Genomic DNA, 144179 nt, shown 5'->3' on the forward strand with positions numbered 1-144179 from the left:
TCAGTGAGCAGCACTCTTAGAGGCAGAGCACTGGACTGAGAGTCTGTTGGCCCGAGGTTGTCACCCAGTGAAGGCACCTGCAGAGCATTCTAGAAGCTCTGGGTTTGATCTCCAGCTCTGAAATAAAAGAAACCCAAGAACACATTTGACTTAGCTGTCAGCTCTGAGGGTTTCTAGCTGCTATTGAGGCTGGGAGAGGTAAAACATTTAGTAAAGATCAGGAGCAGTAGAACCCAGTTGCCAGCACACCTGCATGACACTGGAGTAGGTGCTTTTACCCACCAGACCATACCATGGACCAGTACTTAGATCCACCAAGAAGTACCGTGGACAGGGATGAAGAGAAGATTGTGTCCGGTGCCTCTGTGACACCTTTCCTTCTTTTCTTTTTTCGCGCACGTGTGTGTGTGTGTGTGTGTGTGTGTGTGTGTGTGTGTGTGTGTGTGTGTGTGTGTGTGTGTGTGTGTGTGTGTGTGTGTGTGTGTGTGTGATGGTTGAACCCAGGACCTTACAGATGTAGGCAAACATTCTATCTTTGACCTGTACTCTGAGCTCTGTTTGGTTTGCTAGTGTATTATTTTGTTGTTGTGGAGCACAGTCCTCCTGACTCAGACAAATATATTTTAGTTATATCCTTATGAGAGCAGCTGATAGAAATTCAGATCCAACAAGGAGTGGAGAGAGAGAGAGAGAGAGAGAGAGAGAGAGAGAGAGAGAGAGAGAGACTGACTTAGGGTTTCTATTGCTGTGAAGAGACACCATGACCGTGGCAGCTCTTATAAAGGAAAACATTTAATTGGGGCTGGCTTACAGAGGTTTAGTCCCTTATTGTCACGGAGGTGGCATGGCCACATGCAAGCAGACATGGTGCTGGAGAAGGAGCTGAGAGTTCTACATCTTGATCCAAAGGCTGCAGAAGCAATTTGGGCCGTAGTGGGCATAGCTTGAGCACAGGAGACCTCAAAGCCCACCCCCACAGTGACATGCTTCATCTAACAAGGCCACACCTAACTCCAACAAAGCCAGACTTCTTAATAGTGCCACTCTTTTTTCTTTTCTTTTCTTTTTTTAAGATTTGTTTACTTATTATGTCTACAGTGTTCTGCCTGCACACATCCCTGCAGGCCAGAAGAGGGCACCAGATCTCATTACAGATGGTTGTGAGCCACCATGTGGTTGCTGGGAATTGAACTCAGGACCTCTGGAAGAGCAGCCAGTGCTCTTAACCTCTGAGCCATCTCTGCAGCCCGCAAGTACTTTTACTTGCTGAGCCATGTCATTGGCCCAAGATAAGAATTTTTAAATTCAAGGCAGCAAACCCCTTTGATGCTTTCCACACTCTGTACTGCATCGGGGATGTGTTTTGTACCTTTTCCATTCTCACAGGAATCCTCCCTTCCCCTCCTCCCCTCTCCCCGCCCCCGTCTCTTTTTCTCCTTCTTGAGACAGAGGATCTCTTCATAGCCCAGGCTGGCCTTGAACTTGTGGGGCTCATCCTTATTCTGCCTCCTTAGTGCTGGGATGGATAGTTTTTCTTACAGAAGGACTGACTAGTTCATGCTTCAGAATGATGAGGAACATGTCTTCTGGGAGCAGAGTGTCCTCCCTAGTTCTTCCCCTTTTGCTGAGTGGGAGCTAACGCTCTCCCTTACAGAGTCAGTGAGTCAGTCGAGATCTGCTGTCTAGGTCACTCTGTGGCTGAGTGACTGACTTGGTCTAGGGCAGAGGTGTCCTGAGTTTACATGATGTCACTGCAGAGGTCACTAGGCTGCTAATCACACCAACCAGAACCTATGTAGTGTCTCTCACCCATTCTAGCATCTGGCCAGACGATGGATAATCCCTCAGAAAAATGCAAAATGAATAAAACATAGGTTTGAGAAGTGAGATTTCAGGACCCCCACCTGACTGACTTACTCATTCAAAATGGCTTTTCTTACTTGTTTGCTTTCTAAAGTGTGTGTGTGTGTGTGTGTGTGTGTGTGTGTGTGTGTGTGTTGGTGTATATACCAGTACTTTGTGCATGGCTGTGTGTCCACATGTGGGAATATGTGTAGAGGGCAAAGATTGACACTGATTATCATTCTCAACTGCTCATTACTGTGTGTGTGTGTGTGTGTGTGTGTGTGTGTGTGTGTCTGTGTCTGTGTCTGTCTGTCTGTTTTGGTTTGTTGTTTTGAGACAGAGGCTTTCTATGCAGCCCTGTTCTGGAACTTATATAGACCAGGCTGGCTTTGAACTCACTTGCTGTGGGTGGCACCATCTCTGACAGGTGGGTCTGGGTTGTATAAGAAAGGCAGCTTGGGCAGTGGTCCAGGGGGTGCCTGTACCAGTCTACTCTGGTGAACAGCCTAGCAAATAACCTAGCTGTCATCATAGAGCCTTTATCCGGTGACAGATAGAGGCAGATACAGAGAGCCATGGTCAGGCACCAGGCTGAGCTCCAGGAATCCAATTGATGAGAGAGAGGAGAGATACTGTAGGCGAGGGACATTGAGATCATGATGGGAGGACGTGCAGAGATGACCAGCCACACTAGTGGAAGCCCATGAACTGTGGACTGGTGGCTGTGGAGCCCCATGGGATTGGACTAGGCCCTCTAGATACGGGAGATGGTTGTTTGGCTCAAATCGTTTGGGGGGCACCAGGCAGGGGATCAGGATTTGTCCCTGGTCTATGGGCAGGCTTCTGGAATCCAGTGCCTGTGGTGTGACACCTTGGGCAGCCTTGGTGCAGTGGGAAGGGGCTTGGACCTGCCTAGGCTCAGTGTGCTGGGCTCTGCTGACTCCCCATGGGAGACCTCGATTTGGGGGATGTGGGGTGGCTTGAGAGGGAGGGCTGGGGGGTGGGAGAAGGAAGAGGTGGGATCTGTGGATAGCATGTAGAGTGAGTAGAAATTTTCTTAATAAAGAAAAATGAGGCCTTGCTCTTCTTCTCTATTCCCTCTGCCTTGCTGAAAACCCACTAGATTACATTCCTAAAGCTAGCCACCAAGGTCTACTCCCTTATTTGTCCACTTCCTTCTCCTGAGGCTGACCACCAAGTACCGGCAATCAAAAACCCTCTTTGGTTCACCTAACTAACATGCCCAATTAAAATTAAACACCTCACCCTAACACGGGGTTCCCCCTTTACCTTTACAAACTGCCATTTGCCTGTGTGCCACGTCTGTCTCCCCTCTATCCAGAGGTAGTCATTTTTCCCTCTGGGACGAAGACCCTTTCCTCTTCCCATTATCCCCGCCCCTTCTCTCCAGTCTCCTATCTCCTTTACCACTGCGTCCTAGCCCATTCTAACACAGACTTCCTATTTTTCTCCTCTTAAAAATTACACCTGTTTGAGTCAGAAAGCAGCCACTTTAACTGTTCTTCCCCACTTAATAAAGGATCTCTCCGTGAAAACAGGTGTTTGGGTGTGGTTTGTGCCTAGTCCGGAGTCTGGGAGGAAGCCCCCCACCTTTGGGGGGGGTCTCCTCACAGCTGAGCAAGCCAGGGGGAGCCAGCCAGTAGGTTTGCTGCTTCAGTTCCTGCCGCCAGATTCCTGCCCTGAGCTACCTACCGCCTGGCCAGCTACATGAAGGACTCTGTAAGTGTTATTGACATGACAGATGATAAAATAAAACACAAACTAGGACAAGCAAGCACTCGAGCACTGAGCCACAGACCCAGCAGCCACTTTCTCCTAGAACACTGGCTCCATCTTTGGGGATTTGTCTAGATTCAATGTCACAGAACTTCACTCTTCTGACACAATGGCCATGTCACCCTGTCCTTTGTCACAATCCTATGACCCTGGGAATTCTAGTCTTTATCTCTAACCTGCCAGTAGGTCAAGTCTCTGAGCACATGACCCTGAATTCCCTTTCAGTCAGCAGCAATGGGGATGTGGCTAGAGACACAGCTTCATGCTGCCACCTGCAACAGACTGAGGAATTCATTTCTGAGGCCTCCACTTAGGCGAAGCCAGGATTCTTTTGCTGCAGAAACTTCAGCATGGGATAGAGATGAGGAGATAGTTAGCATAAAGTTAAGCATGTGGGATAAGAGAAAGAGGTGCATAGGAAAATTATAAGGCACACCTACATGTAAGTGTGTAACAGGCCCCTAGACCTTAGCAGGACTGATGCCATGTTAGAGGCACCATTCTGACCTTAAAACCCAGCACGTAGGCCCCAACACCTGTCAAAACAGGAATAAGGACCCAATCCATCAAAGACCTAGTCCTTAGTTCCAGGGAAGTCCCTAAATTTACTAACCTCACTTTTAGGCTTCTGTAGTTCTGCTTTTTGCTAATTGAAGTGTGACAACCAGGATGTGGGCTTTGTGCATAAAAGACAAGGGGCTGTAAGGCTCAGAGCTGCATGATTTGGGCAAGTTTCCTGTACAGCCACTGGCCGCAATAAAGACTTTCTCTTCGATTTTCAGAGTGTCTGTGTGATGGTCTGATGGGTCCCGCCCAACTATTGAACAATCTTGAATGGAGGAGTGAGGCTTAAGAAATACAAAAATAGAGATGTAGATGTAAAAGAAAAATGGCAGAGACAGAGAATAGCACCAGGAGGGCTCTGAGTCAATAGCACAGTCATCCTGAGTTTACTTCTCAGGGCCTTTTTACACCCAAAGTAAGGGGGGCAAAAGACCTCCCCCTCTCAATGACATCATGGTTCAAAGTACAAATGAGCGTAAATGCCTCCTTAATTCTCAAGACATCTGGTAACCCATGCCTTTGGCAAAACATCCTGTTATTCATCCTTGAAGGGCAAAATGAGCCCAGGCTCTCTGACCTTGAGTCAAGATGGAATAAGGCCACACTATGGAGCTTCTGTGGGCCCCCACTATGATCTCTGCTGGGCTTACCTCAAATTAGTGTGGGCTTTTCAAAGGAAACTTGAAGTTGGGTGTCTGTGGCACATGCCTATAATCTCAGCACTTGAATCATTGATTACCTACAATTTGACCTCATCCTTAGCTACATAAGATGCTGTCTCAAAACAAAACAACACAAAATTTTAAAAAAACCCTAAAAGTAATACGTTGATCACTTGAGAAAAGCAGTATTAAAATAGTTTAAATTATTTATTCATTTATTTTTATGCAGCCCTGGCTGTTTCCCGGAACTCGCTGTAGATGAGATGACCTTGAATGTGCCTGAATCCTTTGTGTCTGCCTCCTGAGTGCCGAGAGAGCAGCATAGTGGACCGTCCCATTTCATGTTTTTGTAGCCATCATTTTTATCATAAAGATAAAGAAGAATTTATGATATTTTTCCTTGTAGCCTAGGCTGACTTCATAGTTCAGTATGTAGCCAAGGATGGCCTTGAATTTCTGATCTTCCTGTCTCCACTTCCCAAGTGCTGATGCTGCAGGCATTTGCCACCGTGCAGTGGTTGGGATATGACCCAGAGCTTAGTGAATGCTAGTCTGATGAGCTACACTTGAGCTCAATGTATTCTCTGTGTGTATGTATGTGTGTGTTACATATTTGTGTGTGTGCAGAAGCCGATGCTGGGGTGTCTTCTTCAGTTTCTCTCCATCTTTCTTTTGAGACATGGGCTGCCACTGAACCTGAAGCTTGCTTATTTGGCTAAGCTAGCTGCCCAGGGACCCCTGTTCTTCATCTCCCCCGTTCTGGGGTTGCAGACGTGTGCTATAACACCTGGCTTTTATTTAGGTGCTGGGATCTGAACTCAGGTTCTCATACTTATCAACTGAGCCATCTCCCCAGACCTATTTTTTTTTAATTTATATATATAGGATGCTAGATTCTCCAATTGAGGAGCATTTTTTCCATTGACTAACAATTATAGAAGTGGAAAGAATTACAGTAAATGTAGATGAAGTATGTTCCTCATTTTAAAATTAGCTTGGAGCCCAGTGTGGTACATGCCTGTAGGCCAAGCTTCAGGGGATGAAGGCCAGAGGATCAGAAGTTCAAGGTTGTTCTAGGCTATGGAGTAAGTTTTCAGGTAACTTAGGCTAGATTAGATCCTGTATTAAACAACAACAATAACTGTGGTGGTATTGTGTTCCCCAAAATATTGTGCACCCTAATAAACTTATCTGGGATCAAAGAACAGAACAGCCACTAGATACAGAGGCCAGAAAATGGTGGTGCACGTGCCTTTAATCCTAGCATTCCAGAGGCAGAAATCCCTCTGGATCTCTTTGAGTTCAAGGCCACGTTGGAAATAGCCAAGCATGGTGACATATCCTTTAATCCCAAGAAGTGAGCCTTTAATCCTAGGGAGTGATGGCAGAAAGCAGAAAGATATATAAGGTGTGAAGACCAGAAACTAGAAGCATTTGGCTGGTTAAGCTTTTAGGCTCCTAGCAGCACAGTTCAGCTGAGAGGCATCCAGTCTGAGGAAACAGGATCAGCTGAGGAATTGGTGAGGTGAGGTAGCTGTGGCTTGTTCTGGTTTTCTGATCTTCCAGCATTCACCCCAATAACTGGCCTCAGGTTTTATTTTATTAATAAAACCTGTTAAGATTTGTGCTACACACAACAACAACAACAACAACAACAAAACAACAGATTTTAGCTTGAGCTGGGGTGTAGTTATGAGGTAGAGCCCTTGTTTACAAGCATGAGGACTTGGCCTTGATATCTAGCACCTCAATATAGATAAGTAAGAATAAGAATGGATTAATATTCTATGTAATTTCCTAGAATGGAGGCTCCATGAAAGCCAACACACAAACGCTTACAAAGTTAGTGACCAGGCTACCATTTTCACCACTCCTTAAGCTAATGAAAGAGGCTTCTGAACCAGTGTGGTGGTTTGAAAGAAAATGGCCCCCAAAGGGAGTGGCACTATTAGGAGGTGTGGCCTTTTTGGAGGAAGTGTGTCACTGTGGGGGTGTGCTGTGGAACAATCCTTTTCTACACTATGAATATGTATTACTCTCGTTGGTTAATAAAAAGTTGACAGGCCAGTAGCTGGGCAGGAAGTTAGACGGGAAAGCCAAACTGAGAATGATGGGAAGAAGGAGTGCTGAGTAAGGAGACACCAGCCAGTTGCCAAGGAAGCAGGACAGGTAGAAAATGAGGTAACAAGCCATGAGCCACATGGCAAAACATTAGACATACGGGGTTAATTTAAATGTAAGAGTTAGCTAGTAACAAGCCTGAGCTATTGGTCAGGCATTTATAAATAATATTAAGTCTCTGTGTGGTCATTTGGAAGCAGCTACTGGGATGGGGAGCAGGTAGTCAGGATAGGAAAACTTCTGACTACAGGGGAGGACTTTGAGGTCTCTTTTGCTCAAGCTTCCCTCAGTGTGACTGTCAGTTGACTTCCTGTTGCCTGCAAGATGTAGGACTCTCAGCTGTTCCTCCAGCACCATGGCTGCCTGCATGCTGCCATGCTCCCTGCCATGATGATAATGGACTGAACCTCTGAAATTATAAGTGAGACCCCTCAATTAGATGTTTTCTTTGTAAGGGTTACTGTGGTCATGGTGTCTCTTCACAGCAATAAAATCCTAACTAAAACAACCAGCTTCCAACACTGCTTCCATTCTGCCCTCCTGGGGTAGATTTTTAGAGCTGAAGTTCCAATAGCTAGGTAGCTTAAAATCACGGAAAGGTACTTCCTAACAGTTCTGGAGGTGAGAAGCCTCAACCAAAATGTCCCATCTTTTAGGGGTCTGAGAAAGAACATAATTCAACCCATAATGTCTTCCTATAGACAGTTCTCCATAGGTCTGCTCCAGTGAACTTTAAAACAAACACTTTTTAAACTTTTTTATTTATTATTATTATTATTTTAGTATTTATTGATTGGTTTGTGCACAGGAGCCACGGTGTGCATGTGGAGCTCAGAGAACAATGCGCTGCGGTCATTTCTTTTCTTCCACCATGTGGGGTCCTGGGATGCAGCTCAGACTGTCAGGTTAGGCAGCAATGCCCTATCCACTCCCACTAAACTTTAAAAAATATAAATTGAGCCCTGGCAAGATGGCTCGGCTTGTAACGGGCACTGTAGATGGATTTTTCTATGGGCTGCCAGCTCACAAAAAATGACACAGAGACATTATTAATTATGAAAGCTTGGCCTATAGCTTAGGCTTGTCCCAGTAGCTCTTAGAACTTAAACTAACCCATATTTGAAAATCTACCCTCTTTTGTGTGGCTCAGTTACCTTTACTCTGGACTGCCTATCCTGCCTCCTCTTCATGTGGCTGGCAACTCTGCTTTTCTTTTTCCCAGAGCTCTCTCTGTCCAGAAGTCTCTGCTGTACCTCTTGCGTAGCTATTAGCCACTTACCTTTTTTATTAAACCAATCACAGTGACATATCTTTACACAGTGTACAGGAATATTCCACAACAGCCCACTTACTGCCAAGTCTGATGACCTGAATTTCAACTCTGGGATCCACATAGTGGAAGGAGAGAACCAACTCCTGCAAATTGTCCTCCGACCTCTACATGTGTGCTAGAACTTGAGTACACGCCTCACCTACTAAGTACTCTCTTCTTCTTCTTCTTCTTCTTCTTCTTCTTCTTCTTTTCTTTTTTTTTTTTTGGTTTTTTGAGACAGGGTTTCTCTGTGTAGCTTTCTGCCTTCCCTGTATCTCGCTCTGTAGACCAGGCTGGCCTTGAACTCACAAAGATCCGCCTGGCTCTGCCTCCCGAGTGCTGGTATTAAAGGCGTGTGCCACCAACCACCCAGCTGTACTCTCTTCTTTCTACACACACACACACACACACACACACACACACACACACACACATACACACACAGAGACATACACACACATACACACACACAGACATACACACACAGAGACATACACACACAGACACACACACACACAGACACACACAGACATAGACGCACAGACATACACACACACACAGACATACACACACAGACATACATACACACAGACATACACACACAGACACACACACAGACATACACATAGAGACACACACACAGACATACACACACACAGACACAGACACACAGACACAGACATACACAGACATATACACACACAGACATACACACATACAGACATACATGCACACAGACATATACACACACACACACACACACACACACACACACACATGCACACACACACACACACACACAGTCACTCCCCTGGTGCTGCAGAGGTGCCTCAGCAGTTAACAGCACTTGTACCTCTTCTAGGAGACCTACAAGGAGGCCAACAACTGTCTGTAACTCCAGTTCCAGGGGATCCACCATCCTCTTCTGGTTTTCTCAGGTACTACACACACATGGTACAAAGACACACACATGCTGGCAAACCACATGTACACATAAAATAAAAACAATGGAATTGTCAGTTACTCTCCTGGCTTCCTATCTTGTATAATAAAATCTATATGGCCATCCCATCTTGTATAATAAAAAGTACGGCCATCATGCCTCTTGTCTCTGGTCCTTGAATTCTCTATCCACCTCTCCACACTCCAGGCTGTGCCAGTGTTCTGGACTGTCCAGAGAATAACCTACAGTAACAGCAGTTTTGGTTTTTAAATGAATGAGTTTATTAAGTATATAGCAAGTAAAAGTAAAAGAATTAATAGCGGGCTGGAGAGATGGCTCAGAGGTTAAGAGCACTGACTGCTCTCCCAGAGGTTCTGAGTTCAATTCCCAGCACCCCATGGTGGCTCACAACCATCTGAAACAAGATCTGGCATCCTTTTCTGGCCTGCAGGCAGAATGTTGTATACATAACATAAATCTTTAAAAAAAAAAAAAGAATAAATAGCAAGTAGCAGATGGGTAGGCGATGTTATCCAATTTTTGAGCTCAGGACATGCAACAGAGCTGGCTGGAGTGGCTGATTGAGAGAGCTAACAGAGGAAATATCATCAAGACAGAGGCTCACAAACATGAAGCAGAAATCAACTGGGGAAGTTGAGGCAGTCAGCTGGAGTTTCTATTAAAAAATGTTTTTAAATTAAAATATAATTGCATCATTTCTCCTTCCTTTTCTCTCTCTATCTTTCCTATATCCCCTACATAACCTAAAAATTGAAAATAGATTCTTCTTTCACACAACACAGCCTAACCAGTTTCCCCCTTCACTTCCTCCATCAGCTGGAATTTCTAATTGAGCTTTCCCTCCACCAACGAGCTGTACTCTGAGCTTCCGGTTTCCACCTCAGGCATCTTTGTGTCATTCTGGTGGAAATGCTTTACCTCCTTCCTGACTGTTACTGGGGCGCAGTGCTTTTATTCTTGGCTTGTCTTGCTGTTCTCTTCTCTCTTTGCCATCCCTCTCCAGACAAGGGTCTTTTTTTTTTTTTTTTTTTTCCTCCCAGAGCTGAGGACCGAACCCAGGGCCTTGCGCTTGCTAGGCAAGTGCTCTACCACTGAGCTAAATCCCCAACCCCCAGACAAGGGTCTTAAAGAGGACCCTGTGAGAAGAACCTACTTGGGTCTGGAATGGGCCGGAGGACAATGCTTCCAGAGCCAGGTTCTCAGTGAGTTTAAGCAGTACATGCTAACTTAACAATATAGTGTGGATTACAGCCTGCCATACTGTCTTTCAATGTCCAGACCACTTTTCTATCCTTCCCTATTCAGAGTCTTTGTTCTTTTTCTTTTCCTGGAATGTGCTTCCCCCAAAGGTCAGCCTGGTTCTCTTTCTCACTTCCCTCAAGCTGTTCCACTCAGGGTCACCTGACTTTAAAGACAAGTGAGTCGGCCTCAGTTTCTTTGTTCCTCATCGGTTTTCTTTACAATGTGAAGTATCACATGGTGTTTTCTCATTTGTTGACTGTACATTATGTTCTCCCTACAGGACTGTAAGCCCCAGGAGGGCAGTGATTTTGCTGTTACCATTGTTATGTTGTATTAGAAATGAGTCCTAGCTATGTCTTCTTGCACATGCTGGAAGGAATTTTATCACTGATCTAGACTCACAGCTCAGGGCCTCCCCCCTCCCTGCCCTACCAAATTCCTAATTCCTGCATTTTTCTTCTTCATACACACACACACACACACACACACACACACACACACACACACACACATTTTAGACAAGGTCTCATGTATCCTAGGCTGGCCTCAAACTCAATATGCAATCTAGGATAACCGTGTATTTCTGATCCATTTGGCTTTACCTCTCAAGTGCTGGGATGACAGATGTGTGCCACAATACGCACTTTATTTTAAAGATTTATTTATTTATTATGTATATAGTGTTCTGTGTGCATGTACACCTGCAGACCAGAAGAGGGCAGCAGATCTCATTACAGATGGCTGTGAGCCACCATGTGGTTGCTGGGAATTGAACTCAGGACCTCTGGAAGAACAAAGTAGTGCTCTTAACCTCTGAGCCATCTCTCCAGCCCGCATTTTATTTTATTAAAGCAATCATAGTGACATATATTCACACAGTGTAAAGGAACATTCCTCAACAGCCCACTTACTGCCAAGCCTGATGACCTGAGTTTCAACTCTGGAATCCACATGGTAGAAGGAGAGAACCAACTCCTGCAAATTGTCTTCTGACCTCCAAATGTGTGCTATAACTTGAGTACATGCCTCATCTACTAAGTACTCTCTTCTCTCTTTCTACACACACACACACACACACACACACACACACACACACACACACACACACATTTCAGCCCTGGGAGGGGACCCAGGATTTTGTGCGTGCTAGGCAGCTATTCTACCAACTGAGCTACACCTCCAGACCTCATGCATTTATTTTTAAATATACACTGTAATTAAATGTAGAGTTACACACTTTCCTTCTTGTGATCCTATCACAGTTTAGCCAACCAGTTCTCTACGAATAAAAACATTGCTTTTCATCCTGTGCTTTACCAAAGACATGCTGCAGAAATGTTGTTTCTTTAGCAGAGTTGAGGGTGGAGCTCAGGGTTCTGGACGTGTGTGTGGCAAGGGCACACAGTCCCTGAACTTCATGTATAACCGTCTATGTTTTTTTCTGTAACAGTGTTTTTCTAGGTTCACTATGTAGTTCAGGTTGGTCTTGAATTCACCAAGCAAGACTTGACCTACAATCCTCTTGCCTCACACTCAGAGTGCTGGGTTTACAAGTGTGCACCCCACACCTAATTCAGAGCTTCAATATCATCATCATCATCATCATCATCATCATCATCATTACCACCACTATCATCATCATCATCATCATGAAGCTCAGACTGGCCTTGAACTTTGAACATTCTTCCTCTATCTCCCAAATGCTAAAGTTATTGGCATTCACCACCATGCCTAGTTTTATGCAGTGCTGGGCACTTTATTCAGCCCAGGCGTGGAACCCAGTATTTCATACATGCTAGGCAAGCACTCTACCAACTGGCTTACATCGCCAACCCAAATTCTGATTTTTTAAAAAAATCAGTATTTTTTTTTTTTTGTCGGAGCTGAGGACCGAACCTCAGGGCCTTGTGCTTGCTAGGCAAGCGCTCTACCACTGAGCTAAATCCCAGCCCCCAAAATTCAGTATTTAATTCCTCAGAATATTAACATTTTCCTTCAGAGTACATTGTCAATGAACAATTATAGAAAAATCCAACCAACAACCTAATGAGAACCAACTCTTTTTTTTTTTTTTTTTTTTTGAGATTTATTATTATGTGTCTCTTTGTGGGTGTGTGTGGTGCACGCAGGAGCCCACGAGGTCAGAAAACCCTGACTCAGGATCCCCTAAAGTTCAAGTTACAAGCTGTTGAGGGCGTCAGATGTGGGTGCTGGGTCCTGAACTCAGGGCTTCTGAAAGAGCAGCATGGACTCTTACCCTCTGAGTCATCCCTGCAACCCCGCATTTTTGTTTGTTTGTTTGTTTTTGTTTTTTGAACTCCTGATCCTCCCGCCTTCACCTCCCAAATACTGAGATTGACGGCATGCGTCTCGCTGAGGAGACCAATCAGGTGGGAGGGGAAAAAAATGGTGAATGAATCTACAAGGAAAGAAAGAGAAGAGGCACACTCCAAAATGAATTGACACCAAAGCGACTGAAGGCTGTGCCGCGGGGCCCCCCCACCAGGGGGCGCTGTCGGCGGCGGGCGCTCGGGATCCATCGGGCCGCGCCGCTCTTGCCGTGCGCTTCCGAGGCTGCGCTGGGCCAGGCGTGGGGGGTGGGTAGGGCGAGTCATATGACCCGCTGGGCTTCCTGGCTCTGGCCGTCGCAGCCGTCCGCTTGTGTCTGCCCAAGTCGCGCCGGGGGGACCCGCCGAGGAGCCGTTGGCGGGTTCGGGGCCGATAGCCGCTCGTGGGAAGCAGTGTCCGCCGTCGTCCGCACCGGTCCCCGCTCGCTGCCGGCCGCCGCCATGCTGGCGCTCATCTCCCGCCTGCTGGACTGGTTCCGCTCGCTCTTCTGGAAGGAGGAGATGGAACTGACGCTCGTGGGGTTGCAGTACTCGGGCAAGACCACCTTCGTCAATGTCATCGCGGTGAGCAGTCGTCTGCGGGCGTCCCGGCCGCCGTCCGGGGCTTGTCACTTCCCCGAGGCTTGGGCCGGGCCGGGCCGGGCCGGGCCGGGCCGTGCGACCCTGCTGGTGTGGGCCTCGGGGGTCGTAGCTGGCGGGTCAGCGGCCCGAGGGTCAACGCCACGCTGCGTTTCGGTGGGGGCTGTGGCTTTCACGCGCGGCTTGGAAAGGGTTAACCCGAGCCTGTCACAGTTGAGGCCTTTGGGGCTGTGGAGGCTGAAGGGTTAACTCCAGCCTGTCACTTGCTCACCCGGACGGGCTGGTCCGGCCTTCTCCAGAACGTCTGCGAGGGGGGAGCTACTCTGAAGTCTCCACTTGGGACGAAGGAGCCCCGTTGTGAAAGCAGGCGACCCGTGTGGGCGCCTCTGTGGAATGCCAGGGGGAGCCTTGGCGCCTCCAGTCTTTTGTCGCTTGTCCATGGAGAGTCGAAAATCAAGCCGATGGCCTCAGCTCACTGGTGGAAGCTGTTGGAAAGACTATTCAGTTCCTAGTATTTATTAAGGCAAGAAGGGGGTAAGGGCGAGGCGAGTTGGTGTTTTCCCAGAGCTGATTGGCGTTAAGCGAGTTGATAGATGGAACTGCACTCAACATCAAGTTAACTGTCCTGCAGGGTTCGATCTTTAGAGAGATTTCCCCCTCCCTCCTCGAGGAGGAATTTGTTTGGATTGGGACTTAGGCAGACTCAGGGAAATTGCCTTGAGAACTTAAATATCATGCACTGGTTAATTCAGGGGGAGAGTGGTTGTTGAGTTTTCCTCTTTTGATTGGTTGGGAAAGGAATGGGCGTGAATGATTTCATATTTGTGTTTAGAGGCAAGGAGCCACTGGCAGTCTTAGGGCTGTACCTACAGGCCTGAGCTTTACGATTGTTTTAAAGAGAAGTGGCGACAGTTCTCCTACCTTCGAGAGGATTGTTGCAGTCCTCTCAGAGGAGACAGCTGAGTTGTCTGACTGGTTTGGCTACAGGAATAATTCACACATAGTGCCATGGGAGAAACTAGGCAACTTGTGACTCAGTTTGTGTAGCAATAGAGCAACAGGCATGAACAGAATCTGGAGAAAGAGAGAAGCAGAAACCCAAACTTATTTTGAAAAAGGCTGAATATAAGTATAAAGAAAACTTGTCTGCTTCATGTTTGGCTCCTTTTAACCCCGAGACAGGGTTTCTCTGTGTAGTTTTGGTGCCTGTCCTGGAACTCGCTTTGGAGAACAGGCTGGCCTCGAACTCACAGAGATCCACCTGCTTCTGCCTCCCGAGTGCTGGGATTAAAGCCCATGTACCACCGCCCTTGGCTCCTTCTTTATACCCCCCTCCCCACCATAGGTAGGTGTCTAATAGCAAGAGAATAAGGCAGAACAGACTTTAGGGCTGTCTTTCATATTAGAACTTATCTATTGCCTTCGTGGTGATCATTTTCTGTTATTTGCTTGAGATAAGAATTGGAGTTTCCTTGGAAATCCTGTCTTTTAGACAAGACTGAATTGGGTGCATGTGGGTGTGTCAGGATGGTCAGTTGTATTTTCTGTGGAGGAGTAGTTAATGCAAGAACCTGCACCAATGAGTAGAAGTCAAGAGGCATATTGCTTATATCATCACTAGACGGTGTAGCTTAATATAACCAGTCTGAACTTTAATGCCACCAAGCCTTGAGTTTCTTGAAATCTGGTTCTGCCACTGAGCAGCCTTGGGTCCTTTTGAGTTGACTGCAGTTATCTTATCTATTAAATGCAGATAGCAATAACTTTCTTAACCTAACTGTTCTAAAGGCTAACTAGGAGGAGTAGGGAAGTAGTGACTTGTTAATATTTGCATTGGCTGTACTATCTAATGCAGACAGAAGGAAATACCTTGAGAAAGGACTCAGCAAGACTCATTTCCTTTGATTCCCAGACCAGTCACAGGTTTATGGCCTGTGGAATGAAGCACCTGATGCCACCCTCCTTTTCCATTGGATTCTTTTTTTTTTTTTAAAAAAAGATTTATTTATTTATTATGTATACAGTGAGTGTTCTGCCTACAGGCCAGAAGAGGGCATCAGATCTCTCATTGTAGATGGTTGTAAGCACCATGTGGTTGCTGGGAATTGAACTCAGGACCTCTGGAAGAACAGCCAGTGCTCTTAATCTCTGAGCCATCTCTCCAGCCCCCATTGGATTCTTTTAACAGTTGTCAAATGGCTGCTATTGAATTTAGTGACTTTATGTTATTAATCAATATCAGAGTATTATTTTTGAATATGGTATAGATAGCCTCTTAAAAATTCCCACAAAAAAGCGAGGCTGTGTTTAACTTAATCATTCCAAATTCTCTCTGTATATTAAATATTGCATAATGTCTTACATTTTGTAAGTGAAATGTGTGTGTGTGTGTGCAAATACATATACAAATATAATTATGATCTATCAATTAAAATGCTAATGTTCTAGAAGCATGATGATGCTTGTAATTCCAGCACTTAAGAGGCTGAGATAGGATGATTGCTACAGCTTTGAGGGTCAGCTTGGTCTATGTCTACATAACAAGTAACCAGGCCAGCCAGGGCTACACAGTAAGAACTCCCCCTCCTGGCTCCCCTCCCAGAACAAAAATAATTTAGGAAAAGAAGAAAAAAATCTAGACTGTAAGTTGGTGATGGGATTTAAAATGCTGAGAAGGGAGGCAGACTCCTTAGACACTAGCTTAACTTGTGTTTCTCTTCCATCTGTTCTTTGTTCTTTTGAGGCAGGGTTGCACTTTGTGGCCTAGGCTGTCCCTGAACTTACTCTTAAGTAGTCCAGGCTGGGCTTGAACACTTGATGGTCCTCCTGCTCAGCTCTCCCAGGTGGTGGGATTGTAAACATCTAATTTAAATTTCAGTACCTCTAAGAATTTGAGGACGATTTAATTAATGTCACTTAGTTTACAAAGATTGTGAAGCTGAGTTTCTTGCATGCAGGTCTTGCTCCAATCCCCAAAAGTTGGACTGTTCAAGAACAGAGATACTCAGTTTCTCTCCTGCTTTTAAATCTTAATTATTAAGAGACATGAGATGAGGTACAGCATATTCTCATTTGTTTTAGATGTTATTGAAAGAAAGAAACAGCCCTAGACTTTAATTTTCTAATATGTGTTAGAGATGAAATAATGTCCAATTACTGTGTTAACGGTGGTGCAATTATTGCATAATCACTCATAAGTTCTATATGTGTAATGTAAGACATTGTTGAGTAATCATTTGCTGGGGCACTTAGATGGGTCATAGCATAGGTATTAAGAAATATGTAATTGAATTTGCGAAAATATTATAGGGTAGACTCTTGTAAGTATTATGTATTTAAAAAATGGGTAGTGTCATAAAAATTTGTTTATACTTCTGCAAATTGTGATTAATTGAAAAAGTTAATCCATGGATAAATTTATTACTGCTGAGAATTAAGAAAAGACACTTGGCAAGATTGAGAAAGCTTAAATCTAGTTTTGAGATTTGAGTGTTTTGTTTTGAGATAGGCTTTGGCTGAGGCTCAGGCTGGCCTCAAACTGGGGATCCTTCTCCTTCAGTCTCTTGTGTACTAGTACTACAGGCCTGTAACTCTTTGTCTTCCTTAGTTGTCTGAGAGTTTGTAGAAACTTTAAGTTGTCTGATTTTACCCTTGTTTTTCCAGTGTGGCTAGGAAAGCCACATAGGCCAAGGGTTCCAATGAAAAAGTTGACAGGTAACTGACAGAATCAGGGCTCAGGCCAATGTATTTTCTACTTTTCTCATCTTCTCTTTAAATCTTCCTTAGATTAGGACCACGGAGTGGAGAACTGGGAGATCTTGATCCTTTACCAATCTTTTTCTAAGGGTGGTAATAGGGCAGGCCTTTAAGCACTCAGGAGGCTGAGGAAGGTGGATCTCTGTGAGTTCAAGGCCAGCCTGGTCTGCAGAGTGAATTCCAGGACAGCCAGGACTGTTAGTTACATAGAGAAACCCTGCCTAAAAAAAAAAAAACACCAAAAAACCAAAAAGAACAACAACAACAAAAACCTTTTTGGGACTAGAAAGATATCTAAGCCATTGCTGCGAAATCAGCACAGGAAATCAAAATATTCCAGCACCCATGTCAGGGACTTCACAACTGCCTGTAAATCCAGCTCAAGGGTACCCGTTTCCCACTTCTGGCCTCTGAGAACACTGACTCACAAAACATTATATATTTTAAAAATGGATAGTGCCATAAAAATTTGTGTATACTTCTGCAAATTGTGGTTAATTGAGTTAAAAGTGACTGTGACATTGGTACACAGACATACACTTACACACATAATTAAAATTCTTTCCCTATATATAAAGTATAGGAATATTTTGATTTTCTGTGCTGATTTCATTTATTGTTTATGTGGTGTTACTAGGGATTGAACCCAGGTGTTTGTACAGTGCTCATCAATCAACTATATCCCTAAACCCCAATGTAGTCATCTTATAGTCACATAAATTAGGAGAAAATGTTTATTTATGGAAGGTAGGGGAAGTGGAAAATTGTGGATATTTATACCTAACTAGTTAATAATACACATTGCCATTGAGCTACTTTTAACATTTAAAAGCAGAAATAATTACAAGTTTTTATTTATAGACAAGGTGACACTGTGTCCATGCTGACCTTGATTCCCCTCATAGCCCAGCTGGCCTCAAACTTGTAATAACTCTTCTGCTTTCTGAGTCTTGGGGTACAGATATATATAAAATCATACCTGGTTTTAATCTTGAGTTTTTTGTTTTGTTTTGTTTTGGTTTTTTGAGACAGGTGTTCCCTGTGTAGTTTTGCGCCTTTCCTGGAACTCAACTGGTAGCCCAGGCTGGCCTCGAACTCACAGAGATCCACTTGGCTCTGCCTCCCGAGTGCTGGGATTAAAGGCATGCGCCACCACCGCCTGGCCTAATCTTGAGTTTTGTAAACATGGCTTATTTGATTAATTTGGGGTAATAACGATAAAACCAGTTAAATGTGCTGTGGCTTAAGTTTAGATGTTTAACAGATCTAAAACTCCATTGTAAGTGGCTAGTCTTCTGTGAGCATGTCTTAGGTTCATAATTAAGGAGCCTGGGGCATGCTGCCATAGAGGACCTCTTCAGGGTTCTTTGCCCCTGTCCATTCTCTCACTATTGTTCTATGTTATCTAAGAATCTTGAAAACCCCATTTTAGATGACTGTGTTTAGAGACTGTTTCACAAGTTAATGAACTCCCCAAGTTTCTCACAGATTGTCACTGAACACGGAGGCAGAGTGAACTGTGCCTATATATTATATAAATATTTTAGTTTTGGAAGTCCTATGGAGATTCCATGATTATTTTTTCAAGGACAATTTATTTATTCATGTTTATGTCTCTGTGTTTTGTTATATGCACATACGTGTTTGCCAGTGAGTTGGGCACTGGGCTTGTTACTGGGGTGCTGGGATCTGAACTCTGGTCCTCATGATTACATGCTAAATACTCTTAGCCACTGAGCCATCTCTGTAGCCCTATTTCCTGAGGTTAATATAGGCCACTTGGAATTTGAAGGGCAGTGTAGAGGTGATACAAAAGAAATCACTTGTATTTCCATCATCTGAGATAAACTCAAGCCAGTGTTTCAAGCATTTCTGTCTTAATTGTTCAAGTGTGTATCCAAATACCTTGTAAGAAATTTTGTAGTGGGAAAGCAAGATTGCTCAGCCACCAAACTTGAGTTCCATCTCTGAGACCCACGTAGTAGGAGAGACCCAGTCTTAAGTTTCCTTTGAGTTCCACAAGGGACAGTGGCACGTGCTCCCTCATCTCTCAGTAAACCAAGTTTAAAAACTGTTTAAAAACTGTACTGTTATTTTAATAATGATGCTGAAGTTTTTTTTGTACCTAAACTTTTTAGATTTATTTATTTATTTATTTATTTATTTATTTATTTATTGTATGTTCAGTGTTCTGTCTGCATGTATCACTGCAGGCGAGGGGGGGGGCACCAGATCTCATTGCAGATGGCTGTGAGCCATCAACCATGTGGTTGCTGGGAATTGAACTCAGGACCTTTGGAAGAACAAGTAGTGCTCTTAACCTCTGAGCCATCTCTCCAGCCCAACTTTTTTTTTTTTTTTTTTTCAGTAGCAAAGATTAGTATGATATATAAAAATCAAGCTACAGGGAAGGGAGAGATGGCTCAAATGTTTAGAGAGTGTACTGCTCTTGCAGAAGACCCAAGTTCAATTCTCAGCATCAGGCAGTTCACAACTGCTTGTTACTCTAGTTTAATCTGATGCCTCTTGCTTCCTGGGTCACTTTGACTCTCATGGGTACATACCCACATGCAGGTGTATGTACGTGAACAGAATTAGAATTAAAAGATTTTTTAAAGCAGGCTATAGAGCTTCAGATATGGTCCTATCATTGACTGTTGCTGAAATGCTCCAGGGCGAGAGCGTCCATCACCAGCATTCACTAGAACCAGGCAAGAAAAGGCTAGTTTGTTACAGAATAATTTGACATTTTTAGCATGTAAAAACCCACTTTTGCATTTGCTGCAGGAGGACAAGGAGTAGCATCTCTCATATCCTGGAAGCCACTGCCTACCTTGCCACCTCCAGTGACTGCCCACAAGTACCACTCATGGCCCTGTGTACCTGAAGATGCCTTCACAAACACCTGTACTGTTGATATGATTGCAGTGGGCACACTTCAGGGCTTGCAGGAGTCTCACCATCAGAGAAAGGCACAGCAGTGATAGGAAGTGCATCTCTTGTACAGGAGGAGTGTAGGGCCAGAATGTAGCAGAGTGGCCCACTGTAGCTAAACTTTTTAGGGCTTCACAGTTTCTATATTTGATCATCTCCTCATCACTGGACATACATGGTTTCTAGGGTTTTGCTATTTTACCTGGATCTGACCTGCATTTCTAAAGGATGAGTTCCCTACTTGGCGTTGGATCAGAAGATTTGAACACTCTTCCATCGTGCAGCCAAATTACATTCTAGAAAGTGTGTGCTAATGCTGAGCTCTTCTGAGTAGATGCATCTCTGCATAAAGATGGACATCAGCGGAGCACTGCCTCCTTTGCTGTGTGTAAGGCAAACAGCTCTTACACTGGCAGCACTTAGAAATTGCTCTACCATTTATTAGTGTTCTGTGCTGAGCACATTTTAAGGAGTACCTTTTATGTGTCAGTAGCTGCCAGCACTGGGACCCTAGGCAGCTTTTTTCTTCATCTTTTATTTGAATCTTACAGGCAGTCTGTGTAAGTAAGTACAGCCCATCCTCTTAGCTTTCTGATGGTTTGCTGTACAGTCCCTTGTGAATCACATGTTCCAGGGTTCTGGTGTTTTCATGCGTCCTTATTTAACTCTTTGGCCTCTTGTAGTAGTGGGATGCTGCTTGCCTCTGCCTTCTTCCTTACAATCATTTTTTTTTTCTGACTCAGAGTTCAAGGAAATTTTCTAGTTATATTGTCTTTTGACGCTATAGCATATGATTTTTATTTTTTAAGTTGTAACTTGGGGCTGGTGAGATGGCTCAGCAGGTCAAGGTGCTTGCTGCTAAGCCTGAGCCTATATTCAGTCTTTAGGATTCACATGGTGGAGAGAGAACAAACTTGCAAGGTGTCTTCTGACTTCCACAATGCTCTCAATGTGATTAAGAAATTACTTGCACATTGTTTGTAATTGTAAGTTAATTTATATCCTTGAAGGTCATATTTAAGAAAAACTGGAGGAAAATATTAACCTGTTTGCCTACTGTTCCAGATTAAAAAAATTGAGGCATTTAATTTTTCTAAGAGGTGACAGTTAGTGGCTTCAGAGTCCAGACCACAAGCCTTATGTTCTGAGGTAATGTGTGTGTGTGTGTGTGTGTGTGTGTGTGTGTGTGTGTGTGTTTATATATGTATACATATATATGTATGTATATGTTACTCTGTTTCTTAAATTAGATACTGGCTCTTGTAGTTGGATCCAGTTTCATAGTTTGTCTAGTTTAATACACTAGTATGATTTTATTTTTTGTTATTATATTATTTCTTTTCTGTATATATTGTGTGCATGTTTGGAGGTCAAAGGAGAGCCTGTGGGAGCTAATGGTCTTCTTTGACCTTGTGCATCCTGGGGGTCAGACTCTGGTCATTAGGTTTAGTGGCAAATACTTTTACCTGCTGAGCCATTTTGCAGCCCTTGAATGATATTCTTATATTTGGAAAAAACTTTAAGTCTTAAAAATTAATAGAACTTTAGGGATTACTTTGCAATCTCTAAGGGACTGGTGATGTAGCTCATTGATAGAGCTTGACATGCTGGCTATACAGACTGGTTCAGTCCCCAGTACTGTAAAACAATGTGCCTGTAAATATATCTCTAGAATAATACTGGCAAAATAATTGTGGGTTCCAGGTATCTAAGCCGTAACATTTTTGCTCAGAAATTGACTCTTCTAAACTGGGTTAGAAAGGAAATCACATGTTTGCAGAATGATGCTAAAAATACTTTTGTACCAATTTACTTAGTAACAGTAATGTTAATTTAGCATGCACATAAAGAGGGTTACTATGAGAATATCTTTTGAGGCTAAATTTATTAGCATATGAGTTTGATGTGGTTGAGTTCATTTGAACTATGTTTAAGTGACTGTAGGCGTTAGAAGGATAGAGGTTAAGAACTGAGAGCCTGCTACACTCCCTAGAAGTCTTGATTTCTGCTGTGCTACAGTTTCCAAGCAGTTTAACCTCTTGTCCTTATTTGCTTTCTATTGCTGTGATAAACAACATGACCAAAAGCAACACGGGGGAAGGAAGGGTTTATTTAATCTTACACTTTGGGGTAACAGTTCATCACTAAGGGAGTCAGGGTGGGAACTGAAGCAGAAGCTGTGGAAGAATGTGACTTACAGTTTATTTCCCCTGGTTTGCTCAGCTTGCTTTCTTATATAGCCAGGAGCACCTGCCCGGGGTGACATCACTCACAGTGGTATACATGTAGGTACAGAATAAGAGGAAGAAAAGAGAAGAAAAGCCAAATATACGGGGATGAGGAAGGACTGAATGAAACAATGGATACAGGTTAAAAAATACATATCTGTATAGCTAATTGTTTTCTAGAGTTAATTCTGTTGTGGATTTTTTGGGGAGTTGCTGGTGGGTAAAGGAAAAAATATTCTATACTGAAAGTGTAAAATTTAATGTAAAGCTTCATAACTTCTGTTTTGAATGCCAATTCTAATTGTACATAAGTTTATTAGGTTGTATAGACTTGGGGTCTGGTTAATTTTGGTGTGTGATGCTTTTGTTTATTTGCAATTTTTTTTTTTTTTTTTAACCAGAGCTGAGGACCAAACCCAGGGCCTTGTGTTGCTAGGCAAGCACTCTACTACTGAAGCTAAATCCCCAACCCCTATTTGCAATTTTTTAAATAATAAAATTTATAAAAATAAGACAGTGTCTCAGTCATACCCACAGGTCATCCTGGTGGAGATGATTCCTCAGTCAAGATTCTCTGTTCCCAGATGTTTGTGTCAAGTTGGCAAAAACTAACCAGCACACCCCTGAGTACCTGCTTCCTCCAGAGTGTCAGAGTCAGTGTGTAAAAACTCTGAGCAGTGGGCATGTGGGAAGAGTCTATTTTAGTTACTCCTGTGTCACTGTGGCTGCAATACCTCATCTTACAAGAATAGTTCTTTAATCTGGCATATGACTTCAGGGGCTTCAGTCAGTGTTCACTTGTCCCCATGCTCTTAGTCAAAACATTGAAGTGGCAAGACTGTGTGGCTTAGCCTATTACTAACTTAAAAAATTATATTTGTTTATGTACATATTGTGTGTGGGGCATGAGATGCTTGTGTTCTTCTACCAATATATTTTTTCATTTATCTACCACCAACTCCCCAAAAAATCCATAACAGAATTAACATTAAACAATTAGCTTTACACACACACACACACACACACACACACACACACACACATCAAAACTGAACAGTAGTAAGGTTAGCTGACTTGTTTGTAATCTCACCTCTTGTATATATACACATACATACATGCATACATACATACATGGGTCCATCAAATTCAACTTGTCAAGCTTGGTGGTAATGCCTTTTTATCCACTAAGCCATCTCATCAGCCCTATTACTAACTTCTTGGCATTGGAAGCAGAGAGACGAAACAGAAGGGGGTCAGGGATTTATTATTATTATTATATATATATATATATATATATATATATATATATATATATATCCTCCAACCAGGTGCTCCCTCCTACTTTTGACCTGCTTTTCATAATACTGTCATACTATGAATTCATCCAGGGGAGTAGTCTCTCAGTGTGGTGGCTCATGCTTGAAGTCCAGCATTCAGGAGGCTGAGGAAGGAGTTACAGGCTGGCCTCAGCTACATAGTTCTAGGTCAGCCTGGGTTATAGAATGAAACCCCGTCTTAAAAAACCTAAACTATGGCAGGGTAGGATGGAGCCAGGTAGGAAATTCAAGAAAGATAGAGAGATGTAACACGAATCTAAAAAGTTCTTTTTAATAAAAAAATAAAAACCAAAACCTGGAGCCAGATATTGGGGTGAAAGCTGAAAGATCAGAGAAATAGTTCAAGCCAGCCACATTCTTACCTCTATGAAATCCTCAGCTTCAAGAGGGAGACTTCCTGTTTACTCAAGCCTTATATACATTTCTGGATCTTACTTCCTAGTGCTAGGGTTAAAGGCGTGTTTGCTTCCCAAATACTTGGTAGCAAAAGCATGAGATCTCAAGTGCTGGGATTAAAGGTGTGTACCACCACTGCCTGACTTCTGTGTCTAATTTAGTGGCTGGCTCTGTCCTCTGATCCTCTGGCAAGCTTTATTGGGGTACACAATATATCACCACAGAGAGAAGAAAGGTGGAGTCAAAGGAGATGCTCCGAGAGGCTGCCAAGAGAAGCAGGATGTGAGAGAACAGGTAATGGCACGAAGCCACATGGCAATATAAAGATTAACAGGAATGGATTGAGTTAAGTTGTAAGAGCTAGTTAGTAATGAGCCTAAGCCATAGTTGAAATAAAAAAACAAAACAGAACAACAGAAACCCAAACTAAACAAAATGAACCCGAACATAGCCATCATAGCTGTGTGTATCCCAAGAGGTGTGCTTTACTGATCTTCTAGGTACTTCTCAGTCTAGTCAAGCTGACAAGATTAATCATTCATTCTAGCTACTACACTTCTGTAATCTGCTCACCTCAAGAGTGGGAACTTTCTTACTGATACTACTCTAACTGCCCAGAACAGTGTTTTGTACATACTTGATGCTAAGCCATGTTCCCCAGTATAGCAGTAGTATCCAAAATATAAAATTAAGCAAAAACTGTATTTATGAACTTACATTAGTATTCCAGTACTCAATGTATAGAATTGTTAAGAAGTAGGAGTTTTATTCATGTATGGTATACTGGCTTACACCTTTGATCCCAGTGCTCCTAGGTGGAGGCAGGCAGATTTCTGTGAGTTCTGTGTCTGCGTGGTGGGTTCTAGGCCAGCCAGGGCTACTAAATGAAACCATGTGTCCTAGGATTTCTGTTGCTGTGAAGAGACACTGACCACAGCTATTCTCATAAAGGAAAACATTTAATTGGAGTGACTCACAGTTCAGAGGTTCAGTCCATTATCATCATGGTGGGATATGGTGTCGTGCAGGCAGACATGGTACTGGAGAAGTAACTGATAGTCTGACATCTTGCAGGCAAGAGGAACTGGTCTGAGACACTGGACAGTATCTTGAGCATATATGAGGCTTCAAAGCCTGCCTCTACAGTGACACACTTCCTTCAACAAGGCCAAACCTCCTAATAGTGCCACTTCCTTTGGGGACCATTTTCTTTTGAACCACCACACAATGTCTCAGAAAACAAAAAGAATGGGGGAAAGAAAGAAAACGGGTCTGGAGCCAGCAGTTTGGGATCTGAATATTGCTGTGTCCAGATCTCATGTGGGGAAGTATCTCTTGACTTTTCTTTTCCTTCCTCTGTGAAGTGAGATGATCTTTAAGCTGTTTCACAGTTGTGAGGATTAAATGAGCAACTGCTTAGCACTATGCTAGTGCATATTCAATAAATGGTCACTTTTTAAGGATTGGTGGTTAATGTTTAAGTTCAATTCCTGTCCAAATTTCATTTGATTATATTTTAAGGATTGGTAGCTTTTGTTTAGGAAGCCTCTTTTGCTTAGTTCTTGGGAAATTTTTGAGTGTGTTAGAATTTTAATTACTGAGACAGACGGATGAAAAGATCTTTATTTAGCCCTCGATTAACTGGTAATCTTCCACCGTCTTACAAACTTGGAGAACACACTCAGGACCTTGTGCGTGCTAGGCAAGTACTCTTCCATTGAGCTAAATTCTCAGCCTCATGTTCTTTTTTAACTAGATTGAATATGAGTAGAGTACATTTAAACAAGCTTTGCAGTGCATTTAGTAAAACAGCTCCTCAAGAAGCTGAGGCAATAGGATTGCAAGTTTGAAAAATTACTGTGCATACAAATAGAAAGCAACATTATATTCTTACTTGAAGGTCCCATCTAGGCATATCCTATCCAGAGCTCTTGCATTCTGGATGGAGGGACCGTTGTGGGGCCAGGTCTTTCCTTTCTGTGGGCTTCGTCTCCTTTCCATCTTGTGCTATAAAGCTGCAAACCGTCTTACTGTTTCCTCCAAAGACACTGATGTTTCCTAGCCAGCACATAACAGTGGAGCCCTTATGGTTTAATTTTTGTTCTGAGCCTATGAGTTCTAAGGTGAAGATTCATATCATTTCATTCTTGAGTCTCAGTAAACATCAAAACTGAACAGTAGTAAGATTAGTTGACTTTTTGTAATCCCATCTCTTGTAAACAGTGGGACAAGGGGCAGGACACCTGTATTTCCAACCCCGTGTTGAAAATTGTTGTTTTTACAGTGAATACTGTAATGGTATGGTGACAAGAAATATGTGATGGCCATCTTCACCATGTTAGAAGGGAACTGAGAGTAGCTTCATCAATGACTGCTAGCCTAAACTGTCACATGTGCCTCCAATGCTAGCAGCCGGGAAGCTAAGACAAGAGGATTGTGAGTTTGATGCCAGTCTGAAGCAGTTTTTTGTTTGTTTGCTTTGTGAGACAGGGTCCTATGAAATTGCAGTGTTGTATGCTTTCTTTAGCTTTCTTGTTACATACGAGGCCACTGCTGTTGTCTCTTGATTTTAGGAACACTTGTAGATTTGGATATTCCTTTTGGCAAGCTTTGGAAGAGGGGCTGAGATTTGCAGGTGAAAATTAGCAAGATGAATAGATCTTTGTAGGTATGACTGTGGTGCTGACAGAACAAGACACCAATGTACTGAGCCATTTTCTTTCCTGTTGGTTTGTTGTTTATTTTCATTGTGTTCATTTACTTTATGTGTATGGGGCTTTGTGTGCATGTATGTCTGGGCACCATGTGCATACCTGGCATTCTCATGGAGGTCTGAAGAGGGCATTGAGTCACCTGGGACTGGAGTTATAGATGGTTGTGATCTCCCATGTGGATGCTAGGGATTAAGCCTAGGTCCTCTGGAGGAGCAGCTGGTATTCTTAACCACTGTGCCATCTCTCCAGCCCCTTAAGTTATTTTCTTTGCCTTCAGTACTTTGGTCTGTTTTTGCTCCTTTTCTCTTAGATAGCAGTGCTTACACATCCAGGTCCTAGATCTGTGAAGCCTTGCCTCAACTCTTCATATAGGCAAAGGTAATTATGCCTTTCTTTTTTTTTTTTTTTGAGACAGGGTTTCTCTGTGTAGCTTTGCACCTTTGCTGGAACCCTTTTTGTAGACCAGGCTGGCCTTGAACTCACAGAGATCCACCTGGCTCTGCCTCCCAAGTGCTGGGATTAAAGGCGTGTGCCACCAACGCCCGGCATGCCTTGCTTTCTTTTTGTGGTATTTATTCAAAATTGGAGTTATTTGTGGTAATTATCTGCACACCTGTCTCTGCTTGCACATTATACTCTCTTGGTATGTATGCCCTTGAATATAACACTGGGCATGACTCTGTAGGTACATTGTAATTACTGACTTAATACAGCAAAGCAGTATAGGGTAATATTTAAATATTTGTTTTTGTTTTTGAGTACCTTTTTTGAGGCAGTTTCTCACTATATAGCCCAAGCTAGCCTGGAACTTGTTATGTAGCTCCGGCTGGCCTCATTTGTCACAGCATTATCCTTTTTCTTCTGCCTCCCAAGAGCTAGGATTACATGATCTACCATGGCCTGGCACTAGTTTCTGATTCTTGTTGAAAGTTTTTGGTCATTCTCAGAGAGAAAAACTAAAGTGATGTTCCTTTGCCATAACTCATTATATATGTGTTAGGCCCTTCTGCTGAAAAATTTGCTCATCTCTCTGGTTTGTTTTCCTGTTGACAAATTTGGTTATCATTACTAGCTCAGCCTTTGTAGATGAAGTTGCAGTGGCTTTAAGTTGATGCTCTTTGTCAATGTTGAAAGTAGAATACCAGCAGCTTCATCCCCTTTACAACTTCTTGAATGGCTACTGAGTGCATTTTGTTATTGTTCTGTAATTGTGTGTTTTAAATGTGCAGTGGCTTTCTGGGCTCATGTATTTGAATATTTGGTGCCCAGCTGGTGACACTCTGGGTCGAGTTGTGAAACTTTTAGGAGATGGGGCCTCGCTGGAAGAAGAGGATCACTGGTGGGGTAAGCCATTTCTGCTTCCTGATTTGTCCAGATGTGGGCAGGCTTTGGCCCTCACAACTGGCTTCTGCCACTATGCCAGCTGTCACCTACCTCCATCACCCTGTCTTCAAACCATGAGCCAATAAAACTCTGCTGGTCTTCCTGAGTTGCTTCTTGTCAGGCTTTTGTCATTTTGTCATGGTGATGACAAACAGTCACTACTCCAGTAAGCTAACACTGACTCCTGTGTCCCTACAAGTAATGACTCTTCCTTGCCTGGGAACAAATAACCTTGACATGTTTAAGGCATTATACTTAAGTGTAGTGTAACTTTAAGGTTTCTAAAATTGAGATTTGCATTTAAGTACCAGTTTTGACACCATTGGATTGTATTTGTGACCTTGATATCAAATTTCCTTTTCTGTAAAATGAGGTCAATGAAATGAATGATACGCTGGCATTACTGTTACTGTTATTAACGTACTACTGGGGATTGAACTCAGGGCCTCATGCATATTAAGCAAGCATGCTACCCCTGAGCTGCATCCACAGCTCGCCATCATTACTATTTTTATGGAAAGTATCCATCAACAATAGGTATTTGGCTAATTATAATGATGTTCCTTCCCTTCCCCCTCCCTCCCTCCCTTCCTCCCTTCCCTCTCCCTCCCTCCCTCCCTTCTTTCTGCCCATCCATCCTTCTGCCTGCCTGCCTGCCTGCCTACCTACCTACCCCTACCCCCCTATTTACCTATATATTTTTGGATTTTTGAGGCAGGGATTCTCTGTGTAGCCCTGGCTGTCTTGGAACTCCCTCTGTAGACCAAGCTGGCCTTGAACTCACAGAGATCCACCCGTTTCTGCCTCCCAAGTGCTAGGATTAAAGGTATGTGCCACTACCATCCAGGTATTTATTTTTTGGAGATAAGATTTTATCCTGTAGCACACACAGGCTGGCCATAAACTGGCTATCTTCCTGCCTCCTTTTCCTGAGTGCTGAGACTACAGGTGTGTGCCATCACACTTAGCTTGAACAGTGATGCATTATTGATAAAGAAATCATGTGTCCCTAAGAACTTTCTTGCTACTATAACATCTTCCTGAACTTCTGTTTCTTGCCACCCTATACTCTTGATGATAGTAAATGGGTTGTAGACAGCTACTGAATAAATAATGATGCTAGTATCTAGAAATCACTCCCCTTTGGAATCTGTGCCACATGCTATGACTCACTATTTCATTTAAGATCAGAGTTTCACTGTAAAACAATAATGTTTCTTGAGGAACACCCAGATATAGAGTGAAAAGGAGCTATTGAAAGAGAATAGCTGTGTCATCTGTGGTGTTTTCTGTGCCCTGCTTGAGAGAGAGACTGATGTGAGTATGGAAATGTCCTATTGATATCTTAAACAAACATGGCTGTGGAGGTTTGAATGAGAATACCCCCATAGGCTCATCTATTTGAATGCTTAGTTCCAGTTGGAACTATTTGGGAAGGATTGGAGGAGGTGTGTCACTGGAGGTGGCTTTGAGGTTTCAAGTGCCCATGCCATTCCCAGTTAGCTCTCTCTCTGCTTATGGATCAGAGTGATCAGGTGTGAGCTCTGAGCTATGGCAACCTACCTGTTGCCATACTCCTCACCATAATGGTCATAGACTATCCCTCTGTTATCGTGAGCTCCAAATCAAATGCTTTCTTTTACAAGTTGCTTTAGGTCATGGTGTTTTGTCACAGCAATAGAAACATAACTAAGACAGTAACTGAAAGGTTTGTATTGCAGTTTAAAGTACTTTTGGGGGATTAGAATGTGTTCAGTATTTTCAAAATAATATATATCATTAGGACTGGTGAGATAATTCAGCGGATAAACTCGAGTTTAATCCCACAACCAATGTATGATGGAAGGAGAGAACCCACTCCTCAAAGCTGTCCTCTTACCTCCATTTGTGCACTGGGGCATGTATGTCTCCCCCTAATAATAATAATACATTTAAAACCCTCAATTTCACTAAATGATGCATAGTGGTACACACCCATAATCCCAGTACCATGGAAGTTGAGCAGAAGAGCCAGGAGTTCAAGGCCATTTTCAACTACATAGTTCGGGGCCAGCCTAAACTACATGAAACCTGGTCTCAAAAAAACAGAAGGGGGGAAAAATCAATTGGCAAAGTTCAACTTGCATTTCAAGGTAAAACATTTAACATCAAACTGGTCTCATCCTGTTTCCAGGGAAATAAACTCTGCTGCTTGAAATTGTGGCATCCATTAGTGGCTATTTAGGTCTGCAATTAAGCAAATGTGAGAAACATGGGGAAGTCACCCAGAAATGGGTCTCCCAGGTTACTGTTAAACCATTGATTCCTACTGTACTTGGACATTTTACAGTTCAGGATGAAGGCTAAGATGGCTCTTGTACAGTAAAGTACTTTGCCACACAAGCATGAATTCAGGTGTGGAGCATATGGAGAGATGGAGAGGAGGATCTATTGGTTAAATTATTAAGGCCACTCCACGTAGTTAAAAGGGAGGTTTATTTTGTGGGGTAACTTACAAATGAAGGGGTAGGTTACAGGGTCTGGCAAGGGTATAGCGCAGTCCGGCGGTGTTCTCTGGAGAACTCTGCTCGGTCTACCTCCAGCATCCAGAGTCCGGGAACCAAGAGCCAGAGCTCTTCCCAATCCTTCATCTTCCGCTTCCTCCTCTGCCCCGCCTTGTGGGCGTGACCATTACCGAAGCCTCAGTGGGGGTTGGAACTTCCAGGCCAATGCTGGGATGGCTACCCACTACAAGGATCCCTGGGGCTTGCTGGCCAGCCAGCCAGTCTAGCCAGGTATCTAACTCCTTCCTCAAAAGAGAGATCCTGCCTCAAAAATAAATAAATAAATAAATAAAAATAAAAAAGATGGGGAGTGATTGAGGAAGACATCTAATGCCAGCCACTGGCCTACAACTCTTAGGTTCCTTCTGTTTCTTTAGTGCTGGGATAATAGGCGTCAATCACCATGCCTGACTGTCAAGCACCATGATTATGTGGACAACCTTCTATTCTGTTCCTATGCCATATTGCAGTTTTATTTTTATTTCTGGTGCTAGGTATCAGATCCAGAGGCTTCTTGAGGTTAGGTAAGTCTGCCACAGAACCACATCTGCAGCCTACCGCTAGCACTTTGAGTAATAGTCCTTCTGGCCTCGCCTGTGCTCCTTTGGTATTGGGTATTAAGTGCATGTTAAGAAGGTGTTCTGTCTGTAGACTTCACCCCCCAGTGAAGCCTCTAAAATATGATAAAAAATATGCAAATCCAAATCTGGGATGGATTGTTTCCCTTTTGCTGCCTTCAGGAGTCTGTGCCCTTGTCTTTAGATGGTTTGATGGTATATATCTCGGTGTAGGCTTCTCTGTGTTCATACTGCTTAGAGTTATCTGGAATTTCCATAATTGTGTTGATCAGCTTGGTGGTGTCACACATCCATTGGATCTCATTCACTTTTTGAACATCTTTTTGAGGATATAATATTATTACATATTTATAAGATAATTATAAAATATTCTCCCTTCCTCTTCCTCTCTCCAAACCTTCCCATGTTCCCCTCCTTGCTCTCTTTCAAATTCATGGCCTCTTTTGTCATTAATTGTTGCATGCATAAATGTATATCCATATGTCTTCCTAAATATAGCCTGCTTAGTTTGTATAATGTTACTTGTATATGTGTTTTCAGAACTGACCATTTGGTATGAGATAACCAGTTGATGTGCTCTTCCTGGGAAAGATTATTTCTCCCACTCTTAGTTGCCTGTTGTTCTTTGTAGCTGAAGTTTTCCTGTGTTCCACCGGGTCTGCAGCCACTCAGACCTAAGTAAGCACATAAAGGCTTATATTAATTAAAACTGCTTGGCCATTAGCTCAGGCCTACTGACTAGCTCTTACACTTAACTCAGCCCATTTCTGTTTATCTATATGTTGCCGTGTGTTCTGTGGTTTTACCTGTGTGCCATTACATGCAGCTCCCTGGACGGCAGACTGGCATCTCTTGACTCAGCCTTCCTCTTCCCAGAATTCTCATTGTCTGCTTATCCTACCTATACTTCCTGCCTGGCTACTGGCCAATCAGCTTTCTATTTATCAACCAATCAGAGCAACACACATTCACATCATAAAGAACATCATTCTACAGCAGTTCTTTGTATAGTGTTGAGACCTTGTGAGCTTTCCCCATCCACTTTGGTATTTTGGTTGTTCTTCAGCTCATGTTTAGGCAGTCATGTTGGTGAGGCTTTATGGGTATAGATTATTATGAGACTCCAGATTTTGTTTAAACCTTGTGGAGAAAGCCAGGCATGGCCATACATCCTCATAATATAATATTCTGAAGGCTGAGTCAGGAGGGTCACCAGAAGTTTAAGGCCAGTACCAGGCTATCCATGACTACCATATACAGACCCTGTCTCAAAAGACAAAACCTAAAACAGAATTTTAGGAAGAAGAGTGATTTGTTGTTTGACTTTGCTTTAATAGGGACTTGTCTGAGAAATCAGGCCAAGAAGATGTGCCTTCTGTGATCTGTCTTGATAATGTTAGTTCAGATTTCAAAGACTGCATTGTGGATCATTTCTGTCTGTACCCCACTCTGGGAGTCACGTGGGAACCCGAGTGCTGCTTTGTTGGACACTTCACTTAGAGCCATGTTCAGGGTAACATTTGTGCCTCACTGCTTGAGGAAGAACTCTGGAGGTCTGGGGTCTGCCCCACCCTACCCTGTCCCTGTTTGCAGATCCTCTGGTTAGAGTTTTAGCTGTAGTCTCTACTTCACTGGATTATTCTCTCAACTCAGTCTCTTCTAGAGGCCAGATGATGAGAGAAGAGCGAAAGTCAACATGGGTGTTCCTCCATGGAAGTCCTCTCTCACACAGTGCGGAATTTCCCTCACTTCTCTTAGTAAGTTTAAGTTTGGTGTGAGGGGAAATGTCAGTAGTATTTTGTACAGCCCCCTAAGCACTTGTTGGACCATGGTTTCTTTTCTGTTAGGATTTCCTCCTCTCTGGCTGTCAGGGAATCTATGTACAGCTTCCAACCCTGGTTTTGTCTGGGCCACTCTCAGGACTGAGGGCAAACATATTCTGGGGCATTACCTAACTTGGGTGCTATACCCCTGCACCATGGACCCTGTCCTCCATGACTTTTTAAGGAGTCCTTTTCTGCTTAGACCTGCTGTCAGTTTCTGGCATCTGGGCTTACCTGCGTCCACCTTGGACTGGCAAGAAACAAGTAGCACAGCTGGGGAGCAGTGCCAGAGGGTTTGTGCTTTTCTAGCTTGCCAACTGGGACTCAGTTTTGAGAGACCTCAGAAGCTCCTGTGTACCCAGTCTAGGGCAGTGGTTTTCAGCATTTGGGTTGCAACCCCTTCACAGGGGCCCCTAAGACCATTGGAACACACAGATACTTACATTATTTGTACTTTTTGTTTGTTTGTTTTTTTTCCGAGACAAGGTTTCTCTGTTTAGTTTTGGTGCCTGTCTTGCTCTGTAGACCAGGCTGGCCTTGAACTCACAGAGATCCGCCTGCCTCTGCCTCCTGAGTGCTGGGATTAAAGGCATGCGCCACCACCGCCCGACTTACATTAAGATTTATAACAGTAGCAAAGTTAGTTATGAAGTAGCAATGAAAATAATTTTATGGTTGGAGATCACTAAAACATGAGCAATTGTATTACAGGGTCCATAGCATTAGGAAGGTTGAGAACCGCTGCTCCACGGTTTTAGGTCCAAGTGGAGGGAATAGGCAATACCACTCATAGACCCTGTGTGACATGTGTGGAAGCAAATACAGATGCTTACCCTGTACCAGATTGTATTAAAAATTCTGTGTGTTCTTGAATCCATTTCATTTTTAAGCAACCCCTGGGATAGAGACTGTTTTTGATTAAAGGAAAATAAGGCATTATAAAATTAAGGAATGCATAAGGATTCATAGCTAGGCTAGTGGTAAGGTTAGGTATAATCTTATTAACAATGACTATGAAGTTGATTTTAATGTTTAGTAAGATTAAAATTTTAAGATGTAGGGGCTTAAGAAATGGCTCAGTGGTTGGGAGTGCAGGCTGTTCTAGCAGGGACCTGAATTTGATTTCTAGCACCCCTATTGGGTATCTCACAGCTGCCTGTGACTCCAGCTCCTGGGGATCAGACACCTCTGTCCTCAAAGAACATTGGAGGTCACATGAACGCCCCTACACAGACATATAACTAAAAAGAGTCATAGAGAAAAAGAGTTGCAGTGTACTCTGAAACTTTTCTTCCCATAAAGCTTTTGTTGTGTATTTTAGACAAGACTTGTGTTACATACATAGTCTGTTGATCTCTATCACTGGGATACCTCTGATGACTACCCTGTAAAGCTCTGGTAGAAACTTAGAAGATGACTTGCAATTTTGACAGTTTTATTTTTTTCTTTTCATAATAATACCTTGTTTCCCCCCTCCCTGAGACAGGTTCTTACTGCTGGTCTGGGCCTCACTCTGTAGATAAGGCTAGCCTTGAACTCAGAGATCAGTCTGCCTCTGCTCTCCCCAGTGCTGGGATTAAAGTTGTGTGTCACTATATCCGGCTTCCCCCTCCCTTTTTTTTTTTTTTTTTTTTTTTAAATTTAGGCTCTTACTCTATAGCCCAGAATGGTCTGGAACTCACAACTTTCCTTTTGTTTCAGCCTCCCAAGTGCTGAAATTATAGCCTTGAGCCTCTCTGTGTACTCCACCCCCCCTTTCTTGTGTAGCTTTTAAAACAGGTAGCAGTATATGACACTGTGGGGCAGGCAGTGGAAAGTAGGCCTGTCCTTCTCATTTGACTTCTTGAAATACCCAGTTCTTTCCAGAAGGAAGGAAAGCTCAAAGACTCACCTTTTTGTTACTTGTTACTTTATTTATTTGAGACAGAGTCTACATACCGAGTTCTAGTCTATGCTTGGGTACAAAGTAAGATCCTGTTCTCAAGAAACAGACAAATCTATTTTAATTGAGCTTGGTCAATAAATAGTTGTTTATTAATGATTACATCTGGTCTTTAATGCTCTTGGGAGAGGTGTCTATGCTGTGCTTACTATGCCTCTCTAATACAGATTTCTGTAGGGTATATGTTTACATTTTTATGGCTAACCAGTGTTCTGGTAACTAGTTCTTACAATGTAAATTAGCCCATATCTTTTAATCTGTGTTCTTTTATGTAGCTTGATTATCTTTACTTTGTAGTGACCATCCTGCTTCCTCTGCTTCTGGCTGGGCTACTCCTATGTGCCTCAGTTATCTCCTCTTCTCTCTGCCCGAAGTCCCTCCTATCACTCCTGTCTAGCTATTGGCCATACAGGTTTTTTTTTATTACACTATCATAACAATACATTTTTACACAGTGTACAAATATCTCACAACATTTCCCCCTTTTTGTCTAAATAAAAAGGAAAGGTTTTAACTCTAACCTAGAAAAACTATATACAATAAGAATATTTATCAGAAAAAAAGAATATGTATCAGGTAAGAATTAGATTTACAATGTCCCATCTATTTGTATTTGGCATATTCAGAGAAAATTCTCCATTATCTATCCTGTCTTGATGAGTCCAAAGTTTTGGACCTAATTTACTTTTTGTCATGACTAAGGGAAACTGTAACTATAACAAACTATTTAATCTTGAACTCCATTAGAGACCTGAGAAAGGTATAATATTACCTGAATAAACAGAAAATGCAGAGCAAGCAACTTCCAAAACTAAGAAACAACAGACACCCTAGGGTTCCTCTGTAATGTTGGGGCATCTATCCTTGGCCTACAGGCCTAGAATACCTGACAGACGTTTTTTTGTAAAACAGGAATTTTGAAAGACTTTCCTACCTTGTCATGGCAAAGTTCAGCAGTTGCTTTCTTTTGTGTCCTGCTGGTCCAGTTTGGGCAGCATACTGTCAGCAGTTGAATCAAGGGCAGTTTCTTTGCCCAGGGCCTAGCTTTTGCCACAAAGAAAGTGAACTCCATATGGAGGTTTTTCAATGCCCAACATCCTATTTTGGGTGGGGATTCTTTGAGGCTTTCACATTATTCTCCACAATCCTGCTCACCCCCCCGAGTCCCCCATTATCCTTCCCTCACCCCCGCAGCACTCCCCCCTACAAAAGGAAACAAAACAAAGTGAACAAACAAACAAAAGAACAAAGAAAACAATGACAAAAAACCTAGAACAAAACAACAACAAACCTCTTTCCTTTTCCTTCTTTCCTGCCTCTCCAACACCTCTTCATTCGTCCTGGTGACATTGGGGGCCTTGGTGTGTCACACAGTGTACCTTTTTGTCCTGTCAGCTTTACTAGCAAATGTTCATTGCAAGGAGTAGTCACTGGTCTGGTTCAAGGCCTTTGGTTTCTGGTACGCCATCATCACTGCATCCACACTGGAACTTCTCTGGGGTATCCTGTTGCCTCCTGGAGTCTTGGAGATCTTGCAGGTATTGTTCTACAGGACCAATACTTTTATGAGCTCCAGCAGGTCCTAGATGGGGTAGATGCTAGGAGTGGGCCAACTCAACTCCTGGCTGTGGGCCCTGGGGTGGGGGTAGCTGAACTTGTCAGTCTGGGCTACTGGGGCTACCCACCTCAGGTGAGGGGGTGGGGTCAGCTTCCCTACATCCATGCCCTCAGGGTCAGTTCACCCTTGCCTGTGGTGAGGGGTAGGGCCATTTCTCTGAGTAGAGGGGCCAGCTCTCTGCTTCCCAGGGCCAGTGAAAGGTGGGGCTGGCCTAGCATGGCCTTCTGATTTCATCTTTGATGGTTTCTAAGGCTTCCTGAAGTGACATGGGCCACAGACATCAGTACAGACCCCAGCTGCAGCTGGACCACAGACCTGGACATGGCCCTTGGTAGCAGCTTGGGTCTGGATGACGTCCTGACTCTGGGTGGAAACAATAACCACTCTGGTCTTGATGGTTCTGGTGGCTGCATGGCTGCCAGACACCACCAAGGCTTCAGTGCTCAACATCGTTTTTCAGAGTAAATTGGTGCTGCCAGGAGCAGATGTGTTTCACTGTCATGAAAAGCCTTTATGTTATTAAAACATTTTAAATGCCATATTCTATAGGTCTTTTAAGTGTTTGAAAATCACATATCTATCTAAAATATATATTTGTATGACCTTGAAAACATACCTAACATGACTAAATTTGATTATTATAGATGACTAACTACTAACCTGCATTTCTTAATTATCCTAAATAGTTTAAAATAATAGCTTTCAAGGACTAGAAATTTACATTACATTGTTAAATGAACTGCATAGGTATAATACCTTAAACAAGAATAGAAACATATATACAGTATAACAAAAATAACCTTTTATATATTGTATCAATATATAAAAATTCATACCAATGTAAAATATTTGAGACTAGTAGTTGTTTTTTAGTTCAAAAATAGACCCAACAATCCATTCTTTTATCTCATCATTTCTATACCATATTCCCCCCCTTTCCCTTCAGAAAGAGATTGCTGAATCTAATATCCTTTGCTCAGCTTTTTCCCTGGTCATGACCAACAACGACTTGCAACCAATCCCCCTAAACAATGATAAACATCCATAATACATTGAGCTATCAGAAAAACCACCCACTCCACCTCTTGGGAATGAGGGTGTTGTGTTCTCTTCACTACTTCCTGTTGTCTGGGGGTGATGGTGTCTTTCTGGGACCCTGAGAAAATTGAGATAATAATCAAGTCTTGGGCAAATTAGCTATCGGTTATATTTACTGTTCAGTCTTTGTGTAGTGGGAAAATGTGGGGCTTATCAGAAGTCCTGGCTGGAGTAGTGTGTAAGATCAGACCATCTCAGCCAGCAGCTTTGAAGTTGTTCTGGATGCAGAGTTTTGAGGAAACTGCACCAGGCATTCTGAGAGGCTGGATCATTTGGGCTACTTGTCTTCATAGGTGTCTGACTCCCCTCCCCCACTTTTTTCTGTAAACCCAAACTTAAAAGTAACATACATATCTGCATTAATGCAAGTATGAAATGTATGGTGTGTACAAGTCAGCTAAAGATGATTTTTTTGTTTTATGTGTGAGCAGGTAAAAGGTATCTCTTAACTTTAAAAGTTTGTTTGGATGTATAACCAAACCTCTGTCCAAGCTATATGAAAGGATAGTATGTGATAAGTCATGAGGACTCTGTAGCTGACAAGATTTATCATGTATCATCTAGACTCGGAGCTGTTCCCATAGTAGAGGGATCAACATACATGCCACCTGTCCTGTAGTCAGTCTTCCTTCCTTCCTTCCTTCCTTCCTTCCTTCCTCCCTCCCTCCCTCCCTCCCTCCCTCCCCCCCCCTCTCTCTTTCTTTCTTTCTTTCAATGCCTGTAGCCAAGATTTTTTTCGGGAGGTCTCCTTGGTCAAATCTGATCTTTGTTCATTTTGAAGACATTCAGAGCTTTTTGTTTCTTGTAAACAAAGGCACAACCTCTCCCCCAACTGAACATATTTCCTGATTTCCGTTTTGAAGCTAAGACTTCCCTAAAGTATATAAGATGGTTTAATTCAGCAGTTCTTTCCACAATCCAGTGTGTCTCAGCAACTGCCATTCTCTCTCTGTTCATTAGCACTCAAAAAGTTTAGAATTAACAAAGCACCATATAGGTCCAAAATCCCAGTGTTTGTTATAATTTTTTTCATCCTTATGTGGCTTATTTTTTAAAAAAATACTTTACTCTTTAAAGACTTTATTATTTTTTTAAAGATTTATTTATTTATTATGTATACAGTGTTCTGTCTGCAAGTATCCCTGCAGGCCAGAAGAGGGCGCCAGATCTCATTACAGATGGTTGTGAGCCATCAACCATGTGGTTGCTGGGAATTGAACTCAGGACCTTTGGAAGAGTAAGCAGTGCTCTTAATCTCTGAGCCATCTCTCCAGCCCCCAGACTTTATTATTTTTAAACTATTTTTTTTATGACTGTCTATACCCATTTTTTTTTTCTTTCTTTAGCATCTAGGCTTTTTTTTTTTTTTTTTTTTTTTTTTTTTTTTTTTTTTTTTTTTGAGCTGAGGATCAAACCCAGGGCCTTGCGCTTGCTAGGCAAGCACTCTGTCACTGAGCTAAATCCCCAACCCTAGGCATATTTTTAAGCATACTCTATCTGCTCAGAGATTTTTTTTTTTTTTTTTTTTTTGGTCTAGACCTGACCATTTGCACATCAGCAGCCTTTTCTGACTGTGTGAACCAGGCCTTAACCTGCTAGGTAGGCCCTCTACCACACATTGAGCTTTTGGTGCTGGCAGCTGGCTCCATCCCAGCTCAGTTCCTCAGTTGTGCCTAATTCCAGTTCTGGGAAGCTATTGTGTCCCACCTGCAGTGCGCCTTTCTATCTTGTCTCCCCCAAGTATTAGCAGAGCCTCTTAAAGGAGCCACACCTCTGTACTCTCAGCAGTGGGCTCTGTGTATGTGCTGCACATTGGATGCCATTTGTAGTAGTACTTTTTCCGTTGAGACCACCCTGCAAATAATGTACAGAGACTTATTAATTATTAAAGATTGGCCTTAGCTTAGACTTAGTTCTTATAACTTAAATTACACCCCCCCCCTTTTTTTTTTTTTGTTTTTTTTGTTTTTTTTGAGACAAGGTTCCTCTGTGTAGCTTTGCACCTTTCCTGGAACTCGCTTTGTAGACCAGGCTGGCCTCAAACTCACAGAGATCTGCCAGGCTCTGCCTCCCCAGTGCTGGGATTAAAGGCGTGTGCCACCACCGCCCTGCCTAACCCATATTTTTAAATCTACATTCTTCCATGAGGCTTACCTTAGCTCAGTACTGCCCATCCTGCTTCCTCTGCATCTGACTGGTGACTCTGCCCGGAAGTCCCTCCTATCTCTCCTGCCTAACTGTTAGCTGTTCAGCTTTTTATTGCATCAATCACAGCAGTACATCTTCAAACCTGCTTGCCTCTCAAAAGCTTCACATCAGAAGCAATGCTAGTGTGGTTCGTGGGAACACTGCAGCTGTGAGTAGTTAGATACCAGATGACCCAGTTTGAGTGTAGGTGTGCTTCATAGACAAAAGGAATGTAGTACTTTATTAAAGAGCATCTGTTAAGATACAAAAATGCTTATCTCTGATGGCTTTTGAGATGAAGAGGAGAAAAAGCCAGAGGAAAGGAAGCAGTAAACATTTGAAGCAATGAGACAGGAGCTAGTGTAGACACTTAGGAAAAGCAACTATAAAGAGACAGATCATGTGTCCATTCTGTGAGAGAGTTTGTTAGTTTTCTATATCAGTATCAGATCAAAAGTGACATAGCTGAGCTGAGGCTTAGAGTCTGGACTCATTTTCAAGCAGCACAATCAGTATGATATGTGGCAACTGTCTTAGAGTTTTAATTGTCCTTTAAAAGTTATTCATATAAATGATACATGAAAGCAACAATTTTTACATATTTATATAGAGCCATGTGATGTGCAATTCATGTGCAGTCATACACTACATTGATGTTTAAATGAAGGTGAACACATCTGGGGATGTAACCCACAGCCTTATATGTGCTTAGACGTGTGCTCTACCACTAAGCAGCACCGAGCCCCTGTTATTTCTTTATGGTGAAAATACACAAAACCCCTTGTTGTAGCTTTGTGAAATGGGCAATATGTATCATTATCTATAATTGTCCAACAAGTTTAAATTATCTTTAGGGGATGTAAATGTCACCACTTCAGAGAGGCTTTTACTGGATACCCATTTGCTCGCTATTGCTGCTTCTTTTGCGTAGACTATATTAATAGTTCTTGACCAGTATTTTTATATTTGTTTCTTAGGTTCTCTTTCCCTTCTACTCATTAAATAAATGAGTGAATGATTAATTGGGCACATAATGGGAGAGGCAAAATACCCGTGTGGTATAAGACCACAGAGGAAAGAGCACAGTAGGTTCTTATAACTGGATGGCACAGTTCATTATCTATGCATGCTGTCAAAGACATTCAGAAGGGAGGCTGTGAATAGCTGATCACTGACACTGGCAGAGTGTCTTACTTTGGCTGGTGTCTTGAACACCTAGTAAACATCTCTTTCATCTGTACAGACACCAAAGATGAAAAAACACCTCACTCAGTGGTTGAAGCCATTGCCAGTTGATTAGAATTGGTAGAGATGAAACTGGCTACATACCAGTATGTCTGCATGGAGAGCCTATTTGTACAGGGGCCTATCTCTATCTAACATGAACAGAAGGCTGCCTTTGTTTTTGCCACGTATTTTCTGACTAGTTTGAAGATTGTTTTGAGCTGGTATTGACAATTATGCTGCTTTTGAAAGAGTAATCTTGCATTGTTAAGATTTTGCACCACGTTTTATTTGATTTTCTTTGCTTCAGAGAAACACATTTTGGAGTTTGACTTATCTGAAGTGATGGACCATGTAGAGAATTTGGACTACTTAGAGAAAGAATGCCTCAGATGACTATCTGTAGAGATATGGGAAGTTTCTGCTCACAGTTTTGCATACTACTTCATTCACTTTGCTTGTAGTACTGAAGAGAGTTCTTACTCAAAGGTTGTAGGAATATTGAGGGACTTTGTGTTTTGATCATAAGATTTAGTTGCCAAGATGAATCTTGTAACTTGTACTTTTAAGCTAATGTCCTGTAGGGAGGAAGTATATCTGCAGTTGGAAGTGAATTTTAATTGGTTCATGAAGATGAGAACAGATAATTGTTTTGGGGTTGTTTATTAAAAAGATGATTGGCCCAAGTGTTCTGAAAGGAGGAGACAATGATTTGCATGATCTTGCTATTAGAATAAATGACTATGGGATGAGCTTTCTTGCCCCTTCCGGAGAGAATGCTATACCTTAGTATGATATGTGTGCAGTGGCAGCTGCTATAGAGAAGCATGTTGTAGTAGTATATGCATTTCCAGACAAAGAAGAGTTTAGACTTGAAAGAATGCATGCATATAGTTCACTTTCTAGCTTCTCAGTTACAGTGAAAACATTGAAGTAGATTGTAAATCAATCCTTACCACTCCAAACAACAGCAAACAGGCAATTTTAAAGTCAAGATTTTTCCCCCTTCTCCAAAAACTATAAAACATGTTTTCTTTTATTAGAAGACATTTGTAAGCTAGTGTCTGTCTTGGCTAGGGTTTCTATTACTGTGAAAAGGCACCATGACCGTGGCAACTCTTATAAGGAAAACATTTAATTGTGGTGGCTCCCTTACAGTTTCAGAGGTTCAGTCCATTTTCAACATGGCAGGGAGCATGGCAGCATGCAGCCAGATGTGGTGCTAGCTACATCTTCACTTGCAGGCAACAAGAAGTTGACTGAGACACTGGGTGATATCCTGAGCATAGGAAACCTCAAAACCTGTCCCCACAGGGGCGCACTTCTAACAAGGCCATACCCACTCCAACAAAGCCATACCTCCTAATAGTGCCACTCCCTAAGAGATTATGGGGGCCAATTACACTCAAACTACCACAGTGTCCTTTGGAATAGTGAAGGAAATTTGAATCTGATTTGTAGTCATTTATCTACTTCTGAAATAACTTAATGGTTGAATGTAATCATAGAGTTTGCTCTGCTCCTTATAGGCAAAAGGTGTTGTGGCAAAGCTATTTGTGTTCTAAATCTAGTTGCAGTTAATAGAAGACATTGTAAGGTGCTGGGAATTGAACTTAGGTCCTTTGTAAGAGCAGCAAGTGCTTTAAACTGATGAGCCATCTCTCTAGTACCCCCTCTCCCCATTTAAAAAAGATCTTAAAAATTTTTGTACAAGCATGGATATTTTGCCTGAGTGTGTGTCTGTATACTACTTGTATGCACTGTCCACAGAGACCTGAAGAGGGTGTTGGATCCTCTGGAACTGGAGTTAAACATGTTGTGAGCTGCCATGTGGTGATGGAAACTTAAACCTGGGTCCTCTGCAAGAGCAACAAGTGCTCTTAACCATTGAGCTATCAATCCAGCCCCTTCAATAATTTTATTTTGTTTTGTTTATGTGTATGGGTATTTTCCCTGCATGTATATCTGCTCACCATGTGTGTGCCTGGAGGCCAAAAAAGGTGTCAGATTTCCTGGAACTGGAATTACAGATGATTATGAGCTGACAGGTAGGTGCTGGGGAGATCCTTTGGAAGAGCAGCCAGTGCTAAATGCTGAGCCAGTCTCTCCAGCCCTATTTATTTATTTTTGGTGCCATTAGGAATTGAATTCAAGCCATACTGCTGTACCAGGAGCTATTTGATCCTATCAGATCGATCTCCCAGAGTGCTGGCATCTTATATGTGTTACCATTCACAGGTAGGGTCTTCTTCCCTTTCTTTCCCCTTCCTCTTCTCCCCCCTTGCCATACTTGAATGGCCTACACCTAACCCCCTCAGTGAGATTTGTTGTGTTGGGAAGTCCCTTAACACAAGAACATTGACTCAGTCCATAGATTGTGTGTGAGAAGTTAGCAAAGTGTGTGTTTATTTAGAAAGCTTTCTGTGCTGCCTGCCTGCTGACCACCGTCATTGGTGGACTGTCTGAGTACCTCATTCAAGGTGTTCCTGTGCTAGTTGTCTTTTTCATGATTAACATAGTCTACTTAGCTCATCTGGCATGTGTCAGGATCTCTCCCTTTTCAAGGCTGTTACTCTATTGTAAGTGTGTACCACATTTTGTTTGCTAATCTCCTCATGCACTTGTGGTTCTGTCTACCTCTTAGTATTTTAAATGCTGCTGCTGTGATCATGAGTCTACAAAATCTCTTAGACTCCTTGCTTTTTTAAAATTCCTTTGGGTTTGTATTCAGAAGCATAGTTGCTGGGTTGTATGGAGTATTAATTCCCTTTTGGTGACAATATTAAAAGATCTGGGGCTTCAGGAGATTGTTGTCCTGCAGCTGAAGAAAGCCCAGTGACAGGAGGAGAAAATGCTTTATTAGTAAAATGCCAGTATGTTGGAAGATGGGAAGTTAACACCTATCACTGTCTTCACTGCTGCCACCCAAACCAGGTTTCTAAAGCATCTCGTGTGAGTATGTTTCTTCAGGCTCAGGTGAGCACCAGGGCAGTTCGTTAATCTCCATAAATGTTCAGTTCTGGTTGTGGGTGTGAGTTCTTAGCTCAGTCCAGAGCATCTTGTGCTTGTGAATTGAAGAAAACATGATTATTCAGAGGCTTGTGTGAGGGCTGTGCATCTGGTTTCTGTCACTGCTGGTTTCTGCTTTGTATTAACAGTTGCCTCCTATTTGTGACTGGGTGTGTGGCCAGGGAGTGAGGGGGTGGTCCACGGGGAGTGGGTCAGTGCTTTCTGTTTTCTTACTTTCTTGCTGGGGACCACACCTAGTCCTTTACAAAACTGGGCGAATGCTCTTTACTAAGTGATATCTTTAGTGCTAGGTCCTTTTCACTTTGGTAACAATTTACTGAAGTGTCATTTTACATACCATCAAGTTCATCAGTTTTAGATGTACAAATCAGTGATTTCAACAAATTGTCTGAGTTGCACAGCTGTGGCATCCATATCTCTCTAACATTTTCTTTCCTCATTAAGAACTCATATGTCCACTTACCTGTTTCAGATAACCAGTAGTCTACTTTCTTTGCCCTTTCTGGATGTTTTGTAAAGATGAAATTATAATGTATATGGTCTTTTGTGTTTGGCTTTAGTTTTCCTTTCAGCAAGGATTTCACTGTGTAGCCCAGGTAGTCTTAGACTCATGATCTTCCTGCCTGAGTTACCTGAGTAACTGTCATCCTGAGATGACAGGCCTCTTGCACCATCAGTGCACTTCAAGTTACAGTTAGTCATTCAAAGAGGAAGAAGGATACTGGGAGAAACAGTATACCCCTAAATTGAAAAAACAAGGAGGGTGTAGAAAAGTAAAAACGAGCCGTCTTTCCATCCGCCTTTAATTCAGGCTATGGCTTTAGCTTTATAGAGAAAAGATGACAGTTTAACCCAGAGCTTCAGGTGCTCACAGGCATATATACCTCCTTCAGCCTGGCTCTGGGAAGAACCTCCTGGCAGCTGGCATCACAGTGGGATGAGCATTTTTCAGAGGAAATGATCACACTGCAAGGCAGGAAACCAGAGAGGACTTAGGGTCAGGCTTCAGCACTTGTAGTGCTGGTCTCTCAGCTCTGGCATGTGAGAGACTACTGTCTTCTTTCAGGCTCTACTCCCGATGACCAGCACACCCTTTAGACCCCACATTGTAAGGGACCCACTGTGGCCACCGTGGGACCAAACTTCCAGCGTGAATCATGGCAGCAAAGTTAGCTGTATCCAGACGTAGCATGTGGGAGTGCTATTGTCCCTTTTGAGGATCCCCACCCTGTTTCTCATGGCAGCCAAGTAACATGGTCTCCTACCCATTGCACAGCAAAGGTTCTGTTTTTTTGTTTTTTTGTTTTTTTTTTCTTTTTTTAAGATTTATTTATTTATTATGTATACAGAATGTAGATGTATCCTGCTTGTTAAATAAGAAACACAGAGCCAGTTGCAGAGTTAAAAACCACAAGGTCAGAGCCAAAGCGGAAAACCTTACCCTTCACTGCTTCTGCGGTTCCTCCTCTCCGCAAGAGACCTACTTCTGTGCGTCCTGTCTATTTAAAGACTTTCTGTTCTCCTCCCTCATTGGTTGTAACCCAGCCACATGACCTCCTCGTCACTGCCTGTTTGTACAGACCTCCAGGTCTTCTATGGTTAGTATTGAAATTAAAGGCGTGTGTCTGCTATGCTGGCTATGTCCTTGAACACACAGAGATCCGCCTAGCTCTGCCTCCCAAGTGCTGGGATTAAGGGCGTGCCCCACTACTGCTCGGCTTCTGCTCTGGCTTGCTCTGACCTCAAGGCAACTTTATTGACATACAAATAAAATCACATTTCAATACAAATAAAATATCACTATAACAGAAGATGGTGCCAGATCTCATTACAGATGGTTGTGAGCCACCATGTGGTTGCTGGGAATTGAGAAGAGCAGTTGGTGCTCTTGACCTCTGAGCCATCTCTCCAGCCCAGCAAAGGTTTTGGTCTTTGCCATCCTTGTCAATTCTCGTCTCTTCTGAGACAGAATCTCCCTGTGCAACTCAGACTGTGGCCTTGTACTTTTGATCCTCCTGTTTCAGCTTTCTGGGTCAAGATGGGGTTATGCCATCAAGCCTAGTAACAATTATGTTCTGAATTTTTTTTAAAGATTAAACATTTTTTTTCACAGATAGTAACAAAAAACCCACTAACACTGGCGGCTGCCTGGAGCCCTGGCTGGGTGGGCTGCACTTAGCCCACCCTCAGTTTACCCTCTGAAGAGGCAGGAAGGCAGGTTTAACTCCACTCTGAGAGACCGAAAGGCCAGGAAGCACCCCAGCAGCTTCTGGGGACCCTCCAAGGGACCCCTCTGCTCTCCCTCATCCTGCCCCGCCCGCTCCTGCCTGGCCCCCTGCGCGGGGGCGTGGTCTCTGGTGGGCGTGCCCCACAGAGGGCGTGGCTTCCGTGAGGTCCGGCCCATCACTCCGCAGGTGAAGTGCCAGAAAGATACAGGGAAGACAGAGAGAGGAGAGAGAGGGAGAGTTAGGATGAAGTGGGGAGAAAGGGACAGAATGGGGGAGGGAGAGAGGGGACAGAGAGGATTTGAATTTGCATTTCCCTAATGAATAGTGATGTGAACGTGTTTTTTGTGCTTCTGTGTATGTGGTACATCATGACTATGCCATTTTGATAGCACTAGATTTTGTTGTCCGTCTTGAGATAAGGGACCACTATGTAGCTGTGGCTTTTAACTGTAGACCAGGCTGGCCTTGAACTCAAAGATCCATATGCCTCTGCCTCTCAAGTGCTGGGATTCAAGGTTTATGCCACCAGGGCTCAGCTAGCACTCGATTTTTTTTTTTTTTTTTTAATGTGTAACTCATATGGGCTGGATGTAGTGTTTCATAACTGTAATTCCAGCTTTTGGGATGGTAGAGACAGGAGTACTGACATAAGTTCAGCCTGGGCTACTTGATAAGACTGTTTCAAGCAAACAGTTATTGTGTGTGCAAGTTCTGAGAATAATTTTAAGTATAATTGAAAATAGTGATTTCAGTTACTATTAACATTTTCCTAACTGGATCAACCAAAACACTACTGAATAGGAAAAAAAAATATTTGCCTGAGTTTAGCATAGGAAATTGATTTGTAAAATTGAAGTTCTGTATGCTGAGACTTAAAACTATAGAATGCATGTATGGGTGACATAAGATCACAGGACACAGTTAGCCAGTGTTAGGCCTTGGGAGAAAAGAAGAATCTTATTTGACTGGTCTCATGGAAATAGTCCTGTTTGTTTAACAAGCACATTGTTGATCTCACAAGTCAGTCAGTTCAACTGAGAAATGCTGATAGTTGGTAAAAGTGTCTAGAATATAAACTTATTATTAACTATGGTTCAGTAGGATGTATTTCACAATAGCATCAGAGGATATGGTGTGAAATGTGAGACTCTTGAATAATGTGATACTGTACTGAAAGCTGGTGAAGATTCAAATACTTGAGTGGATAAATCAGGTGCCTCTGTGGAGTGACTTGATAGCCAGTAAGTAACTACTGAATGTTGTTGACAAAGGGTAGCTATAATTCTGGCTGATGTGTTAACGAAGTTATTAATTTCTAAGTTTTTATTTGGAATGTGGGAGATGAATCAAGACAATTTGAAAGCATTCTAAATTCTTGATCTTTGATACATTGTAATATTTAGTATAACATAAACCTGTTGTTTATTCAAAAATACATAGAGTAATGGGGAAAATTGAGGACCCAGCTGTATAGTTTTCTGTGTATGGTATTTAGCACACCATTTCTAATTAGGGCAGGGTGGATTTAAAAGCAGTGTGATACAATGGTTATTGGTTGTTCAGTTGGAAATAGAAACTTTCTAAAAGGACATAATCAAATTCTAAAGAGAGGAACATTAATATTTCAAGTGTTACATTTATTTATGTGTTTAGTGTTCGCATGCCTGTGGCATTTGTGTTCAGATAACTTGCAGAAGTCAGCTCTTTCCCCCACCATTTGGGCCCAGTGACTGAACTCAGTCACCAAACTTGGTGGTAAGCACCTTGTACTCACTGAGACATTTTGCTATTTTTACTATTGTAAAACATCTAATTTTAGTCTTAACATAGCCACTAAAGTTAAAAGCTAAAGAGAGAACAAAGTTGATTCATAAAATAAATTTTTATATTACAGTATATTTTATAAACCTTATTAAAAACAAACTCAAACTGCTTATCAGTAGTTTTCTTCCCTCAGAACTATTTGGGGTGTTGTTTGTTTCAGAATTAAATTTTAACATTTATTGCAAAGAAATTTAACCACTGAAGTTAAAACTGCTTTACTTTGGAATTCTCAGTTCTTTGTGAAAAATATGTGTAAAAGTGAGAACTTAAACATTTTCATATGTTATATAAAAAGTTTTCCTTTGCATTTTTAAAGATTTATTTTTATTTTTATGTATAAAATTCAGTGTGGGTGTTTTGCCTGTATGTATATAAGTATGTTTGTCTACCATGTGCATGTAGTGCTCACATAGTCCAAAAGAGGATGTCAGAAACCCTGGAACTGGAGTTATAGATGGTTGTGAGATGCCATGTAGGTTCTGGATATCAAACCTTGGTTCTCTGGAAGAGCAGCTAGTGCTCTTAACTGCTGAGCTATTTCTCCAGTTCCCCACTCCTTTTTATTTGGAGAAAGGGGCTCACTACATATAGACCTGTCTGATTTGGAACTCACTATGTAGACCAGGCTGACCTTGAACTCACAGAGATCTACCTTCCTCTGCCTCCCAAGTGCTGGAATTAAAACTCTGCATTACTATGTATGCCTGGCAAAAGTTCTGTTTTTAAACTTAGGAAAATCTGTAAGAAATGCTAGTACGTATCCAAAATGTCCTTTTTTGTTTGTTTGTTTGTTTGAGCCCAGGTCAGTTGATTGTATGAGCCTTTCTATGGTGTTCTTGACCCCTCTGACTCCCACACTCCTTTCTCCTCTTCCTCCACAGGATTCCCCAACTCCACCTAATGTTTGGCTGTGAGTCTCTGCTTATTTGTTACAGTTGTGTAGCTTGGTCCTCTTGGGGGACTCCTAACCTCGATAACAAGGGTTGTCTCCTGACTCTATTACTGGCTTTTGGGACCCTTGCCTTGCCTAGCCTTGACATGTGGGGAAATGCTTAGTCTTACTGCAACTTGATAGGCCATGTCTTATTGATACACATAGGAGACTTGCCCTTTTCTAGATGGAAATGGAAGAGAATAGGATTGGGGGATGGGTGAGGGGAGGCTGTGGCAGGGATGTAAAAAAAAAAAAGAAAAGTAGGTACAAATGCAATATTGATACTAGAAGCATATAATGTTATGGCTCTTTATTATTGATTAACCTAACTTGAAATGTTTTATTTTGTTTAGTCAGGTCAATTCAGTGAAGATATGATACCTACGGTGGGCTTCAACATGAGGAAAGTAACTAAAGGTAACGTCACAATAAAGGTATGTTGGCTTCTATGCTTGTGTGTGTTTATGTATTCATGCATGTATGTGTTTATGTATGTATGTATGTATGTATGCATGCATACATACGTGCATGTATTGCCTTGTCCCTCCCTTTATACTTGATTTAAATTATGATGGAAGAATTTTCTGTTCCTCAGGTTTTACCTGCTGTTTATAATTCCCAAGTAATGGTTAGATTGTTGAAAAAGACTGCAAATCAGTTATTTATATTTTCTGATAGGTTAAAGTGTTTAAGAGTTGAAATGTAGTTAAGTGTCCATAAAAGTTAACTTACCATATGGGTTAGTAGAAGTAACATTTGGTTTCTTTTTTTTTTTTTAAAAGATTTATTTATTTATTTGTTATGTATTCAGCATGTATGACTGCAGGCCAGAAGAGGGCGCCAGATCTCGTTACAGATGGTTGTGAGCCACCATGTGGTTGCTGGGAATTGAACTCAGGACCTCTGGAAGAGCAGTCAGTGTTCTTAACCTCTGAGTCATCTCTCCAGCCCCAACATTTGATTTCTTAAGAATTCCAAAATATAACAGTCCCATCTTCAGTCTGAGCAGTGTTGTATATTGAAAGATGGTAATTACTTCCATTAATGTCATCCTAGTATATTTGTGGTAGCAAATATCATAATTTAGTTTTTTTCTTTTCTTCATTATTAAGCCTAAAGTTGGAACTAAAGTAGGAAAAGTGTAACTTGTTTTTAGCGTAATTTCTTTTTAGTTCCTGGACTGTAGGAATATTAGGGGATTTAATCTTTTCTTGTAACTCTGGTTTTCCTTCTGTAATTCCTGTGAGTTTAGGTCTCCATCCTGAACCATGTGAACATTTTACCCAGTTCTTGTTGACAAATCTGCTTGCTAAGTTCTTTCTTCGCCTTTTCTGATGACACTCATCATTTGGCTGCCTGTGTGTGTGTCTGTGCATTTTACCAGTGTCAGTGCGTCAGTTGGAAACTACTTTAAAGAAGGCCACAACTCAGGAGTTGTGTGTAGCCATATGCAGTACAGTGCTTGTGGAGCAGTGTGGAGAACTCCAAGGGAAGGAATGAATGCTGATCGGATTACTTTCAGAACAACTTAAAAAGACACAAAGTTTAGGAGATCCTGAGCTGTCATTTCTTTGTCTTGGCATCCAAGTCTGGATATTGCATGTTTTTGTAGATGTTAAAGTTGTTATTTTCTTAAAGTTGTATATATCCATGATTAGAAATGTGTTGTGTAATAGTTATTGTCATGTTGCCAAATTTAACTAAGTCATTGCTCAAGCAGAATTTTAGATCTATCATTCACATATTTAGAGTTGAGAAGGGGCCCCAACATTTCTCAGATTGAGTTTGGATTTGAGGTTTTAGGAGTACTTTGGTTCTGTAACATTTGACCTGTCTTTATGACTGTTCTCCACTTCTGGTAGTACCTTCATTAGTACTTGAAATGCCCTTATTAAGAATTGCCTTGTTTTGATTCAAGATCTGGGACATAGGAGGACAACCCCGGTTCCGGAGCATGTGGGAGCGGTATTGCAGAGGAGTCAATGCTATTGTGTAAGTTGGTGGTGAGGTTTTTTTTTTTGTCTATCAATTTAATCTTGAAAGAAAAAAATTTGCTTTTTAATACTTCCAAAGGTAGACTTAATACTTATCTCAGTGATTGTCTTAGCTAATATCTCAGTATAATTCCATTAACATGGGATTTTTTAAAATCATAGAATAAGAGATTTATTGATTTCTTTATTCAGCTGAGTGCTGTTCAGTATGTTTTTCTAAGTATAACATGTATTAATCTCTGAATAATGTAGTTAAAAGTATTCATGCTGAATGTAAGACTTAATTTCTTTTGATTAGCACTTTCAGTATTGTAAATATTAAGAAAATTTAAAGTCTATAATCCTAGTTCATTGAGAGTCATAGAGATGGCATGTTGAGATCGCTTTGTTTTTTAAGTTACATGATAGATGCTGCAGATCGTGAAAAAATAGAAGCCTCTCGAAATGAACTCCATAATCTTCTAGATAAACCACAGTTACAAGGAATTCCAGTAAGTTTGGAGAATCTGATATTTTATATTTGCAATTACATATTTAACATTGAACTAATCTTGGTATTCTTAGAGATTGGTTTTAGGGTTCCCTACTCCTTACAAGTACAGAGATCTGAAGATTCTCAAGATTTTTTTTTTCCTTTTTTTTTTTTTTATGCTTTATGATGTAGCCTGGGATGGGCTGGACTTGTGGTCCTGTTGCCTCAGCCTCCCAAGTGCTGGGATAATGAGTCTGCCACCATACCTCGTTTCTCAGGTCCTTTGTGGAAATGGAAATAGTGTAGTATTTGCACACCAACTACACAGTTCTTTAACATAGTTTGAATTATATTTAGATTGCTAATAATATTGAATATAATAGAAGCACTGTATAATAGTTGATGGCAAAGGGAATCTGTACATTCTCAGTGAAGTCACAGCGTATCCCTCCCCCCATGTTTTTGCTTACTTTTATTTTTTCTTTTTGAGATAGATTATACAGTATAACCTGCATCTTAGTGCATAGCTGAGGCTGGCCTCAAACTGGATATCCTTCCGCTTCAGTTCCCAAGCACTAGAATTTAAGTTCTAAGTCTCCTGCCTGGCTTCCATGTGTTTTATATGTGCAGTTGGTTGGACATGGACATGGAGCCTGAGGGTCTAGAAGGCTGCTAATTATATTTGAAATTTACTGTGTCTTCTTTTTTAAGGGTTAAGAGTACCTTGAGCCGGGCAGTGGTGGCACACGCCTTTAATCCCAGCACTCGGGAGGCAGAGGCAGGCGGATCTCTGTGAGTTCGAGGCCAGCCTGGGCTACAGAGTGAGTTCCAGGAAAGCTACACAGAGAAACCCTGTCTCAAAAAAAAAAAAAAAAAAAAAAAAAAAAAAGAGTACTTTGGCTTCAACATTGTGAAATTCAGAAATTGAATTTATCTTCCTGACCGTTCTCTACTACTTGTGGTATTTGCTCATTGAATGAATTATTTGAAATACTTTTGTTAAGAATTGTTTGACTCATCTGGCTATGGTTACTTATGCCTATAATCCCATGCTTGAGAGCCTGAGGTGGGAGGATTGCTGTGAGTTTCAGGCCAGCCTGGAAAAGTCCTATGTTGATTTAAAGATCTGGTGTGTGGGAGAATAGTCCCAGTTCTGGAGTGTGTTCTTAAAAACTGGAGTCTCCTTTGCCAGGTGTCTGCTGGATCCTGGATATTGTATTGTCTGTAGATACCTTAACCAGATAGTCACCAAACTATGTAGAGAGAGCAGTGTTCTGTTCTGGGGATGGGATGATGGGCAGAAGTTGCTAGAAACACTGTATGCTGGGGGGAAAGATACATTTGGGAAACAAACAAACATTTAACAGTACAGCTCTGGTGGTCAGTGTTAAGACAGGTGCAGAAGTCCTTAAGAATTGCAAAGATTGCTGGTGGCGAACACCTTTAATCCCAGCACTTGGAAGGTAGAGGCAGGTGGATCTCAATAAGTTCGAGGCCAGCCTGGTCTACAAAGTGAGTTCCAGGACAGCTAGGACTGTTATACAGAGAAACTATATCTCATAAAAACCAAAAAAAGAGAAAAGATTTATGTAGTTCAAGGTGAACAAAGAAAGTTCTTTGAGCCAGTGAAGTATGAATGGAGGTCTGAAGAACGTGGGAATGTGAAGGAGGTGATGGTTGGTAGGGAAGAGTTCCAGGCCCTTTGGTGGTAGAAGCAGTGTCCAGAACAGAAACACAGAGCTTTGGGAATGGCTGGGTTGAGTGACATGCTGAGCTATAGCTGGGACATTAGAGACCACACTTACAAGATCTTATGGATAGTCTTTGATATATTTTAAAGGATGGTAAGTGCCCTCTGTGTGTCACGGCTACTTTTGATTCTTTTTTCTTTTTTGCTATATTTTTGTAGTTCTTTTGAAAGTTTCATATTGTGTGTGTGTGTGTGTGTGTGTGTGTGTGTGTGTGTGTGTGTGTGTCTTTTTAGAAAAGACCTCACTGTGTATATAACCAGGCTGGCCTCCCAGTGATCTGTCTGCCTCTTCCTCCAGAGTGCTGGAATTAAAGGCATGAGCTACCATACCTGGTCCTCATACAATGTGTTGTTGTTGTTGTTGTTTTCCTCTTTTGCTCTTCTGCTCTTTTGGGGGCCCACCACCCAGCTCCCAAATAAATACATGGCGTCTTATTCTTTCTTATGAATGCCCAGACTTAGCTTGGCTTGTTTCTAGACAACTTTTCTTAACTTAAATTATCCCATCTACCTTTTGCCTCTGGGCTTTTATCTTTATCTGTTTCTGTATACCTTTTTTTTTTTTTTTTTTTAAAATGGCTTGCTGTGTAGCTGGATGGCTGGCCCCTGATGTCCTCCTCTCCTTTTTTGTTCATGGATCTCTTCTCCCCATATTTCTCCTCCTATTTATTCTCTCTATCTGCCAGTCCCCTCTAGCCTTCCATTTAGCTCTTTATTAGACCAATCAGGTGTTCTAGACAGGCAAAGTAACATAGCTTCACAGAGTTAAACAAATGCAACATAAAAGAATGCAGCACATCTTTTTCAGCATTAAACTAATGTTCCACAACATAAACAAATGTAACACATCTTCAAATAATATTCCAGAACAACAATGTATTTTGTTCATATTCCCACCCACTCCTCCCCAGTCTACTCTCACCCAACTTGTGTCCCCTTAAAAATGATTTTTTTATGATCAACTGAGTTCAGTTTATGCTGCTGTATTCTCATGGGTGCGGGACCATCACCTGGAGTGTGGTCAATTTACCAGGGGCCACACCTTTAAAGAGAGCTGACTCTCCCGCCTCCAGAAGCCATTAGCTATACTAGCTCCTTAAAACCTGGGGGAAAAAAATCAGTTATCTCCATATTTGCATTTAATTGACACAGATAAACTGTTAGCTATGAATAGTTTTTTTTTTTTTAAATAGCTCTGGCTATCCTGGAACTAAATATGTAGACAAGTCTAGCCTCAAATTTACAGAGACCCACCTACATTACCCCCACCTGCAACCGTGAAGATATTTACATTTTGGTTATGGCTTTCTAGGAAATCTCAGAATGTATATCATAGCCTTAGAATTACTTATTTAGTGCTGGAGATTAAGCATTGGACATGCATGTGTGTCATGACTTGTGTTTGGAAGTCAGAGGATTCCATAACTACCACATGGTTCCTGGGGTTGAACTCAAGTCATCAGCCTTTCTGCACTGAGCCATCTCTCGGCTCCTAGAGTATCTAGGCTGTTTTTATGGTAGGAGTTATGCAATACCAGGATAAACTCATAAATGAGATTGGCTACTAGTCACTCAAATGTGTTTTTATTTGTATTTCTCAAGTGTGCTTTACAGTTAAGGTGTATGTTAACATGAAAGTCTTTTTGGAATCTTTAGATAATACAATATGCTTCTGTGATCTTTTTGTACATGAGATTTACCCATAATATCTTTTCTTTTTAAAGGTACTAGTACTTGGAAACAAGAGAGATCTTCCAAATGCCTTGGATGAGAAACAGCTAATTGAAAAAATGTAGGTCCTAAGAAGAGTAATGTTGAGAAGCTTGTTGGTAAATTATAGTCTGTCCTCCGTTTTATAAGCATAATTACATTATTCAGTAATGATCATACCCTGTTCTTAGATGGATAACCTGGGCCAGCAGGAGAAGTAAATCTCTGAAATTTTGTTAGTGGGAAAATACTCTTTTTTATAGTAATAAAAATAAGTAAAGAGTGATAAGTATGACAGCTGCCATTATATTAAGAATTTACCAATTCTTTTCCTTATAGGAACCTGTCTGCTATTCAGGATAGAGAAATTTGCTGTTATTCAATTTCTTGCAAAGAAAAGGACAATATAGGTAAGAAGTGGCTGCTGTGTTTAGAAGAAATGAGTATTACGGGGAAGGACTCCATGTTTTTTCCTGTGCTGTAGTGAGTGGGGACTTTGTTAGCTGTTTTTTTTTTTTTTTTCCCTCCCCTTAATGTACTTCATATTTTTAACTGAGGGATTGTCACCTTAGGAGACATGTGGCAATATATTGAGACATTTTCTTTTGGTTCTCATAACTGGAAGAGGGCAGAGACAATGATGTTTCTAAACATCTTTCAGTCCCTCCAGCAAGAATTAGCACAGAATGTCAGTGGAAGCAGGGCTGCTCTTCTGTAGTTTTTAGGATGTTGTGTTGTTCTTTAAACCTATTACTTCTTTAAATATTCTTTTGTGTTTCCTAAGTTAGAAACGGGAAACTTTGGGAGGAAAGAACTAGCCAGATAATTTTCTAAAGGAACAACAACTAAAAAGTCAGCTGGTCATGATGGTGGAAACCTATTGCCCTGGCTTTTTGGAAGTTGAGGCAGGAAGGTAGCTGCGAGTTTGAGGTCTGCCTGGGCTACATGGTGAGTGCTAGGGCAGCTCCAACTTGGTAGCAGGACCCTGTTTCAAAAAGAGGGGTGGGAATGGGGAGATGAGAAAGTCAGTTTGGGGTTCATTTATTCAAAGCTACAGGGGTTCAGCAGTGGTGGTGAGAATTGACTAGTGTTTGAGGCTGCTCATGGCTCACTAGGGTGTACTAATTAAGTTTGTAATTCAGTACTTCATGTGCAGTCTTACTGAGGCTAAGGAAACCACTATCCTTCCTTTAGATTCAAACTGAGCATTAATGAGTTAATGGACTGCTTCAAAAAATATTTGAGTGCACATGGGTTCCTGTGTTTTACTGTCCTGTTCATGTGGCAGGGAGGTGTCTTGATCTGAGGAAGGTGTCCTGCAACCACACGTGGAGAGTGTTTATTCCTGTGACTCCAGAGAATCTCTCTTCCTTCTGCATTTGTGTCTAGTCTTGAGGACTCACTTGTCTTTGGGATTTTAGCTTCTGTCTAGTGACTGTGGAGGAAAGAAAGGTTTTTTCTTTTTAAGTTTCTTAAATATGAAAATGCTGTCATTTTACTTTAGGCTTACTTTCCCCCTCTGATTTCACACTAGTGTAATTAAAGACGTAGAAGACTTGCTTCAGCAGTTATTAAGTCATTGTTTTCCCAACTGTGAATAGTCACTTTTGCTCAGCTCCTGGCCCTTGTCTGTACTCGATATGTGTGGTCTGCGTTTTCTCTAATGTGTTTTAGTTGGGAAAATGGAAGACTAAATTTATAGTTAGTTATCTTTTAAGCTTGGAAGATGTAGTGGATTCTCACGTAGCTTGCAGGTGGTTAGTAGGTTTTAAAGAATTCAGTGCTCTGACTTAGCTGTCTTCTCAGTCTGTGGCTCTCCTGAGCTGCTGGAGCATTGACTGTATGTTGATTCCTTGTTAGTTGCTTCTCTTCTTCAGACCTTTGGAATAGAATGTCTGATGTCAAATCCTCTAGATGTGAGTCACTTGGAAAGCAGACCAGTTGTGTCTGGGTGTGGTGGCGCATGTCTTCATTACTGGCGCTTAGGAGGCAGAGGCAGGTAGGTCTCTGAATTGGAGGCTAGCCAGGCCAGAAGAGTCTTTCTTACCTACTCGCTGTAGTCACACATGCAGTCCTGCCAGTCGTGCCTCTTGCTAGCTTCTCTGTATCCTGTGTTTGGATGCTCCAGGTTTTCATCCCTTCCTGGCAGTCCAGTGACTTCAGTAAGTCTGCATACTGCAGCCTCCAAGTTCTTGTAAGTTACTATAGCTTCCCTAGTTCAGATTCTCCAGTAAGTTCCTGGTGACTGGAGAATAAAGTTATAACTTGTTAGCACCACTTTATTTATTGATACAACTCAGATACTTAAGGTCCCTAGGAGACATTGTTTTAAAATAATTTTTAGAGCAAAAGAACTGGGTTTCGTTATGACAACGGCGTGCATGAAAGTCATACTTGGTTCATGCTCCTTCTCTTGTCCTCCCTATCCCTGCTGGGCTTCCCTTCCCCAGGGAGCCCTACCTTTGCTTTTATGGTTTATGTGCGTGAGTGCATGCGTGTTTGTGTGCATGCGACGTGCAGGTGCTGTAACTTTGTTCTTTATGTCTGAATAAAACGCCCAAGAGACATTTGGGTTCTCATAGTAGGGCTGGTTCTCATAGTTAAGGCCATGGGTGTCATAAACCATTCTGTGAGGCACAGGAAAGGTTCACCTCATGAAGTGCGATTATTCAGCTCAGGGATAACAAGGACAAGGTTATAAAGCTGTGGTCTAGGGTTCACAGTGAGTGATAACCCCATTTTTCTTGTACCTTAGCCAACATCTTAGCAGCCCCCCACGTTCTGCAGTGGGGCATGCCTTCTGAGACTTCTTGCTTTTGTGGTTTCTTTTGTCTGCCAGTCTCTGTGTAACATCAAAGCCCAAATGTTAATTTTATTTTTATTATTATAGTTTCACATTTCTTGAGGTCAGAGAGTCCTTTCATGTCTTTGCCTTCCTGGCAGTTTGTGTTTAGCTCCTGATCTGACAGGCAGTAAGTATAAGGTACCAAGTTCATGTTCAGGATCTAGTAGTTTTCTCACATTGCCCTCTTGAAGCTCCGGTGATGGAGTTCAGATGCGGAAGAGACCTAGCACCTTGGACATTTTAAGTATTGTCTGTGTGTTTAGTTTTGTAATGCTGATTTCTTAACTCTCACTTTCTCTTCCTTTAGATATCACACTTCAGTGGCTTATTCAACACTCAAAATCCCGAAGAAGCTGAGACATCTTCTGACGTCTTCCAGTCCTTCTTGGCTATAATTCTACAACTACTGTCCGTTCCTCTGAAGTACTTCCCAGAACATGGTCTTTCCTAAACCCAAGAAATTGCCTTTCTCAGAGTTTATTTCTCATGTGCACTGCTGAAGATGTATATTCTTATCCTTCATAACAAATCAGCTGGAGTTGTCATGATAAAGTCAGCACACACTAAAAGGCTTCACACACTTGTCTAGAGTGTAGAGGCCTCTTTCCTTTCTTTCTTTTTTAAAAAACACCCACATTTTTGACCATCTTAAATTAAGAAAATTGCATATTACCGTTCTGGTCTTTCTGGGCCAGATTTTTGTATTGGTTTTCAGTGAATGTCTACCTATTTCATTAGAATCCAGTAGCTTATACTGGTATTGACTTGATGCAGCATGGAATTCCTAGTGCCACACACAGTATTTAGAAAACCTTCAAGTCTGACTCATGTGGGATATGAACATATAATGTTTATCCCATCTCACACATGCATGTGAAATGTAGACTTACACCGTAGGAATCATTGGTCTGCCAAGAGTTAGCAGAGGCACCAGGTCAGTGCAGTGGGTTCCTTACACTGGAGACTTCCTACCTGGTAAATTTTAAACATTCTGCTTTCGGAGAGTCCTTTGCCACCAGATAGCATTTGGGGAGATGGGAAGAGTTACAGCATGCTCTTTTGTATCTGTCCAGATCATTAGTTTTCTTCCCCCTTTTAACACACTTTTTTAAAGGGATGGGAACTGAAGATTTTTTTCAAAAGCTTTCATGAATTTAGAGCATTCCAGGTAGTGTAATAAAACCCGTTAAGAGTGTCTGACTTTGTGTGAACACACGTCTGTTCTTTGTCTCCAGTCGCCCACCCTGTGCTGCTGTATGACACCCTTAACTCCTGACTTTTTATATCAGTCATGAAGTTGACTTTCAGCACACAGGTACTTAGAAACAAATTCTTAGTTTTTCTTACCACTGTAAGGTTTGGCACTGTTTTCACTGGTGCCACGAGACTTCTTGATTGTGACAGCTCTAGACCTGCCTGCTTAGTCTAATCATGCGCAACGTCTACAGGTTGTTTAATGATCAGCCGCGCAGGGAACTGAGGACCCAATGCTCTTTATGTTTGCTTCTATGATACAGAGCTGTAAAAAACTCACAGTGAGCGTATTTTGTAGCTTAGTGACCTCCACATACATAAAGGGACATATTCATACTATTCACTTGTAGATTGTTACTCATGCCGATGCAATGATAAACCTTGTGTTACACCTGCTTATGTGTGGCCTCACACTATGTGTGATTTGTCTCTTCTGTTAAGCAGCACTTAAGTCCACAGTACATATTACGATGTGTTGAGTGTAGTCAGCAGTAAGTTCTTTTAATGAATACCATTTTAATTTATAGACTGCCACGGCCTTAAAATATTCTGTACAAATAACTGCACTGTGTTGCACAGACACTACTTGTTTTTTCCATTCACATTTTCAGTGAGTAGAATCTGGCTTTAAAGTTCTCTTTATTCATGAAGCATGTTGCACTCTTCCCAGAGGATGGGATGGGTGGTTTGAATGAAGGGATATTTAAACTTGCTCATGTAGCCCAACACGAGTAATGGTTACTGTGAACCATTTTAAAGAATGTGGCGACTTGCTTGTGCCTAAAAGGAGGGATTGGAACCAGAATGTGTAACTAAGGGGGGACTGCATAGGTTTTTGTTAATTGCTCTATAGCTAAACCTTAATGTGTTTGTGTGTCTTTTCATTGCTTTCCAGCATTTCAGGACATCTAAAAGCTACTACCAACATTTTCCTGTGCATAACCTCTGCATGTGAAAACCTAACAGTTATTGAACTTTGTAAATACGTAAATTTTTTTTATTTAGGTGTGGATGCATTTTTTGTCTGTTTACTGCTCTTCTCAGCTTTATTCAATAAACTTGCATTTTGAGGGTTGCATTGACAGTTTTACCTTAAAATGTGCATCCTGATGAAAGGTGCAGATCTTTGGAATGGAGTGGGAAGATAATTACTTCCAAAGGGCTCCACAGACCATGTGCTGGAAAGAAGCTGTCATCTCAGCTGTCAAGGGTTGGGCCAGTGGGATGAACTGGGAATAAAGTTTTACAGTATCTACGGAATTGGTACTATGGTTCCCTCCTTTCTCTCATGCTGGGAAAGGATTCTGTTACTAGTAAACTGTAGTGGCACTTGGTGGGTGGGCACTGAGGATTGAGCCTCACCAATGCTAGGCAGGTGCTCTGATGCCACCGAGCCAATTCCCTCTCTCCTCTACCCCCAGATTTAGGACTTTTAGGTGGTAGGGGCTAGTAAAGAATTTTATTACCCAGTTTATTTAAAAATTTATACTACCAGGAATTGAACGCAGGCTCTTGCATGTTATAGGAAAGCCCTCCACCGCTGAGCTACATCCCAGCTGTTTTTTGTTTGTTTGTTTGTTTGTTTGTTTGTTTTAAATCAAAGCCCTAAATAAGAAACTGAAATCCTAAGACCTGTCTATTTCCGGAATGCAAATGTTTTCATTCTCAGACATGCTGGGATGGCTTAATGGGTGAAGAAGCACTTGCCTCCTAAACTGCAGACGGGATCCCTAGCAGTAGACGTTTGGCCTATTTGATAGCTTACCTGTAATCCCAGGATTGGAGAGGAGGGATGCATCGATGTGTCCCGCTAGACTAGCTGAGTCGGTGAGATCTGGGTCTGTCTGAGAGACTGCCTCAGTAAGGTTGAAAAATGATTGAGGAAGATACACGACATAAACCTCTGGGTTCCCAAGTGTGCACACTTCCACACTCCTGCACATGAGAATATACATGTACAGTCATGCAAGCCAGAAATAAAAATGTTGATTTTCAACAAAGCCCCCTTTTTAGAGTAAGGTATTTGGTCCATGTTGCTAACATGTTATCATCTGAACTGTAATATATATATTTTATGAGAGCCATTGTAGAAATGGTGTTAGAAAGTTTGGCTGTCTCTCTCTGCAGTCTGTCATTATGTGTTACTCACTGGGTGTGTGATTTGGCATTTCTATCACAAGATTTTGCTAAAACTGGTAGTAGCAAGGAATGTGAGTCTGGCTGGGGAAGACATTCAAAGTACACATTTAGTTTAGTTCAAAAATTGAGAGTTTATTATTTTAAGGTGTTTTTGTTTGTTTTGAAACAGGATTTTGCTTTGTAGCCCAGGCTGGACTCAAACTTATGATCCTCCTTCATCACTTCTTGAGTGCTGGAATGATGGGTGTGTGGCTAAAATAACAGACTTCTAAAATTAATGTTTTTGACTCTGAAATGTAAATTGGGTGTTTTGAACCATGGGTACTTTAGTGTACTTTATTTTTGACTGAGAAAGTGATTTCCGTTTGCATCTACAGTCGAATCAGGTTGATGTGGTAATTACAGCCTCTCAGAAAACCTGGAGGGTGGAAGCTGAAAGGAAGGTACCAATCTGTAACACCTTGTTACAGGCCAGGTGCTTCATTCTGAAAATGTGCCACTGCGGGGAAAACATGATGTTTGTTTACAGTTTTTACGTCCTTCCTCCACAGTGCACACTTGAGTCAGGAGACGTGGGAAGGAAAGGTGACATGCAAATAGTAGCTGTATGGACTTCCTCCACGGTGCTGCCCTGCAAGTGGCAGCCCACAGCAGGTGTTTCCTGTTGGTTAAATAACCAAGTCACTGACATTCTACATAGAGTGCAATATCAGAAGTCACCATCACACCATTTCATTAACAAGGTCTCCCTTGCAGGATAACTCTTTTTTTTTAATTAAATTTTTTTTTATTGGTTTTTCGAGACAGGGTTTCTCTGTAGCTTTGGAGCCTGTCTTGGACTAGCTTTGTAGACCAGGCTGGCCTCGAACTCACAGAGAGCCTCCTGCCTTTGCCTCCCGAGTGCTGGTATTACAGGCATGCGCCACCACCACCCAGCGATAATTCCATTTTAAAACAGAATTACCACACTTAGGTGTAATGTAGATTTCCCAGCAGGAATCAGGAGGGAAGAAAGATATCCCAGCCTCATTTTGCTGGGCCTTTACAGGTCATGTGTTGGGAAAAGGAAGGGATGTGGGGAAGAGGTATCAGTTTAATGTGCCTGATGAAGAAAAAAGTATCAGGTTGGTAACATTGGAGAATGCTGCTTCTTTTTTTGTTGTTTTGTCATTAATTGGTGGTTTCCTTAGTGAGCTCCTGAAGTCCCAGCTTTCCAGTCTAGCTAATGAGCTTTCTAACCCAGCTTCTTACATTGATTCTGGCAGATTAGAGATCTGAATGGTAGCCAGAGCAGACACACAATGCCCCCCACTTGCCTCGTGACTGTTAGTGTTTTATGCACCATCTATTTGAAAATACTGAAATGTTTACTTCCCCCTCCCCACTCTGTTTTAATATAGTGAAGTGCTAGTCATCACAGTTTACAGAATGATGTACAACTTAGATTTGAAGCAATTGCTGTTAAAACATACAGGCTTGTGTTTGGAAAAGCATTTATAGTTGCAAGTGTTTTTACTGTATCCATGGAGGAAACATACCTACTAAGAATTTTGGACTAAGCTGTTTAGAACTCATATATAATATTTCATTGTTGTAGGCTCAGCATGAGTTTGTTTCAGCTTTTCAGAAACCTGGAACACTTAGAAAATACTTCCTTTCAAACTAAGGGAGGGGGAAGGAGCCAAGCAGACCTCTGCCTGCTTTTGACATGGGACAGAGAATGCCAGTCGTTATTGTATATCCCTCCCTGTTTGTAGTCTGCAACAGTGGTCTGCCCTCAGTTGTTACACAATATGCCCCACACAATGGGTTACTTTGTTTCTGTGTTTTGTAACTTCATTGCTATTCCCATTTGCAAGGAGAAATTCAAATTGCATTTGTCTGTCATACCATTTACCACAGTTCAAAAAAAGACTGAACATTAAGGTGATTTCTCTTTGTGACAGTATAAGTAATAAAAAGAGCTGGGGGTGTGGGACACAAATAATGTCAGTTCTTCCTGAGGAGGTGCCACATTTGGGATAGCAGTGAAAACTGGCTGAGAGAAAGGAAGTTCACTGCCTTTGTTTATTTTGGGGACAGTGGACTCACTACCCTACTCTGGGTAGTCTTAGTCCTTGGCCTTAGCATCCTGAGTAGGTCTTTGCTTATCCCCCCATCTCCATTACATAGTTTTTAATAAGTTAACTTTTTTTTTTTTTTTGAGACCTGGTCTCACCCATGTAGCCCTGACTTACTGATAAAAAGACCAGGCTGCTTGGAACTCACAGGAATCTGCCTGCCTCTTAACTCTCAAGTGCTGGGATTAAAGGTGTGAGCCGCCACAACTGGCTGAATAAGTTAACTTTTAATAGGTAAAATCACTTGTTTCCACAAGACATTATCTTGGTCCTACCCACATAAAGGAGACCTCTGTGTGATAACGTAGCAGTTTCTTATTTATTTTCTTTATACAAAATAACAATCTCATTAACAGGGCTAGCTGTGAATGTAGCACTGTTGCAAGTATTTCTTGTGAGTGAGTGAGAGTTTGGGGCAAATACTGTTCTGTTCTTAAAATGAGGGATTTTTTGCAGCTGAGGAAACAGGTGCAGAAACTAACTTAGTACTGAGGTAGGATTCTGACTGGATTCTCAGCTGTCTCTCCTTGGGAGCTGTACAGTAAGGCTATTCTTAAAATGATAGTGACTTTTTTCATACCAGTCATGTGAGGCTCTTGTGAGAATGCATTTGGAAAAATCCATCACAAACTTTTTCCTAAATAATTATTAGCTAGGTATGGTGTTTCAAACCCACAATCTCAGCATTCAGAAGCTTAGGCAGGAGGATCATAAGTTGGAGGCAAGCTGGGGTTGCAGAGTCAGATCCTGTCTCAGAATTGTTTTTAAGGATGGATTTTCTGACTAGATATAAATGTCTCTGTTTCATCAGCTACATTATTCAATCTGAGATGCCCTAGTCTAAAGGGCCAGTCATAGCTCCTCCACTTCCAGGGGCTTCTACGAAGATGAAAGTGGGATACATGATTATGTCCCCAAAACCTGTTCTCCTGGCACCTGTTGTCAGTTGTGCTATAAAAATGATTTTTCATAAATTGGCTGTTTTTTCTCTAGTTTTTAGACTGGTAAAGAGTGGGCTTCGCATGCCTACAGGACCGCATGCGGCTACTCCACTCATGCGCATAGATTACATGGCCGCACACGTGCTTTATGCAACCATGTAAAGCCACAGAGTCCTAGCCATGCAAGATGTTCTGACCTGGAAATGGCTATTTTGAACCGGAAATAATTAGTCGGACTTTTTAAAATTAGGGCTATTCTGTAAGTGAGAACAGGTGCTGTCATCAGTGTGGCTGACAGCTGACTAGAATGCAAGATAAATTTAAGCTAACATTTGCACACAAGCAGCTTAAGGAAACAACGCGTGTCTCTGGGGAGGCAGAATCCCATAGCTCAGTCAGGCTTGAGAGCTGGAGCTGGACTTCTGGAAGTCTCCCCAAGTAACCCCACCTCTTTTTTTTTGGGGGGGATATTCTGCTTGGGCCTTTGTCTCTCCCAAAATAAACTGTTAACAACCCAAAGAACTTATTTTTCACTGCTCTGTTGTACCCTATCGTTTCAGGAACTCCTTTGATCCTAAAAGTGGAATGAACATAAGTCCTCCCCATCACTGCCTTGATGATTGGTGACATGAACCACCCTGACTTGGTTGCTTCTCCTACTTTTTGAGTTTGATAGACATACGATGTAAACTTAGGGAAGGCAAATTGATAGGCTCTCCAAGTGGAGTCCTTACAGGAATGTCATAGCCCTTAAGAAATGAAATCCATAACCTTAATGATAGGAATTTAGGACTTAGAGGGATTATACCCCAAATCTGCCCTACATTTCCGAGGTCGCCCGCCGCCTTGCACTGTAGAGATGATGGGTCAGGAAAATATTTAAATAGTTCTGATGAAGATTAGAACCATTTAGCCTCACCTCCCACCCTGTTGGGATAGGATGGGATCTCGGAGTATTTTAGAAGTATCAAGAATGATTCTTCAAGTTAAGACGTTAAAAAAAAAAAAAAAAAAAAAAAAAAAAAAAAAAAAGATCCGGATGGGATATTGCACAGTCTGAGCCAGACGTAGGGAGTCCTATTCCCACCCAAGTTAAAAACCTTTCCTTAACTACCCTAGACCTGGAGGGACTTTCTGCCATCTAACCTCAGACCAATAAACATTCCGCCCAGGGGCATCATTTAACCGAGCAAGGGCGGGTCAGGGGCCCTATCTGTGACCTCGCGGGGTGCTCCCGTGCTGCGCTCTCATTGGCTGGAAGTTCTCTCCCCCACAGCTAGAGCGACCTAGGCTCGCCACGCCAGCCCGACCTGACTCGGATCCGCCCAGGGGGGCGTGGTCCTGCGGTGGGGCGGAGCCCTGTTGTCCCTGCGGCCTATAGAGCGGGAGGGAGTCCCCGACCGCGCCCCTCGAGGCCGGGCCGCGCCAGGCCAATCCTGGGCGGCCGGCGGGCGAACGTGGGGCCTGGCGGGCCGGGCCGGGCCGCGCCGCGCCGCAGGGCGGGGGACAATGGACCAGTTCCTGGTGCGTCACGAGGGAGTTCCTTAAAGGGGAAGTGAGCAGGCTCCCGGGCGGACGCGCGGGGCGGTGGTCGGCTGGGGACGCGCCCGGAGCTTCAAAATAATGCCCGCGGCGGCCGCGCGACCATGCAATGGCGAGCGCTCGTCCTGGGGCTGGTGCTGCTGCGCCTCGGCCTCCACGCGGTGCTCTGGCTGGTCTTCGGGCTGGGGCCCAGCATGGGCTTCTACCAGCGCTTTCCGCTCAGCTTCGGCTTCCAGCGCTTGAGGGGCCCCGACGGCTCGGGGCCGGTGGGTCCTCCCGAAGGCCCAGCCTGGCTGCATCGGCCAAGGCACGGGACGGAGGGGCGGCTCGAGACCCCCAGGGGGCCGGGGCCGGGCATGTGTGGTCCGGCGCACTGGGGCTACGCTCTGGGCGGCCGTGGCTGCGGCCCGGACGAGTACGAGCGGCGCTACAGCGGCGCCTTCCCGCCGCAACTGCGTGCCCAGATGCGCGACCTGGCGCGGGGCATGTTCGTCTTCGGCTACGACAACTACATGGCGCACGCCTTTCCGCAAGACGAGCTCAACCCCATCTACTGCCGCGGCCGGGGGCCGGACCGCGGGGACCCGTGAGTAGCCCTCCGGACGCCCTGCGCGCCGCCTTCCTCCCCTTCGGGTCACCGAGGGGACACCAGGGTCTTTAGCGTCCGCCGAAGTCCAAAGTTCCCCTTCCCCTCTGTCCTGTGGACTGCCATCCTCTTTGATTCTCCTGGACCCTCCAAACTTCAGGACAGCTGTCCCTGTCATTCTCTGTTGCAGATGGGGAAACTGAGGGCTAGAGACCGGAAGGGACAGTCACAGTGGAAAGGCACGCCGCTGCTCCAGATGGACATAATATCTAAGTGCTAGCTATAGGCTTTCTTTGAGAAACACAGCTTTAGAACGAACCCTCCCCACTCCTGATCAGAACGCCACACCCAATCTTTAATGTAAAGATTAAGGGTTCTGAGAAAGGAGCCATTCCATGAATTGGACACAGGGGATGGCGTGAGGGGTTAGCGTTTCTCCTTTCTAGGGGCCGTTGCCTTGGCTGAGGAGAGGTAGTTGGGAGGGATGGCCGTTGCCTGGCCCAGATTTGTGATCTGGATCCTCGAAGGATGATTTCTTAGGCGCTGAATTGACTGACACCGTCATTGCTTGGTATCATTGTAAACACTAATGGGGTGATGGTGCTGTCAGAAGGTCAGGCAGTCCTCCCAGCTTGCTAGCCACGTATGGGAAGGGGGCGTTCCAGGGTTACTCTAGTCAACTTCAAAGTCCAAGAGAACAGAACACCCAGCCAAGGTCCTCCTCTTGAAGGGTGTGCACTGCCACCGACCCAGTTAGGCCGGTTGGTGACTGTGGTGTTTTCCTCCCCTTAGGTGGGAGTAGAGTTGGGTTGTTCATTGTCTTGGCACATGGGCACCCTTGGACACCTGGCGTGTGTATTTTCCTTGTTCTGGTGGGAAGCAGGGGAGGATTCTTAGGTTCTAAAAGAAAAGCTAAGGGCTGGTGAGATGGCTGAGCCAGTAAAGGCCCTTGGCACTTAAGCTCAGGACTTGAGTTTGATCCTCTACGACCCACATGGAGGATGGAGAAAGAGTACACTGAGGAGACTCCTGAGATTTATCTTGCTCAGCCATATCAGCTTTTGTACATATAACCCCCCTCCCTCTCTTTCCTACTTTCTTTTAGGAGTGCAGGGAATTGAACTCACGGCTCTCTACAGCTGAGCTACAATTCAGCTCTTCTTTCTTTTATGTAAATGTACTTTTTCTCCGTTTCTTTGGGGGAAAACTATAAAATTACCTGAAGTAACACTTCCTCTTTAGATTGTAGGGAGTGGATGAGTTGTCTCACTCAAAAGAGACATAGAGGAGAGACTCTGTATCTATGGTTATGTTTTCTTCAATTCCAGTTCCCTTCCCCTCTCTTCTCTTCCCCTCCCTTTATCTTGTGAGAACAGATTTCTTTAAATCTGGGAGGGGAAACAGAAAAATCCCACTAGTTACTTTCAGTAGCTGGTTTCTGACAGTCTGTGTCCATATGGCAACACATTCTATTTATTGATTTATTTTTACACAGTTGCAACTTGTATGTACAAGTTTTGGATTAAAAAAATTTTTTTTAATTTTAAAAAAATTTTTTTGGATTTTCTTTTTAAATTTTTACAAAGACAGTATTTTTATTTGTGCACCAATAAGGTTTACAGTTGACAATCAGACGCAAAAAAGGTTTGAAAAGCTATAGGAGATGACTGTTGGTTCAACCTCCCCAGAAAATTTTATAGAACATTTCTGATACACTCCCAACTGAATCTTAAGTATGACATCTGTCCAGGTGACAGAATTATGGTTCCCTTCTGTTGGCCTCAGGGTCTGATTGTCTTTTTTTTCTGGACTAGGCACTGCTGTGCTGATGACGTGGCACTTCCTCAGAAAGTGGCTCTTCCTTAATGCGCTTCTTTTTATCCTTCCTTTGCTCCTCTTTCTTCTGTCTGTCAGTCTGTCGTCTTCCATGCTGAGGATAGTTCCTAGCATAACCAGAATATTAGAGAAAAAGCTCTGGCTCCAGCCGTCCTGCTAAGCTAGGCTTGGTCACTCATCCCAAGGTGCCAATTAAAGAGACAACTGCCGGTACAAAGCAGAGAAAAGAGAATTAACGTCCTGGGAAAAGAACAAATAAAGGGGTCCATCTGTCCCTGGGTGGGGCTTCAGGATCCTGCCATGAACCTTAGGTTCAAGTAGAGGAAGGATTGGGGCAAAGGGTGCAAGACAGCTGACTAAGTCGTCCCGGTCAAGCTGTGGTTTGGACCTTCATAGTCTCAGCTCAGGTCCTGCAAGATGGGCCCGCACAGTGATAATCCATTCCGAGTTGTCTTCACCGAAATCTAGTTCTTATAAGGTGATGATCTGCTGAGAGTACAGCCTCCCATCACAGATCATTGTTCTCATCATGTGGAATCTGAGGTAACTCCAGGTTTAAGACAATGCCTTCAGTCTCACAAGAATGAGAGAGGGTGTGAATCACTGGATCTACACAGGCACTCCTGGAATGATTCACATGACCATGTGTAGAGAAAAGCAGGATGACCCAAAGGCAAGGAGACAGATGCAGAAGGAAGATGGAAATGGCAGGCTTCCATCCTGTTTTAGTTACTGTGGGCTCATGAGCTTTTCAGCAGAAGCAGCTAAGTGCCTGTTATACTAGGGCCTTATACGTGCTAGGTAAGTAGTCCACCATGGAGCTAACCATCCAGCTCCCTTTTCACTTTCTATTTTGAGACAGTCTTTTTAAGTTGAACAGGCTGGCTTTCAACTTGTCCTGCAGCTCAGCAGGCCTTGAATTTGTGATCTTAATTCACACCCCTGAGTAGCTGGAGTTACAGGCTCTGTATTACCAGGCAATGATTTTTTTTTTTTTTTTTTTTTTTTGTAATGAACCATAAGCACTTTATGAAGCACTGGGTTGGGGTGGGGTTGGGGCCCTTCAGCAAAGTGAGGTGATGGTTGGTTGAAATTGTTGGTCCAAGTGGCATCTTGGGGTGCATCGGCCTTTTTGGAGGTCTGGGGAGGTGGTGGTGTGGTTTGCTGTGGTTATACAGTGGCAGTTCATCTAAGGTGAAGTCAAGTCTCTGACTGGGATGCCAGCATTAGTGACAGTGAGGAATGGTGTCATTTGACTCTTGCTCGGGTGGCAAGCCTTAGTGTTTCTGACGTGGTGAAAGAGCACTGGGATTGGGTGGCCCTGAGCAGACCCTCACCCTGGCCAGTTCCAGAAACAGGAAGTTAGTCGGGGCTTGTTTTGTTTTGACCCACCCTCTGTAGTGCAGTTCCTCTTGTGCTCTGATATTTTTAAGAGTTTCAGGTCTGTGCTTCGTCATTCTGGTTCTGAACAAGTAGGAAGGAAATGTTTACATTTCCCAAATAAAGTGTAATAAAAGACTTTAATTTTTTCCCCTAATTCTGAGAATTGAACCCAGGGCCCACACATTCCAGATAAGTGATCTGCTACTAAACTACATTCCTGGCCCTTTAAAAATTAGACTTTGAGGGGCTAGAGACGTGGCTCAGTAGTGAAAAATGCTTGCTGCTCTTACAAAGGACTGAGCTTGTTCTCAATACTCAAAGCTACCTGTGACTCGAGCTCCAGGTGGTCTTCTGGTCTCCATATGGATGCACACACATGCACATGCACATACACACATACAAAGTGCACTTTTATTGTGAGGTCTGGGGATATATTTCAATGGTAGAGTACTTGCCTAGCATATAGGAGGCCCTTAATTCAATATTAGTGCCTCAAAAAACAAAGTAAAAAAAAATTGCTTTAAGACAGTCTACCACACTGTCCTCAAACTTAGGATTCTCCTACCTTGGCCTGGAATTATTACAAGGTGTGCCTTTACCATGCCCAGAAAATATTTCAGATTTAAAAATTCAAATATGTTTATTTTCATTTTTCATAATATTATTTTTTAAAAAATAATGAACTTGCCATTAGAACATTACCTAAAACAGCACAAAAACAAAATGTAGGTTCTCTCTCTCTCTCTCTCTCTCTCTCTCTCTCTCTCTCTCTCTCTTTTTGAGACAGAGTCACATGTAACACAGGCTGGCCCTTACCTGAATAGGTAGCCAAGGATGGCCTAGGCTCTCAATCAGTCTGATCCACCTTCCCCAGTGCTGTGATTCCGGGCACAAGCCACCATACCTGGCTGTGTCATTTCTCTAAGTCACAGCCTCTCGATGCTTATCTTGATAGCCACAGGGCCCTGTGTTATCATGAAGTAAACAAATCTCCAACCCTAGGAAAACAGCCAGCCTCTCTCCTGGCTGCTGTTGGGTTATAGAATCCAAATTCAAACCTTTGAGTAAATTTAGAGGTTTCTGTAATCCTTGGGGTTTGGACCTGTGGCTAAGCTTGATTCCACCCCCTCCCCCAAACCACATTCTTAAAACAAAAGGAAAATTCCAATGAACAGATCAAATATTGGTTCCTCACCTAGTTTGTTCCTAGGCAATCTAGCTTAAGATGACCATCTCCTGGGCCGAGAAGATGGCTCAATGGTAAGAGTGTTTGCTCTGTGAGTATGAAGTCTGAGTCCCTAACAAGTATGTCAAAAGCTGGGCATGGTCACTCCTGTGTTTGTAACCCAACACCTTGGGGTGGAGACAAGTGGATTGCTGGGATCTGCTGACTGCCCCCTGCTGACTGCCCCGTGAGCCCCAAGTTCAGTGAGAGACCCTGTCTCAAGGCAATAGGATGGAGAGAGACAGCAGGATACTTGAAATCCTACTCAGGCCTCTTACCATGCGTGGAGTGCCTGTGCCTTCACACACATGCAAACGTCACACACACACACACACACACACACACACACACACACACACACACACACGGCTTCTTTCAGAATTCCTTTTTTAAAAAAATCTTTCAGAGTCTGGCACAGTCTTCCTTGAGCTATGGAAGGTGATTCTCCTTGGTTTGCTCATTTCGGGTTTGATTCCTGTTCTTTGAGCCGCCATTCCAGATTTTGACTGAGAACTGAGTCCTGTCCCCTTTGCTTCTCTTGGATTACTAACTAAGTCCTTGAGTGCTTAGGGACTGTTTGTTGTGTTATCTCTCTGCCCACACAGAAGACAAGATTTCCAAACATCTGTTGCAGGTTGAGTATGCATAGCACGGTTTCTTGTGTTGTGTTCCAACATGCTGCGTGATTTTATTAGCTACAGAATTAGAGATGTTTCTAGCAGAGGCTTTGGTCTTTGTCTTTGTTGTCTCCCTCCTCCTCTTCTTCCTCTTCCTCCTCCCCCTTTGCTTTCTTTCTTCTTTGTTTTGTTTGTTTAGAGGTAGTAAGAACTTCAGAGTGGCACAGTGGAATGATCGCCATGAAAGTTCATGCACGCTGGGCGGTGGTGGCGCACACTCGGAAGGCAGAGGCAGGCGGATCTCTGTGGGTTCGAGGCCAGCCTGGTCTACAGAGCGAGATCCAGGACAGGCACCAAAGCTACAAAGAGAATCCCTGTCTCAAAAAACTTAAAAAAATAAAAAGAAAAAAAAAGAAACGAAAAGAAAAAAGAAGGTTCATGCACAAGTGATGAATTAGGAGGGAGTTGAGTTGTGATTGGACCAGCTGCTCACATGGGACCACTGTACTCTTGATTTTTGCCTTGTACTAAAAGATTGACATCCCTAAGAGCTACTAGGTGAGACAAGACAACAATAAGCACGTCTGAAGAGCAGAGCTGTGTTGTTATCTGCAGGATGGGCTGACAAATGGAAGTGGAAAATGTCTTGCTGTTGGGCTAGGACCGTTTGTTTTATGGAATCTGATTTTTTCCTCATTCTTTACCCTCTTCTTCCTACTTTGATAATTTATATTATTAATTGTAGCTGAAGTTATTCTGTGTCCACCCGCTCCTGCGTCCTTGCATTTCCGAAGCCACTCAGACCCAAATAAACACACACAGGCTAATACTAATTAAAACTGGTTGGCCATTAGCTCAGGCCTACCACTGACTAGCTCTTACACTTAAACTCAGCCCATTTCTGTTAATCTATATGTTGCCACGTGTTGCGTGGCTTTACCTGTGTGTCATTACATGCTGCTCCCTGGACAGCGGGCTGGTGTCTCCTGACTCAGCCTTCTTCTTACAATTCATTTTATGGTTGTTGTTATTATTATTATTATTATTATTATTATTATTATTATTTTCTGAGACATGATCTTGCTGTGTAAGCAAGGAACTCTCCTTCTGCCCCAGTGTCCTAAGTGTTGGGCTAATTTGGTAGAAAAGAATTCAAACTGTTCTGGTGAACATTCTAGATCTTTAAGTGGATTTTTCTGACTAGAGTGGAACTATCAAGTTATTACAAATACATTAAAAACATCAACTCTGGCAACAGTTACCAATTGTTTCTGACTCCTTGTTCAGTGTTACTGAGGATTTATTGTTGTTCTGGGAGGGTCAGTGCTGAGGGTCAGATGCAGCATCTCAACATGCAAGGCAAGCATTCTGCCAGTAGCTGTTCCCAGCTCTTAAAGAGTTGAACACTGTGTCCCTTTTACGTGTGGACTAAGAGAAAAGGCACAGTAAACATGGAAAGGTGCTTGGGGCAGCTAGGGAGGTGGCGCTTGCCACAGATTAGGATGCCAGGTGATACGGAGTTCTTGTTCACGTCTTTCAATTGGGATGCTAAATGATATGGCAACTATTTTCTGGTGAGGTGGATATTTGGAATTCATTCTGTTTCTGAGCAGCATAGCCCTGGAGTTAAGTATTTCAACCCAGCCAAGTGTTCTTGAGGATGTCTGCTTTGGCCCTCCTCCGACCCTTGGCAATCCCTGTGTGCTTGGCCCTGCCTTTCGGAGACCTGTTTGATCTATAGCTCTCATCCTGAGAGCTCCCTTCCCATCGTGTAAGTTTCTTTAGCAGAATCACATAGAGGGAGCAAATGCAGCTTTCCAGTGATGCTGGTGGTGGCTTTGGTTCCTGGTAACCCCCTCTGGGAACTTGTCTTGCTGGAGATTCTTTGTCCTATGTTAAGTGCCCAACACATACACAATAGAGCCACTGGAAGATTCAGCTAAGGTCAGATGTGGAAGCTGTTTGTTCATACTTCTTCATGTAAGTCCCATTTCACTCTGAATGAAGCCCAAAAGGCATTTTATTTTATTTTTAGTGTGTGTGTGTGTGTGTGTGTGTGTGTGTGTGTGTGTGTGTACATGGTGCATCTGTGCAGGCGAAGGATAACTTGTAGGAGTTAGTGTTCCTTCTACCATGTGAGTCCTGGAGATGAACTCAGGTTCTGAGGGTTAGCACTGAGCACCTTTTCCTAGTGAGTCATCTTAGCAACCCCCATAGGCCTTTGAGAGAGGTACAGCAGACCAAGCCATCCAGGACCATGGGATACTGCCCTTACAACTTCTTTCATAGGAAGGAGCCTTTGGAATGATGTCAGGGCAGGTGGCATGCAGAGAAGATGGAGGATGCCAGCTGTGGCTGGAAATGAAAGTAGTGCTTTCTTATTTTGGTCTCTAGTAAATGAGATCTTTAAGCTGTTGTCTTATTTCTTCTTTTACTATCTGTTTCTTTTCCTTTCCAGCCTCTGGAAATATGTTCTGGCTTTGTGGTAATGGGACAAGGGAGTCAGTGAAGTCTGTGACCTGAATTTCTTCACTTCTACCAGGTCATTTTCACTGTTTGTCTAGCCTTCCCGGATGTATTCGTTTTCATTGTGTGTCATAGTTTGAGCAGTGAAGAAATATCAGGTCATATGACAGGATCCCTCCTTCAGTTCCTAATGATTGCGAAATTAAGAGAGTTTTGAAGTCAGACCGGATTAAAGCTACTTGATGGTGATAGTGTGTCTCAGAGGGTGAATGATTTGCCCATCTCTGGACCTCCCCTTGAGGTTTTCTCACTACCACCCAATGCCCATTGCTCTGCTGCCCTCTGCTTCCTCATCCTGTGACACATAGATACTGCTGCTCTCGAGACACAAGGCCTGCACCCTGCTGCTCTGCACAGTCCATTCTGGATCATGAGCATTGCCAGCAGTCTTATTTCTGATGGGTGTTGAGCTTTGTGTCGTGGCCCTCCCCCATCTTCTTTCCCTTTAAAGGTAAAGTCCCCTTGTTTAATTTTCACTCTTTCTTTTCCAGTTCAAACCTGAACATCAATGATGTCCTAGGGAATTACTCCCTGACTCTTGTTGATGCCTTGGATACACTTGCAGTAAGTACTCAGCTTTTTCTTCTCTAATTAAGATAAAGTGTTTGGGGGTTTATTGTATTTCCTCATTTCCCCCAGGAATGGGAATTCTAGGAAATGCTGTACTCAGAAGGCTTTGTTGAGTGTTATTTATTTTAATGATCTTCATGGGAAGGCAAGAAAAGCATGGAAGGCTAACTGAGGGGAAATGTGGCTCTCCTTAAAGGGAGAGAGGAAGTACATGGCTAGTGTTCAGAGGACCTACTGTTTTCTTTGTCATCTTATCTTAACAGTCTGGAGACTTTTGTTACTATTCAGTTACTGTAGTCTGTCAGATCACAGGCTGTATTGGTTACTCAGTTACTGTAGTCTGTCAGATCACAGGCTGTATTGGTTACTCAGTTACTATACTTGGTTAGATCATAGGCTGTATTGGTTACTCAGTTACTGTAGTCTGTCAGATCACAGGCTGTATTGGTTACTCAGTTACTGTAGTCTGTCAGATCACAGGCTGTATTGGGTACTTTTCTGTTACTGTAGTAAAACACTGGGGCCAAATGCAAGGTAAGGGAAAGAGTTTCTTTTGGGTTAATGGTTCCAGATGGGAGTCCACCTAGGTGGGAAAGGCATGACAACAGGGTCAGGAAGCTGGATGTTCACATTTTCATCCACTTATAGTGAGACTCCTAGAGGTTCCATAAGGTCCCCAAACAGCACCACTAATTGGGGACCAAGTGTTCTAATTCATGAACCTATGGGGGATACTTCTCATTCAGACCACTACAGGGACCTCCTACCCTCTGTCTCTCTCCTAGAAAGCAGCCTAACCTCCCTGCACTTCTTTATCTGGGACAGAGCTAATAAAAAAAGGATACTGTGCATGGCCTCTCAGCCCTGTTCTCTTCCCTGTGCAGCTGCAAGATAAATTTATGGTCCTACTGAGTGCCTGTCTCTGTGTCCTTTGATACATAGACCAGACTAAACTAAATTGTGAGGTATGAAATTTGCCCATAACTCTGAAAACCTGTGAGTCAGAACCCCTGTTTGTTCTCTGGAACTAAGTGGGCTGTCTCTCCTTTTAGGATCCCCATCCTACCTACCACACACACCTGTCTCTCCTAATTGCTCTCTGACTTTAGCATCATGGCTGTGGCTCTGAGGCCCTCTTCCCTGAAGCCTTTGTTCTGAAGGGTAATTTTGTGTGGGCTCCCTATTACAAATCCACCATTCTTCTTTTTAGCTTATAACACTATAATACATGAGGAATAAAAACCAAAAGATCCCAGGGTCAGAAGGTACCCCGAAATGCTTCTAGCTACTGGCTCCCGAGGAGTGTCTGTGCCCAGTGCCTGCCTGTGCATGAGGCCCTCTCTGTGAACACTTCTGTTATTTACTGCTTCTTGGTTTTGGCTACTGTTCAGATGTGGCTTGCCAATTTGCATACTGCCTTTACCCTCTCACATCTTGGCATCCCCATTGACCCGGAGGAGCTAGAGGCCTTTCAGCATAAACATGAGAACCCTCCTGAAGGCGACAAGCCACACTAGACGTGTCAGGCTGTGTCTGTATGCTTTTTGGCCTAGCACCGTAGGGTATGGTCTCCAAGGGACATTTCCAGTGTTTTATAATCTCCTTAGGAAAAGTAATTTTACAAACTTCCCTGTTTTCCCTGTCCAAGATAATCTTTACTATTGAATCCTATATCAAGTACTCTATTGAATAATTTATCTGGTTCCTTTAAACATTCCTAAGAAATGTTTAAAGCTGTCAGTTAGAAGTTGGATATGGGTCGGGTAGCTAAGTTTACACCATGATTGTCTCGTGGTTTGCTAGTATCAAAGTTGCAGGATTTGGAAAGAGCTGGAGATATGTTCTACATTTTCACTGTATAGACTGCAGAAACAGGACTGGGCCCTAGTTCTAACCTGGCTGCTGGGTTTCCTTTTCAGCTATAGTCACAGGGCACTTTCAGTCTCCCAGTTTCCTTCTGAAGTGATTGCTGCTCCATTAAGTCAGCCACCATCACTTGTCAGAATATGCCCAGACAAGTAAGTGCAGTGTAATTAGTGCTAATGCTCCGAAGCTACTGACTCAGTCTCTCCGCACCCTCTCCCCCATTGTGGAAGGGGGTTAGAAGATGTGTGTACAGTTTAAGAAAGTGTATTCTCTTAGTTCTCCGAACTCTCTTCCACACTTGACAGTAAGTAGTATATAGTAGGACTGCAGATTGTTGTTGAAGTAAATGTTTACTAATCCAATTTTGTCCAACATGTATTCTAACAGTATGCCCCTTGACATAATATTGTTCTCAAACTGGAGAAATTCTGATTATTGGAGATCCACATCACACAATAGCATTTTATTTATTTAATTTTTAAAAATTTTATGTTGAGGTTTAAAAATTATTTAATTACAAATATTTACTCTGTGTGTGTGTGTGTGTGTGTGTGTGTGTGTGTGTGTGTGTAGCACGTCACTGCATGTGGGTGGAGGTGATAGGATGACTTGCAGGAGTTGGTTCTCTCCTACTGTTGGGGTTCTAGGAATTAAACTCAAGTGGTCAAACTTTGTAGCAAGTATTCTTATATACTAAGCTACTTCAGTGGCCCTGTTTATTAATTTTTGAGACAGGATCTCAAAAATAAGGTATAGGCTGGCCTTAAACTTGCAGCCGCCTTCTTGCCTCAGCAAGTGATGTGATTATGGGCATGTATGTGTGTACGTGTGTATGTGTGTATGTATGTAGTTACTTGGTGGACATGGAGATTGACCCAGGACTTTGCACACGTGAGGTGAGTGCCCTTCCACTGAGCTACGTCCCTCATCACTTGTTTTGTTTTGGTCATTAAGTCAGAGGCTCCATCTGGTGACCTTCATGCCTCAGTCCGCAGAGTGCTGGAATCATAGGTACCAGCTGCGGATCAGTGTTGTCAAGATTCTGAGAAGCCTTTCCGCTGTCCAGTCAGCCTTTCTCAGGCCTGAGTGATCTGTACCCTGGTTACTCTGTGCTCACTGGCTATGTAATGTGACAATTACAGGATATAACTGCCTGGATTTCATCACCTTCCCCAGCTTGCTCTGAGATCATATCAAACTTGCAGCTGCACTAGATAATGTTCTTGGTGAACATCTGTGAGGAAACAGACCCATTTCTGTGGTTTTTCAGTGTAGAATATCTGGTCTTGAATGGGTTAGTGTATTGGTTCCTTTCTCAGGTGTTCTGAAGTTGTGACTTTTGTTTTGTTAGCATTTTCAGCAGATATTTTAGATATGCTGCAGGAACCCTCGGGAAAACAGTCCCCTGACCATTGCATGCAACCTGAGCAAGATTGCATGTTCCTTTAAAAAGGAAGAACTGTAAACAGAAAGCCTGTTTCTGCTCTGTACCCACGCAAACAATATGACTTGAGAAACACATAGCAGACTGGTACAGTAAGAGATAAGGACACCCCAGAGAATGAGTGTCTGAAGAGTCATTTATCCTTGATTTATTTATCAAGTTATTGGTGTATGTGTTTGTGTCCTTATGAAAAATGGTTCTAAAATTTGGGTGAAATCAAATCATTCCATATAGGTTAACCTACATCATTTTATGACAGTTTTGCCCTTTTTGAAGGAAATAGCATGCTATGGCATTGTGTCTATGCTCTTCACATAAGAACCTTAACTGTTAAATTGGACATAGAGCTAATAATTTGTATGTTTTGTTTTTACTTTTTAAGCATTTATTTTTCTGTACAAGTGTGTACATGTTTGTGTGTGAGGGCAAGCACATGCCACCACGTTTGTGTGGAGGTCAAAGGACAAACTGCCTGGCTTTTTACAGGAGTTCTGGCGATCTGAACTCAGGTCATCAATCAGGCTTGCATGGCAATTGCCTTGACCCACTGAACCATTTTCCAAGACTCCAGTTTGTCTTAAATGTTACTTGTTTCATGCTGTGTTGTTAGTACTAGTTCTCAAAGTCTTTACACATCTGGATGGCAAGCAAGGTCAATTAGTTTTCCAGATGTCTTGGGTTTATTTGAGAACAGAGATAGAATCATATTTTTGTTACTTAATTTTCTGACTTATTTTCTCCCACTCCACAACTTTTTAGAAATTGTTCTGCCTTGCAAATAAAAGTCAGCTCAGAGCTTGTGGGAGAAGGGAGTGGAAAGATGAGGCTACAGCGATTCTGGGAGTGTTCATTCACACAGTTGTGCCACTTGGAGATGGGATCCTTCAGTGAGTGGTGGGAGGCAGGCTTGCCGTTTGTCCTGGAGTATGATGTGAGGAGTGACTGCCTTCTGCGTTTTGTGTGTCCTCCACTGGGACAAAGCCACAGGCAGTGCAGACTCACAGATGCAGTGGCTGACCGACGCTTGAGTGTCATTTCAGGCCACTGTAACGGTTTGTATTCCTCTGTTTAAAGATAATGGGAAATTCATCCGAGTTCCAGAAAGCAGTCAAGTTAGTGATCAACACTGTTTCGTTTGACAAGGATTCCACCGTCCAAGTCTTTGAAGCCACGATAAGGTAAAGTAGCATATGAAATGAACTGAAGGCTGCTTTTGTAGGGGTGGGGTAGTAAGGGACTTAATTACCCTGAGGGTTTTCCAGCCAGAGTCCATATGGACAGTGTGGACTCCGTGTGTATTCCTCATGTTCGTTTTAGTATTTATGAAAACTTGTACTGTCAGTGCTTTGAACATCACGTTTTGGACTGCACAGAAACCCGTTTTAGTGAGTACAGAAGAGAGATGTCCCTCAAATGCAATTTCAGTGATTCCGGCCGTATCTTTTCTTGTTTCCTTGTTTCCTGCCTTAGGGATCCTCTTCACGTTTTTAAATAAGTTTAGCCACTGCTTGCTCTTTTGATGGCTTTTCTTCGTATGGTTCTGATTATCACCCACTCTTTGCTAAAGAATGGTGGAATCATGGCCTGTACCCAGTTATGTGCCTGGATTTCTTTCGTATGAAATGTTGGCTCTTTTCCTGTTTAAATATTTTGAAAATTGTATTGCTATACAACAGTCCAGCTCTAAATCTGAACCTTGAAATTGAAGTTATGAAATTCTTCATAACTTCATATGAATTTCTGTTTATTCTAAAACAAGAAAAAAATAAATGACTTGTTTGAAAAATGTTGCAGTCCTTTTTGATAATTGAGATGGGACATTTATGTATCTCCAAGGACATACGTCTAAGAGGGTAGCCTTCGATTTTTCATTATCTCTCATTTTATTGTTTCCTTTTCCATGTTGTCTGCTAGGCATTGGGGCAATTCATCAATCACCAGGCAGTCAGACCTGTAGAAGTTACATAGCTCGGCTATATCTTCTTCTGTTTCTCATATGGCTAATGTTTCTTTACCAAGTGAGATGAATCAATAGGAATTTACTGATGCTAATAAGAAATATGTCCTTTGAGAACAACCAGTGGGTGCTTTCCTGGTTAGCATAGTTCCTTTTCTTAATATCCTAAGATTAAGATGACCAAATTCGTTAATGCTTTAGGTGGCATCTTCGGTTGTCTCGAATGGATAATTCCCTATCTTCCTGTTAGCAATGCAGTGAACTGAGAATCAGTCACTTAGCGCCACAGGGGACTGTCAGAAGCTACTGAATCAGGTTCTTCTCCAGGCTGCTTGGAGCCTGAGAAGAAGTAAAGACATCTTTCGTCTTTGTAAATTGGATTCTGTGCACTTGTAGCAATGTGTTTTTATTATTATTTTTTCTCCCTGTGTCAGGGTTCTGGGAAGCCTCCTTTCTGCTCACAGAATAATAACTGACTCCAGACAACCCTTTGGTGATATGACAATTGAGGATTATGATAATGAATTGTTGTACATGGCCCATGACCTAGCTGTGCGGCTCCTGCCAGCTTTTGAAAACACCAAGACAGGGATCCCCTATCCTCGGGTAAGTGACTGCTTTGTTCCATTGCTTTGTTGTTTTTGAGAAGTAATCTTGAGCCATGTACCTCCAACTGGCCTTGAACTTGTGATTTTCTTGAATCAATATTTCAGATGTTAGCATTGCAGGTAGGTGTTAGTTACCATACCTGGCTGGTTTGTTCCTTTGTGTTCACTATTCACAATTTTCCTGAATTAAAACTTATAAAAGGGATGAGGCCTGGCTATAAGAAGAGAGTGATGTCCTTAGAGAGGATTTGGTCCTAAACATAATGTCAGTTTTTAAAACTTTTCAGCATTTACTGAGTACTTTCTATATTCTAGACATACAGTAATACAGCAGTTAGCCTTTCAAGCCTTCACATGCCTGCAAGTGAAGCCTGCAGGACCAGCCAATTAGATGCCGATTTAGATACAAGATCTGAGTGAGGTTGTGTATTTGGCATCTGATTTCGCAAGCCAAATAACTCTTCTGGGAATTGTGTCAGTCTTTGCAGTAATCATGAGAAATGCCAGACCACAGAAACTCCATGATGAAATTGGCTGTCATACTGGGGATGAACCTCTGCCTCTCTCCCAGTCTGCCAGTGTTTGTGTTTGCTGAGCAGGAGTGAGTCTTTAGGAACTGTCTAGAATCGTTACAGCTTGTATTTGTCTCTAACCCTGTATTAGATACTTTTCTGTTGCTGTGAGGAAATAATACCAAAACAAAAGTAATTTAACACTGGAAGCAGAGAAAGTGAACAGGAAGTAGGATGGGGCTATAAACCCTCAAAGCCCACCCCTAGTGATATACTTCCTCCAGCAAGGCATAAAGGTTCTTAAGGATTCTGTAGCCCCAGCAAACAGCCCCACTGCCTGGGCACCCAGTTTTCAGACACATGCGCCTGTGCAGGACACCACAGACCACAGTGCCTGGTGCTCCTATGGTCTGCAAGGACACTTGGCAGAAAGAGATGGTTTAATGAATAATGGTAAGACTCTGTGTTCTTAGTGTTTTGCTCGTGTCTCTCATCTTGAGTATAACATGACAACTGGTGAGCCGAGTCACAGTGAGTGTGGTTCGTTAGCTGAGTGTCATATCTGTGGTGTGACTTTTCAGCACTGTGGATTCTTAAGTTTTGCTACAAATTTTTTTTTTTTTTTTTTTTTTTTTTTGAATTGAGATCTTGTTTATGAGCTGGGGCTGGCCTTGAACTTGCTCTGTAGCCAGGCTGGCCTCCAACTTACAACCCTTCTGCCTTGGCCTCCTGAGTGCTGGGGTGCAATTGCTCAACATCCTGTGGCCTTCCAGACGACTTTGAGTCTTCCCATCCCAGGTGAATCTGAAGACCGGTGTTCCTCCCGACAGCAATAATGAGACCTGCACAGCGGGCGCTGGTTCTCTCCTGGTGGAATTTGGTATTCTGAGCCGGCTGCTGGGGGATTCCACTTTTGAGTGGGTTGCCAGACGAGCTGTGAAAGCCCTCTGGAACCTTCGGAGCAACAATACAGGATTGCTAGGTGAGGTTCACCTTGTGCCGTCAGTCGGTCTGTATAAGCTTTGGTCCCCTTTCCTTCTTCCTCTGGACCCTGCACTTCAGCAGCCATTGGTGCTGCATGGGTCCAGTTTCTCCACGTGACCTTTGCTCGGTGTGAAGTTTTAGGGTTCGATGGAAGATGATAATGTTCAGCTGTTAGGACCCCCTCGGTTTGGATTCCTTGGTATAGTTCATCAAAAATTATGGCCAATAGAAATGCTATAAAAAGAACTGTCTCAGAGGCAAACTTATTGCTTCAATATAGGGTTCTAAAAATACAGGAATTTAGCATTTCTAGTAGAGAGGCTTTCTTCTTTAAAAAAGGGAAAAATCTAGGTGAAAGCCTAGTTGAGACATATATTAGATTTTTTTCACCCTTGAGAGTATTTAGTCAAAATATTTAAGAATTATTATGGAAAGGTTTAAGCTTTGGTAGTACACATAACAACGAATAATATCCTTTATGTATTCACATGACATTTGTCTGTAGTAACTACCCATATTTGCTAACTCACAATGTTGTTTTAAATTTTTTTTTTTTTTTTTTAATTTTTTAAGACAGGGTTTCTCTGTGTAGCTTTGCACCTTTCCTGGAACTTGCTTTGGAGACTAGGCTGGCCTCGAACTCACAGAGATCCGCCTGCCTCTGCCTCCTGAGTGCTGGGATTAAAGGCATGCGCCACCACTACCCAGCTGGGTTTTTAACATCATAAAATTGTCTTATTGGGACTTATTTTCTTTTTGACATCTGGAAATCACTTGGTTGTTTTGGAAGCATATTGGATCATTTATAAAAATAATTAAGTAAATTTTGTCTCCTGAAGTTTATGTACAAACTTTATACATTGACTATCAACAGTAGAAATAAAGTCACGCAGGCTGACTGTGGTGACACACACCTGTACATGTAGCACTCTGGAGGCTGAATGAAGCAGGAGTTAAGGGAGTTTGAGGCCAGCCTGGGCTGCATAGTGAGACCTTGTCTCAGCATGGTTGGCCACTTAGCTTTCTGTAGGCCCTGCTAGTCTTCCATGTGTAACTTTTGTGACTCTCCAGTTATAACACAGTACTAAGAAACAAAGTTTTCATGCTGTATGCGTTTGGCAAATCATTCTGATGTTTCCAAATCCTTGCCTTGCTTTCATAGTCACCAGTTTTAAAAGCTACACATTGTTTTGTTTTTCCTTTTTTGATAAAATTTTTGCTGTGTAGCATCTATTGGCTTCCACTTTCTGTGCAGCCTATGATGATGTCAAACTCCTCATCCTTCACACCTGTGCACTACCATACCTGGCTATTTTTTTGTGGTGTTAGAACTCAGGTCCTTGCATGTATTAGGCAGCTACGCCACCCTATATTCCCAGCTCTGACCTTTTGTTTTTAGAGTGCTTACAAAAACAAGGAATGAGAATATGAAGTAAAAGGCTGTGAATACTCCTTTGGGTATTGAAATGCATTACCATTCTGTGAAAGCAAAATATCAAGCCTATTTTTTTTCCATTAAATGTTTATTCCCATTTTCATTTTTCATTTTCATATTGAATATTACATGCATGCACACGTGCACACACACCTGAGTGCTATAGAATGATCTGTTTTCCAACTTACTGATAGGACTAATCAAAAAATTGAAACTCACCTGTCCGTTCCTCATATCTGCCAGGGATAAGGATGCTGAGAAGCAGTAGGACAGGAGTAGGAAGCCCTTATCCCCACCCCGCCCACCATGCTTGAGACCTGAAGTACTTGTTTGTTTGTTTCCACAGGCAATGTTGTGAACATCCAGACAGGCCACTGGGTTGGAAAGCAGAGTGGCTTGGGTGCTGGCCTGGATTCCTTCTATGAATACCTCTTGAAATCTTACATTCTTTTTGGAGAAAAAGAAGACCTAGAGATGTTTAATGCCGCATATCAGAGCATCCAGAGCTACCTGCGAAGAGGGTGTGTGTCTGTGATGTCATTTCTACTGCTATACAGTGTTCAGTTCCTGCCCTGCTCTGCTTTCGTTTTTATTTATTTATTTATTTTAATACTATGTATTTATTGGTTTTGGAGAGCGGTGTGTATGCCATGGCGTACATGTGGAGGTCAGAGGGACAATTTACAGGAATTGGTTCTTTACCATGTTAGCCCAGGGATGGAATCTGGGTTTTCAGCCTTGATGACAAGCATCTTTATTCCCCAAACCTTCTTACTGTCTTCTTTCAATTTAAAAATTTTGTGGGTGGAGTGTCTCTGGATAGCCCTGTCTGGCCTGGTACTCATGTGGACTCGAATTTACAGTACTTCTCTGCTGCTTCTTCCCAAGTGTGGGATCACAGCTGTGTTCCACCACACAGCAAGGGTCCTATTCTTACTCTTTAGCTGCCATGGCCTGCCGGTGATTCACATCACTTCTTGCAGTAGCCTCCTGTGTGCTGGGATTACAGTTGTGAGCTACCCTGCAGGCTCCATTTTCCTTAATATAAACTTCCAGGGTCTGTTTGTGTTCTTACTTACCATCTCTATTAATTGATTGTTAGTCATTTGGGAGTTGGACCTTGTGTAGCATAGTATCTCCAAACTTGGTAGCTTAAAATATCTCTCAGTTCCTAAGGGCCAGAGATCTGGAAACTCTGCTGAGTCATTGATTTTGGTTCAGGATCTCATATGAAGTACTCTTAACCCCTGAAACATTTCTCTAGCCCCAGAATTATTCTTTCTAAGTATGAAATAATGGATAGTTATCCCGACTCCTACCCCTGCTCAGAGTCTGTTTAAAATGCCGTTTGCTATTTTTTTCAGTACATTCAGAATGTCCATAGAGACTGTGGCTGTGGAAAAGCTGTGCAAAGCTACAGAGGCTTCTGCCTCGGCCCCAGCTCTCCCTTCCCCAGGCGTTTCTCTATACATGTGTATACTAAATGACCAATGCAAGGGATAGCTACTGAGCTGCTGGTTTCACGAGCTTTTGACTTCATTTCTGTAACAGCTGTTATAGGACCCATTGTTGTGAGAGCTTTGGGAGCTGGAGAGATGGCTCAGAGACTAAGAAAAGTCTCGCTTTTGTAGAGGACCTAAGTTTGGCTCCCAGACCCCATATGTGGTGGCTCACAGCCTCTAACTCCAGCTCCAGGGCATTTGATGTCTTCTTCTGACCTCTTTGGGCACCCACACGCACAGGATTGAGCATACATGCAGACACTCACAAATGCACAAACAAAAAAATTGAAGTCTTGCGAAATAATAATAACAACACTTCCGCAGCTGTCCCTTTTGCTTTCCTTTGTTTCCTTTTCCTGGGTGTGGGTGCTGAGTGTAGCTGCTGCCACACTCTTTTGGTTGTTTGGCCAGACAACCCTTATAACCGCAAATGCGGATTGCTGCACAGTTTGAATGCCATTGTTCTGGAGAGACTGTGCTAACTAATTTCCTTGTATTGCAGTTTTACTTTTTTTTTTTTTTTTCTGAAGTGTGCTCTTCTTTGCTTTCTGAGATTTGTTATCCTCCTGCCTCAGCTCCTGCGTGTGATTATAGTCATTCACTACTATGCTGGGTTTATTTTAGCTTTACAAAATACTGAACTAAATTGAGGAGAAAGCTCTCAGAGTCCTGCCTTGATGCATCCTCTCAGGCCTTTTTTAAAAATAGGATAGTGTTCTTTATGTACCAGAGAAGAGACTCCAAAGAGAATAAAATATGCTTCCCCGCTTGGGTCAAGGCCAGCACAGACCAATTCTGTTACATGCCAGTGTTCTGAAACTCAAATGTCAAAGTGCTTTCTGTAAAGTGGAGGCTTGATATTTCACAAAGACTACATTTAAAACTAGGTTCTTGTGTGGGTACCTACAGGCAGTCTTACTGCCAAAGGTTTAAGGAAGGAGTTGGGAAAAAGTGAACATTGATTTTGCTTCAATGAAACACTGGGAAATAAACTGGCAGAGGCACAGAGCTGGAACTCTGTCTGCACGCCTCCTTTTCACCTTGCCTTGTACTCTTTGGATCCACAGCCGGGAAGCCTGCAATGAAGGAGAAGGTGACCCACCACTCTATGTCAATGTGAACATGTTCAGTGGGCAGCTCATGAACACCTGGATTGACTCTCTGCAAGCTTTCTTCCCTGGACTGCAAGTATGGTGTACTCACTTGTTGAGGAGGCCTGGGGGGAGGGGGCCTAGTGGCTAAGAGCGCTTGCTGGAAGAGCCTGTGTTTGAATCTTCAGCACTTACCTAAAAGCCAGTGGTGGCTGCACGCTCCTATAATCCCAGTGTTGGGGGTGGGGGTGGACAGCACACAGAGATGAGAGGTTCACTGTGGGGAGTGGGGGAGGCTTGCTGGTTTCTAGCCTAGCTCCCGGGAATAAGGTTGAGAGTAATAGAGCAGATGTTCTGCTTTGGCCTCTAAGTGTATAGCATGAGCAAGTATACATGTGTATGTACACTACAGATGCGCGCGCATGCACATACACACACACACACACACATTTATTAAGAATAAGCCTTTATTGGGAAATCCCCCTCCCCCTTTTTATCCTGAGCATTCTCTGACTCCTTTGGATTTGGGGGTTTAATAGTATATCTTGATCCTCCTGTGAATCAGTTCCTAGACTTGCAAATCTGCCTGTGATTTAGAGAATTTGCCTGTGCTGTCTCCGTAGGTTCTGATAGGGGATGTGGAAGATGCCATCTGCCTCCACGCCTTCTACTATGCCATATGGAAGCGGTACGGGGCCCTCCCTGAGCGCTATAATTGGCAGCTCCAGGCCCCTGATGTTCTCTTCTATCCGCTGAGACCAGAGTTGGTGGAGTCCACATACCTCCTCTACCAGGTAATGAATGGGCTTACTGAGCAGTGATGGGATACACTTGCTGCCTGTTTCTGTTTTGCTAGAGGTCACTTCTCTTGAGTCTGTAAGGTGGAGAAAGTGTTTGCAGCCAAATATGCTTTTAACCTCACATTTTATAAAAATTCCTGGCTTTACTATGGGCTTATTTTCTTTGAATATTCAAGGAAAGATTTTATCTTTCAGTTTTCCAGATTTGTTTGGCCAAAGAACCCTTGGGGGGCGGGTGTGATTTTTTTTTTTTTTTTTCCAGTTCTCTGGTTTATATAAAAGTATTGACACAAAAAGTTTTTTTTTGTGTGTATATGTTTTTAAAAGGTGGATTTTTTGTGTGTATGCAATTACTGTAGTAACAGAGGAAATGTTACTATCAAATGTCTCCTTGACAGCTGAAGCCTGGTACACAAACTTTTTCACATGCTCCATGTACATACACTTCCCAGGAAGCTGGCTCTGCTGAGCTTAGTAGGTATGAGACAGGAAACTGCAGTGTGCAAGGACCCCCATTCCATGAGATTCTGATAGTAGGATTCTTTCTATGCTTCAGATTTATTTAAAGAAATTTATACTGAACTACAAGTCACTGCTTCTAGTTTGAAAAAATAGTATGTGTGTGTGTGGGGAGGGTGCTCTGTGAAACTGATGTTAGTACTCATATCTCAAGAGATCTCACAAGGTTTTGAGACTGTCTTGATCTCAGACGTGGTTTCTCTGAACTTTGCATAAAGTGAGGCCCGCATGCTCTGAGGACATAGCCCTCCCCTCCTCCGCTGCTGAAGGGCTTATCAGTAACTTAGTCCTATTGCCTGTAGCTTTAATGCCTCTTTCTTATTGTCAGCTCATCCTCGTCCACCATGTACATAGAATCCAGAGGAATCTTCACTTACAGGTTTCTCCTCTAAGGCTATCCCAGGCTCTTAACCTAGAGGCAGCCAACATGCTTCTCTTTCCTCTTGTTGCTGTAGGTTGGCAGTAGGCAGGAATTAGAAGTTCTGGGGTAAAAGTCTCATCTTCCCAGGGAATCTTCTCCCATAATCAGAGAGCATGTGACGGAGGAGTAAGGACCTGAGCTCTGATTTCCTGGATGATTACGGAAAGCGTTCAGGTCTCATTAGAGCCTAGAGGACTGCCATTACCTTCACTGTGCCTCACAATGCAGCAACTGGAATGACACAGAGTCCTCTTACCTTGTCTTTACATCTTAAGTTTCTAGGGAGTTCTGAGGCAAGATGGAAGGATTTGTTCTCTGATAAGTACTTGAAGGGTGGGCATTATTTCTTGTCTGACCATAGTAGGCATCAATAGAGCCCAAGTAGTGCTCTACCCTTGCGCAGATTTCCTGACCCTGAGTACAGTTAAACCCATCACAGGTATTTGTGGACCGAATGCCTTAGTCAGAAGAGGTGAGTCTGGCCCTGTTCCTTCCTTTAGCTGGGGACCCGACTCCTCAGGGAAGCCCTGTAGTCATTATGATGTGTGTTGATGTGGTCTCTTCCAAGCCCGTCTTCACCACGTTCTCATGTCTTCTGTCTAGGCAACCAAGAATCCCTTCTACCTCCATGTAGGAATGGACATTCTGCAGAGTCTGGAAAAATACACAAAAGTCAAGTCAGTTTTCTAAACTCCTTTTTATTGTTTGAATGCTTGTGATTGACTGAGTGTTGTTCTGGAGAAATGCTATTTAAAAAAATTAAATTTAGTTATGTGTATTGTATTTAAATTTTTTATTTATATATTTTATGTGTATGAATGTTTTATCTGCTTATATGTCTGTACCATGTGTGTCCTTGGAGGCCAGAGAGGGCATTGGATCCCCTGTGACTGGGTTACAGATGCTTGTGGGTTTCCATGTGAGTGCTGGGAATTGAACTTGGGTCCTCTGGAAGAGCAGCTAGTACTCTTTACCCCCCCCCCCCCCAGTTTTTTATTTTTTGTTTGTTTTTTAATATTTTAATTATGTCTGTGAGTGTGTGTCTGTGTGGAGAGTTGAAATTGGTTATGAGCTGCCCATTGTGGGCACTGGGAACCAAACTGAGGTCCTCAGCTAGAGCACTGCATGCTCCTAACTGTTGAGCTGTCTCTAGTCCCTTAGTTATTTTTTAAAATTATGTTTATTGAGAGAGAGAGAGAGAGAGAGAGAGAGAGAGAGAGAGAGAGAGAGAGAGAGAACACGAATGTGTGGGAGGAGGGTTGCCACATGCATGCCCCAGTGTAGGAGTGCAGGTCAGAGGACAACCTGCAGGACTCTTTCCTCTCCCTACACTGAGTGGGTCCTGGGGACTGAACTCAGTGTGTCAGGTTTGATGGCCAGGGAGTCATCTCTCTAGCCAGGAAATATTTGCATTCTAAATGTGGTAGTACAGATTATTAATGTTAGTTTGATAGAGAAATAATTTGATCCTGTAGAATGTCTGTGTTATAATGGAAATCACATTTTTTATGCCACCTCCTACTTTTGTGTAAGATTTTAGTAAATTGTTTTCTTTTTGAGTTTATTTTTATGCCAGTAATTCATTAAAGTACTTAATTAGAACATACTGAAAGTGGAAGGTTCTTGTGATTTATACCTATAGGTCACCATGGTAAACACTGAAGTGCCCATGCTTAGTATCTTTTCAGTTTGTTTATGTTATATTTATGCATATGTTGTATGTGTAAATATACATACACATATATAAAAACATACTTGTGGTTTTTAGCCTGCTTTTTTTTTTTTGTATATTTGCCAGAGGTATATAATAGAAAATACTGTCTTAGGATATGCCAATAATAATTCATTTCTACAAATATTGGAATGAACAATTTAAATCAGTCCTTCTAAATTTATTCTTAGTCATTTTCATGGTGCAGTGTTTGGCTTTTGGTAAATACCCTTCACTGTCCTCCATCCCCAATTTGGAGCTAACCTGATAGATAAGAAGCAATCCAAGATGCTTTAAAGTAAATTTGCAAACTGTTCATGCTAAAAAAAAAAAGAAAAGGAACAGCCCCTCAACCTAGCATATTTATTTTTTACGTTGTGTTGGAGAAGTAGGTTGATTCTCTTGATAATAGAATACTCTAGTAGGTAATGAGCAGAAGGGAAAGATCCTGAAGCAGGTCTAACTGGACTTTTTTTTTTTTTTTTTGTAGATGTGGGTATGCCACTCTGCATCACGTCATAGACAAGTCTAAAGAGGACCGGATGGAGAGCTTCTTTCTCAGTGAGACCTGTAAATACTTGTATCTGGTATGTGTGTTGCAAGATAGTGCTGCAGAGAGCAAACATTGATGCAGGCTTCTGTCAGACAAATATTTGCTAGTCACTGCTCTGTGCTGGGGAATAATGTACATTCCCAGAGTTAGAAGCCTGGTCAAGACAAAAGAATGGTGTTGTCTTCCTCCCTGGTTGTCAGCCTCCTAGAGACAGAAATGAGCTCATGGTTATGGACTGTGGGAAGTGCAGGGAAGGACGAGTAGAAAATCAGCTTGATCGTGGTGTCTGGAGGCTTCTGTAAAGAGGAAAGCAGGTGTTTTGTTTTTTGTTTTTGTTTTCCTTTTTATTTCCCCTGGGGTATTGGACATTGAACTCAGAGCCTTGTGCAAGCCAGCCAGGTATTTTACCACTGAGCTACAGTCCCAGTCTGGGAGTGGTGTTCACAGCTCTTGACATGTGGTGTTGGCTCAGACCTACAGCAGAGCTGCCTCCTGGCCCCATGCATATCTTCAGGCATGCCTTTGTTTATGTGGGGAGGGGAGAATTTCTGGACCTGATGGAGACCTTGATATTATGTAGTTAATCTTCCTTCTACTCTTTTGGGAACTACAGCTTACACTGAGAGGTCAGCTAATTTGGCTGAGGTCTTGGGGTGACCACATAGCTGAATGAGCCGTGTCCAGTGCTCTTTCAGCTTCATATTCCGTCACAGACATGTGTAGTGCCTGTGTACTTGTGTGGATAGCCTCTCTTCTGTTGTGGCTACATACAAACAACACTTGACAGGCCCAGAGTGTTTGGGGGAGGTGGCAGCAGCAGTAACAATAACTGTGTCCCATAGTTCACTGGGCCTCAGACCTAGCTAGGTGGAAATGATCTGGGGCCCTTGTGAAGACTTCTTTCAATCACTGAGAAGAAGGAGCTTGAGAATTTATTATTGACAAAAGCCTGCACTGATAATGTGCAGAGCCAAGCTTTGGATAAGGTGATGGGTGAAGTCTATGTTCTTCCCTCCAGCATCTCCACTTACGGCCTGGGGGTAGATGAGGCAGAGGGTAGTTAGTTCTAGGATTCAGGTGTGAAGACTCCAGGGAGAGGTGTGAAAATTATCTGGGGAGCCCTTATAGACTGCCTGTGCTTGGGTTCTGGCCCTGGGGTTTCTGGTAATCAGGTTCTCCATAGGGAGTGAGGACTGGGGCACATCCAGGCATCCAAGTTTAAACACTTAACTGCATCCCTGAGCTTGGAATCCTAGCTGTTAGCTAATGCCTCTTAATCCCGTTCTGTTCCCCAGAAGCTCAGATCCTTTGCTGTGAGTTAGTTCAAAAGTTCTTCAGTCACCAGGTATATATAGGTTTGTTCTTAAAGGTGGTGCTGGGGATTAACCCCAGGGCTGGGTGTGCTTTGTAAGAACTAGAGCCATATCCTAGCTCCATTTCTCTCCTCTCTTCTCCCTCCCCTGCCCTCTCTGCCCCCCAACCCCCTTCTTTCTGTCATGGCTGTCCTGGAACTCACTATGTAGACCAGGCTTGCCTCAGACTCATAGAGATCTACCCCCCTATGCCTCCCTAAAGCGCAGATTAAACCTATGTGACATCATGCCTGGCCAGTCCCAGTTTTCTTATTGCTTCTTTTTCTCTGTGTCTAGCTGTTTGATGAAGAGAATCCAGTACACAAATCTGGAACCAGATACATGTTTACAACAGAGGGCCACATCATATCTGTGGACAAACGCCTTCGAGAATTGCCTTGGAAGGAGTTCTTCTCAGAAGATGGAGAGCGGGACCAAGAGGAGAAGTTTGTGCACAGACCTAAGTCTCAGGAGCTCAAAATCATTAACTCCAGTTCTAATGTGAGTTGCACTTTCCACTGCATGTGGAAAAAGAAAATCAACTCCTTTGGCATTCAGAATTCTGACATGAAATAGATGACACACTCAGATTGTGTAATTGGACAAGAATCCATAAAGGGACCGTTTACACAGGTGGTACTAGGATGTCGAGAAACTGGGACCAGCGGTACAGGCATCAGCCCTGGCCGCAGGGGCAGCTGGAGAGCCATCCCTCCCCCATCTCTTCATCTGATGTCTGTGGAGTGGGCTATTGTAACTGTATTTTGATGCAAGGTCTCAGTTTCTGTTGTAGCACAAGCTGGCTTTGGACTGCAGTGGAGGCTGGCCTTGAACCTCTGGTTCTCCTCCCTTTAATTCCCGGTGCTAGAATTACAGATGTGTGTCACTGTGCCTGACTCTTCCTGATCTCTTCCTGGTGTGCCTCCTTGGCTGCTTCCACCAGAAGCCAGAGGGCAAGGAATAGTGTTGCTGTAGTCCATCTGAACACACTCCTTTGGGCCAGACCATTGGCAGAGGGTGAGGAGAGGGTCCACAGGGAAGACTGCCTACCACCCACCAGTAGGGCAGGGAAAGCAGTCACTCTTTTTTTGTTTGTTCGTTTGTTTTTTGAGACAGGGTCTCTCTGTGTAGCTTTGGGGTCTGTCCTGGAACTCACTCTGTAGACTAGGCTGGCATCAAACTCACAGAGATCCACTTGCCTCTGTCTCCCGAGTGCTGGGATTAAAGGCTTGCGCCACCACCGCCTGGCTTGCAGTCACTCTTTTTTAAATCATCTTTTTGTTATTGTTTTGTGTTTTGAGACAGGATCTCATGTAGCCTTGACTGGCTTCAAACTTGCTGCATAGTTGGGTTGGGTCATTTGTTCAGGGACATTGGCAGTGTCTGGAGTCATTTTTTTGGTACAACCGGAGGCTGGACACTGTTGCTGGTGCCTTAGGTGGGAAAGGCCAGGGGTGCTGTTCCGTTCACTCCCCACTAAAGCACAGATGCCTCTGTCTCAGCATGTCACTTCATGGATTCAAGTTTCCTGGGTTTCTCGTTCAAATCTCACGTCTCCCTCATTTTTGTCTTTCCAGTGCAATCGTGTCCCTGATGAGAGGAGATACTCTCTGCCCTTAAAGAGCATCTACATGCGCCAGATCGACCAGATGGTTGGCTTGATTTGATCTGCTTGCCTCAGTGTGGCCAGACCTTAAACCAAACCCAAGCATACCAAAATCCCCTCTGAGATGGAAGGGCGGAGTCTGTGCATCTGTGACGCTGTAGAAGTTGCTGTCCAATTCTTACCTCTGGGTGATTCTTGCACTTAAGTGTTTCCCTTCTCTTTAATAAAATACCCTATTTTTTCTGAAGGATAATTAGAAATGGGAAGCTACGTGGGAGCTTCTTATGATATGCTGATGTTCTTAAGCACAATGGATTCGGCCTTGTTGGATTGTTCTTCCCAACTCCACACACAGAATGCCAGTCTCCTCGCTTTGCTTCCACTTGCTGTGCTGAAGTATTGCTACCTCTTTGCTAGAGGATCAGGAATGCAATTCCTGTGCAAAGTTCCTGAGGTTTACTTGGCATCATGACTTACTGCAGTGAAAGTATCATCCTCTCTGTCTTAGGGGGTCGTCATGCTGTCCCCAGAATAGCCAGCCGTGACTCTGGATCACATGGGGAAATTCACTTGGTGTATTTATATTCTAAAGCGGTTCGGCCTTACTTGTCTCCGTGCCGAGGTCCAGCCAGAAATCTGACAGGCAGCCTCTGAAGTTAGGTTGGGACCTACGAGTTAACTAACAGATCTTTTGAGCTGTAATTTGCATTTATTCTCAACATCAACTTACCTGAAGAACTCCTATGGTTCCAGAACCAGGTGCCTTCTAGGGAGAGGAAAACCTGAGGATTGTGTGAGCTTCCATCTCTCGTGTTCCATGACCAAGGATACTCAATGCTGACCATCTTTGGGTTAGACTTCTGTTCTTGTTGGCTTATGTGTAGTGCCAATTAGCTAATCAGGGACAAAGAAATGATCAGATGACTTTCTGACATCCTTGAGCCATTTCTCTGTGATACAGGCTTTAGATTAGTGCCTTAGGGGTTTTGTTTGGGCCATTGGCTGTCACAGCCACTGGAGGCTCTAGACAGCTTGTTTTGTATTGCCATATGATGGGACCAATAAAGAGCAGGGTGGGTATGAGGAAGATTCTGGAAATCAGTTTGCCAACCTTTGCCTTTTGAACCTGTGATTTCAGCCAGGCATGAAGGAGGAAATTAAGAGAAGATGCTCTTTGTTGTTTCTTTTGCTGAAATAGAAAGCTTGCTGAATTTACACAGACTGTTCTTAAAAAGCAGAGCTGGGCCTGGCCCCCGCCTGACTTCCTTGCATTGTGACATGTTGGAAAGGCATCCTGGGCAAAGGGTAGGAAATCTATGAGAAAGCTGGTCCAGCCTCATGTATCTTTGTCTTCCCTGTGTACTGTTTATACACTTAAAATTAGTTCATTCCAGTCTCCTATAGGCAGGAAAAAGCCTCTGAACCATTTGATTTTAGTCAAAAGGGAGAAACTGTATTCTTTCTTCAAAATGTTACTGTTTTGAAAATAGATATGCCATTCAGTTCCTTGGCATTTTTAGAGTAGGGGTTTCAGTAGTGAATGTGTCACCTTTTAAACACTCACTATGCAATTGGTTTTATTTATTTGTTAAGAATATTATTCCTTCTGTTGTTTTCTTTTGATTTCACAAGCATTGTTCTGTGTATCAGCAGTGTCTCATCTACTATATAGAAAGCTTTCTTTGAGAAAATGATCTATTTTATGTGTTTGTTAATTTAGTAAAAGTTAAACATTCATGCACAGGCGTGTGTGTACATAGGCGTGTGTGTGTGTGTGTGTGTGTGTGTGTGTGTGTGTGTGTGTGTGTGTGTACCCTTTTTACCTTTGCTCCTTTTACCTTTGGATGGCTGTGAATGACCCACTAGGGACAATGAAGACCTATTGGGGAGGAAGTGTGTTCTGCATGCTTCTGTCCTTTACCGTCTTCCCCATTTCTCTGTCTGGTTCTGTGACAACAGTAGTGTAGTGTGTGTCAACACCTCACAGTCTTCTCTCACTTGGGCTCCTCACCTATCCCTCTTGAGCTGGCCTGGGTTATTTCTTCTCCCTGTGCTCTTGGAATAGTGATCTGTGTCTGGAAGTAAGTACCATGGTGCCTTGAGTGCTATCAGTGTGTCTCAGGGGTACAGGCAGATATGCAATGTAGTTTATCGAGTCTCAAACCCTCTTGACTTTTGGGTACTGGACTTTTCACCTGCTGAAAAGGCTGGGGGTTAAGATAACACCTATAAATCCTAGTTATTGAACTTCTAGACTGCTCAGGCCAAAGTCAGTGATTTGTGGGGCCAGATGAAGAACACTGTCTGGTGCCACTCATATAAAGAATATTATTTGAGTCAATTTTGAAGCTGACTTGCTTGCTTTCTGAAAAATCAGAATGTCAGCAATTGCAATGTATATCTTACAGTATGTTTGCTGTTACTTCTAGTCTGTGTGCTGACATAGGGGTAGAAATTCTCTAATTCACTGCTTTGTTTGAGGAATAACCGGAATGTGAACAGATAGCATCACAGATGTTTGCAGCATCTGTAGAGCTGGACCATGCTTGTGTTCCCAGGAGTGGCCAGTGTCTCGTGTCCAGTTTGGCACGTATGTTTGAAGTGTAGCAGGCTACCTTATTGTTAGATGTGGTGGAGCCCAGTTCTCTTACAACCAACAGGCTTGCCTTAGCTACTCTAATCATTGTGACAGAATCACTCCATTCTCTTGGAAGAGGGGGTGACAAAGGAGTGCTTGGTGGCTCTGATTGCTTTGGCTGTTGTGAAAAGCAGGTTTGTTTTCCAAAGCCTCCCTTCAGTTTCTTCCTGATCTGCCAGAGCTCATTTTCTATAACTGAGTTTCTAGTTCCAGTGATGTGTGGGCTTTTCTTGTCTTGGATTGCAGCCTCTGCACATAATGTCCAAATAGTTTTCTGTGTGTTAAAGGGAAAACACATGAGGATAGTACCTGCCCAGGTGAATGTCCATATTTTACTGGTCTGATTAACTGCAGTTGTCTCCATCCCATCTTCCCTTTCCGTTCCCCCCTGTGGAAGAAAAACATCCCTCTTCTCACTTAGCTCAGTGAACGAGTGCCTGCTGGAGTTCTTCTCTTTGGATCTTGTAGACTCTCCATCAGACATCCCTTTCCTTCAGGGCTCTGAGGTCTTCTTCTCTTGACACGCACACATTCAGTGCTGGTCAGAGGCTAGGCCTGAGTGATCACCTCAGTCACAGAGTGGCTGAGCAGGGACTTGAGGAGGAGGCGCTGGTCTTTGCTTTTCTGTTCCAGCTGTCCAGTGCCCACTCCAGTGCCTCTTCCCTACGGGGCAGGGACTCCTTGTGAATTGCAGAAGGTGATGTCTGTGGGCCATGTGGCCCCAATTCAGCAGGGCTCAGGGTTATGGTCCCTCTTGAATTTGGATGTGGATCTCCTAAAGACGTCTAGTACCTGTGAAACCCTGCTTCACTACTTTCCTCTTTCTGAGAGGCAGACAAATAATATTTTTAAGGTATTTTGTTTTAGTGTTAAATAGCAAACCACAAGCTGCATTTTTATTTATTACATACACAAAAAGTAAATTTGTTTTTACAAAACAAAAAAAATCTCGAGTTGGAAACTCTGGGATAACATACTGAGATGCACAAATGCTTCTCTGTCTCTGTGATGTGCAATATGCTTGGTGACCATAGATGATATTTCATGTTTAATCTGTAAATAAGAAATGTATTTAAATTAAATGGGAGATTTTTGTAAAAGGACCAAATGTTCTTTTATAAATGTACTAAGGAATATCTTGCTCTTTGAAATTTATTAGGATTTTTATGAATAATTTTTATTAAAAGATTCTTTTTTTTGAGTTGTCACTGTGTTTCTCCTTTGAATACTTGGAAATATTCTTTTATGCAGGAAGGGGGTGGGACTCATTTAGAGAAATCCTGAGTTTTAATGACTAAACACTGTAGTGTTTGTTTTGTTTTTCTTAAGAGCTTAGCTTCTTTGTGAGATTTCTCTCCAGTCATCTGTCACAGCTTTATGTTTGCATAATGTCCTGCACTTGTGGATAAGACCCTTTCACGTGTCCCATTGCTCCCCTCTTACTGTGTTCTCCAATGGTTCCTTCCCCATCTTGTTACTAGTTACCTGGTTCTCTGTTGCCCTAAGCAAGGCACCTCATATCTTCCTCGGTGGTTAAGATGGGGTAGTGGTGCTGAGCAACCCTGTAATCTTCACTCTGCAGAGGCTAGCCTGGGCTGCCTGTCTTTACAAACAGAACAGGGTCACCTTGCTGGTGATGTAGGGAACGCTGTCCTCAGGAAACCGGAAGAGGTGGTAGAGGTCCGCCCTCCCTCCCTGCACTGCTTTCTCGGGTTCCTGCTGGTAAAGTTAGCAGAGCCTGTGGTGGCATTTCAGTGTTCCATCTTCGGGCCATAGGCAATTCTGAAAAAACTGAGGACTGAGCAGTACCATAAGGTTCAGGAGAGAGCCCTAAGATGGGAAGCATTTGCTTTTACGAAAGAGCTCTAACTTACCCGGAGAGGTGGCTCAGCAATTAAGAGCTCTTTGGCTTTTAGGGGACTGGGGTCCATAGTACCCACACCAGGTGCCTAACAACCTCCTGTGTCTTCAGTTTTAGGGGATGAGACACCCTCTTCTGACCTCTCGGGGCACTCACACAAATGTGCACATGAACACATGCATACACACACTCACATACATACAAAATCTTTTTTTAAAGTGCTGTACCATTGTAAGGTGTTCTGGCTGTGTTTATGAAGTGCCATGGATTTGTAACCATCCTCATAAAACCACACTGCTCCAAGTTCATCAAGACAACAAATGAAAAGACATGGATATTGGCTCTGGTGTCATCCAGTTTTTTTCCAAGATTCCTTGACTCAGTTGTGAGCATACATCCTTGGCCAGCTGAGTGGTATGGAGCAGTCATTTGTGAAGACAGAGCATCAGGGTTGAGAGCCAGGGACTGTGGGTCCTAGCTTTGCACGGTCACTAGCAAGTTAAGATTATTTTTATTATTTTTAATTATGGGTACATGTATGGATCTGTGCATGAGCCTGCAGGTGCCTGTGGAGGCCAGAGGCTTCGATTCTCCCTGAAGCTGGAGTCCTTGCAGTTGTGAGCAGCCCAGTGTGGGTGTTGGGTCATGTTGCCCAGGCTGGTCTTGAACTTGATCAGATCAGTCGATCCTACCTCCCCTTTGCTAGGATTAAAGAAAGCCATGTACCACCATGCCTGGTTGTGACATACTCTTTTTTTTTTTTAATTCACTGCAATTTCTTTGACCATTTTATCCCCCTACTTCCTTACCTTCCCTTTATCGCCTTAACCCCTTTACCTTCCCATTAAACCCTTCTCCCCAAGCCCTGCTCCTACTTTGGGGTATATGTGTGTGTTATTGAATGTACTTAGGGTTGCTTTCATGAGCATGGGTGAGGACTTATATACTGGTTCAGGGGCAACCTAGAAGTTGCTACATCACTGAGAAATATGGCTTCCTTCTCCCAGCACCATTAACTGCCTGTAGCTCCTTGGGGAGGGGTGTGTTGATGGATCCAGTCTTGTACGGGTCTTCACTGCTTTAGTATGAATCTTAATGGGTCTTATTAATAAAAACAAACCTGGAACCAGGTATTGGGGTGAATGCTGGAAGATCAGAGAAGCAGAACAAGCCACAGCTACCTCACCTCGCCAGTTCCTCAGCTGATCTTGTTTCCTCAGACTGGAAGCCTCTGAGTCCTCATCCAGAATGGATCTCAGCTGAACTGCTGCTTGAAAGCCTGAATGCTTAACCAGCCAAATGCTGAACTAACTTAGTTCCTGGTCCTCACGTCTTATATATCTTTCTACTTTCTGCCGTCACTCTCTGAGATTAAAGGTTGGATTTCTGGGATTAAAGGCATGTGTCACCATGCCTAGATGTTTCTAATGTGGCCTTGAACTCAAAGATCCAGAGGTATTTCTGTCTCTGGAATGCTAGGATTAAAGGCGTGTGCTACCACTACCTATCTTCATGTTTAATATTGTGGCTATCCTGTTCTCTGACCCCAGATAAGTTTATTTCAGGGGAACACACAATGTTTCGGGGAACACAATACCAGCACACACTGCTGCTGTGGGTTCATTCATATCCCACCCCTCTCTGCCACTGTCCCCAAGCTTTTCTCTGCAGGGAGGTTATAAGAGCATCGATGTCCCATTTAGGGCTGAGCAGTCTGGATGGCTTCAATTTTCCTGTCATGTGGAATAGTTCATGTACATAGTGTGCTGGTAAGGATTGGGGCAGATTCCAGTGTGTGAAGTATAGCGCCTGGCATGTGTGTAAGGTACCAGTGTTTCCTATAACAAAGGTCAAGGTGTATTTGTTTCCCAGGATGGCCTTTGTGTACATTTTATTCACTTTTTTATTTATGTGTGTGTTGGGAGTAGGGTTGCACTGTGGAAGTCAGAGGACATCTTGTGGGAATTGTTCTTCCACTGTGTGGGTCCTAGGGGTTGAACTCAGGCTTAAGTCAGGCTTGGGGGCAAGTGCCTGCACCCACTGAGCTGGCTTGCAGGACCTCTAGAGTGTATTTAAAAGTGTATGTGTGTGTGTGGTCCTGGGTGAAGCCCAGGGCTTTAAGTGGATATTCTGTCAGTGAGCCATCTTAACTTTCTTTTTCTATTTTTGCTTTTGAGATCCTCCTGCCTCCCAAGTACTTGAGACTGCAGATGTGTACCATCATACCCGACTTAAACAGGCCCTGTAGGAGAGGCCTGGTTGGAAATTCTGTCTTGTCCCTTCCGAGTGTGTGTCTTGGGTTCAGTTCTTACCCTCATGTAATTTCTTGTTCATAACATCTTTCTCTCAGGGGTCTCAGGAGGGCAGAGTGTACTACAGCTCCATTTTGTCAGGATGTGCTCGTGGCAGCATCTAAAATCTCTACCATGCAGCCAGGGAAGTCGACTATTCTGTCTTAGAACATGACGCCCGAGTGGCGATGGGTGATAACTGTTCCCTGTCACCAGTCTTTGTAGGACACACCTGTCGTGTGTAGCTTGCACATTAGGTTAGCAGCCTTACCACACACACCTAAGCTATGGAGGTAAGTTCTATTTTTCTTTGTCTACCCCTGAATGCACTGGGAAAACAGTCTTCTCTGCAGTCAACATCTGGACCAGTTTGGACCAGTGACCTCAAGTTCTTTTGGGAACCATTGTTAATTGTCTTCATAGTCTCAGGGGAAAAGTGAGGTGAATGTTCCCAGAGGACACAGCACATCATGTTTCATCCTGGGGATACCTTCCCAGGGGTCAGGAGAAGGAGGTTGGGTTGGGCTGACAGATGTGCTTTTGTCTTGAGGAACTTAAGTACAGGGTGCCAGGGCACTAGATGCCTCAGGAAATAAAGACCTTTTCACCTTAACTTGGAGTGTTCTGTGTGACTTTGTGGGCATGGGAAGAGGTTATTTGGGGGAGTCTGTACTGGCACAGCACACAGAAAAACCCACTTTGAAGGGACCCTCAAACACCACTTTTGCAAGTTTAAATTTTTTTTAAGATTAAAATTGTGTGTGTGTGTTTATTGGCTTGAAGTTGTTTGCATACAACATATTTTGATCACATCCCCTCTTCAACTCCTAGATTCCCCCCACCTACCCAACTTCATGATTTATGTTTAATTATCTGTACATGTGTCTTTGTGTATGGTGTATATACATGTGGGTGCCAGATGTCTGCAGAAAGCAGAAGAGGTGTTGGTCTAAATTTCATAGCATACTGTGGAGCCTCCATGGCACCGGACTAGGACCTTTGCATAAGTGACACAGTTGTGTAGCGGACCCCTGGCAGTGGGATCAGGATCCATCCCTGGTGCATGAGCAGGCTTTTTGGAGCCTACTACCTGTGGTGGGACACCTCAGATTGAGGCAGGGGGAGGGGCTTGGACCTGCCTCTCCTGAATGTACCAGGCTCTGCTGACTCCCTATGGGAGGCCTTACCTTTGTGTGTGTGTGTGTGTGTGTGTGTGTGTGTGTGTGTGTTTGTGTGTGTGGTGGGGAGCTGAGGATGGAACCCAGGGCCTTACACTTGCTAGGCAAGCACTCTACCATTGAGCTAAATCCTCAATCCCATTAGAGGCCTTACCTTCTTGTAGGAGGGAATGGAGAGTGGGTTGAGGGGATAAGGCTGGAGGGGCCGGAGAAGGGAAGAGGGAGGAATCTGTGATTGTATGTAAAATGAATAAAAAAAATCTCTTTTTTAAAAAGAAAGAAGAGGGTGTCAGGTTCACTGGAGGAGGAGTTAGAGGTAGCTGTGAGCCACCTGATGTGAGTGCTAGGCACTGAGCTGAAACCCCTCTGTAAGGACGATATGTTTTGTTAGTTTTTGGTGCTAGGAGTAGAAGCCCATGGCCTTGCGTGTGGTTAGCATGACCTCTACCACTGAGCTGCACTGCCAGCCCTTGAGTTACTCATTCAAATGTATCTATTGAAATCTTAACACTTATTAACTTACAACTTATTAAGTACCCTCAGTTATTAAAGCATTATTTACACGAATTATTGGAAAATTTAGGTAACTTTTTCTTTCTGTTTGCATTGGGTATTGCCATTCCTCTCTCACCATAGGATTTCAGTGTCTTGATTTAGAATAATCCTTTGAGGTCTTACTGTGAGTACTGCAAATATGTACAGTTTGACAAATACTCTATTTAGTGTGTATTGACTTTCCCAAAATTGAAAGCTCTATGTACTAAAAACATCTTCAGGATTGAGCTAGCATTGCAATTAATATAAAACATCATGTTTGTGTAATTATGTAACTTTTTAAAAATTAAGCCAGGTGGTGGTAGCACACACAACTTTAATCCCAGCACTCAGGAGAAGGAGGCAGATGGATCTCCCAAGTTTGAGGCTAGCCTGGTCTACAGCAGTGGTTCTCAACCTTCCTAATGCTGTGATACTTTAATACAGTTCCTCATGTTGTGGTGACTGCCAACCAGAAAATTATTTTGTTGCTACTTCATAACTAATTTTGCCACTGTTAAGAATTGTAGTGCTGGAGAGATGGCTCAGAGGTTAAGAGCACTGACTGCTCTTCCAGAGGTCCTGAGTTCAATTCCCAGCAACCACATGGTGGCTCACAACCATCTGTAATGAGATCTAGTACCCTCTTCTGGCTTGCATACATGCTGTATACGTAATAAATAAACAAATCTTAAAAAAATAAAAAAGAATTGTAAATATTTTTGGAGCTAGAGGTCAAGACCACAGGTTGAGAACTGCTGGTCTACAAAGTGAGTTCCAGGACAGCCAGGGTTACACACAGGGAAACCCTGTGTTCATAAAACAAAACATAAAAAAAATAAAAACACCTAAAAATTAAAAATGCTGCAGTATTTTTTATGTATATGTGTGTTTTGCCTGAATGCATGCCTGTGCTCACATACATGCAGTGCGCATGGAAGCCAGAAAAGGGCATAGGATCTCTGGGAACTGGAGTTACAGACAGTTGTAAGCTGTTATGTGGGTACTTGGGATTAAATCCAGGTTCTCTGCAAGGGCGGCCAGTGCTCTTAACTGCTTAGTCATGTATTTTGGCCCTGTGTGATTATTTTTCAAATTTAAGAATACTGGAAAAATTTCTGTTTATTAGAAGACCAGCCCCTCCAAGTGAATTCTCTATCTGTATATAAATGCTTATACATTGCCAGTGGGAAGTTAGACTGAAACCATTTTGGAGGGACAATTGGCATTATCATGCAAAGTTGAATGTCCATGTGCCCGCCCTCTGACCCAGCAGCTAGGTTGTTCCAGCTACCAAGAGGGTCACTGGCAGTTCCATGCTTAAACAGGCCATGCTCAGCAGGAGCAGTGCATAGGACTATGGTTTGGTTTTTTTTTTGTTTTTTTCTTTTGTTGTTGTTGTTGTTAAGATTTAATTTTTTTTTAGAGTTTATTTTATGTGCATAGATGTTTTGTTTGCATGTATGTGTACCACATGCATTCCTGGTGCCTTTGGAGGGCAGAAAAGGCGGATCCTCTATAACTGTTACAGGTGGTTGTGAGTGGTCGTGTAGGTGTTGGAAATCAAACCTGGATCTTCTACGAGAGTAGTCAGTGCTGTAACTACATCTCTCCAGACCCAATGTTTTTGTTAAGATTTTACGGGAGCATAGTCTTGCTGTTTTGCTTGTAAATAGCCAATGACTTTTTGTGGTACAAAGACCTTGTGAATTGCAAGGGTCCAAATATGCACTACTGTCCTATACAGAAAATGCTATTCATTTTCTGTCCTTTTGATGTAAGAAATCAGGTGATAACAAGGCTATTCATAGTAGCATTGTTTGTCAAAGTAAAAAACAAAAGCAGTCCAAACCAAAACAACAAAACCAGTACACACACACACACACACACACAAAAGAAAATTACTCCACTGCACATTAAAAGTTAACAACTAGTCTACATTGGAATGTTACAGAATAAAAAGCGAGTAACAATCCATTTATCCATTGTTCGCAACCCACCCGAACTAAATCTGTTGCTTAGAGATACAAACAGATGTGGAAAGTTATATGTGACATAATTTTCCTAAAAATCGGCATAAAGATGTTGTAAATTTCAATAATTCTATATTGCTCTGACCTTTTTTAAAATAAAAATTATTCACTTAATCATTTCATTTCATTAATCTAATCATTAATCTTCGGGGCTCTCAGGAAAGTGGGTAAACAAACTGAAATCTGGTCTGACCAGCGTGATGTTTTTGATGCTGGGCTGTAGTTAGAGTTTTCCTGCCTGGCCCACAGTCGGGACAAATCTCTCTCACCCGCTAGGCCCATAGATGCTCAGACCCAACCAAGTAAACACACAGAAACTTACATTGTTTAGAAGCTGTATGGCCGTGGCACGCTGGCCAATCAGCATTTTATTTATACAGAGTGATATCCACAGCACTGGGCAGCAGAAAACAGCCGAGAGATGAGCACATGGGTGAGATAACACTAGGTAAAGAAAAGGGAAGCAGGCTATAGTGCCAGCACACAGGAGGGTGCAAAGTTCGAGGTCAGCCTCAGCTATATAGCAGGATTGTAAGAGCCTGCGTTAGTGGATGTCTGCCCTGCAACAGTCTTTGCTGGGCATGACAGGGCTGCTGAACCTATGAACTCAGAGCCGCTGTGACAACATGTGCAAGGCCCTTGCAGGGGCAAATCAGCGCAAACCCAGCATGGATGGGGGTTCATCAAGCATTAGCTGTAGTTGAGCTCTTGGTGGCTGCTGGCAAATGGAGAAAGTCTTCACGGATGTGTTCCCAGCGAGGCTCCTCATGCTCCTGTGGGTAGTCCTGTCCCCATGCACGTGCTACCAGCACTAAGTGCTGTTAAAAACCCAGGGCCTAAAGTTGAGAGGAGAAAACGGTGAAGGGATAGGGGAGGAAACGAAGGGGAGGGGCTGGGCGGATTTGGTCAAAACACATCATGTGCATGTATGAAATTCTCAAACAATTAAAAAAAAAACTGAAGGAAAAAAATGAAGTATGACAGACAGGTAGGTGATGGATACTTTGCCTAGAGCTGGCAGCTCTGAGGAGGTTGTAGTTGAGCAGAAGTCTGACCAAAGTGGGCATGTAAATGTCCAGGGTAACAGTTGTCTAGGAGGAGTGTGTGAGCAGTGAAGGGGCCTTAAGCCTGCAGGATGTCAGTAGAAGGTCCTTCCAGGCTCATAAGATGGAAGTATTACGTTCTTTGTGGGGGTATGATTGCAGGCCCCTTTTGCCTTCTGACTCTGTGGTCAGAGATCACTCTCAGGTTTACCATGTGACCCACTTCATTTCAAAGCCAGCCCCTGGTGCCCAGTCCTCAGACTCCCAACCTCTCTGACTTTTTAATTTCCATTTGGAACACATGAGAACAGGCAGTTATTGGTTACTCCTCTTTCCTTTCCTTTTTCTTTTTCTGCCAGAGCTGAGGATCAAACCCAGGGCCTTGTGCTTGCTAGGCAAGCGCTCTACCACTGAGCTAAATCTCCAACCCTGGTTACTCCTTCTTACAAAGCAACAGCCTGAACCTGATTTACTTTGAGTGTAAGTGTCAATAAAGACTATCTCTTTGTCATATCTACACAAGTAAGCAACCACCAGCTGTCAGGACACCAGGAGGCACATGCTGATAATTTATTTGTGGCAATAAATAATGACAACTGAAAATAAATCATATCAGAAACACCAACTACAATGAGCTTATCAGTCTCACCAGAGGACCCATAAAAGTCCCCTCATCTGGGACTATAAAAGAATTACTCCAAGACCGAATGCGACAGTCTTTCAGTCACTTGTCATGAGTCTCATCCAGGAATATTGTCCTGCCTCTGTCCCTGGGCTCCAGTTAGAGCCCAATTTTCCTGACAGGGACTCTCAGGCCACTTCAAAGCAGACTTAACGCTGCATCACCCAGACTTGCATCTGGCATCTCTGCCCGAACAGCTCTGCATCTGCAGTTTAGAAGATGTCTCGTCTGGTCCCCTCCAGACCTCTCTTTGTCTCCATGCCACCTTTCTGCTTCTGACTTCAGGACAGCCTCTCTGAACTTTACATCCTCTTCCAAGTCTTTTCTAGCCGGTCTACAACACATTTCTCGCATATATTATCCTGGGAAATGGCCGTGTGGCCTGAGAGTTGAGGCTAGTAATTCACAGTGGAATGAAGGAACCTGCATGGGCCAATGGCCAACCTCAAGTGAAATCAGGATTTTTTTTTTTTTTTGACAAATTGTAAAATTAGATGAAACTGACATAGCTTGCAGATTTGTTGCTATCCAATAAATTGACATGATAGAAGGATATGAAAATATCTGGTTATTTCTGTCATAATATACTCATAACATATGTTCCCATACCCCACAAGCAGGGCTCCATCACTCTGGTCCACTTCCAGTTCTGTCTGATACCCACAGGTCCCGTGCTGGTGGTGGTTACCTGCAAAAGATCAACATTTCAACATGGAAGGGGGAGGGGACTCCTGAGTCCCCATCCCTGAAGAGGGCTATTGACAGTTCATGACTTCTGGAGGAGAGAGAGTCAGTTTTCTCTAAGGATGTGTCTCCTGATAGGTTGATTGAGCTCTAGTGGCTGGTCCCACATTATAAGGGCAGCCTACCCTGGACTTTGTTTTCTAGAAGAAACAACAAGGGCATAAAATTGGGAGAGTGTAGCAGGGTGGGTGAGAATCTGGGAGGAATTAGGAGGAGGGGTGGAAGGTGAATATGTCAAAATGCATTGTATGCACGTATGAAATTCTCAAAAATGAATGAAAATATTATATTTGTATTCTTTCAGAATTTCATACAGCATACATTTGTCATATTCTTTCCCATCAACTCCTCCCTATCCTCTCAACTTTGTTCTTTCTCTCAAAAACAAAGGGAAAAAGCCATTAAAAAACACTGAGTCCGATTTGTGTTGGCTAACTACTCCTAAGTATGGGGCCTGGCTTGGAGTATGGTTGATATACCCAGGGTCACTCCTTCGAAGAAAATGGATTTTCCTTTTCCCAGAAACTATCATTTGTGAATAGCTTATTGGCTAGGGGTGGGACTTTGTGCACACTTCCCCTCCTTCATTTTGAGATTTTTGTCTGGTTTTGTGCATGCGGTCACAGTCTCCATGAGTTCATGTGTGCATCTGTCCTGTTGTGTCTGAAAAACAGTTTCCTTAAAATGGTCCACCACTTCTTAGTGTTCTATTGCTGGGAAGAGACACCATGACCAAGAAAGCATTTAGTGGGGGTTGCTTACAGTTCCAGAAGCTATTATAATCTATTATAATCATGGCTATTCATGCCACAGGAGGAGAAAAGTAGCCATCGTTCTCACCCAGTTACAAGCCCTGAGAGCTATAGTAATGACCTGCCCTTAAAAGATATACTCACTGCTGCAATAGTGGTACAAATGTTAGTGGCGGAGCTGTCCTAGTCAGGGATTCTATTGCTGTGATAAAACATCATGACCAAAGAACCTGGGGAGGAAAGGATTTATTTAAGCTTACATCTCTCAGGTCACATTCCATCACTGACAGAAGTCAAGGCAGGAACCTGGAGACAGGAACTGAAGGAGAGGCCATGGAGGAGTGTTGCTGGTTGGATTGCTTTTCATGGCTCACTCAACCTACTTTCTTATACTACCCAGGACCATCTGCTTAGGGGTGGCATTCCCCACAGTGGTCTGACACCCCCCCCCCCCATCAACCATGAATCAAGAAAATGCCCTACAGACTTGCCTACAGGTAAATGGGTTTTTGTTTTGTTTTGTTTTGTTTTTTGTTTTTGTTTGTTTGTTTGTTTGCTTTTTGAGACAGGGTTTCTCTGTAGCTTTGGAGCCTGTCCCAGACTAGCTCTGTAGACCAGGGTGGCCTCAAACTCATAGAGCTCCACCTACCTCTGCCTCCTGAGTGCTGGGATTACAGGCCTGTGCCACCACCGCCTGGCCAGGTAAATGTTATATGGAGGCATTTTCTCAGTTGGGAGTCTCTTCCCAAATGGCTTTAGTTCCTGTCATGTTGACTTAAAAATATACTACACAGTAACCAGCCACTTTTATATTGTATCAAGGACCTAGTTTATGAAACAGAACCTATACCTGATACTATTGATAAGGCCAAGGATCTGAAAATATTGTATTTCAGTGATACTAATAAAAAGAATGTAGAAGCAGCTCTAAGCATACTTAGGCTCTCCCACTTCCCCTTCATGAGTGCTTCATCTGAACTGACTTTGCTACACAAGCGAGGAGGAGCCCTGATCCTTGTCTGCTGTCCTGGAGAAGGGGCTGCTTGCTGTGTCCCCACACTCGCACTTCCTCTCTGTCAGCCCAGCTTCATTAACTCCTCCCACTTACAGAGTTCCATGACAGTCAGGACTACACAGAGAAAACCTGTCTGGAGAACTGGATATGCATGAAGCCCTCCTTTCCTAGAACCTGTAAGTAAAACTTACGTGTGCATGTCCTGAGTGGTGGTATTGTACATTTGCACTCATCATCTGAAGAATCAGGGGATGACCTGGGCCAGCATCACCCTCAGAGTCTAGCAGCTCCAGAGTGATGCTTTGGACTAAGACCATTGGCTACTGCCAGGGAAAGCAACATCCCCTGTGAGGGTCACTTGTTATAGGCACCTGAAGTCAACCAGTCAGAAAGTTCATCTTGTGAGACCTCTATCCAGCTCCCATTCATTCAGCTTCCAACTGATGACTACCAGCTTTGGTATTGAACCCCAGTTTATCTAGAGATTCTCAAAACAAGGGTTGGTTTTTTTTTTTCTTTTTTTCTTTTCTTTCTTTTTTTCTTTTTTTTTTTTTGAGCAGAGGATCAAACCCAGGGCCTTGCATTTGCTAGGCAAGTGCTCTACCACTGAGCTAAATCCCCAACCCCTAGTGACATTTTTGCATAGCATGAGTAGCGGTTATGTGAGAGGTCACCATTTTTCTTTACAAAATGAACACATCTCTCAGTGTGTGCTATGGACTGAAGGCTGTGCCCCATCCTTCCCTTTCACAGGTTGAAATCCAGCCCTGAGTATGGTATTAGGATATAGGCCTTTGGGGAGTTGATTAAATTAATGAAGGGGAGTGCTCATGAATGGGTTAGTGTCTTTATAAGGAAGAGGCATCTACAGCTGCTGAGTGTGAGTTAAAAATGGGAGGCAGTCCAACTGCAAAGGAGAAAACACTGTCCCCAGAACTGGACGGTGCTGGCATGCTAGTCTCAGACTTGCAGCCTCCAGAACTGGGTGAAACTAAAGTTTATTGTGTAAGCCACACAGCCTGACAATCTGTGGGAGCAATTTGAGTTGCCTAAGACAGTGTGGATGGTAAATTTTGTACGTGAATTTCAACATTGTAATGATATCAGCTTCTCAAATTGTGAAATATAAGCCGTAGGTTTAGTTAGTTCTGGTCCAGTGTAAACAATGGCAAAAACATCCATCAGGATATGGGGTGGGCTGGGAAGCAATGCACATCATCCCCTGGAGAAATTCACAGTATTTTGTGTTCCCTCTAAACCTGTTAGTTCTAGTGTACCCTTATTCTTTGCCTTCCAGGGACACGAACAAATAAGAATAGTTGTCGATAGGTTGCTAGTGCACTTCTGAGTGGGTCTCTGGGTAGAGAGGGTTTAATTATTGTAGCTCCCCTATGACAACAGCTTTTAATGAAAATGTAGTGATGTGCCTGTACATTGCTATTGGGACCTGCTGGACCATGAAATCTCCGAGTCCCCAGAACATTCGCCTCAGGCTTACCTGGGTGATTTGAGGAGTGCAGAGCAGGAGGGCTGGTGGGGAATGAGAAAAACAATAACAACCAAGTTTTCATGGCCTTAGGTTTTTAGACTTCAACTTTGAAGTGCTATCCACTGTGAAAAAGGACCATTTTCCACTATGGGCCTTAACAACATCCCGTGTTTCAGTGCTGGGTTATAAATACAGTTGCAAGTACTGTTCATTTCCACAAGAGACCACTATTGCTTTGCTTTTTCTAGTGATGCCTTTAAAAAAATAGAGTTAGAACAGATAGTAGGGGAAAAATAATAATAATAATAAAAAAACCAAACAAACAAGCAAAAAAACCCCAACAACAACAAAAACCAATGAACCAAAATGTATCTCATATTTTTAAACATAACATAGACCCTATCTCAAGAAATCAAAACAGTAAAAAAAAAAAATACAGTGCAAAAATGTAATTTCGTGGTCCTTTGGAATCCTGTGTGGAACTCATGGTGTGTGGAGCTGACTGAAATGAGGGACAGTGACCACAGTGAGAACACCATGTCTGTCTGGGGTCTTAGTCCCTAAGTCGTAGGTCTTGTGACCCAGTTAATACAATGTCCCTGTGCTCAGCACTTTCATTTTCCAGAGAGTAATCCTGAGTGGTAGAGAAGGCCACATGCTGTTTAGTTAGGTGGCGATATTTCAGCCCCAGCGGTAAGAAAGAGAAAGGAGAAATGGAGGCTTGTTCTTTGGAAAGCACACTAGGATTCTCTTTGTGTAGGTGGGTGGTTTCCTTTTCATTTGGGAAGTTGTTTTCAGCTTGATGAGGATCTGCGATACATAGTTCTAGATAAAGCTTGGAAGGCAGCCACTGTCTCAGCACTTAGGAACGATGTCTGATTGGGAGTTCCCCAAGAGGCCAGCGTTGCTAGCCTGATGCCTCTCACCAGAGAAGCAGCTCCTACCTCCTGGGGCCTCCTGCTGCTTCCTGCCTGTCTTCAGTTTCCATGATCTAATTTAGCAGATGGAAGACAAGATTTGGCATCAATAATTGTGGGATTGATCTGGACTCTTCTCCAGATTAGTAATCCTCCCTAGGTCTCCAGTCTGCACCTGAACATGGGGTTGATTGTACCTGTCCCATAGGTTTGGAGAGGTGGTTCTGTTAGTGATGTTCAGGGGCCTGGACCACAGCAGATAGATGTGCTTAGTAAATCCACCTCCTCCTCCATCACCCTCCCATCTGCTCTCTCTATAGCCACACCTCCCGGTTCTGAGGCTACTTCACAGAATTCTCATTTGTGAGCTCTTTATGGCTGTGCTGTTGGGCAGTGGTCCTCAGACTTTAATCTGCACCCCTGGGTATGGCTGTGAAAAGATTCCTGATGGCCGGGAACCAGACTCTGCCTTTTGGGGGAACTGGTGGAAGTGGTCAGAGATTTTGTTGTGGGTGACAGCATTGGGAGTTTGCTAGGGGACTGTCACCATATCCTAGCACTCAAAGCTTACCTCCAGGGACTGATATAACAAGGGTTACAAATGTGGCTGCCTGCTGTACTGTCCTCTGGCCTCTGCTGTTCAGTAGCTGCCGTATCAGCTTTGGAATAACTGTAGGAAGAAGATGCAGTCTCCCCAGGAGAGTTCGGTTCTTACAATATGGTCTCTGACACAGTAGCCACACCACTTGGGAACTGGTAGGAGGTGTACATTCAAGGGCTGCACTCAAGACTTAATGCATGTGAAACTCTGGAGATGCGACCCAGTCCCCTGTGCAATAAAGCTGATAAGCTGAGTCCAAATAGAGAGGCAGCTCCCCCAGCGTGAGGGTCAGGATCCCTTCTATACCAGGTTCCACATACCTTGGGACCTATTCATTATGTCCCCCTTGTCTTCAGTTTTTATATCCCAGTTTTCTATTACCTAGGGTCAAATGAAGTCCAAAAAAATACTAAATGGAAAATACCAGAAATAAGCAGTTAATAAGTTTTATGTTTACTATAGAATAGCATTGTGATTATCATGTTTTACTATCATTGTTAACTTCTTTTCCTAATTTAGAAGTTAAGCTATCCTAGATATGAATAGGAAGAACACAGTACATATGAGGGTCAGTAGTTCTGTCCACTGTTTAAGGCATTTGCTGGGAGTTTGGAACCCATCCTCTGTGATAAAGGGGGACTACTGTAATCTCTTCCAGCTTTAAGCTGATAGGGGTGAGGATGAGCTGTTCCCTACTCTTCTGAGTGCATGGACAGTGAGCTTTTATTAAGCACCTACTAGGTATACTGGTAAGAGGTCATTTATTTTCCTCTCTGACCTTATCTTGTTGCCTAGACTACGTGTTATTAATAGGTGAAAGGTAGGTTGGCACTTCTGACTCCTTTATTCAACTGATACCAAATACTATTTTGTGCCAGGTACTCTTAAGAGTAGTGGGAGCATGGTGATATGGTTATGCCTTTGCATAAAAAATAAACAAACTGAACTTACCTTCCCCTATAATCAGATTAGTGACTACCCTAATTGTCATCATAGAACCTACATCCAGTAACTGATGGAAGCAGAGGCAGTGGTCCACAACCAAGCACTGGGCTGAGCTCCTAAGCTTCAGTTGAAGAGAGGGAGGAGGGATCGCAGGAGCAAGTGAGGTCAAGATCATGATGGGGAAAACCACAGAGACAGCTGACCCAAGCTGGTGAGAGCTCATGGACTCTGGCCTGTCAGCTGGTGAACATGCATGAGACTGAACTAGGCCTTCTGAATGTGGGTGACAGTTATGTGGCTAGATCTGTTTGGGGAGCCCCTGGTAGTGGGACTAGGACTTATTCCAGGTGCATGAGATGGCTTTTTGGAACCCATTCCCTAGGGTGGGATACCTTGCTCAGCCTTGACACAGGAGGGAGGGGCTTGGTCCTGCCTCAACTTAGTATGCCAGACTTTGTTGATTCCCCAAGGGAGACCTTACCCTCTCTGAGGAGTGGATGGGGGAGTGGGGTGGTGGGGGGGGGGTTGAGGGGGGGGGGGAGGCAGGATAAGGGGAGGGAGGGTGACCTGGGATTGGTATGTAAAATGAAAACACTTTAAAAATATAAATAAAAATAAACAAACACTATGTCTTAGTTATTTTTCTATTGCTATGGAAAAAAAAAAAAAACTACCATGGCCAAGGCAACTTAGAAAAGAAAGCTTTTAATTTGGGAGCTCATGTTTCCAGGGGGTCAGAGTTCATGACCATCATGGTGGGGAGAATGGCAGCAGGCGGGCGGACAGGCATGGTGCTGAAGCAGTGACTAAGAGCTTACATGTTGAGACAACAACCTGAGGTAGGGATGAGGGGGTGGCAGAGGGGGGGGCAGGGGAGAGTGCTAACTGGTAATGGCATGTGCTTTTGAAACCTCAAAATCCACCATTAGTGACACGCTTTCTCCAACAAGGACAACTTCCTAATTTTCCCCAACCAGTTCTGTTAACTTAGGACCAAATATTCAAATATATGAGCCTATGGGAGCCATTCTCATAATGTTTTATATCTTTATATCCAGCAACAAATGCTTCAGGGAAGGGTAAAATGTGCCTGAGGAAAATTCATCCAATTACTTTTCTGACATGATATTGGAAAGAAAAAAACGAACTCTGAGTAATTGGTGGAGTTATCAGGATGTGAGGATTCAGCCTTGAGGTTCCCAGGGACCACTGTGAGGAGTTGGATTTCCCAAGGAGTGAAACCCACCTAAGGATGTTCAGGGGAGAGGAGGGAGTCCTGACCATGTCACTTGGACTGCAAACTCCTGAAGCCATTACTGCTGGACTTTTAGTTTGGCAAATCTCTATATTGCATTTTCGTTGGTTCCTGTTTTCATCCCTTAAAACACAGTGCTTATAATGTTCAATCCAGGAAACACATATCCATTACCCATCTCTTGTACCTTTGGGCTGAGCCAGTAAGAGTCTCTATGAAAAAGGCAGGTTGAGGGGGTTCATGCAGCAAGAGGAGAGAGTCTGCAAGGCAGGTCCAGTAGCCCTTAACCCAATGCAAGTGTTCAGGAAGAGGTGAGTGGATCCCAGAGAACAATAATAACAATAAACAACAACAATAGTAATCCTAAGTTTCTCTTACTGTAGCCTAATGGTGTCTATGATTTGTGTTTAAGAAATATGTGACTAAATTCCCAATGGTGAACAAGAGGCTGCTTTGTTCTTTATGCTTTTTCTCTGTTTATAAGAACAGATAGTTGAGGAGAGACATTTTCCTCCCTTTCGTCAATTAAATACAAATACACTGCATTCATGGAGTTGATGGTATTCATTGTGTCAAATTCCTGTATTTCCTGACACTGGCTAAGGACATATATCATATGATACTGATAAGGATTCTCTTTCTGACTCAGATTGTGTGCAGATAGATGACACTTTCCTTGGGCAACACTTTCTCTTTTCTCAAAATGGGGGAGGAATCAGTCATTTTGAGGCTAATTTACATTACACCTTAAAAAACCCATCATTTTGAAAATTGATTTCAACAAGAAAGAAGTAAAATTCTCTCATCCCAGACACCCACAAGGTTTGGTTTTAATAATACACAAAACAGGAACGAGGCTGAGGGAGCAAGTTCATGGGCAAATGAGTTTCTGGCTGGAGGAGGCGGGCCAGGAAGTGCTTTCTCCAGGCAAGAACAGTCTCCACATCACTGCAACTCTGACAACCTGGAGGGCACAAGGATCCAGGGGTGCTCATCCCCAGCACCACTTAAAAAACAAACAAACAAACTTATAAGTATTCTGATAAGTTTATTTCTAGAACAAAACTTATTAATGAGTGATGGTGTAGATCAAAGTTCATATGTAAATCTAAGTAGCATTATTCATCACAGGAAATACAAAATGCAGCCAGAAATTGCTGATCACAGAGGAACTAAGTTAAGAGATTATGACTCATTCATGAAAAATCATGTTCATAGCTAGTTGGTAATGACCCAGGTAAATGATTCTGCCTCCCCTTCCAACCTCTACAACAGTCTGTATTAGTGATCTATTGCTGCTTGACAAATGACCGCCCCCATAAACTCAGCAGCCTAGAATACCACCACTGTTGCTAAGCATGCAGCTGGATCTCCCTGCACCTGCCTTCCCAAGAGCTTCAGTCCCCTTAAAGTTCAACTAGTGAAGCCTCTGCTTCCACATTTATTGCTGACAGCTACGGTTCCTTGTGGGTGATTGTCACAATCCTGCTTCTCCTGCTTAACATACAGACCTTTGCACAAGGCAGGTCACACATCCAGCAAACAGCTTACATCATCCAATCAAGCTACTTAAATTTATACTAAGATTCAAGTGAAAAGTTTTATTTCCTCTGTGGCATAGCCACATTATGAGTTTCCAGAAGACATGTGGCTACTGTCCTGGACTGTTCAGTTATTTTTCCAAAGCTAGGCTATAACTCAGGGCCTTGTACCTGCTAGGCAAGCTGAGCTATACCAGCTTAACTCTGATAGGTAAGTTTATTGGATATTTTTATTGTTACAGAAAGGGCACTTGGATGCTGGTCTAGAAGCCAGGCCTCTTGAAATGCTTTGTCTGTGTATGGTTGCATTGCCTGGGCCAATCACACATCTGGAAGGCTCTGACTGTATGGGGAGAGAAGTCAGTGTTGGACCCAGGGCTGTTTCTTAGTGTCTTGAACAAACAAGGTCCACAGCTGCCTTATTACCCAGCCTTCTTCAGTGTAAAGGAGTGACTGAGCATTTGGAAACAGCTGTCACTAACTTGCTCATGTTAATTTGGTCATGGGGACGGAGATGTATTTCCACCCAGAGAGGTGGATGCTAGCACTCAGGGTTTTGTTTTTTTTTTTTCACAATTCCTGAAGGTACAGGGCATGCAATACATGCATTTCACAGATGGAATCGTCCGATTTTGAGTTAGAGAAAAGATGTCTGAAGAATAATAAAGTTACTCTTGGTGAGTACATATTATCTGTAACGAAATAAAATGGGGATTGCAGCAAATACAACTCAATCTTCCACCTCAGAGGTTTATTAATTCTAATCCCACTAGAATCAGCTGTAGGACCTGGCAATGTAATAAAGCAGACTCATTTTTCACACTTTTTTTCCTCAAGGGTTGATGGTACACAAAAAAACAATATCACAAAAAATAATCTGTTTAAATTTCCCCTGCTAATTTATGATCGACTTTCATGCTTTTTAAAAATAGCCTTATTGTTTCTAGACGCTAGTAGCTTCCACCATACCTTAGTTCAGAGTCAGGATGGCAAATATGTGGCACTTGGCTTTGCTTCCTGATCTCTTGCAGACATCATTAACAAATCATTGAAGTCTTTGCTGGTGACTCTTGGTGTGGCTTAGAACTCTCCCCCTCCCCAGCAGTCCAAGAAGAGAGAATAGATCTGAAATATAATTGCTGTGTTTGGATTAGTAACAGACAACTTAATATACACAACAAGATAATCATTTCCAGAATCCCAATAAAATTTGCTCAGAACTGTCTACTTCTGGGAAGGAAGAGAATATTCTTGTTGTTTTGAGTGTCATTAAGGAGAGAAGGTTTATCCAGGGGTTTAACCATGCAGTGGTTAAAAGATGACAGTGGCAGGGTGGAGAGTAACAGAAATCAACAGTACAAAGATCAAGATATTTCTCAGCACTTCATAAGGCTCCCCAGTGGCTTATATTTACACAACTAGAGTCCTTCTCACAAGGTCTTGGGCTGCCTCTTAGCCCGATGCTGCAGAAAGAGCACCAGGTCTCAGTTCCGGTTCCACCTCCATTAACTTCCTGACAGCTCTGTGGCAGATGTCTTAGTGAAGCAAGCAGAGGTAGGATGAAAGAATTCTGGAAGCAGGGAGACTCAGGGAACAAGTGTTGGTGGAGTAGTTGCTGATTAAATGAACATAGTACAACACTCCCCCAAACATGGTTTTAGAGGTCTTCCATGACTGGGAAGAAAGGTCAGTGGAGAGTTGGCATACCATGGTGGGAACATGTAGCAGAACTGCTCACCTCAAGGCCAACAAGTGAAGAGAATGAGGAAAAGGCTGGGATCCTACAGTTTCATCAGAACCATGCCCCGATGACCTAAATTATTTCACTTGACTCTACCTCTTAAAGTCTAAAGAACTTAACAGTGTCACTCCGAGCTTTAAAGCATGGGTCTTTTGAGAACATTTAAGATCCAAACATTAAAAACTAAGTGCTATTGATTTTGTTCCTAAATAGTAGTGTACAATTGCTCCAATTGGTTCAGGTATTTTTCATGGGGGTAATGAATATTATAAATTGTGAGACTCATGAAGGTGTAGAGATGATGTGGGGTTCCTCTTAGACCTTATTAAACTCTATCAAGTGCTTATTTAAATATATGAAAACAATCTCCCCACCCCCCTTAGGTTTTGACCATTGACAATAGTATGCCATGCCTTTTCATTACCTGGGCAATAGATAAAACTAATGGATTTTGGGCGTTTCCTAATGATCTTTGCAAGACGGCCCCATAGATCCTGTTTCCCTTCTTAGAGATGGGTTGCATATTTGTCTGTTTCAAATAAGAGTGTGTTTAACATGTGTAAGCCTCTGATGAACACTCAATCATTTAGAAATCATACCTGTATGTGTAGTGTGGTCCTGTTTTTACTTTTTAAAAAACTTTGACTATACATGGAACTGATTTGTAACAAAGAAAAAAACTATACTTACTTGCTATGAATGTTCTTCTGCATGTTATACAGACATTCAAGGAAATTCTCTGCCATCCAAATAAGGCCCAAGAGACTTGTGATTGGCTAACACCATGGTGTCATAATGTTTACCTAGGAAAAAGTTCAGAAAGGCATCAGACTGCTATCCATGGAAGATAGTAGCCCACTTTTACCTGCAGGTTTTTCTGTCTAGTCTACTTTGCTGAGTGGGCTATGCAAGCCACGAGGTTCAGAAATGTTCATAACATAGAAAAGTCTCATATTTCCAAGACAGTTGTAGTAGAGTAGGAAAAATGAGTTCGTACTAATTGCCTTTTGTTGTTGTTTTGGTTGTATACATTATGTGTTGGTGTTGTTTAATTTTAAAATACTGTTTAAGCCAGAGATGGAGATTTCCTCAGTATGGTAGATTTCAGGACAACAGTCAACCTGTTTGTCACTTAGCTCTCCTGGCTTTGATAGAATTTGTTAGGTCTTATCATATCCACAGGCCATGTGACATTCTGTCTTGCTCTGGATACAATGACTGTATAAAAAGTTACTTCAATACCTAGTGACTTGTGCTCTTGGACCTTGTGTGTCTCCAGCAAGGAGACTGAACATGTCTGGTTTTGCCGTAGAATGTCAGTTTTCATTTAAGAAGACGTGAAAGTTGATAGCCACACAATTTCAGAGAGCTGAAGTCCACGTGGCAGGTTCATCCCTGCATGTTTCTAGTGTCTGGTTGAAGGTAGTTCTGAGTCTACCCCTGGCCTCTAAATGCAGTTCGGTTTCCTCACCATGTGGTGGTTTCATGATAGCCAGACTCCGTAAGTCCTGGCTGAGTACTGCAAGCAGTCCAGGAAGCAAAGCAGAAACTGCCTCGTCTCTCTTGAGCCAGGTTCCCATGCCATCTCCACCACCTCTACTCAATCCTGCTGTTTTTATTTACCACCATGGGGCCTTCGAGGTTGGGAGCATCAAACTTGACCTACTGATGGGGGAGTTACACCGTAGAAGACCAACGTGAAGCCATGTTTGGAAAACAGAATCCTCCATCTGCCTCATGAGTGTGGTGTGAGAGTATCTAGGCCAAATCAAGTGTGACAGCTTGTAATGTGTGAATTAGCGTACACCCCAGGTGACTGCTGCTGGCCAAATTTCCTTGAGTACTGTTCTGTCTGTAATAGGGAGCTCCCCACAGGGAGTTGATAATCTTGAGTCTACCAGCACACTAGCCAGCATGTAACAATTAATCTTCAGAACTAACTGAGGCAGTTGTTCACTCCTGTGAAACCTTTAGAGAAATTAGGGAAAGATACCCTCTGAATCTGGAGGAGGGCATCCCTTCACACCACGAGACTCTTTTGAAGTACACACACATGACATCAAAACATCATCCTGGTAGCTATTATTGTAATTGATTTCCTCATAAAAACATCAAAGCCCTCAGCACGGCCCGTGTTTCCCTGATTCCTTTCCTCAGCATCCGTTCACAGCTGCCCCTTCTTTTGTGCCTCTGTTCTTGCCCCTCCTCTTTTTCTCCCATGATCTCCTGCACTTACTCAGACACCTGATGCTTTATGGGTCAGCTTATAAATTGGTTTTGGAGGGAGCGTTTTCCCAGGAATGCTGGTGGCTGAACACTACTAAATACGCATCCAAAGCATTTCTGAACATTAAAAAAAATTTCAATTACAGATGCAGTGCATATATATCATACACACTTGAAGAAATGATACAGAAAGGAAAAAAAATGTAGTGACTCAGAACTCTCCTCGCTTGTAGGGCTTCCAGTAATGCAGTAAGCAGGCCAATATGAGGGTTAAGTAGAGAGAGAGGTAGAAGTCGTCAAGTAAAGTATAGGATCCTCATTTAAATTAGAATTTCAGGTATAGGATCCTCATTTAAATTAGAATTTCAGGTATTTATTTTTAGGGTCGTGTCTTAGTTAGGGTTACCATTACTTTGATGAAACACCATGACCAGAGCAACTTGGGGAGGAAAGGGTTTATTTGGTTTATACTTCCACATCACTGTTCATCACTGATGGAAGTCAAGACAGGAATTCAAGCAGAACAGGAACCTGGAGGCAGGAGCTGACGCAGAGGCCATGGAGGAGTGCTGCTCATTGGCTTTGCTCCCCATGGCTTGCTTAGCCTGTTTTCTTTCCTTCTTCCTTCCTTCCTTCCTTCCTTCCTTCCTTCCTTCCTTCCTTCCTTCCTTCCTTCCTTTCTTTCTTTCTTTCTTTCTTTCTTTCTTTCTTTCTTTCTTTCTTTCTTTCTTTCAATAGAACCTGGACCCACCAGCCCAGGGATAGTACCACCCACCATGGGCTGGGCCTTCCCCATCAGTTACTAATTAAGAAAATGTCCTACAGGCTTGGCTACAGCCCAATCTTATGGAGGCATTTTCTCTATTGAGGTTCCCTTCTCTCTGATGACTATAACTTGTGTCAAGTTGATGTTAAACTACTTAGCACTGATAGGTGTGTCTGAAATATGTTTTCCTGAAACTCTTTCAGTTGAGTGTTCCGTGTCCAGTATTTTCTACATTTGGCAATTTCTCTCTGTGTGATGTGTCTGTAGGAAGAATGTGGTGTATGTATAGGCCGGGAGCTTCTGTGTATATGCATACATATATGTATTTGGTGTGTGGCGTGTACTTGTGTGAAGATGGGTTTAGGCAGGAAGATGAGGTCACTTAGAAGAAGGAAAGAGGAGATACAGCGATGGAATGTCCCTCAATTTGACTAAGTAAACCCACATTTTAAAAATTTTATTCTGATAGTAGCTTGTTGCAAGTTACTGGTTTCGTAGTACCATCTCTCCCCAGACAGGGAGTCAGGAGCTGAGACTCATCTATGCTGTAGCCCTCTGCAGGCCGTTTGGTAAACATTCAGTTTACATATAGAGTTGGAAGCTCTCATGTTTCTGACAGGGATATGATGTGTTCCAGTGCCTCTGTCTCCTTGACAGTGATGATGGTGTCATCTACAGCTTTACTGAATGCTCTGTCTCCAGCATTTGATAGTGTGGCCTTGTTTCACCAGTGTTAGAGCTTTGGAGCCACCTGGCGAGTTTGCTTAAAATATTACTCCCTCGATTGCCAATACCTCCTAAAGTAGGGGCCAAATTCATGCCCACTTTACCTCTCCATGCTAGGGCTTTTTTTTTTTCTGGCTTAATTTTGTTTGGGTTTTGTACATACCATCAGAAATGTTATAACAATAAACATAAAAAATAGAATCCTCAAGAATGCAGGTTCTGAGGTGCTACTCCTTCCAGAAGGTCAAGGAACCTGGAGTGAGAAGGAATGAAATACAGGTTGAAAGTTAAACATATTCATTTTTCATTTTTTTTGTTGTTGTTATGAGACAGGGTTTCTCTCTGTACCTTTGGAGCCTGTCCTGGAACTCACTTTGTAGACCAGGCTGGCCTCGAACTCACAGAGATCTGCCTGCCCATGCCTCCCGAGTACCGGGATTAAAAGTGTGGGCCACCATCATTTTTCAGTTTTGAGACACTGTATATTCTTGGCTGGCCTGTAACTCACTATATTGACCAGGATGGCCTTGAACTTGTGAAGGTCCTCCTGCCTCTGCCCCTCAAGTGCTAGGATTTCAAGCATAGGCCACCAAGCTTGGCTCACAATCTCTTCTTTTTCTTTTTAATTGATTTTTAAAAAATGTTTATTTGTTTATTGTAGAAGTCAGAGGGCAACTTTTGAGAGTGAATTCTCTTCTTCTGCCATATGGAGTTCAGAGATCAAGTTCAGGGTGTCCGTCTTGGCTGCAAGTACTTTTATCTGATGAGTCATTTTGCTAGCCCTGACCTGTAAACCAAGTAAATGTGTGTGTATGTACACAGTGTACATCTGCATGCACATGTGCATTAATACACACAACCCAGAGGCAGTATGAGGTGTTTAGAGGGAGCTGCAGTTCACTAATATTTTATGTTTTTCTCTATAAATTTATGTAGATGTTGCTTCTGAAAAATCACTTTCCTTGAGCAAATTTGGAGTCATAAAGTTCAGCCATGCCCAGCAAGGTCTGTAAGGAAACATGGAGGGAGGGGAGGGAGGGAGGGAGCAAAGCTTGGATATTCCAACAGCCGAGGTTCATCTTTGCTTCCCTTCCAAAGGGACCTAATGAAATTACTGCTATGCTGACAACAGGCAGAGAGAGTTTCAACTGTGGGAATGAATTGTTCTAAAAGCAAAAGTGAAAATTTACAAAGAAAGGCTTGGGATGGAAGAAAAGCAGCCATTGATGCTTTGAGTTATAGGTTCTTCTGATTTCTCTAAAAGGCTTTCAAAAGTCTAAAAAGTCCAATTTGAAACAACAGAATTGTGGTTCTGTTTGATAACGATCGTGAGCATTGTTCTCTCTCTACATTTTATTTCTTCTTTGCTGCCCATTTGGACTTGGGGGAAGCAAGGAAGATGGTTGGCTAGGAATGAGAAATAATGGCAAGTTGGCTGCTGTTAATTTTTTGTATGTCTCATTTACTGAAATCCATAATTCGAAAATAGTTCTTTGAAATGCTTCCATCTGTTTGAGTTTCAATCAATTTCTTAATCATATAAAAACAGCAGGAGCCACTGAAGAACAGACACAACTGCAGAAACTACACATTTCCTTTTACAGGACACAAGGTAAGAAATTCAATGCATCCTTCACAGCATCCTACCTACTAGCAGGGCACCTCTGAGTGGCTTGGGGCAGGGAAAGAAAATGTGTTTTTAAATGAGAAAAATATAATCAGAAATGATCATTGTTAGGTTTATAACAGCAATGACAAAAACACGCTTCTAGCAGCCCCTGACGAAAGGCAAATTATGCTATTCACATTGATCGCTTTCTCTCCCCCTTTCCCAACTGATTTATTAGCCTATGATATTATAATCATTCAGCAAACTGGCTGCAGCATAAATATTTGATCTGGGGGTAATGTTTTTTTCACATCTCCACTTTGCTATGGGCTTCCATTCTTTCTGCTTCCGACTTTCCTTGAGTCAAAGGGAAGGAGGCAAACAGGAATGCAAAGTGGGTAGAGAGAATCGACCTGCAAGTTATCCAAGCGAGGGAAAGCCTCAGGGAATAAAGAAAGCAGAAGATGGAAACCCCAAAGCTGTTCCCCGGGTGTGATGTCGGGTGCATCTTTTTCTGCCCGACTCAGGACAATCAGGGTCCCCTAGGGTTTCTGTTTGTCTGCTGACAACAGTCTTTGCTCATTAGTGGTTAAGTCTACCTGTGTGAGAAGATCAGCTGAAATACCAGTTGCCATATATCTGAAAGTATAGACTTGATAAAAAGGGACAGAAGGAAAACTCTTGGCAGCATCCATCCCCAGTGGGAACCGCACAGGCTCATGTTGACAACCAGCCCTTAGAACAACTTGGGGTTAAGTCAGATCTGGGAAACTGTGGGGCACCCACTGCCTCTACTTTGCTCCCTCGCTTCAGTTCTGTTTTCTCATATGACACAGAATAAACCTAGTCCACATTTCCTAGGATGTTGCATGAATTCAAAATGGTCTTATAATAAAAAACCCTGAGCCAGATATCAGGGTGAAAGCTGAAAGATCAGAGAAGCCGAGCAAGCCACAGCCACCACCTCTCACCTCACCAACTCCTCAGCCTGAAAGAGCCAGATTTCCTGTCTCCTCCCACCTTATATTCCTTTCTCTGCCAGCCATATCTCTTCCTGTCTCAGTCTTCCTAGTACTGGGATTAAAGGTGTGTGCCACCACTGCCTGGCTCTGTTTATCTTTTAGACTGGATTAATCTCATATAGCCCAATGTGGCCTTGAACTCACAGAAATCCAGATGAGTCTCTGCCTCTGCCTCCTGAGGTCTAGGATTAAAGGTGTATGCCACCACTGCCTCACCTCTGTGCTAACTCTGTGGCTGACTCTGTCCTCTGATCTTCAGGCAAGCTTTATTTCTTAAATTCCAAATATATTACCATACTAGGACACTCACATCTGGATTCCTGAAGACATGGCTTTATCCCCACTACCAGCTGCTATTTTCTTTAGGTTTACTTTCGCTTTAACTGGTGCCCACAGACCACAGGTTCAAGGCTTGTAATCACACTTTCCACTCCCTTTTGGAGTCAGGAGTCAAGATAGAAAAGTGGAAGTTTCCTTGAGTGCTTGACACGGCAGAGGGAAGAGAAGGTCATGAGTAAGAAGAGGAAGGCAGGGACTGTATGTTGGTCTGTGGCACACGCCATGAGAATTATGCATGTGAAGGGCTGGGCACTGTACCTGGTGTCAGGCAATCCTATAGCTTATCGTAGCTACTCCGAGTCTCCTTAGAAGAGAAGAGACTGACTGAGAATCTTCACAGTGGCTGCTGGCCTTTTCTCCAGACTGGAAGCCTCACTCCCCACCTTTGCTTTCTGGTCTGGTCTATTTCCCGGTTTGGATGTTGAGTTAATTTGATGAACAAAGCTAGGTGCTGTCATGACTCAGTATTAAGCAGTGTAGGCCCTGACTAATTTGCTCCAACTCTCTGAGCCTCCATTGCCTCTTAGCAAGACTGCACCTTCCTTGGTCTGTCTCTGTCTCTCTCTCTGCTCTCCTTTCTCTCCTCCCTTCCTCCCTTCCTATCTCTCTCACCAAGAACCATAGTCAAAGCCCAATGCTATTATCTGAAAACAGAAATCATGACTTGAACTCAAAGTGTGACTGCAATAAATCACATATGAAGGCTTGGGCAGGGTGCTGGACACATAGTACATGCTGGACAAATATTGGTCATTTTCAATAGGAAAGATGGTGCATGGATGGCAAAAGAAAAATCCTAAAGACAATATTCAAGGGCTGGAGAGATGGCTCAGAGGTTAAGAGCATTAGCTGCTCTTCAAGAGGTCCGGAGTTCAATTCCCAGCAACCACATGGTGGCTCACAACCATCTGTAATGAGATCTGATGCTCTCTTCTAGCATGCAGACAGAATACTGTATACATAATAAATAAATCTTTTTTAAAAAAACAATATTCAAAGAGAGGAGATGAGTAGGGGAATAAAATTAGAATGCAAAAACATCTAGACATTGGATTTCCTCTCCCTTCCTCCCATTTCCTGAGCATCAGTTCAGGCCTATAATTACAAAAATGTAGAATCTGATACTTGAGAGTTTGCTTAAAGTTATACCCAATTAAGGATGCTCTACTTGAAAGTTCTAGTGATGAAAAACCCACCTTAATACTGCTTTAGCCTTCTGTCACTCTCGTTAAAATTACGATTCATTCTATAAATGTGTCCTGCATGTGTATGATGTGTTTGGCCCTAGGTGTAACACAGAAAGCAAGAGAAGGGCCCTAGCATCATACAGTTACGGATGTAATATGGAAAGACAGATGACAACATGTGCATAACACACATGTAAGATCAGAAGAGAAGGGTCTAAGGAGTAACGGGAAGGCGTCTTTTCCCACATGAGGTGATCCAAGATGTCCTCCTGCCAAGGGCTCTTTGCCCCAAGCACCACTGACGTGCAGATCCTGGTTGTGTTCTGCTGGGCTTAGCATGGCATGGTCCCACTCAAGGTTTGCCTGTGGGAAAGAGGCCTCACAGAGTGGGAGGCCTCAGTAGTAAAGGCATCCGCAGAATCAGATGAATCACCCCAAGGCATCTTCATCAGGGCTGTTCTTTGAAAATGGGACATAAACCTCAGAAATGTCAAGAGATAGGGTTTTTGCCAAGGCAACAGAATGCTAGGGACTGCAAGCAAAGATTCTTATTACAAAAAGGTGCTAAATTCTGGAATCGGGTTTAATTATACCTGAGGTATTTCTGACTTGGTGTGTGGGTGGAGGCTCTGCCTCTCCTTCTATTGCTGTTATTATCACATGGGTGTACAGCTTAATTTTTCCCACCATGGGGCTTCTTAGTCGACTTCCCAGTCTCTGGCAGCCAACTACCTGGGGAGGCAGTTTCTGACAAAATACTCAACTGCCAATAAAAGTTGTCCCCCTGCCCCCAGTCTCTATAGCCATCAAATGATCAGCCTTGAGCAATCATCAGGTTTAATCATTCGTGAATCAATCGCCAGGATAGTGTGGGGCCAGCATCACATACTCCAGAGGCCAAATCTGTGGAGTGTGGATTGTGTGTCAAAGCGACGTATTGGCTGAAAGTGCTTTTCGTGTTGGCTGTGGGAGTGGAGAGACGTGGGAAATGTGAATTGCACCTCACTTTGTCTAATGGGACCCCTCTTGATGGAATTTGCTTTCCGTTCAAAGATGCTAGCTGTGTTTTTTTGTTTTTTTTTTTGTTTTTTTTTTTTTTTTTTTTTTTTTGTTTTTTTTTTTTTTTAATGCTGTGCATGTCATGCTCCATCTCTCCTCTTCAGCTGGTCTCCATTTGTTTTGCAGGCCACCTCTGAATAATTTACAATGGAGCCTTTCTCAGTGCTTCTGGAGGTCATCAGGTGATCCACTGACTGAGTTGTTTTGTTTATCAGTACATCCAGCAGTGCTCAGCTCTGGTGTGTGTGTGTGTGTGTGTGTGTGTGTGTGTGTGTGTGTGTGTGTGTGTGTGTGTGTGTGTGTGTGTGTGTGTGTGTGTGACAACAAATAAAGGCCATCTTTTATTGTTGTTCAAACCTTGAACCTCATTCAGTGGAAAATCCAAGGGCTGTCGTGTGAAAGCAACACTGTGGTCTGGTCTCAGGTAGTCTTTGCGATCTGTCATCTCAGCAGCCTCTCTTGCTTACCCTACTCCTACTGTATTGACCTTCATGTTATTTCTCTTGTTTTTCTGATGCTGTTTAATAAATGACCACAAACACAGTGCTTCCCATTTATTAGTTATCTTAACTGTTTTGCAGGTTGGAAGCACAGGCAGATGAGCTGTATGCTCTGGTTAGAGTCTACCAAGGCTGAAATTCAAGTGTTATCTGAGCTGGGTGTTGAATCTGGATGTTCTGGGGGAAAACCGCAGTCTTGAGTTTATTCAGGTCATTGTCAGAATTCAGTTCCCTTCAGTTGGAGGAATTGGTTTCAGTGCAGGCTGTCACTTGAGAGCATCTCCCAGCTTCTAGATGCCTCCCAGACTCCTTAGAACATGGTCTTCTCCATCTTTAAGTCAATGAAGGTGCATTATATCCTCCTCTGACTTCTGTTGCATTTACAGGGTCTACATTGTTAGGTTAGGCCTGTCTTGGTACTCTCACTAAGGCCCATTTTTTTTTTTTAAGATAGAAACTTGCAGTGTGGTACAGACTAGCCTCAAATCCTAGATCCCTAGTGCTGGGATTGCCATGTGTTCTACCATGTTCAGTTTGTTTAGTAGTATTGACTTGAGATAAAGTTTTTCTGTGGCCTAGGTACTCATGGAATTAAGAATCAGGACACACCTTCAGCAACATAGCAGGATACAAGATCAACTTAAAAAAAATCAGTAGTCCTCCTATATACAATTGACAAACAGGCTGAGAAGGAAATCAGAGATACATCACCCTTTACAATAGCCACAAATGATATAAAATACCTTGGGGTAACTCTAACTAAGCATGTGAAGGACCTATATGACAAGAACTTTAAGTCCCTGAAAAAAGAAATTGAAGAAGATGTCAGAAAATGCAAAGATCTCCAATGCTCATGGATAGGCAGGATTAACATAGTAAAAATGGCAATCTTACCAAAAGCAATCTACAGATTCAATGCAATACCCATCAAAATACCAACACAATTCTTCACAGACCTGGAATGAATAATACTCAACTTCATATGGAAAAACAAAAAGCCCAGGATAGCCAAAAGAATTCTGTACAATAAAACAACCTCTGGAGGCATCACGATCCCTGACCTCAAGCTCTATTATAGAGCTACAGTAATAAAAACAGCTTGGTACTGGCATAAAAACTGACATGTGGACCAATGAAATCGAATTGAAGACCCTGACATTAATCTGCATACCTATGAACATATAATTTTTGACAAAGAAGCCAAAACTGTACAATGGAAAAAAGAAAGCATCTTCAACAAATGGTGCTGGCATAACTGGATGTCAATGTGTAGAAGGCTGCAAATAGATCCATATCTGTCACCATGCACAAAACTTAAGTCCAAGTGGATCAAAGACCTCAACATAAATCCAGTTACTCTGCACCTGATATAAGAGAAAGTAAGAAGTAGTCTTGAATGCATTGGCATAGGAGATCACTTCCTAAATATAACACCAGTAGCACAGACACTGAGAGAAACAATCAATCAATGGGACCTGTTGAAACTGAGAAGCTTTTGTAGAGCAAAGGACATGGTCAACAAGACAAAGCAACAGCCTACAGAATGGGAAAAGGTCATCACCAACCCCACATCTGACAGAGGGCTGATATCCAGAATATATAAAGAACTCAAGAAATTAGACATCAAAATGCCCAACAGTCCAATTAAGAAATGGACTATAGAACTAAACAGAGAATTCTCAACAGAGGAAGCTCAAATGGCTGAAAGACATTTAAGGAATTGTTCAACATTGTTAGTTATCTGGGAAATGCAAATCAAAACGACTCTGAGATACCACTTTACACCCATCAGAATGGCTAAGATCAAAAACACTGAAGACAGCTTATGCTGGAGAGGATGTGGAGCAAGGGGAACTCTCCTCCACTGCTGGTGGGAATGCAAGCTTGTGTAGCCACTTTGGAAATCAATATGGCACTTTCTTAGAAAATTGGGAATCCATCTCCCCCAAGACCCAGCTATACCACTCTTGGGCATATACCCAAGGAATGCTCAGTCAAAAAGGGCATTTGCTCAGCTATGTTCATATCAGCATTGTTTGTAATAGCCAGAACCTGGATACAACCTAGATGCCCTTCAACTGAAGAATGGATAAAGAAAATGTGGTACATATATACAATGGAGTACTACTCAGCAGAGAAAAACAATGACATCATGAGGTTTGCAGGCAAATGGATGGATCTAGAAAAAATCATCCTGAGTGAGGTAACCCAGACTCAGAAGGACAAACATAGTATGTACTCACTCATAGGAGGATACTAGATTTAAACCAAAGATGACTAGACTGCTACTCACAACTCCAGGGAGGCTATCTAGAAAACAGGACCCTAAGAAAGACACAGGGATCACCCAATGACAGCGAAATGGAGGAGATCTACATGAACAACCTGGATGTGAGTGGGGGTAATGAAGGGCAAGAGGAAAAGAGAGCTTAGGGAAGTGGGAGATCCCAGCTGGATCAAGAACAGAGAGGGAGAACAAGGAATAACAGACCATGATAAATGAAGACCACATGAGAATAGGAAGAAATAAAGTGCTAGAGAGGTCCCCAGAAATCCACAAAGATACCTCCACTGTAGACTACTGGCAATGGTCTAGAGAACTGACCTAGTCTGGTGATTGGATGGATGGCCAAACACCGTGTCGTGCTAGAAATCTCATCTAATGACTGAGGGAAGCAGATGGAAAGACCCATGGCCAGGCCCCAGGTGGAGCTCCAGGAGTCCAATTGGCAAGAAAGAGGAGGGATTGTATGAGCGAGAACTGTTGAGACCAAGATTGGAAAAAGCACAGGGACAAATAGCCAAACTAATGGAAACACATGAACTATGAACCAAAAGCTGTGGAGCCCCCAACTGATCAGGCCCTCTGGTAAGTGAGACAGTTAATTAGCTTGAACTGTTTGGGAGGCACCCAGGCAGTGGGAGTGGGACCTGTCCTTAGTGCATGAGCTGGCTGTTTGGAACCTGGGGCTTACACAGGGACACTTTGCTCAGCCTGGGAGGATGGGACTGGACCTGCCTGTAGTGAATCTACCATGTTGAGCATAATCCCCAGGGGAGTCTTTGCCCTGGAGAAGATGGGAATGAGGGGGGGGGCTGGTTGAAAGGCAGAGGGGATGGGGGGAAGACAGGGGAATCCATGGCTGATATGTAAAATTAAATTAAATTATAACATAAAATAAAAAATTTAAAAAAATAGAATCAGGACATGGAGATCAGCGACCACTCTTAGAATTCTTTCTCCTGTACTGTTCTTCCAGCATGCTTCTGCCGACCCAACCCTAGTACTCTGCAGGTGCTCCCCACTCTGGAGCCCTCCCCAGAGGCCACATAGTTTGCTCTCTGACTCTCTTCATGTCTCTGCCTGAAGGTCACCTCAGTTTAGAGATCGGCAAAGTGATGATTTCTAAAAGGAAGTCCTCATTCTGCCTTTTCCTTCACAATGTCCAGGAGCAATTTCAAGTTATTTAGGTGGGTACTGAGGATTGAACCTGGGGCCTTGAGTATGTCAGGCAAGCATTTTTACTACTGAGCTATGCCTCTGGGCTTCTTTTGCTTTTTTATTTTGAGATAAAACCTCATTAAGTTGTCTAGGCGTGGCCCCTCACTCTGTGTTGCAGCCAAATTTGGCTTTGAGCTTCCTCTATTCCAGGTTGATCTTGACTTTGTGAGTCACCTGCCTCAGCCTCCTGAATAGCTCAGATTATAGAAACTATATAGGTGTGTCTATATATGTCACCAGGGTTGGCATTGCTTGTTTATTATTTCTCTTTCTTCACTGGAATTGAGGTATCCTGAGGATGGACCCTTGCCTGCTGTGTTCACAGCTGCATCCTCAGCATCTGAGATAACTCACAGCACATCTCAGGGTGTGAACCACATCTACAAACAAGTGAATGTATAACAAACCTTGTTTTCTTCCTTTTCTCTGCAACTAAGATGCTCCTGAATTTTCACATTCTTATACAGCCATTGCTGTTTTTGCATTTCTAACTGTACATCTTATGAATTCTTCTTTTCTTTTCTTTTCTTTTTTCTTTTTCTTTTCTTTTCTTTTCTTTTTTTTTTTTTTTGAGACAGGGTTTCTCTGCGTAGTTTTGGTGCCTGTCCTGGATCTTGCTCTGTAGACCAGGCTGGCCTCGAACTCACAGAAATCTGCCTGGCTCTGCCTCCCGAGTGCTGGGACTATAGATGTGCACTGCCGCTGCCGCCACCTGGCTCTTTTTAAAATTTTTATACATTTGTAAATAAAATTGATCTAAATCACTTACCCCTATCCCTTTCCTCCTTCCAGCCTCTCCCAGGCCTCCTCCATTTAACTGTTCTCATGCCCCTCCACTCTCATATTGATAGTCTCTCTTTCTTTGATCACTATCGTTACATATATGTGTATTCATATGTATGCACAGATACATAAATACAATCTGCTAGGTCTGTTTCATTGTTTGTACATATACAGCTTTAGGCATGACCACTTTGTATTGGATAGCCAATCAGGAGGCTTATCCCTGAGAGAGGCTAATTCTCCCTCTTTCAGGAGTCATTAGTTGACTTTACTTCTTCATTTATGAGTGGCACCTTGTGGAATGTTCCCCCATCCACGTTATCATGTCTATTGATATTGCCATTGTTCTGGTCTTGTTTATGTAGCCATTTATAGGGTAGGTGGTTTCATAAAAGACATACTGGTATTCTAGCTCTTACAACCTTTCCACCCCCTCTTCTGTGATGTTCTCTGAGCCATTAATTCAAGAGCTGTGATGTAGATGTATCCATTGGTGTTGGGCTCCCCATGACCCATTGATTTCTGCATTGTGTCCAGCTGTAGTTTTTTATGATGGTCTCTGTTTGCTATAAGGAGCAGCTTGTTTGATGAGAGGTGGTAGCTACACTTATCTGTGATATAGAGATAAGATTTAGAATGTAGTAAGGAATTATGCCAGTCCAGCAAAGTAGCTGTAGTAGATTTTTTTCCCTCAGGTCCATGACTTCACCAGCCCTGGGAAGTTGGCTGGGATTCTAGTAGCAGACATAGTTTCCCTGCTGTTGAGTGAGCCTTAAGTTCAATTAGACAGCTGTTACCAGCAACATATGAGTGTCACTTATTGCACCTTTAAGGATATTTTGCTATGCTGATCATTGTTATGGTTCATGGTTACTGCAGCTGGGTAGGACTATTGCTTCTCTTCCTAGGCAGCTTGCCAGTATTTTCTGATACCATGGAAGTTAGACCACAGGAAGGAGGCTTTCAGAATAGGTCCAGTTTGACTAGTCCGAGTCCTGAGTCTATTGTGCAGTGTCTTGGGCAATAGAGGCTTATCTTCAACCTCTGAGAGGTAGTCAAGGACAACAGCAATAGTCTATATTGTTTTGGGATTCACTTGGACTTCTCTGACCAATCATTTGAAAGATTTCTTGTGCCTGGTACTGGAGTTTTTGGGTATTCTATGGTTCTTGTGGGGAGCATTGTCAGCCCAAGTGGCATATATATGATATGCACACATATCACACATATATGTGTATAATATATCTCACAGACATGTACATGATGATAGATATATTATTTTATATAACTTTAGGTGAATATTGAGGCTTTATAAAACAACCTGGTTTCTTATTTGTTCCTCATCCCTCTTCCTTCTGTAGTGTCTTACAAATTTGCTTCTTCTTCACCTTGTGATTACATGAAGCTCCATTGTAGGGTGGAAATATCTTCAAGATGGTTGCTTGTAGCTTCCTGTGGGATGACTGACCCTTGGGAACTAGGACATCTTCCTCCTTGTATTGTAGAATGCATTCCTCTGGGCAAACAACTGTTATCTTTGTGAGGTCAGTTGTGCCTCCTCCTTGAGAGTCTGTAGAGACAGAGTCTGTTGACTGTTCACATTCCATCATAGATGGAAGGGTAGAGGACATCCCTTAGTCATTCACCTGAGTTGCCAGCCATTCCTCCTAGTCATGTGTTTGCACTCATACCCAAATTGTGTGTGGCCAGTGGAGTCTTGAGAGGGGCTAGCGTATATAGGCTAGGGAATGCTAACTGAGTAGCAGGCTCCATCTATGCAGCCATGGGGGAGCTGCCCCCTGCAGATCATCCAGTTTTCCTGCTTTAGGGTCACTCATCCACCTGCCAGCTCCCCTCACTCATGCTCTGCAAGTCAGCCTAATAAACTCATCGGTGCCTAAGGGTGAACTTTGGTGGAATGGTGCTTTGGTTTATTGCTAGGACTTTATGAGGAGGGGTAGATGTTTATGTATTCTCACAACCCCTTTTTTCCAAATAGCTTCTGTAGAATTCTTAATTAGCAACATTCTTAGGAGGATTGCTGTGGTCTCTTGAATTCATGTATTGAACTCAACCTTCACTATGGTTATTCTAAAGAAGGATCTCTAGGAAGCGAATCAGGTGAGATGAGATCATAAGACAACTTCTGATTTTAATAGTTTAGTTTTAGAAGAGATACCTGAAGCCACCCAGGCTCCTTCCCCATGTGCATGTGACTGGAAAGGCAATGTAAGCTCATGGTGAAAACAAAGCTGTCCAAAACCCAATAGAGCATCCCCAGACACTTGTTATGCTGGAATCTAGATATTGGACTCCGAGGACTTTGAGAAATATTTGTCTCTTGTCTAAACCACTTAGTCCTTGGTTCATTGTTTTAGAAACCTGAGCAGATTAAGAATTATAGTAGTCTGATTTTATTATCACTTTTTTAAAAAATAAAGATCCCAGTCCTCTTGGATTTGAGCCCCACCATTATGCCCTCTTTTAACCTTAGTTTTATGTCAACTTGACACAAGCTAAAGTTTTCTGAGATGAGGGGACCTCAATTAAGAAAATGTCTCCATAAGATTAGGGAAGCCACTGGGGCATTTTCTTAATTAGTAATTGATGGGGGAGGGTCCAGCTTATTGTGGTTGGTATCATCCCTGGACTGGCAGTTCAGGGTTTTATAGGAAAGCAGACTGAGAAAGCCATGAAGAGCAAGCCAGTAAGCAGCACTCCTCCATGGCCTCTGCATCAGTTTCAGTTTCTAGCTTCCTGAGCTGTTTGGGTTCCTTCCCTGACATCCTTTGATGATGAGTAGTGATATGGAAGTGTAAACTAAATAAGCAATTTCCTTTCCATGTTGCTTTGATGTTTCATCACAACAATAGTAACCCTAACTAAGGGAGAAATAATTGGCACCAGAAAGTAGGATATTAATTACTGTGACAGACCTGACCACGATTTTGAGAGGATTGTGGAAGGACTTTGAAACTTTGGGCAAGAAAAGTCATTGCTCCAAGCTTAGTGAGCTGTTTTGTGGGAGCTTGGAAGCAAAAAGTGTTGAGAGAGATGCAGACGATGGAGGCCCGGCTTGTGAAATCCCAGAGGGAAGTTTGAGACTATTGGGGCCATAGGATGTTTGCTCTTTTGAATTAAGATTCTGTGGTTTTGGTTAGCTAGGACTGTGGAGTCAGCTGTGATTAATGAGAGACCAGCATTAATTGTTGTGAGATCTTTGCATTACTGAGGTAATTGAGGCTGGTTAGCTGGAGCTAAGAAATTAATGCTGAATAAGAAGAGACCAGAATCATTGATGTAAAATCTGGGAAATGTTTCCTCAGAGTCCACACACAGAAGCTGTGTTCCAGTAGAAGAGGTTGTTCTTCCGGCTGGCAGCAGAAACCAGAAGTTTGAGTCACCCAGGTGGTACTGTGTCATGGAGAGCAGCTGAGACTTGGCACTGTGAGAGACCAGTAGAGGTCATTGGTGATGATAGCATTGAAGGCTCAGGACTGAAGGGGCCATGCAGAGAGAAGTTGAGGCTTGACACCACAAAGAGAGTCCAGGAGAGGATATTGGTGAAAGTGTAGCCCAGTTGCAGCAGAAGACCCCAGTGTTTTGGAGATGCCAGTACCATGGGATGACCAAGAATAGCAGCAGCAATGGAGTGGAGCCTAGAAGACAAGCTGTGTGCTGCAGAGGGTGGAGCCAGAGAAATGACCCAAGCCTTTTGGAGGAGCCTAGATCATGAATGAATCCAGGATATTGGGGACAGAGCAATTTCCACAATAGGAGTGTGGTTTTGCTTTGATCTTTGTGATTGTGCCCTGTGGTACTTTTCTCTTGAGGTAAGAAAGTATTTGACTTATTTTTGATTTTTACAGGAGTCCACAGTTGAGAGATTGAAATTTAAAGTAGATTTTGGGTTTTAAAAGAGACTTTGGATTTTTTGAGACAGGGTCTCACTATATAGTTCTGGCTATTTTGGAACTTACTATGTAGACTAGATTGGTCTCAAATTCACAGAGATCTGCCTGCCTCTGCTCTGCTGGGTTAAGACTTTGGATTTTTAAAGAGACAGAATTTTAAAGTGTTTGCATCTGTAAAGATTGTGGGATTTAAGTTTATAAATGTTTTAAATTGTGATGTTTATATTAATGTGTGATCTTGAGGATGAACAAGAAAGGAAAAGTAGTGTCTTAACAGTGATGTGTTTGTATATCAAGTTGACAAAGGGGTCAATTATGCTGGATGGTTTTATGTCAATTTGATGCAAGGTAAAGTGGATCTTTGTGAGTTTGAAGCCAGCCTGGTCTCCAAAGTGAGTTCCAGGAAAGGCGCAAAACTATACAGAGAAACCCTGTCTTGAAAAACCAAAAAAAAAAAAAAAAAAAAATGTCTCCAAAATGTTGGGCTATTTTCTTAATTACAGATTGATGAGGGAGGGCTCAGCCCATTGTGGGTGGTACAACTGATTGCATGGTGGTTCTGGGTTTTATAGGAAAGCAGGCTGAAAAGCCCAAAGAGCAAGTCAGTAGACAACCCCCCTCCACAGCCTCTGCATGAGCGCCTATCTCCCAGTGCCTGCCCTGTTTGAGTTCCTTCTCTGACTTCCTTTGATGAGCAGTAGTGATGTGGAGGCATAAGCCAAAGAAACCCTTTTCTCCCCACGTTGCTTTGGTTATGGTGTTTTATCAAAGCCACAGTCGTCATAGCTAAGATAGGAGGTTAGGGCTGTGTCACATGAATTGGGAGGATACAGGTCTATTACAGAACCTTTCTCCTTTTACGTGACCTGAAGGCTTTGAAGGTAGAAGGGCTGGGTGAGGGTTGCAGTATTTGTATGGCTATTGTAAGATTTTGAAACTTTATGTGAGGGAGAGGGCCACGAAAACAATAAACTCTGGAATTTACTTTTCTCCTTCAAAAAGAAATTTTGATAATGTGGCATCCTCATGTTCAGATGGTAGTGACTGGGTGAATCCTATTGGGGGCTCCATGTTACTGGTAGTAAAAGGTCATTATCTGGACTAGGTGTTTCTGGGCTCTTTGTGTCTTATTCAAAACTTTGAAATAAACATACAGAAATTTGCAAAGTAGCAAGGAAATTTTGTTCAAAGCAGAGTTGGAAAGAAATACAGTGTCAAGCGTGTCAGGGGGCCATAGGGTAAAGGTACACAGGGGCCCTAGTTATTGTTGGGGCTTCATTTTATGGAGTTCAAGGAAAGGTGGTGCTGGAAACCAAAGGGCATAGATTGGGTGGCTCTCAAGTTTAATTGGCAAACTTGGATTATGATTGCATAGGCCTTTGCTCTCTGTGAGTGTCCCTTCCCATAATGAATCTGATTTTAATCATAAACACACCCTATTATGCTCAGGCAAAAGATGGTATATAAACAATCCTTAAAAATTTACTTGAGGATACAGTTTTGCAATATTGTGCATGCATTATGCACTCAGACCTAGTTTAGGCCAGATCAGCTTTCCTACTTTTGTACCTGAATATAAAGCAGAGTATGGCTGAATAGAATATTGGTTTGAAGGTTGGTCAGGCGAGAAGAAACTTATTCCATTGGTCAGAAAGGTGTGTGCGTTTGGCTAGATGCAGGTGTGGGAGGATCCTAAGTTTCTAACAGTCAGTGTTAGGTACAGTTGCTAGGTACAGTCAGTGTTCATGGAGGAAGTATAGACACAGCATTTACAGATAAGTGCCTCAGGCTGCCAAGATATTTATTAGAAGAGAGATATGTACAGAGTCCATAGTGGAGTCCCAGGTTACTAAACTATTCCCTATGCCACCTACTTCAGGGCATGTATTTTAGTTTTCTGTAGTCTACCTTTTCCTATACTTTCTCTTCAAATCAAATCTCAGAGTGTGGCATTAAACTATACCTCATTCATACTAGGGTACATGTCTACTACTGAATTATATTCCCAGACTTGTGCTGATATTTTAAAGTAAGGAACTACATGTCTGTGTCCTTGTTTTATCAAAAGTTGGGAAATTATGATAGATATATTCACCCTGACTTGTTGTTTTCCATCACCTGCTTGGCCTTTGTAGCGATTCCGAATTCTGTAACTTTTGCCTAGTCTATAAGCTCTATGAGGCTAGAAATATGCCTGCTCTTATCATTGTTGTGTTCTAGGTGCCTGAAGCAAGTATGGAGATCAAGGAATCAACATGTAATGAGTTAACTAATGTCTGGTGTCTTAGGTTTCTGTTGCTGTGATAAAGACCACGACCAAAAGCAACTTGGGGAGAGAAGAGTTCATTTCATTTTACATCTCACAGACCATCATTGAAGAAGCCATGGTAGGAAATTGGAAGCAGGAACTGAATCAGCAAAGCCCATGGAAGATGCTGCTTATTGGCCTGATCCTCATGGCTAGTTAAGGCTGCTTTCTTATATAACCTGCCTATGGATGACACTGCCCACAGTGGGTTGGGCCCTCCGACTTCAATAATTAGTCAAGAAAATGCCTTGTTTGTAGACAGTCAATCTGAATGGGGGCATTTTCTCAATTGAGGTTCCTCTTCTCAGACAACTCTAGCTTGTGTTAAATTGACAAACAAGTAAACAAACAAAAGAAAACAAAAAAAAAAAAACCCAACCAACCAGGACATCTGGTATCTAAAATCTGTGCAATTCATGTAGCACTTAATGACAACGGGCATTCTTGGTGGGTTTTTTAAGTGTGGAAATCTTACAAAGTCTTAATGTATTGTCTCTTTAATTAGCTTATTTTAATCCAGAGACCATATCTGTATTTGTTTTCTAGGAATGCTGTAAAAAGTTGACATGAAGTTGGAGACTTGAACCACTATTGTCTCACAGTTTCAAAGGGTGAAAATCTGAAACCAAGGATAAGCTGCCTCTGAAGGCTCTATGACAGTGGTATGGGTTGAGTCTTAAATGTCCTCCAAGAGCCATATGTTAAAGGTTTAGTTTGGCATGACTGGGAAATAGCAGAGGAGGTAAAGATTAGGAGAAGGAGATCTACAAATGCTGGAGTTGTGTTCTTGAAGAAAATCATAGAGTTTGTTCTCTTTTTTCCTCTTTCTCACTTCCCAGGCATGAGGGACTACTGTCCCTGCCTCAATGTATTGTCTCACTTTTGGATAAGAAGTGTTCCCCATAGTCTTGGGCAGTTGAACACTTGGTTCCCAGCTGGTGTCACTGTTTGAGGAGGTTTAGGAGGTGTGGCCTTATTGGAGGAAGCATGTTACTGGAGGTGGGCTTTGAGAGTTTAAGATTCTACCTCACTTCCAGTTTTCTCTGTTTTACGCTTGTGGTTCAAGATGTGAGCTCTCGGGGATGTAGAGATGCCTCAGTGGGTAAGAGTACTAGCTGTTCTTCAGAGGTCCTGAGTTCAATTCCCAGCATCTACATGGTGGCTCAGAACCATCTATAATGGAATCTGATACCCTCTTCTGTTGTGCAGGTGTACATGCAGGTAGATCACCATATATATAATAAATCTTAAATAAAAAGATGCAAGCTCTTTGCTTTCTGCTCCTGGCACCAGACCTTTCTCCTACTAGGATGGACTCATAATTTTCTGAAACCATAACTCCTAGTAAACCCTTCCTTCTATAAATTGCCTTGGTCATGGTATTTTATTACAGGAACAGAAAAGTAGTCACATGACTATGGGCTGAAGCCTTCCCTGTTTTGAAGGTTATTATTTCAGGAATTTTGAAAGCTTACCACCTTCAAATTTTTGTTAGCTTATTAGCTTAAAGTGTTCTTTGGGTTATGGTAGCATCCTTCTGTTTTCGATGGACTGTCTCTTGGTGCTTTCCTTTCCCTTCCCTCTGTTTTCTATTTCTCATAAAAATACATGCTATTGAATTAAGGTATACACAGTTTATGGTCTCATTTGGGGAGGAATCTAATGCATCCAGTATGACATCACACATTATCTTACACAATGGCTTAGTGTCAGACATTACATAAGGGAGAGACACCGAGCAAGCACACAAGGTCCTTCCTTCTAGGAGGGAAAATGAGCATATGTGGTAACCATTATGTAATGACATTGATGGGTAGCATTTGCAGAGTTCACAGAACACTACAAAATCTCAAAGGAGAAAGACATAAAAAGATCAGGGATGGTAGTGGAGGACATGTGCCCGGTAAGATAAGCTGAAATATTGGGGGAAACATTACTCAGGGAGGAAATGTATGAAAAGCCCAGGAGTGAGGAAAGAATAATCTACAAAGAATAATCCTCCCTTTTGATAAAATACCTCGTTTTGTATTCTCAAGAGTGACTTTGTGTACAGTAGGTGCTTTGCAAACATCCTGTTACCCAGAAGCACTCAATCAATCTTCAGTGCTCACTGGTGCCAGCCTAGAATCTATATCAAGTTGATAGATTTATAGTTTTTGAAAAAATTCCAGTTCATGACAGACAGAAAAATGCAAATATCAGTAAGTCAGTGACACTGACACCCGTTTGAAGGCGACATTTGCTCTCAAGCCTGGAAGCTGGCACTTCCATCTCGTCAGTACACAGCTTAGCCACAACGGTTCCTGTTTTCACATTCTAATGTCTGATACTGTGGGCTGCTAATCATGCACTGATCCATGTGGAGCTCAGTTTTTTCCCCTTATTTCCAAATTTGATTAATGCACCTGCCTTCATTTACCCTCCTGGTGGCAAAGCGTAATGCCACATATTACACATATTACACCCACCGTGAGTTTCCTGAAATCGTGGAGCTCAGAAGAAATTTGCTTGGAAAGGTACTTACTGCCTGAGAAGAGCAGAAATGAGGGAAAGGTATTTGCTCTTTGGGCTAAAGGAATAATAAATTGTAACCTAGCTTTTTCCCTTTTTCTTTTTCTTTATTCTTCTCTCATTCAATACATCCGAACCTCAGTTTTCCCTCCCTTCCCTTCTCCTCACTCCCTCACCTCCCTTTCCCTCCCAGATCCACTGCACATCTGTTTTTCTTCAGAAAAGAGTGGGCCTCCCAGGGATATCAGCTGAACTCCTCAGCATAACACGATGCAAAAAGACTAGGTACAAACCCTCATATCAAGGCTGGAAGAGGTCTTTTCGGTATCCAGATTTCCTGGATGTTTTGTGTTAGGAACTTTTTTTTTGATTTAACATTTTCTTTGACTGATGAATCTATTTCCTCTATCATGTCTTCAGTGTCTGAGAGTCTCCCTTCCATCTCCTGTATTCTGTTGGTGATGCTTGCATCTGTAGTTCCTGTTCACTTACTCAGACTTTCCATTTCCAGGATTTCCTCAGTTTGTGTTTTCTTTATTGCTTCTATTTCCATGTTCAGGACTTGAACAGATTTCTTTGTCTGGTTGCTTTTTCTTAGTTTTCTTTTAGAGATTTATTGATTTCTTTCAGTTTTTTGTTTGTCTTTTCCTCAGCTTCTTTAAGGGATTTATTTATATCCTCTTTACGAACCTCTATCATCTTCATAAAGTAACTTTTAAGTTCATTTTCTTGTACTTCAGCTATATTGGATTGTTTGGTTCTTGATGTAGGATAGTTGGGCTCTGATGTTGCCACATTGCCCTTTCTGTTATTGATTGTGTTCTTACATCTGGATTTGAGATGATTATAGGTGTTTATTCCATGCTTATCTTTGTTGGACAGGTGTTTTGTTCCTTGGTTTATCTTTCCTTTCTGGTTTATGGCCTAAATGGCCAAGGGTTCTGGTGACTAGCATGTCTTCAGGTCCAGTATGGTGTCCCCTCTAGGGTTTTGGGGGCTAGGTGTCCCTATATCCGGCCTGGCGTCTGGTGAACATTTCTTCAAGTGTTTCTTGGCCATTTTAGTTTCCTCTTTGGAGAATTCTGTTTAGATTTGTACCCCATTTTAAAAATGGATTATTTAGTTGGTTGATGTCTAATGTGTTGAGTTCTTTATGTATTTTGGATATTATTCCTCTATTGAATGTGGAGTTAGTAAAAATTTTTCCCCCTTCTGTAAGCTGTCATATCCTACTGATGGTATCCTTTGCCTTTCAGAAGATCTCCAGTTTGATGAAGTCCCATTTATTAATTGCCAGTCTTAGTGCCTGTGCTATCACAGTGTTCTGTTTGGGAAATTGTCTCCTATGCCAATGTGTTCAAAGCTATTCTTTACTATCTCTTCTATCAGGTTCATTGTGTTTGGATAATAAGGTATAACTTAGTTTTAACAGGAACCAAAAGAGTCCTCTGAGAGAAAAATATTTTCAGTTCATTCTGGCTACCCCTGTTGAACAATAATAATTTTGACTTTTGGTGTATTTGTTAACAGAAATTAATTTCCACTATGGTTTGGATATGAAATAGTCCCCAAAGACTCAAGTGTTCAAAGCTTGGTCTCAAGCATAGTCAGTAAAGACTGGATCATGAAGGCATTAACCTTATGGGTGCATCATTCCACCGATGTAGTCAGAGCTGAACATTCTGTAGGTGGCCTGGTCAGAGGAAGGAGGTCTCAGGAGGGCTTAATTTGTCTTAAGCCCTTTCTCTTCTATCTCTCTGTCAAGAGGTGAGCTCATCTCCTTCACTATTTGCTCCCTACCCCATTATGTACCCAGAATAATTGGAGCCAAGTGATTATAGCCTGAAACTGTGAGTGAAAAATCCATCTTTCCCCTTTAAGTCATCTGTCTCAGGCATTTTTTTATAGTGTCAAAAGGTTAATAATTCTTGTATGCATGTGAACTCATTGAATATTAGTGAACTTTCAAAATGTAGACATTTTAGTGAGGTTGTGGATTTGGTAACTTGTTCCATTGAACTTATCCAGGTCTAGGTTCGGCTCACTGGAATTTGCATAGAATCTATGAGCCTCTTGGTTGGTTGGAACTCAGAAGCTCATCTGGAAAATCCTTTACGTTGTGGATACGGTCTGATCCAATGGCCTCACACACTCAGAAAGTCATCTAATCCACTTTGCCAGTGCTGCAACCCGTCCCTTTATGGGTCTACATCATCTAGTCTGACAGTCAATTGGGTTTTATTTCAACAATCTAGTGAAGGAGCACTTTTCATCTGAGGAGGGAACTGATTCTATGCAGTGACATTTGGATTAGCTTTCCATTTATTCAGTTGTCAATCAAAATATGTTTAAAATATTAACCCTCTTAAAGAAAATGATTAACACATGCATATTAGTCTATCATAAATGGCATATAGTAAAACATGCACGTCTCCCACATCTCCTCAGGCATCCTCCTCAGCTATTTTATGCATATTTCGTCAAGTACACTTGCCTTTAGACAGTGTATATTTACAGTTTCCCTCCCTTCACTCTTCTTCATGCAAGTGTGTGCATATGCACACGTTCATGCCTTTTCATTGTTCACTCTTTGACCGTTTCCTACAGCGTATGATGGATTTGAGTCATTCTCACCCACTGCCATCTTCCATCTCCCTCCATTCTCCCACTGAACCGCTTCTTCCCAGCAAGTTCCCCTCCAACTTGTATGCCTCTTTTTGTGTGTGAATTTAATTAGAGTGGCTTTCATGAGCATGCTTGGGAGGTTGTTTGCTGGGCCATGGACGGCTTGTCAATGACTATTCCACTGAAAAGAGTGACACTTCTCTCCAAGCCACCATTAACTGTTAATGGTCCCTGAGGGATGGTGGAAGATCGTGACCCTTCCCCTTTCCAGGATGGAAGTGTCGATGGGGGACATTCTTATGCAGGCCTTGTGCAGGTAACCATAGCTGTATGAGTTCATGGCCCATCGTGTCCAGAAGAGAGTATTTCATAGCACTCCTTCCTGTCTACCAGTTCTTACATTCTTTTTAAAATATTATTTTTATATGCATGGGTGTTTTGCCTGAATGAATGAATATGTGTGTGCCATATGTGTGACATGCCCTTGGAGGCCAGAAGAGGGCATTGGATCCCCTAGGACTGGAGTTAAAGGTGGCTGTGAATTGCCATGTGGGTACTAGAACTGAAATTGGGAAAGTAGCCATTGTTCTTTACTGCTGAGCCATCTCTCCAGTCCCACGTCTTTCTGCCCCCTGTGATGTTCACTGAGCCCTTGGAGAACATGATATAGATGTTGTATCTTTTTAAAAGCACAAATGGAATCATACACTTCATGTGGCCCTGCATATTGTTCTTTAAAAGATGTGTCTTTTAGTTGCATACATCCCTGAATACCTATTGGCAGAACCTGATGTGAGAGCATATAATTCATATAACTGGATGCTTGTTACCTCCTGATGGCAATATAGAGTTCCTTAAAAAAACAGGTGTTTAATGGACTCTACCTACTGCTTTCATACATGCTTAACTTTCTCTAATCCTGTTCCTTACAATGTCAGCTCATCATTCAATCAATCAATTTAATTTCCTTAGAAAAGCTTAACACAATTTCTCTTCAGAATTTAGGGAGCATTTTACAGACATTTACATTATAGCATTCAGCACAATTTAAATCTCCCTGGGATGTTTTAGTGGATTTGTCTTTCTATCTCACTGGAAAATTATACCATGTCTGTTCCAGGTTCTGCCTCTTAACTTTGGAGACCCAGTGTAGACCTGAGTCTCAGTGATGTGAGGTCAGGTGGGGCTATGTAGACCTGTGCTTTTAACAGAAATCATAGGAAGTAGGAGGTGATGGGCAGCATGGGGCTGGAAGTCTAATAATATTTTAGACTTCCCCATCACTTTTTCAGTTCAAAATTTTAAGATGCAAATTTTCCTCATTTTATTTTTAATTTAAAATTAATTTGTAAAGAATTTCATGTATGTGAGCTGGCATTTTGAAACCTAGTCCCCATGCAAGGATGCCTTGCCCAACCTTGATGCAGGGGGAGGTATTAGTCCTTCCTCAACATGATATGATATGCTTTGTTGCCTCTTATGGGAAGCCTACCCATTTCTGAGTAGAGGAGAAGTAGATGGAGGGGGAGATGTGAAGTTGGGGGAGGGAATGGGAAGAGAGGAGGGAAGAGAAACTGGTTGGTATGTAAAGTAAATAAAAAAAATTAATTTAGAAAAAGGAAAGAAACAATTCCATGCATGAATACTCTATTTACATCATTGTCACCCCTCACAGTTCCCATGTCCCCCATTCCTTCTCAGATTCATGACCTGTTTTTAATAAGGAGATATTAATTACATATAATGATGAGTTTCACTGTAGCATTTTGATACATGTGCATACAGTATTTTAATCATGTTCACCCCATTACCCTCCTGTTTTCTTCTCACTGTAGATAATTCTCCTTTCCCCTAATCATTTTCCATTATAGGATTGTATCTATTTGCTGTGTGTAAGACTTGATGCGTTTCACTAAGGTTGGTTACATGAGTGTGTGTGAGGGTTTATTTACAGGAGCACGGACACCTTACCCATGAATACGCCACTAAAGAGAAAATGTCTCTGCTCCCTGTCAACCTTTACTGTGTATAAATCCTCAGGTAGAAATGGAATTCCACCAGCTGTTCCTGCTCCTGCTCCCATGACAGGGGTTTAGGGGTCCAATCTTATACAGATATTGTGCAGGTTATCACAGCCATGTGAGTCCAAGAGTGCATGCAGCAGCCATGGCATGCCTGGAAATCAGCATTCCACACCACTCTCATTCCCTCCCTCCTCCAGCTCTTTCTCTCTGGCCTTCCTTCCCAAATGATCCCTTAGCTTTGGCGGATGATGATGAAAATGTCTCATTTATGGATGGCCACTTAACAGCCATTTATTCTCAGTACTTAGACCAGTTACAAGTCTTTGAATTCATCTCTGATCAATGCAAAAAGAAGCTTCTCTGACCAAAGGTGACAGAAGTACTAATATATGACTGTAAATACAGTTATTTAGAAGCAGTTTGACCAGTACATGTTCTATTAGAAGGCAACAGTTTAATATTTGGCTGTGGGTCTCTGCATCTGCTCCCATTCAGCTGCTGGGAGGTCTCTCTGATGATGATTGGGTTAGGCACCAATATAGGAGGATAGCAGAATATCATAGGAATCATTTTGTTGACTTTTTTTTTTTTTGGTGGGGAACTCAGCACAAAAGGGGATGGAAGGATTTTAGGAGCCAGAGGGGTCAAGGACATCTGGGGAACACAGCCCACAGAATCAACTAAGTAGAGCTCATAGGGCCTTATAGAGACTGAAGTGGCAATCGCAGAGTCTGCA

At 42.7% G+C, this 144179-nt stretch overlaps 2 protein-coding genes across 2 annotated transcripts; both read left to right on the forward strand.

The window, feature by feature from the left end:
• The first annotated feature begins 13102 nt into the window (after positions 1–13102).
• On the forward strand, positions 13103–60496 carry Arl8b (ADP ribosylation factor like GTPase 8B). Its single transcript, XM_036182251.1, has 7 exons — positions 13103–13419; positions 49565–49645; positions 51130–51203; positions 51603–51696; positions 55152–55219; positions 55477–55547; positions 58290–60496. Exons 1-7 carry the CDS (start codon positions 13123–13125, stop codon positions 58337–58339), a joined length of 735 nt encoding a protein of 244 aa, XP_036038144.1. The 5' UTR covers positions 13103–13122; the 3' UTR covers positions 58340–60496.
• Positions 60497–65825: 5329 nt separating this feature from the next.
• Edem1 (ER degradation enhancing alpha-mannosidase like protein 1) lies at positions 65826–96875 on the forward strand. The gene is made up of 12 exons (XM_036181827.1): positions 65826–66564; positions 74643–74715; positions 79106–79209; positions 80423–80594; positions 81907–82090; positions 83874–84048; positions 86097–86217; positions 86744–86914; positions 88464–88537; positions 90062–90158; positions 91774–91977; positions 93054–96875. Exons 1-12 carry the CDS (start codon positions 66083–66085, stop codon positions 93141–93143), a joined length of 1947 nt encoding a protein of 648 aa, XP_036037720.1. The 5' UTR covers positions 65826–66082; the 3' UTR covers positions 93144–96875.
• The last annotated feature ends 47304 nt before the right edge of the window (positions 96876–144179 follow it).

The sequence above is a fragment of the Onychomys torridus genome, chromosome 3, assembly GCF_903995425.1.
Source record: "Onychomys torridus chromosome 3, mOncTor1.1, whole genome shotgun sequence".
Taxonomy (NCBI): Eukaryota; Metazoa; Chordata; class Mammalia; order Rodentia; family Cricetidae; genus Onychomys; species Onychomys torridus.

What these genes read in the sequence shown, in the direction of transcription:
- Arl8b (XM_036182251.1), top strand. Translation starts at nt 13,123, where the DNA reads ATGACCCGCTGGGCTTCCTGGCTCTGGCCGTCGCAGCCGTCCGCTTGT. An exon ending in AGAGGAGTCAATGCTATTGT is followed by an intron (nt 51,204 to 51,602) that starts GTAAGTTGGTGG and finishes TTGTTTTTTAAG; the next exon opens with TTACATGATAGATGCTGCAG. An exon ending in CAAAGAAAAGGACAATATAG is followed by an intron (nt 55,548 to 58,289) that starts GTAAGAAGTGGC and finishes CTCTTCCTTTAG; the next exon opens with ATATCACACTTCAGTGGCTT.
- Edem1 (XM_036181827.1), top strand. Translation starts at nt 66,083, where the DNA reads ATGCAATGGCGAGCGCTCGTCCTGGGGCTGGTGCTGCTGCGCCTCGGC. An exon ending in GTCTTTGAAGCCACGATAAG is followed by an intron (nt 79,210 to 80,422) that starts GTAAAGTAGCAT and finishes TCCCTGTGTCAG; the next exon opens with GGTTCTGGGAAGCCTCCTTT. An exon ending in CCTGTAAATACTTGTATCTG is followed by an intron (nt 90,159 to 91,773) that starts GTATGTGTGTTG and finishes CTCTGTGTCTAG; the next exon opens with CTGTTTGATGAAGAGAATCC.